The sequence below is a fragment of the Mustela nivalis genome, assembly GCF_964662115.1.
Source record: "Mustela nivalis genome assembly, chromosome: 10".
NCBI classification, from domain to species: Eukaryota; Metazoa; Chordata; class Mammalia; order Carnivora; family Mustelidae; genus Mustela; species Mustela nivalis.
Window position 1 is genome coordinate 40476824 of NC_139029.1, and position 135288 is coordinate 40612111.

Here is a 135288-nt window from a genome sequence, read left to right on the forward strand (position 1 = left end):
TTTTAAATATTTTATTTGACAGACAGAGATCACAAGTAGGCAGAGAGGCAGGCAGAGAGAGAGGAGGAAGCAGGCACCCCACTGAGCAGAGAGCCCGATGCGGGGCTTGATCCCAGAACCCTGGGATCGTGACCTGAGCTGAAGGCAGCGGCTTTAACCCACTGAGCCACCCAGGCGCCCCAAAATATATATGTTTTTAATGTATAACATATATTCTACAGGAGCTTGGCTGGCTCAGTGGGTACTGCATGCGACTCTTGATCTTGGGTCATGAGTTCAAGCCCCACCATGGGTGTAGAGATTACTAGAGCAAAAATAAAAATATAAACCTCTTTCCCAACTTCACTGAAGTGGTCGCTGGGCAGGATTTAGAGGGGTGACGGGAATGCGGTATCAATCTTTAAGGTGTGGTTTTGAGGGAATTTGGTCTCTGAGGGGTGAGTAGGAATGGGGTGAGTTGCACAGAAGAATACGGCTGCTTTCGGAGGCGAAGCGGTGCCCCAAAGGAGACGGTTGGGCCCTGATAGGGTGGGGTAGTGGTCGACTGTGGCGGGGGGCGGGGGGTTTGTGGGGGCGTATAGGAGAGGGGAGAGCCCATCCTGGGGGCGGAGTCTGCGGCGGTCCGGCCTCCGCGGGAGGGGACGAGGCTGCGGCGGGCGCGTGCGCGCCGCCTCGCCGGGCGTTTCAAAACTTTTGCGGCGGGGACCGAGCGGCGTGAGGGCTGCGTGCGCTGCCTGGGAGCCGGCGCTGCACAAGCGGCCTCCCGACTGGAGACGCCTCGTCCTCTCGCGGGATCCGGGTCCCGGCTCGACACCCGCTCTCTCCTGACGTCCCACCGACGGGGGTCGCCATGGTTCACTTCTTGCACCCGGGCCTCTCCCCCCGGACTCTCGTCCCGCCTGACGCTCGGAAGGATGCGCTGGGTTGCTGCGTGGTGCAGGTGAGCACGAGGGCGCGGACGCGGACCTCGGCGGGACGCCACGCTCGTCAGGGAGTCGTCGGGGGCTGTGCGGAGGCACTTACTTGTTTGTTCGGCCGACGCGGGGGTAGAGCCGAAAGGGTTGAGCCTCGGCTGGGCTCCGGTCGTCGCTGGGGAAGTGCTTGCTGGAAGGGAGTTTTCTCCCCGGGGCGTCTCAGCCTCAGGGCGGAGCGCACTGACCTCGCGCCGCAGCCCGGAGGCGCGGGCGGGGCAAGTGCCGCCCCCTGGGTCACTTTGGGGAGGAGGGAGTCCTCTCCTCGAGCTTCCGACTCGTGCCGGTGTCTACGGTAGCCGGTATTTTGCAAGGTAGGATGAGTTTGGACGGAAGCTCCGGTCATGGCACTAGGCTTGGCCGACAGTAGACGATGGCGCTTATTACTGTCAAAATGGAGCCAGATGCCCCAAACCTCGACCGTACTGCCACGTGCGTTGTGGACGTGGTGCCCCACAGAGGGTGTGACCCAGCAGTCCCTACTACACCAGGTCTTGGAACTGGCAACTCGAACTGGATGTCCCTCCTGAGCCCGGCGAGGGGCGCAGTGAAACCCCAAGACTGAAATGCCTTCATTTCATGTGTTCTCCCCCGACCCCAGCAGAATTCCTATTAAACCAAACTTGTCAAAATGCAGACCAAGAGTGTGTTTGCTGCTTACCGAGTAGTTTGGTTATCTCCCGTCTTTTGTAGGCATCGATAGTCTCCGTTTTACTGGTGTGTAGGGAAGTTGAGAACTCTGAAAGTTAGTTTATTTACTCAAAAACCTGAACCTGACGTGAGGTGTTCTGAAGTCAGATTCCACATTCTACAAGGCCTCAAGGGCCACCCTCTTAGAATTCAAAATCTGGTGAAGGCTCTAGTGAACCTAAAATTCGGAGGGAAGGAAGTATTCACTGAGATGGTATTTTGCATACAACGCCTTGTCGGAAGGCTTTTGTGCCCTGCAAAGATCTGGTCTGTGCTCCTGTACTCCTTTGGACTCACTTTTAAAAATTAATTAATTAATTAACTAATTAATTTTTAAAAGATTTTATTTATGTATTTGACAGAGAGAGACACAGCGAGAGAGGGAACACAAGCAAGGGGAGTGGGAGAGGGAGAACCAGGCTTCCAGCCGAGCAGGGAGCCCAGTGTGGGGCTGGGATCCCAGGACTCCGGGATCTTGACCCGAGCTGAGGCAGACGCTTAACGACTGAGCCACCCAGGCGCCCCTGGACTCACTTTTAAATGCTGTTGTATGATTTATAAATTTGTTTATAGCTGATGGAAAACTGGGTTTTTAAGTATGCGTTAACAGTATCTTAAGCACATTTTTTGTTGCCGCTGACTGGGATTAAAACAGATTTCCTTAGAAAAGTGATCAACCCATTTTCTGTCTGGTTACATAGTGTACTGTATACGTTCGCTTTATAATATTTTATTTTTAATTAATTTAAAAATTAATACAATGCACGAATACATTTTTGCTTATGATATTTATTTCTCCGTTTGTGTATGTTGCCTTTACACGTTGTAGGTTTTTTTTTTTGTTTGTTTGTTTTTTATTTTGTTTACTTATTTGACAGAGGGAGAGATCACAAGCAGGCAGAGAGGCAGAGAGAGGGGAGGGGGGGAAGCAGGCTCCCTGCGGAGCAGAGAGCCTGATGCGGGGCTCGATTCCAGGACCCCGAGATCATAACCTGAGCCGAAGGCAGAGGCTTAACCCACTGAGCCACCCAGGCGCCCTACACGATGTAGTTGTTTTTTTTTTTTTTTTTTTTTTAATTTTTTTTTTTTTTTTTTTTTTTAATTTATTTGACAGACAAAGATCACAAGTAGGCAGGGAGGCAGGCAGAGAGAGAGAGGAAGGAAAGCAGGCTCCTCTGTGGAGCAGGGAGCCCGACGCGGGGCTCGATCCCAGGACCCTGGGATCATGACCTGAGCCGAAAGCAGAGGCTTTAACCCACTGAGCCACCCAGGCGCCCCACGATGTAGTTTTTGATGTAAAGATCTTTTCACATGTTTTGTTAAATTGATCCCTATTTTTGATGTTGTAAATATATTTTTTAATTTTTTTAAATTTTATTTATTTTTTTTGACAGAGACAGATCACAAGTAGGCAGAGAGGCAGGCAGAGAGAGGAGGAAGCAGGCTCCCTGCCGAGCAGAGAGCCGGATGCCGGAGTCGATCCCAGGACCCTGAGATCATGACCTGAGCCGAAGGCAGAGGCTTTAATCCACTGAGCCACCCAGGCGCTCGATATTGTAAATATTTTTAAGATTTTATTTATTTATTTGACAGAGATCACAAGTAGGCGGAGAGGCAGGCAGAGAAGAGAGAGAGAGAGGGAAGCAGGCTCCCTGCTGAGCAGAGATCCTGGCATCCAACTGAGCCACCCAGGGCCTGTTTATTTCCTTTTTCTAAATTGCATTTTCTAAGACCTTTGTAGAATGTTGAAGTGGTGTGAGTAGACCTCTTTGTATTCTAGATCTTTCACCTTTAATTATGATACTGGCTGTAGGTTTTTACATAGTTGCCCTTTATCAAATTAAGGAAGTTTTCTTCTATTCTTAGTTTGTCAGGAGTATTTTTTAAGTTATGAATGTGTGGGTAGCTCAGTGGGTTAAGCCTCTGCCTTCAGCATAGGTCATGAGCTCGGGGTCCTGGGATCGAGCTCCAGGTTGGGCTCTCTGCTCAGGATAAGGGGAGTCTCCCTATTTCTCTCTGCCTACTTGTGATCTCTGTCTGTCAAATAAATAAATAAATAAATAAAATCTTTAAAAAAAGTTATGAATGTGTGTTGAATTTTGTCAGATGCGTCAGCATTTAAGACAGAAACATTTAGAGCTATACATTTCCTCTAATTCCTTTGGCTAATATCCTTAAACTCTGATATGTTGTTCAAAATATTTTCTGATTTCCATTATGAGATTTTTTTTTTTAAAGCTTTTTATTTATTAATTTGACAGAGAGAAATCACAAGTAGACGGAGAGGCAGCCAGAGAGAGAGAGGAGGAAGCAGGCTCCCTGCTGAGCAGAGAGCCTGATGCGGGGCTCGATCCCAGGACCCTGAGATCATGACCTGAGCCGAAGGCATCGGCTTAACCCACTGAGCCACCCAGGTGCCCCTCCATTATGAGATCTTATGTGAGCCATGGGATATTTAGAAATGTATTGCTTCAGGGGCACCTGGGTGGCTCAGTGGGTTAAGCCGCTGCCTTTGGCTCGGGTCATGATCTCAGGGTCCCGGGGATCCCGCATGGGGCTCTCTGCTTGGCAGGGAGCCTGCTTCCTTCTCTCTCTCTCTGCCTGCCTCTCTGTCTACTTGTGATCTCTGTCTGTCAAATAAACAAATAAAATCTTAAGAAAAAAAAAAAGAAAAGAAATGTATTGCTTCATTACCAAGTAGTTGGGGATATTTCACTTTTTTTTTTTTTCATTAACTTCTAACGTAATTGTTAGAGAACATACTCTTATAATTTTAATCCATTTATATTTATTGACATTTGTTTTATGGCTCAAATATGATCTATCCTGGTGCATGTTCATGTGCACTTAAGGAATATATGTTGTACATTTTGGATATAATATTCTATGAATGTCATGGCAAGTTGGTTGTTAATATTAATTTTCTATATTATTCATTTTCCAACTACTTGTTTTTTATCAGTTGCTGAAAAGTGGGTGTTCATCCATTGTAATTGTGGATTTTTCTTTTTATTCTTTCAGTTTTTCCTTCATGAATTTTAAAGTTGTTAATAAGTGCATATACATTTAGGAATTACATCTTCTAGATGAATTGATCCTCTTATTTTTATGATTTCTGGTAATATTCTTGCCCTGAAGCCTTCTTCTTTTGATGCTAATATAGTTAACTCCATTTTCCTTATGATTAGTGTTTAACAATTTTGTATTATTTATGTTTAAAGCACATCTCTTATAAACAAAGTTCTTTTTTATACCGTCTGACAATGTGTGCCTTTTAAATTAGAGTGTAATTATTCAGGATTGTTGGGTTTAAGACTACTGTGTTGCTGTTTGTGTTTTATTTGTCCTGTTTGTTTTGTTCCTTCCCTGACTTCTTTTTTTTCCTTAAGATTTTTTAATTATTTGCAAGCTGGGGAGTGGCTGGCAGAGGGAAAGCAGGCACCTGCTGAGTAAGGAACCTATGGGGGATTGCATCTCAGGACCCTGGGCCAAAGGCAGACATGTAACAACTTAACCTACTGAGCCACCAAGGCATACCCTTCCCTGACTTTTGAATTGAACATTTTTAAAAAGTTTCATTTTATCTCTTTTACTGACTTACAGTTCTGTTTCTCTTCTTTTCTTTCCCTTAATCTTTTTGTTTTTTTCTTTTTCCCTTCCCTTAGTCTTTAATGGTCACTCAAAGATAACCGGTTTTTGTTTTGTTTTGTTTTAATATTTTCTTTTTTTTAAAAAAAGATGTTACTTATTTGTTGAGAGAGCAGGCACAAGCAGGGGAAGTGGTAGGCAAAGGGAGAAGCAGGCTCCCTGCAGGGCAAGGAGCATGGCTTGGGACTTGATTTGAGGACTCTGGGATAATGACCTGTGCTGAAGACAGATACGTAACCAACTGAGAGCCACCCAACCAACTGCCACCCTGGTGGCAGTTTTTATTTATGAAAATATTTTATTTGTTTATTTGACAGAGATCACAAGTAGGCAGAGGCAGGCAGAGAGAGAGGAAGGGAAGCAGGCTCCCCACTGAGCAGAGAGCCTGATATGGGGCTTGATCCTAGGACCCTGGAATCATGACCTGAGCCGAAGGAAGAGGCTTTAACCCACTGAGCCACCCAGGCGCCCTGAAATGTAGCTGATTTCTGTGCATTGATTTTATATCCTGCCACTTTGTCACATGTGGGCTTAATCCCAGTCCTCTGGGATCATGACCAGAACCCAAAGCAGACACTTGACGTCTGAGCCACCCAGGTGCCCCTAAGATTCCATTTTCTTAAGCTACACACTAATGAAACTTGCAAAATGTAAAACAGTACTTTTGTTATCACTAAACTTTAAAAAAATTGCTTTTGAAAGTGTCCTTTAAAATTTTTCTTTTTTTTTTTTTAAACTGTTCTTAAAAAGGATGGGGAGGCACCTGCATGTCTTAATCCATTAAGCATCTGTCTCTTGATTTCAGCTCAGGTCTTGATCTCAGGGTCTTGGGATCAAGCCCTGTGTCAAGCTCTGTGCTCTGCTAGGAGTATGCTCGAGATTCTCTTCTCTCTCTGCCCCTCCCCCTGCTTGCGTGCATACACGCTCGCTCGCTCTCTCAGATAAATAAATAAATCTTTAAAAAGCATACTTCGGGGGGCTCCTGGGTGGCTCAGTGGGTTAAGCCGCTGCCTTCGGCTCAGGTCATGATCTCAGGGTCCTGGGATCGAGTCCCACAACGGGCTCTCTGCTCAGCGGGGAGTCTGCTTCCTCCTCTCTCTCTCTCTGCCTGCCTCTCTGCCTACTTGTAATCTCTCTCTGTCAAATAAATAAATAAAATCTTTAAAAAAAAAAAAAAAGCATACTTCGGGACGCCTGGGTGGCTCAGTTGGTTGGACGACTGCCTTCCGCTCAGGTCATGATCCCGGAGTCCCGTGATCGAGTCCCGAATCAGGCTCCCAGCTCCATGGGGAGTCTGCTTCGCTCTCTGACCTTCTCCTTGCTCATGCTCTCTCTCACTGTCTCTCTCTCAAATAAATAAATAAAATCTTTAAAAAATAAAAAAATAAATAAAAAGCATACTTCATTGGGGCACCTGGGTGACTAATTTGGTTAAATGTCCAACTCTGGGTCTCAGCTCAGGTTGCTGTCTCAGGGTCCTGGGTTCAAGCCTTGTGTTGGGCTCCAGACCTACTTAAAAAAGTTAATTCGTTGTCTCCTGGCTAGTCTTGCATCTGAAGAAAGTTTAGTGGTCATACTTCTAAAAAAAGAACTGTGTTGGGGTGCCTGGGTGCTCAGTGGGTTGGGCCTCTGCCTTCGGCCCAGGTCATGATCTCAGGGTCCTGGGATCAAGCCCCGCATTGGGCTCTCTCTCAGTAGAAAACCTGCTTCCCCCTCTCTCTCTGCCTGCTGCTCTGCCTACTTGTGATCTCTCTCGGTCAAATAAATAGATAAAATCTTTTAAAAATAAATAAATATATAAATAAAATAAAAAAAGAACTGTGCCACAATCCACCCCTCAACCTTCCGTGTTAGGGTTTTCCTTTTTATTTATTTTTTATTTTTTATTTTTATTTATTTATTTTTTTAAAGATTTTATTTATTTATTTGACAGAGAGAGATCACAAACAGGCAGAGAGGCAGGCAGAGAGAGAGGAGGAAGCAGGCTCCCTGCTGAGCAGAGAGCCCGATGCAGGGCTTGATCCCAGGACCCTGAGATCATGACCTGAGCCGAAGGCAGCTGCTTAACCCACTGAGCCACCCAGGCGCCCCGGGTTTTCCTTTTTATTATTGGTTTTTAGACATTTGCCATATTGTGGGGTCTTTTGTTTATTTCATTTTGGGTCCATTTTGCTTCTGGGATCAGTGGGTTAATATTTTGTATCTAATGACATATTTTGACTTTTTAAGGAAAGCCATCACATTTTTTTAAATTGTTCTTTGTACCTAATGAATTAACTGTGATACAGTAAATAGTCAGCAGAAACAACTGCACAGATTCCAAGTATACGATGTTGTCCTTGTTGACCGTTATTTTAAAAAAAAAAAAATTCCCCCTCCATCTCTTGTCTTTTGAAGTTTCAGTCACACATTTATGTTAGACTGCTTAAGATGAGGACTTGGGGCTTTATGCTTCCTTTTTTTTTTTTTCTCCTTGCCTACAGTTTCCTCTTTCAGTGTAGAACTACCTTCCAACTTCACTGATGTCTGATTTTGTAGTGTCTAATCTGTTAATCTCATCTGATGTGTTATTTATTTTAGGCATTATATTTTTTGACTCTAGAAGTTGCATTGGGTCTTTTTCAGATCTGCCATTTCTCTGTTGAGATTCCATACTCATTATGTTCATGTTCTCCTTTATATCCATGAATTATAATACCTGTTTTAAAGTCCTTGTCTTTATATCTTTTTAAGATGTTATTTTTAGGGACACCTGGGTGGCTCAGTTGGTTAAGCAGCTGCCTTCGGCTCAGGTCATGATCCCAGCGTCCTGGGATCGAGTCCCACATGGGGCTCCTTGCTCAGCAGGGAGCCTGCTTCTCCCTCTGCCTCTGCCTGCCATTCTGTCTTGCCTGTGCTCGCTCCCCCCCCTCTCTCTGATAAATAAATAAAATCTTAAAAAAAAAAAAAAAAGATGTTATTTTTAAGTAATCTCAAACTCATGACCCTGAGATCAAGAGTCACATTCTCTCCTGACTGACCAAGTCAGTGCCCCTTAAAGTCCATGTCTTTAAAACATGTTAAATATGGGTGGCTTAGTCAGTTAATTGCCCAACTCTTGATTTTGACTCAGGTTATGATCTCAGGGTCAAAAGATTGAGCCCTGCATCAGGCTCTGTGCTCAGCACTATCTGCTTGTCCCTCTCCCTCTGCTCTTCCCTCTGCTTATTCATGCTCTCTCTCTTGTAAATAAATATAATCTTAATAAATAAAGCATGTTTATTAGGAGAGTTACATGGTATAGTTCATATTTTTCTTTTAAAGATTTATTTATTTATTTGACAGACAGAGATCACAAGTAGGCAGAGAGGCAGACAGAGAGAGAGGAGGAAGCAGGCTTCCTGCTGAGCAGAGAGCCCGATGTGGGGCTCGATCCCAGGACCCTGGGATCATGACCCAAGCCGAAAGCAGAGGCTTTAACCCACTGAGCCACCCAGGCGCCCCTAGTTCATATTTTAGAAATAATGAGTCTAGACTCTAGGTAGAGGTAGATTGGAAAAGGATTAGGAGCAGAAGTAGAGAAATTAATTTGTAATTTCTCAGTATTCTAGGTTAGATGTGGTAGTAACTTGGATTAGAAATGGGTAGTATAGCTAGAAAGAAAGGGACAGACTAGAAATTTATTTGGGAGTCTTAACAGTCATATGCACAGCAGGAAATAGATGACACACTCAGAATAGGGATAATTCAATGAGAATTTAACTAAAAGACTACTTCCGAAGATAGTAGGGTGAGTTATGGAAATAAGCACAGTAAAGTATTACTCCATGTTCACTGAGTAACTCCTGCCATCCTTGGGCTCAGGAGTGTCTTAGTCTTCAGGCAGCTATAACAAAAATACCATAGCCCAAGTGACTTACTAACAACAGAAATTTATTTCTCATAGTTTTGGAGGCTAGGAAGTCCGACATCAAGTCCATATCTGCTGGCATATTTGGTGTTTGGTGGGAACTCACTTCTTTTTTTTTTTTTTTTAAAGATTTTTATTTATTTATTAATTTGACAGAGAAAGATCACAAGTAGGCAGAGAGGCAGGCAGAGAGAGAGAGAGAAGGAAGCAGGCTCCCTGCTGAGCGGAGAGCCCGATGCGGGACTCGATCCCAGGACCCTGAGATCATGACCTGAGCCGAAGGCAGCGGCTTAACCCACTGAGCCACCCAGGTGCCCTGGGAACTCACTTCTTGTTCATAGATAGTTCTGCTATGTTCTCACATGGCAGAAAGGGGAAGGGAGCCCTCTGGAGTCTCTTTTATAAGGGCACTAATTCCATTCATGAGGGCTCATGACCTAATCACTTCCCAAAGGCTTCTATCTCCAATTATCATCAAATTGGGGTTAGATTTCAAAGTATGAATTTTTTTAAATTAATTTTTTATTAACATATAATGTATTATTAACCCCAGGGGTACAGGTCTGTGAATCGCCAGGTTTACACACGTCACAGCACTAAACATAGCACATACCCTCCCCAATGTCTGTAACCCAACCACCCTCTCCCTATCCCCTCCCCCCAGCAACCCTCAGCCTGTTTTGTAAGATTAAGAATCTCTTATGGTTTGTCTCCCTCCTGATCCCATCTTGTTTCATTTATTCTTTTCCTACCCCCCAAACCCCCCATGTTGCTTCTCCACTTCCTCATATCAGGAAGATCATATGATAGTTGTCTTTCTCCGATTGACTTATTTCGCTAAGCATGATACCCTCTAGTTCCATTCACGTCACAAATGGTAAGATTTCATTTCTTTTGATGGCCGCATAGTATTCCATTGTACATATATACCCCATCTTCTTTATCCATTCATCTGTTGATGGACATCTAGGTTCTTTCCATAGTTTGGCTATTGTGGACATTGCTGCTATAAATATTCGGGTGCACGTGCCCCTTCGGATCACTACATTTGTATCTTTAGGGTAAATACCCAGTAGTGCAATTGCTGGGGCGTAGGGTAGTTCTATTTTCAACTTCTTGGATCATAGGGTAGCTCTGTTTTCAACTTTTTGAAGTCTGTTTTCCAGAGTGGCTGCACCAGCTTGCATTCCCATCAACAGTGTAGGAGGGTTTCCCTTTCTCCACTTCCTCGCCAGCATCTGTCATTTCCTGACTTGTTAATTTTAGCCATTCTGACTGGTGTGAGGTGGTATCTTGTTGTACCTTCCATACCTTCCATATAAAGCACTGTCATGTGAAACAAAAGAAATAGAAAAAGGTGGTATTTGTTCTCCTCAATTCTGTTTAGATGTTCTACTCTTTATCAGTTTATGTTATTAATCTTGATAAATCCTGTTTCAGTACTATTCCATTCCCCAATATGTCTGTATAAAGGAGTGGTTAAAAATAATCATTTGAGATTACAGGTACTTCTCTTTTAGTTATTTATGTTTGTCCTCTTCATAATTCCAAAACAAATTTGAGATATCTTCATAGTCTACTTTTATTTATTTATTTATTTATTTTTTTAAGATTTTACTTATTTATTTGACAGAGAGAGAGAGGTCACAAGTAGTCATAGAGGCAGGCAGAAACAGAGAGAGGGGGAAGCAGGCTCCCCGCTGAGCAGAGAGCCCGAAGCGGGCCTTGATCCCAGGATCCTGAGATCATGACCTGAGCCGAAGGCAGAGGCTTTAACCCCTGAGCCACCCAGGCACCCCATAGTCTACTTTTAGAAAGAACGAAACAACAGCAACAAATCCATTATCATCAAAGTTGCAAAATAGATAAATTAGAAAATTATTCACTTTCTGACAAAAAAGTCCCCAAGCTTTTCTTTGTAAGGTGCAGTAATGCAAGGTCATCCAGATAGCAATTCATATATAAAGGTAGATTGGTAATGAAGTAATTAATTTATTTGAGAGAGAGAGTGGGCAAGAGCAGCGGATGAAGGACAGAGGGAGAAGCAGACTCCTCACTGAGCAGGGAGCCCAGTGCAGGGCCCAGTGCAGAACTCCAGGATCATGACCTAAGTGGAAGGCAGCCACTTAGCAGACTGAGCCATCCAGGCACCTCCAAAATGAAATTATTTATGAAGATCCATATATGTAACTTTTTTGCAACTTGGTCTATTGCCAAAAGTAAAGTGTCTGTGAATAGTTCTTCCCTTTTTTTGGTATATATTGTAAACTCTGGAACCTTGACATTGTTTTTATTGTTTATTCTTTTAACATGCTCATTGAGCCTTTACTATCCAAGTGAAAGGTTGTTGATGACCTCTTGGTGGGTTGGAATTTGTTTTCAAGAGATGGTACTTGAGCACAGTTCCAGTTCCAGTGATGCTTTATGACAGCTGATAAATAGAATTAACCACAATATACAGTTAATGATCTTAAATTGGTATATCTTGTAGAAGCACTGTTAAAAATTCTCTACTGTCTGTATTTCAGGGAATTAAAAGTAGCGTTTTTGAGTGCAAATTTTTCTTGTTAGTTTATATCCATCTGAGACAGGACAGAATACAACTAGCCATTGTTAGTTTATTTGAAAACATGCTATTTTTAGCACACTAATTTCTAGAAAAGGGGGAAATGTGATTAAAATTAGATTGATCCAGATTGCAATGGAAGCTTTTATTACTTGATTCTCTTAACTTGGAAGATTTAGAATTTGTTTTAAGAAAGGGTTTGGCAGGGGTGCCTGGGTGGCTCAGTGGGTTGAAGCCTCTGCCTTCGGCTCAGGTCATGATCCCAGGGTCCTGGGATAGAGCTCCACATCGGGCTCTTTGCTCAGCAGGGAGCCTGCTTCCCTTCCTCTCTCTCTCTCTGCCTGCCTCTCTGCCTACTTGTGATCTCTGCCTGTTAAATAAATAAATAAATAAAAATAAAATAAAATAGAAAGAAAGGGGTTGGCAAATGATGCTTTATAAAAGAAATGGTCTTGTTTCCTGTGTGCTCTCAGTGCATTGTGGAGATCAAAACTCTAATGCCATATGAATTGAAATGCCAAAGGTAGAGCTGCAGCATGGTGGTTGGACTACTTGGTTATTATTTGATTCAGCATTTTAATGTATTTTCTAAATTATTAGCCATGGCAACAGTTCAAGAGGTTCTTTTTTTTAAGGTTTTATTTATTTATTTGAAAGAGAGGACAGAGGGAGAATGAGTGGAAGCAGCAGACTCCCCGCGGAGCAGAGAGCCTGACATGGGGCTTGATCCCAGGATCCTGAGATCATGACTTGAGCCAAAGGCAGGTGCCTAACCGACTGAGCCACCCAAGTTCCCCATTTTTTATTAAGTGGGTTTGAGGGGCACCTGGGTGGCTTAGTTGATTCAGCATCTGCCTTTGGCTCAGGTCATGACCTCAGGGTCCTGCTCAGCATGGAGCCTGCTTCTCCCTCTCCCTCTATCCCTCCCTCCATCCCTTCCCCTGCTTGTGCTCTCTCTCTCTCTCTCTCTCAAATAAATAAATAAATACATGAGTAGGAAGTGTAGAATTCCCGGGATCCAGGAATCCCATTTTTAGGTAACTACCCAAGAAAAATGAAAACTATGTTTACAGAAACCTTTCCATGAATATTTAGAACAGCTCTCTTCAAAATTGTCTAAAATTTTAAATAATCCAAATCCTTTTTTTTTTTAAAGATTTTATTTATTTGAGAGAGAGAGAGAGCATGAACTGGGTGAGGGGCAGAGGGAGATGCATACTCCTGCTGAGCAGGGAGCCCAATGTGGGGCTTGAACCCAGGACTCCAGGATCATGACCTGAACCAAAGGCAGACACTTAACCTACTGAGCCACCCAGGCATCCCAATCCAAATGCTCTTACGTTGTTGAATAAAATTGTGGAACATTCTTGCGGTGTAATAATACTTTTTAGCAATAAAGAGGAACTAGTTACAAAAACACACAACAATGTGGATGAATCTCAGATGCATTGTGGGAAATGAAAGAAACCAGATTCAAAAGACCTACATACTATATGATTCTATTTATATGACTTGTTGGAAAAGGTAAAACTCTGGGACAGGGGGTGCCTGGGTGGCTCAGTGGGTTAAAGCCTCTGCCTTCGGCTCAGGTCATGATCCTAGGGTCCTGGGATTGAGCCCCACATCAGGCTCTCTGCTGTGCAGGGTGCCTGCTTCCTCCTCTCTCTCTCTCTCTCTCTCTGCCTGCCTCTCTGCCTACTTGTGATCTCTCTCTGTCAAATAAATAAATAAAATCTTAAAAAAAAAAAAACAACAACTCTGGGACAGAACACAGATGTGGGGACTATCTACAAAAGGACATAGGGAATTTGGGGGTCATAGAACTGCTCTCTATCTTTATTATGGTGGTGGTACATGACTGCATTTATTAAAATTTATAGAACTAAGGATACAACAGAAAGTAATTTTTTTTTTTTTTTTTTACTATGTGTGATTTACACCTCAGTTAAAAATCAAAAACAAAAATGTATAGGAAGAAATTGATTACAGTAGTCCCTCCTTATCTGAGGTTTTACTTTCTCTGGTTTTACTTACTAGAAAGCAGCTGTGGTCCAGAAGCAGGTGATCTTCCTCCTGTTGTATTGTCAGAAGGTAGTGTCGTTTATCTAACTACATCTCATCACATAGGCATTTTATCAATTTTATATCGTCACAGGTAGGGTACGTTGTAATATAATCAGATATTTTGAGAGAGACTACATTCATGTGGCTTAATACAGTGTGTTAATCTCTTACAGTGCCTAATTTATAAATTGAACTTTATTGTAGGTATGAATGTATATATTGAAGAGAATATGGGGGTCAACAGAAGGTTTTTTGTTGTTGTTGTTTTTAAGATACATAGTAGAGCATAAGTTACATGTTAAGAATGATTTATTTGAGGAGAGTTTGAAAGATGTATGTATGAATGAAGAAATGACAGGAAGAGGCAAGGAGAGATGAAATTCAGTCAGCACATGTGGAAGTATTCATCTTTTCATGAACTGTTGAGGGTAATAATAGGCATTCCTTCCTATCCTCTGGGACATAGTAATCATTGAATAAATACTTGTTGAATGAATGACCATGTGATTTCTGTGTTAGTTGTCCTGTGTGTTTTATTGAAATTGTCAGATTTCTTGGTTGTATTCTGCATTAAAACTGTATCTCCAAAAGGATTAGAACTATATTTTGCTCATCCTGTATTTTCAGTGGCTGGTACAGAACAGGTGATGAGTGAAAGATTGAGAGAAATTAATTATTTTCATGCTAGAACCGAAAGTAAAATAGATAAAATTTTCCATTCAGTTAACAGTTGGAATAAGGTGGTTTCGTTACATATAAATCATATAAATCACTATTAAGATAAAGATCTTCAGATACTTTCATCAAGTAGTTTCTTGTATTTTTTTTTTAAAGATTTTATTTATTTATTTGACAGAGAGAGATCACAAGTAGGCAGAGAGAGAGGACAAAGCAGGCTCCCCGCCAAGCAGAGACCCCGATGTGGGGCTCGATCCCAGGACCCCGAGATCACGACCTGAGCCGAAGGCAGAGGCCCAACCTACTGAGCCACCCAGACGCCCCTAGTTTCTTGTATTTTGCATGACCACTTTTATGTTGAATTTTTGTAGGTGTATTCTAACAAAGTTTGTTTTTTAGGAGGAGGCATCTCCCTACACTTTGGTCAACATCTGTCTGAACGTCTTGATTGCTAACCTAGAGAAATTGTGTTCTGAAAGATCTGATGGAACCTTGTGCCTTCCGGACCATTGGAATTTCCCTCAGGAAGTAGCTGATCGATTCCTTGGGGTAATGACGTGGCAAGGTAAAGATAAAGCTCCTTTATTTTTATTTTATTTTATTTTGATAAGGTTCCTCTATATTGTACTCTAGCACTTTACTATTTGAAAAGCACTTTCACATAAAATTCCTGTTTAGCTTTCACAAGAAGTGGATGGGAAATATGGAAATTATTCCTATTTTATTTGTGTGGAGATTTGAATCTTCTAGTCTTTTGGGGTTCCTTGATGGAAATTTATCTTGCTTCTAGGCTTACCTTACTATTGGCTTAGCAGAGTGAAGACGGTGGGGAACTAAACCAGGTTCCCACTTCATCTGCTCTCTAGCTTCTGAAATGCTGTTGCTGTAGTCCTGTCTCCTACTATTTTTTTTTAAAGTTTTACTTAAGAAATCTCTGCACCCAGCATGGGGCTCAAACTAATGACCTGAGATTAAGAGTCACATACTCTTCTGACTGAACCAACCAGGTACCGCTCCTACTCTTTTCATTGTGAATATGAGACTTTGAAAAATTTTTTCCAGGGTACCTGAGTGACCCGGCTGTTAAGCAGTTAACTCTTGATTTTGGATCAGGTCGTGACTGCCGGGTCCTAGGATTGAGCCCTGCATCTGTCTTTCTCCAAGCTTGGTGTAGAGTCTGCTTGAGGTTCTCTCCCTCTCCCTCTCGCCCTCCTGCTTATGCTCACTTGCTCTCTCAAATAAATAAATCTTAAAAAAGGAAAAAAAAACCCTTAAAGAAAATTTTTTCCCTTTACTTCCCATTGTAGTTGGGCTTTCAAGGGCTATGTTTTAATTTGCCATGTTACAGTTTTTTCTTTTTCCTTTTTTTTTTTTTTTTAAGATTTTATCTATCTGAGAGAGAGCAAGTGAGCAAACATGAGCCAGGGGAGAGGCAAAGGGGTAAGCACACTCGCCACTGAGTGGGGATCCTGACATGGGACTCCATCACAGGACTCTGAGAGCATGACGCTTAACTGATTGAGCCATCCAGGCACCCCTACAGTTTTTTCTTTTCTTTTCTTTCTTTTTTTTAAAGATTTTATTTATTTGACAGACAGATCACAAGTAGGCAGAGAGGCAGGCAGAGAGAGAGGAGGAAGCAGGCTCCCCGCTGAGCAGAGAGCCCAACATGGGGCTCGATCCCATGACCCTGAGGTCATGACCCGAGCCGAAAGCAGAGGCTTTAACCCACTGAGCCACCCAGGCGCCCCTACAGTTTTTTCTTAATAAGAAGTTTTTTTGTAACAAGTTACTGAGATGTATTTCACATACTGTATAATTCGCCCATTTAATATGTACAGTTCATGGGGCACCTGGGTGGCTCAGTGGGTTAAGCCTCTGTCTTTGGCGCTCAGGTCATGATCTCAGGGTCCTAGGGGTCCTGGGATTGACCCCTGCATCAGGCTCTCTGCTAGGTGGGGCGACTGCTTCCCCCTGTCTCTCTACCTGTCACTCTGCATACTTGTGATCTCTCTCTCTCTGTCAAGTAATAAATAAAATCTTAAAAACAAAAAACAAAAAAAAGTACAATTCAGTGGATTTTTTGTTTTGTTTTGTTTTATCACAGATTTGGGCAGCTATCATCATAATCAATTTTAGAACATTTTCATCATCTTAAACTCTTAACCCGTCCCCCCAACCCTAAACAACTACGCATCTTCTTTCTATTTTTAGGAGTTTGTTTTCTTTTTTTAAAGGATTATTTATTTATTTATTTGACAGAGAGAGAAATCACAAGTATGCAGAAGTAGGCAGAGAGGCAGGCAGAGAGAAAGGGAGAAGCAGGCTCCCTGCTGAGCAGAGAGCCCAACTGGGGGCTCAATCCCAGGACCCTGGGATCATGACCTGAACTGAAGGCAGAGACTTAACCCACTGAGCCACCTGGGCACCCCAGGTTTGTTTCTTCTAAACATGTAATATAAATCAAATCGTGTAATATGTGACCATTTATGTCTGGTTTTTGTACTCAATATGGTCAAGGTTCATCCATATTGTAGCAGCAGTCACTACTTCATTTTTATGGCTATAATAGTCCATTGTGTGACTGTACCACATTTTATTCATTTATTAGCTGATGGACATTTGGGTTGTTTCTGGTTTTTGGCTGTTATGAATAATGCTGCTTATAAATATTCGTGGTGCGCATTTCTGTGTGGACATATGTTTTCATTTCTCTTGAGTATGTACCTGGGAGTAGAATTGCTGGGTTAAACAGCAACTCTATGTTTAATTTTTTGAGGAATTAACAAATTGTTTCCCAAAATGGTTGCACCATTTTATGTTCCCATCAGCAGCATGCGAGAGTTCTGATATCTTCACAACCTTACCAAAGTCATCGTTTGACTTTTTGATTATAGCCATCCTGGTGGGTGTTAAGTATTTATTGTGGTTTTGATTTGCATTTTCCTAATGAGTAATGATGTTGAGCATGTTTTTATGTGCGATTGGCCATTTGTATATCTTCTTTAGAATAATGTCTATTCAGATCCTTTGCCCATTTCTTTTTTTTTTTTTTTAATTTTCAAAAATTTCATTTATTTTTTTGACAGAGATCACAAGTAGGCAGAGAGAGAGAGGGGGAAGCAGGCTCCCTGCTGAGCAGAGAGCTGGATGTGGGGCTCCATCTCCCTGGACCCTGGGATCATGACCCAAGCCAAAGGCGGAGGTTTTAACGCACTGAGCCATACAGGCGCCCCTTTGCCCATTTCTTTATTAGGTTGTCCTCTGTTTATTTTATTTATTTATTTTTATTTATTTTTAAATATATATATATATATTTTTTTTTTTTTTTTAAGATTTTATTTGTCAGAGAGAGAGAGAGGGAGAGCGAGTGAGCACAGGCAGACAGAGAGGCAGGCAGAGACAGAGGGAGAAGCAGGCTCCCTGCCGAGCAAGGAGCCCGATGTGGGACTCCATCCCAGGACGCTGGGATCATGACCTGAGCTGAAGGCAGCTGCTTAACCAACTGAGCCACCCAGGCGTCCCTATTTTTTTTATTTTTTAAAGATTTTATTTATTTATTTGTCAGAGAGAGAGCGAGCGAGAGGGAGCACAGGCAGACAGAGTGGAAGGCAGAGTCAGAGGGAGAAGCAGGCTCCCTGTGGAGCAAGGAGCCCGATGTGGGACTCGATCCCAGGACGCTGGGATCATGACCTGAGCTGAAGGCAGCTGCTTAACCAACTGAGCCACCCAGGCGTCCCTTAAGATTTTATTCTTAAAAGATTTTATTTATTTCTTTGACAGAGATCACAAGTAGGCAGAGAGGCAGGCAGAGAGAGGACGAAGCAGGCTCCCTGCTGAGCAGAGAGCCTGATTTCGGGGCTCAATCCCAAGACCCTAAGATTATGACCTGAGCTGAAGGCAGAGGCTTTAACCCACTGGGCCACCCAGGCACCCCTTTGCCCATTTCTTATTAGGTTGTCCTCTGTTACTGAGTTGTAGGAGGGGCCCCAAGATTTTGTTCTTTATTTAGAGTGTGAGCAGGGGGATGAGCAGACGGAGAGAGAAAATCTCAAGCAGATACCATGCTGGGTGCAGACCTGGTTGCTGAGATCCATCCCATGACCCCGTTATGACCTGAGCCGAAATCAAGAATCAGTTGCTTAACTGATTGAGCCACTCAGGTGCCAGAGTATTTTTTTTTTAATTGACATATAATTGACATTAGGTTTACAACACAGTGATTAATTGCATATGTTACAAAATGATCACCATGGTAAATCTGGTAACCATCTGTCACCATACAAAGTTTTTATACTACTGCTGACTATATTCCATTTGCTATACATTATGTCTTCTTGTCTGTTTTCTTTAAATATTCTAGATATAAGTTCCTGATCAGTTACTGGCTTGGCAGTTATTTTCTTTCATTCTACGAATTCTCTTTTCACTTTGCTGATAGTGTTTTTTGACTCAAAAAAGTTAATTTTGATGAAGCCCAATTATTGTTTCTTTTATGGCTTATGGTTTTGGTATCCTATCTAAAAATTCATTGCTCAGTCCAAGGTCCTAAGTATTTGCACCTGTATTTTCTTCTAAGAGTGTTGGTTTCTTCACCCTTATACTCTGAGGTTTTGGGTTCATTTTGAGTTTATTTTTGTATATGGCATGAGGTGTAAAGAGTCCAGCTTCATTTTTAACATGTTCTTGTACAGTTGTCCCATCCCTCTTTGGTAAAAAGTCTATTCTTTGACTATTGTATAGTCTTGGCAACTTTTAATCTTTATTATTTATTTATTTATTTATTTTTAAAGGATTTTATTTATTTGTTTGTCAGAGAGAAAGGGAGAGAGAGCGAGCACAGGCAGACAGAATGGCAGGCAGAGGCAGAGGGAGAAGCAGGCCCCCTGCCAAGCAAGGAGCCCGATGTGGGACTCCATCCCAAGACACTGGGATCATGACCTGAGCCCAAGGCAGCTGCTTAACCAACTGAGCCACCGAGGAGTCCCGGCAACTTTTTATTTTTTATTCATTTTTACTTTTTTTATTTAAAGATTTTTTTAAAGTAGGCTCCACACCCAACACGGGGCTTAAACTCACAACCCTGATATCAAGAGTTGCATGCTGTATGAACTGAGCCAGCCAGGTACCCCTGGTCATCCAGTTTTTTGGTTTTTTTTTAAGATTTTATTTATTTATTTGACAGACAGAGATCACAAGTAGGCAGAGAGGCAGGCAGAGAGAGAAGGTGGGAAGCAGGCTCCCCACCGAGCAGAGATCCCAATGTATGGCTCAATCCCAGGATCCTGGGACCATGACCTGAGGTGAAGACAGAGGCTTTAACCCACTGAGCCAACCAGGCGCCCCTTCCCAGGACCCTTAATGGACTGAGCCACCCAGGCACCCATCCCAGTTGGTCAGTTTCTACAAAGAATCCCGCTGTGGGGCACCTGGGTGGCTCAGTCAGTTAGGTGTCTGCTTTCGGCTCAGGTCATGATCCCAAGGTCCTGGGATCAAGCCCTACCATCCAGGCATTCTCTTTCTTTTTTTTCTTTTAAAAAATATCTTTCAGGGGCGCCTGGGTGGCTCAGTGGGTTAAAGCCTCTGCCTTCAGCTCAGGTCATGATCCCAGCGTCCTGGGATCGAGTCCCACATCGGGCTCCTTGCTCAGCGGGGAGCCTGCGTCTCCCTCTGCCTCTGCCTGCCATTCTGTCTGCCTGTGCTCACTCTCTCCCCCTCTCTCTCTGATAAATAAATAAAATCTTTAAAAAAAAAAAATCTTTCAATAGTGTTTTCTAGTTTATGCATGTAAGTTTTACACTTTAATTAATTTTATTTTTTTTGGCTCAGTCAGTTAAGCATCTACCTTCAGCTCACGTCATTATCTTGGAGTCCTGGGATCGAGCCCGACATCAGGCTACTTTCTCAGCAGAAAGTCTGCTTCTTCCTCTCTCTCTCCCTCTGCCTCTCCCTCTGCTTATGCTCTCTCTCTAATAAATGAATAAAATCTTACATTTTTTTTTTATTTTTTAAATTTTGTTTTGTTTTTGGTTATTTTGAGAGCGAGAGAGAGAGAGATAGAGTGAGCGTGCTCACGTGCACATGTTCTTGAGGGGGCAGGGGTAGAGTAGAGGAGAGGGGGAGAGAGAAAATCCCAAGCAGGGATTCCATGTAGGACTCGATCTCTTGACTCTGAGATCATGACCTGAGCTGAAATCAAGAGTTGGACACTTAATCACTGTGCCTTGTAGGCACCTCAGTATTTCATTCTTTTTTTTTTTTTTTTTTTAAGATTTTCTTTATTTATTTGACAGACAGAGATCACAAGTAGGCAGAGAGGCAGACAGAGAGAGAGAGGAGAAAGCAGGCTCCCTGCTGAGCAGAGAGCCAGATGTGGGGCTTGATCCCAGGACCCTGGGATCATGACCTGAGCCGAAGGAAGAGGCTTTAACCCACTGAGCCACCCAGGTGCCCCAGTATTTTATTCTTTTAATACTATTTTACATAAAATTCCTTCCTTCCTTCCTCCCTTCCTTCCTTTCTTGATTTTACTTATTTATTTGAGAGAGAGAAAGAGTATGAGCAGGGGGAGGGGCAGAGAGTGAGTCGGGAGCCTGACTCTGGACTCCATCCCAGTGCACTGGAATCATGACCTGAGCCGAGGCAGACGCTTAACTGACTGAGCCACCTGGGCATCCTTGGAATTGCTTTCTTAATTTCATTTTTTGGATTGTTCATTTTTAGTGTACATAAATACCATTTTATTTATTTACTTATGTTATTTTTAAACGATTTATGTATTTGACAGAGAGGGAACACAAGCAGGGGGAAGGAGGGAGAAGTGGGTTTTCTGCTGAGCAAGGAGCCCGAGGCAGGGCTCAATCCCAGGACCCTGGGAACATGACCTAAGCCGAAGGCAGATAGATGCCTAACGACTGAGCCACCCAGATGCCCTACCATTTTTTTTTTTTTTTTTAAATGTAGGCTCCACACCTAATGTGGGGACTCGAACTCACAACCCCAAGATTAGAGTTGCATGCTTTACTAACTGAGCCAGCCAGGTTCCCCTACAATTGATTTTGTTGTTGTTGTTGTTGATCATACATACTGGAAACTTTCTGAACTCATTAATTCTAATCGTTGTTAAAAAAGCAAAACAAGGGCGCCTGGGTGGCTCAGTGGGTTAAGCCGCTGCCTTCGGCTCAGGTCATGATCTCAGGGTCCTGGGATCGAGTCCCGCATCGGGCTCTCTGCTCAGCAGGGAGCCTGCTTCCTCCTTTCTCTCTCTCTCTGCCTGCCTCTCTGCCTACTTGTGCTCTCTGTCTGTCAAATAAAAAAAAAAAAAAAAAAGGCAAAACAAAAACAGTGCATTATACTAAGCAACCAATCAGCCTGGAATTCAGTGGCACTAATTGGGGTAGGTTTAGGGTAAGTCCAGGACAGTAGGACTGTGGTTATTCTGCATAGTAAATGCATTCACCCCCTAATCAAAGGTATGTAATAAAATGAATTTCATTGTTTTCACCATTAAAAAAAAAATTCTAGTAGTTATTTAGTGGATTCCTTAGGATTTGTTATTACAAAATGCTGTCATCAGCAATGAACATAGTTCTACTTCTTTCTTTCTGTTTTGGATTCCTTTTATTTAGTTTTCTTGTCCAGTTTCCTGACTAGAGCCTACAATACAATGTTGAAATATTGAAGTATTGAAATGGATATGCTTATCTTTTTCCAGTCTCGGGGGAAAGCATCTAGTCTTTCTCTACTAAGTATGTTAGTTTTGGGGTTTTGGTAGGTGCCCTTAACAGCCTGAGGAGGTTTCCTTCTATTTTAGTTGTTGGACATTTTCATCAGGGAAAGTGTTGGCTTTTTTTTTTTTTTTAATATGTTAAAATGCTCATGGGGGTTTTGTTTTTTATTCTATTAATATAGTGTATTATCTTAATTCCTTCTTGGATATTAATACAGTCTTGTTTTCCTGGGCTAAATCCCACCTGGGCATGGTGTGTAACTCTTTTGTATGTTGCTAGATGGTTTGCTGTTATTTGGGTGAGGTTTTTTGTTTTGTTTTTGTTTTTGTTTTTGAGATTTGCCATTATTTTAAGGATATTGGTCTGTTATATTCTTTTTTTTTTTTTTTTAAGATTTTATTTATTTATTTATTTGACAGACAGAGATCACGAGTAGGCAGAGAGGCAGGCAGAGAGAGAGAGAGGAGGAAGCAGGCTCCCTGCTGAGCAGAGAGCCCGATGCGGGACTCGATCCCAGGACCCTGAGATCATGACCTGAGCCGAAGGCAGCAGCCCAAACCACTGAGCCACCCAGGCGCCCCTTTTTTAAATTTTTTATAAACATATAATGTATTTTTATCCCCAGGGGTATAGGTCTCTGAATTACCAGGTTTACACACTTCACAGCACTCACCATAGCACATACCCTCCCAATGTCCATAACTCACCCCCCTCTCCCAGACCCCTTGCCCCAAGAAACCCTCAGTTTGTTTCGTGAGATTACGAATCGCTTATGGTTTGTCTCCCTCCCAATCCCATTTTGTTTCCTTCATTCTTCTCCTACCCCCTTAACCCCCCATGTTGCATCTCCACTTCCTCATATCAGGGAGATCATATGATAGTTGTCTTTCTCCACTTGACTTATTTCGCTAAGCATGATACCCTCTAGTTTCATCCACGTCGTCACAAATGGCAAGATTTCATTTCTTTTGATGGCTGCATAGTATTCCATTGTGTATATATACCACATCTTTATTCATTCATCTGTTGATGGACATCTAGGTTCTTTCCATAGTTTGGCTATTGTAGACATTGCTGCTATAAACATTCAGGTGCACATGCCCCTTCGGATCACTACGTTTGTATCTTTAGGGTAAATACCCAGTAGTGCAGTTGCTGGGTCGTAGGGTAGTTCTATTTTCAACATTTTGAGGAACCTCCGAGCTGTTTTTCCAGAGTGGTTGCACCAGCTTGCATTCCCACCAACAGTGTAAGAGGGTTCCCCTTTCTCTGCATCCTTGCCAGCATCTGTCATTTCCTGACTTGTTAGTTTTAGCCATTCTGACTGGTGTGAGGTGATATCTCATTGTGGTTTTGATTTGTATTTCCATGATGCTGAGTGATGTGGAGCGACAGTGCTATGATTTTTTGATTGTTCCTTTGATCCTTGTAATTCCTCCAAATTGGAAGTAGATGTAGAGGCTTCATCAGATTCAGGTTTTATGTTTCTGGTAGGGCCCTATACTTCCTTAAGGGGGCTAATTAAGTTTGGTTGTCTGGTTTTGTGACTTAGGTGGCCATAAATGAGCATTGCCTAGGTTCATTAAATCATAGAGAATTCTTGTAGCTTTGATTTTTAGTATTAATTACTCTTGACCTTTCTGATTTAGAGTATTTCGTTTTCCTTTTTCTTTCTTTTTTTTTTTTACGATTTTGTTTATTTATCTGACAGAGGGAGAGAGGGCACATGCAGTGGGGGAGCAGCAGGCAAAGGGGAGAATAGCAGGCAGAGGGAGAAGCAGGCTCCCTACCAAGCGAAGATCCCGAATCAGGACTCGATCCCAGGACCCTGGGATCATGACCTGAGCTGGAGGTCATGGCTCAGCTGACTGAGCCACCCATGTGTCCTGAGTATTTCATTTTTCCCTATTCCCCCCCACCCACCTTGTATCATTGTTTACTCTTCCACAATTTCCTTTGTATGCTGTTGTTTTTCTGAATGTACCTTAAGTGTTCTGTGTTCCTTGAGGTTCCATCTTGGGTACTCATCTGACTTTGAACATTCCGTAGGTCTTTTTTTTCTTTAGCTACCACTGCTACTCTGATTCCCCAGAGTTCCCAGCACAGTACTCAAAACCACGTATCCAGGATGTGTCCTGTGTATACTGTCCTTCTTTTCTAAGCTGTTCAGTCATCATATTCTGCTTCTGGTTTTCTTTTACCTCAGTGGCTGCTGCTAATCTGTCTCCTTATTCAGCTTCTTTGAAAGGCAGAACAAATTAAGGTGCAAGAGTTCTGGTTCTGGTGTGAGACCTTTTGGGTTTGTATACTGTCGTGGCTATCAGGTATATTTTCATGGGCCAGTTACTTAACTTTCCTGTGCTTCAACTCATCTGTAAAATGTGATTAATAATAATCCCTTCCTCATTGGGTTTTAGGAGCATTTAGAGAGTTAATGTATCTAGAATGTTTAGAACATTCAGCAGCTGTTATTTGGTATTATGACTTATTCCTCATTCTACTGACCTTAAATGTAGATGTTTTCAGTACTTTGTCCTTGCTCCTTCTCTTTCATTCCCATATCTTCATCCCACAGTTTTAAAATTTTTTAAAATTTATTTTTATTTTATTATTTTTTTAAGATTTTATTTATTTATTTGACAGACAGAGATCACAAGTAGGCAGAGAGAGAGGCAGGCAGAGAGAGAGGAAAGCAGGCTCCCCGCTGAGCAGAGAGCCCAATGCAGGGCTCAATCCCAGGACCCTGAGGTTATGACCTGAGCTGAAAGGCAGAGGCTTAACCCATTGAGGCACCCAGGTGCTCCTCCCATATCTTTAAATATTGTCTCTATGCCAGTTAATTCCAAGTGTTTATTCTTTAGTCTCATAGGTTTAAACTCTATAGAATTTAGAATGCTTCAGCTGATCTTTTGGGGAATCCTGAAGGTGGAACAACTACTAGATCTGTGTAAATTTGGGCTGTGAGGACAAGACTTTTATACCTCCCAATTCAGTTTTGGATATGGGTCTGCATGGGAAATGGTGTGACCTTGGGTGAGGCAATTCTTTTCAGCTAATATCCCATAGATGAGGGCTGTTGGCTGGTGGCACTCCCTGCAGCTCTATCTGGTATTAAGTCCTTTGTTCCTATAAAGCATCTAGGTTTTCTGTTAAAACCGCTGTTACACTGCCGTTTCTCCCATCTCCAAAATGAGTTGGCCATATACCTCCTGTTTAGTGACTTAGGAAGGGTCATTTTTCATTTTTCATTTTTCTCTTCTTGGTTCTGTTTTTTTTTTTTTTTAAGATTTTATTTATTTATTTGACAGACAGAGATCACAAGCAGGCAGAGAGACAGGCAGAGAGAGAGGAGGAAGCAGGCTCCCTGCTGAGCAGAGAGCCCGACATGGGACTCGATCCCAAGACCCTGAGATCATGACCCGAGCCGAAGGCAGCGGCTTAATCCACTGAGCCACCCAGGCGCCCCTCTTCTTGGTTCTGTTGAAACATTTTCTACCTTCAAAATATCTTATCTCGAACATTCTTTTTCCTCTTAGCTTCTATTAATGACACCTTTCTCTTTTCTCTCGTGACCTCACAGGTGCCCTCCATTTTTTTAAAAAAAGATTTTATTTATTTATTTCACAGACAGAGATCACAGATAGGCAGAGAGGCAGGCAGAGGGGCGGCGGGGGCGTGGGGAGACAGTCTCCCTGCTGAGCAGAGAGCCCGATGTGTGGGGCTCGATCCCAGGACCCTGAGATCATGACCCAAGCCAAAGGCAGAGGCTTTAACCCACTGAGCCACCCAGGCACCCTGGTGCCCTCCATTTTTGCCCCTTGCCAAGCTCTGCCACATAGCAAACAGCCCTCTTAACAGATCCAGCCACACCTTCTTTCACCCTTGAAAGGCTTCTTCTTGTACTTAGGATGAAATGTCAGTTCTTTGCCCTGGTCTGCAAGATCTGACTTTTGCTTCTGTCTCGAACCTCTCAGATGCTGGTATCCCCTTCCTCAGCTGTGCTTTAGCCTAATTGGTTTCCTCTCATTTCACAGAAAAAGCCTACTAGTTTCCCATATCAGAACTTTAGCTCTTCCTTCCATCTAGAATGACAGTGACTTTTATCTTTTACGTCCTTTAGGTCTTAGTTTAAAACATTCCTTGAACTCCACAGAGAGACAGAAGATTTTTGTCATCCTTTTTTCTTTCCTTACCCTGTATTATGTTCTTGTTTCCTTTAGAACACTTGCATTTTTTTAAGTTTTTGTTTAAATTCCGTTTATTAACATACAGTGTCATACTAGTTTCAGGTGTACAGTTTAGTGATTCAGCACTTCATACATCGCCCAGTGCTCATCACAAGTGCCCTCCTAAATCCCCAGCCCATATTTATAATCTTTCCCTGCCTTTCCTCTGGTAGCCATCATTTTGTTTTCTATAGTTAAGAGTCTGTTTCTTTCTTTTTTTCTTTTCTTTTTCCTTTTGTTTCTTTTGAGAGAGAGAAAGAGAATCCCAAGTATGTTCCCCACCCAGGGCGAGTCTGCCATGGGAATTGATCTCATGCCTGAGATCACGACCTGACAAGCTGAGCCAAAATCAAGAGTTGGACACTCTGCTGAGCCACCCAGCTGTCCCAAAAATCTTTTTCTTGGTTTGCCTCTCCTTTTTCCCCTTTGCTCTTTTCTTTCTTTCTCTCTTTTTTTTTTAAGGTTTTATTTGTTTATTTGACAGAGATCACAAGTAGACAGAGAGGCAGGCAGAGAGAGAGAGAGGGAAGCAGGCTCCCTGCTAAGCAGAGAGCCCGATGCAGGACTCGATCTCAGGACCCTGAGATCATGACCTGAGTCGAAGGCAGCGGCTTAACCCACTGAGCCACCTAGGCACCCTGCTCTTTTGTTTCTTAAATTCCACATGTAAGTGAAATCTTTTGGTATTTGTCTTCATATTTGTATTTGTATTCCTATTGCTTAGCATAATACTCTGGAGCTCCATCCATGTTGTTGCAGATAGTAAGGTTTCATTCTTTTTTATGGCCAAGTAATATTCCTCTGTGTGTGTGTGTGTGTGTGTGTGTGTGTGTGTGTGTGTACATGTACATATATGTATACATACATACATACCTCCTCTTCTTTTTCCATTTATCAGTCGATGGACACTTGGGCTGTTTCCATAATTGCTGTTGTTGATAATGCTGCTGTAAACATCAGGGGGCATGTATCCTGTTGAATTAGTATTTTGGTATTCTTTGGGTAAATACCTAGCAGTGTGGTTGCTGAATCATAGGGTAGTTCTATTTTTAACTCACTGTATTTTTTCCCTCATTATATATATATTTTTTAAAGATTTTATTTATTTATTTGACAGAGAGAGATCACAAGTAGGCAGAGAGGCAGGCAGAGAGAGGAGGAAGCAGGCTCCCTGCTGAGCAGAGAGCCCGATGCGGGACTCGATCCCAGGACCCTGAGATCATGACCTGAGCTGAAGGCAGCGGCTTAACCCACTGAGCCACCCAGGTGCCCATTCTCATTATATTTTTGATGTTAGTAGTTTTTTGCTTGTCCAGTATTCTCCCTCTAAGCTGTAAATAAACTGCATGTTGGGAGAAGCCATGTTTGTCTCATTCACCATTTTAAGCATTTAGCATAGCTACACTTCACATATAGCAAACACTCAGGATTTGTTGGATAAATGCATAAATGAATGTACTGAATTCTTCCTCAAAGTCTGAAGTATAGGGATTTCCTTCCTCCTGTCTTGGTGGTGTAACCAACTTAAACTCAGAAGCTAAGAATCAGCTTATGTACCTTTTTTTTCCCTCTCAGTTCTCCCCCAGTCTGTTCAGCCACCATGTTCTCTCAGCCTTAAACTTTTATCTTGCATTATGAAAACCTTTTTTTTTTTTAAAGATTTTATTTATTTATTTGACAGACAGAGATCGCAAATAGGCAGAGAACCAGGCAGAGAAAGAAGAAGAAGCAGGCTTCCTGCTGAGCAGAGAGCCCGATGTGGGGCTCGATTCCAGGACCCTGGGATCATGACCTGAGCTGAAGGCAGAGGCTTTAACCCAGTGAACCACCCAGGCGCCCTGCATTATGAAAACCCTTAATAATATCTTGCCCCATCTCACTCCCACCAAACACCATTCTTATTATTTTATAGTTACATGATTGGTCTTTCTTTTTAATTTTAAGATTTTATTATTAGAGAGAGAGAGAACGAGCAGGGGAGGGGCAGAGAAAGAGGGAGAAGCAGACTCCCCTGCTGAGCAGGGAGCCCGGTGGGACTTGATCCCAAGACCTGGGATCATGATCTGAACGAAAAGCAAATACTTAACTGACTGAGCCACTCAGGCGCCCCAGTATTTCTAAAAATAGAATTGTGACCATTTTTTTTTTTTCTGCTTCAAAACTGAGTTGTCCCATAGGCTAAAAGTTTGAGTTTCCTAGCTTTGTGTACAGGCCCCATCTGCCTTTTACCTTCCTTTCCACTTTCCTTTGTAGCTTTTACACCACTGTGTTCCAATAGTGTTGATCTACTCAGGGTCTTCAAATAACCTGCTGGTCTGTGCCTCCTTGTGTTTGATACCTTCTTCCGCCCTTCATATTCTCCCCCCACTCCCCTAAACTTATATTTAGTCTTCAGAACTTTTTCCAAAGTTAATATCATCTGTACTAGTTCAATAGCTGGTGCAAATCACTACTGCATGTGAATTCCTTGTGGTCACAGGGGTGTAATTACCTTTTGTGCCCATTACTTAACACACGATCTCACACATAGAAGATGTTTAGTAAATCTTTTCTAAGTAAAATCTGGTATGACCCATTTATTTTATAGATCAGGAAAATGAGGCCCACAGAGGTAAGTGACTTATCAGAGGCTGTTGATTAATTTGGTTAGAAGTAATCATTAGTAGTGTTATTTGCATATTATATATCCTGTACTTGTTTACCTATTTTCTTTCTTTCATTTTTTGTTTTGTTTTGTTTTGTTTTGTTTTGTTGTGAACCAGGTTACCATGGACAAAACTATGGGCTCTGGAGTTGAGCTGATTTTGTTTCCTGATTCTGACACATATTTTGACTTGGAGCAAGTGACTTAACCTTTTTAAGCTCCAGTTTCCTCAGTTATGTTAGTAATAATAATAGTATTACAGTATTATTATGATATTATAAAGAATAAATGAAGTAGCCTGAGTAAAGGGTTTAGAAGAATGCTTGGCACAAAGTAAGCAGTAAATATAGTCACTGTTACTATTAGCATCCATCATTGTTCAATGGCCACAATACCTCCTGGAAAAGGCAAGAGATTTAGTTGTTATTACAAGCTGGTTTTGGTTCTCTTATAGGCAAGCTGACTGATAGAACAGCAAGCATTTTCCAAGGCAACCAGATGAAACTGAAGCTGGTCAATATTCAAAAAGCTAAAATCTCAGCAGCTGCATTCACAAAAGCCTTCTGCCATCACAGAGTCATTGAGCTAGATGCCACTGCCGTGCACACTGACCTCCCAATCCCAGACATCATAAGTGGACTCTGCAGCAATAGCTGGATCCAGCAAAACCTTCGGTGTCTCCTGTTGGACTCGGCAAGCATCCCTCGAGATTCAAGACTGCTATTCTTTGGTCAGCTCACTGGTCTTCGCATTTTAAGTGTTTTCAATGTTTGTTTTCATAGTGAAGACCTGGCTAATGTTGCTAAGTTACCAAAACTGGAAAGCTTGGATATCTCCAGTACTCTGGTCACTAACATCTCTGCACTCCTTATGTGTAAGGATCGACTCAAATCTCTGACAATGCACTATCTGAAATGTCTGACTATGACCAAACCACAAATTCTTGCAGTTATTAGAGAACTTAAATGTCTGCTTCACCTTGATATTTCTGATCACAGGCAACTCAAATCAGATTTAGCTTTTCATTTGCTGCAGCAAAAGGATATTCTGCCCCATATTGTGTCACTGGATATTTCAGGGGGCAGTTGCATCACCGATGGAGCTGTAGAACTGTTTATACGGCAGCGGCCTGCGATGCAGTTTGTGGGACTGTTGGCTACGGATGCTGGTTATTCTGACTTCTTTACTGCAAAGCAAGGCTTGAGGGTTTGTTTTCTATCTGAAATAAGTTTGTTTCCTTTGTCCAGAACTTTATTAGGCTTTTTTTTTTTTTTAAAGATTTTATTTATTTATTTGTCAGAGAGAGAGGGAGAGAGCGAACACAGGCGGACAGAATGATAGGCAGAGGCAGAGGGAGTAGCAGGCTCCCCGCCGACAAGGAGCCCGATGCGGGACTCGATCCCAGGACGCTGGGATCATGACCTGAGCCGAAGGCAGCTGCTTAACCGACTGAGCCACCCAGGTGTCCCAAGGCTTTTGTTTTATATAAGAATGTACATGAGGTATTAGGGTTACAGAGACAGATAAAAAATCCTCAAGGAGCTTAACAGTAATTCCTGTGTAGCTACCATGTGCTAGGTTCTGAAATTATGGCCTTAAACAAGATATGGTCCTGGTCTCCAGGTCTTCTAGTCTAGTTTGGTATGATAAATATAGCCATTTATACATTCCTTCCTATGTATAGGATGTCACACTGTGCACGTTGTTTTCCTCTTTAATCTTTCCATTTTACAGATGAGGATTTGGAAGCTCAGAGGTTAAACTAATCATATAACTACATATTAAATGGTAGAGCTAGGACTTGTATCCAAGTCTTTGTGACTCTAAAACTTGTGTTGTTTACCTCTAGTAACAGCTAAATATAATTAGTACGGTGGGTGATCGACATTTTTGGTAAAGGTATGAGAGAAAACAATTTTGAAAAGGTTTTTTAAAAAAGTTTTGACAGGGCTTCTGGGTAGCTCAGTTGGTTATGTGTCTAACTAACTCTTGGTTTTGGCTGATGTCATGATCTCAGGGTTGTGGGATTGAGCCCTGTGTCAGGCACCATGCTCAGCGGGGAGTCTGCTTGAGATTCTCTCTCCCCCCTCTGCCTCTCCTCCCGCTGGCACACTCATGTTTGTGCTGATTGTATCTCTCTCAGATAAACAAATCCTTAAAAAAAAAAGTATTGAACACTGCCAGAATAAGTTTATAAACAGTCATGGTGCTATTTATTTTTATTTTTTAAAATGTGAAATGCTTTATAAATTTGCATATTATCCTTTTGTAGGGGCCGTGCCGATCTTCCCTGTATTGTTCCAGTTTTAGTATATGTACTGCTGAAGCAAGCACTCATGGTGCTGTTTTAGAACAGTATATACTTAAATATTTATGTTTCAGGATATTTCTTTAGAAAAAAAAAAAAAGATTTATTTATTTGACAGTGAGAGATCACAAGTAGGCAGAGAGGCAGGCAGAGAGAGAAGGGGAAGCAGGCTCCCCGCCAAGCAGAGAGCCTGATGTGGGGCTCGATCCCAGGACGCTGGGATTGTAACCTAAGCCGAAGGCAGAGGCTTTAACCCACTGAGCCACCCACATGCCTCAAATATCTTTTTTTTTTTTTTTCTTTATTTTTTGACAGACAGAGATCACAAGTAAGCAGAGAGGCAGGCACAGAGGAAGCAGAGAGCCAGGTGCGGGGCTCGATCCCAGGATCCTGGGATCATGACCTGAGCTGAAGGCGGAGGCTTTAACCCACTGAGCCACCTAGGCGCCCCTCGAATATTTCTTTTTTCAAACAATGGTTCTCTATCTTGGTTGTACATTGTAATCACTTTGGACGTATTGAAATGTACTGATGCCTGTGTCTGATCTCCCGGAGATTCTAATTTAATTGGACTGGGACTTGCCATGGGCATCAAGATTTTGAAAGTTCCCAGGTAATTCTAATGTGCAGCAAAGGTTCAGAACCACTGGTTTAAAATGCATTGTAATTACACCATATGTAATTCCTTCTAGGGTGAGAGAGTAAAATGATTTTTCAGTCATTGATTTTTATTTATTTATTTATTTGCTTATTTACTTACTGTGACCAGCATGGGGCCCAAACTCACAGCCCAAAGATCAAGAGTCATGTGCTCCATCGACTGAGCCATAGGGGTGACCCAGTTGTTTTCACATTTTTATCCCACCCCCCATAAAAGGTCTCTCACATAATTACTGGACAAGCCTACTGGTACAGAAGCATAGTGACAGAAAAATCAGCCCTCAATAAAACATGTCTGTTCTTCAGGTAGTAGTGATATTTACAGAGTGATAGGATACGAGCTGGTGACCTTCATTCAGCATAAATTTGTGTGCCATCTCATGTGTAATCTCTTTAGACCCAGCCTTGTTCTTCTTCAGTGCCTCTTCTTGGCATTGGTACTGGATTTTATTACTAGTTCTCATCAGAATCCATTGGGGAATGGGACGCTTCTGCTTTTGTTTCTTGGCCAAGAATTGCTTGATCCTGAAAGTCTTGTGAGAAGACATAGCAAAGGGTAGTCAGCTGCACGCACCATGATGGCGTAGAAAAGGAGAGAGCTATTTTCACATTTTTATTCTTTTGATGAAAATAGCAATTGTATTTTGGAGTCCTTTTATATTTTTAAAAAATATTTTGTTTATTTTAGAGAACACACGTGAGTAGGGGAAAGGTCAGAGGAAGAGAATATCCAAGCATACTCCCACTGAGCATGGAGCCCTACACAGGCCTCAATATCATGACCTGTGACATCAGGATCTGAGCTGAAATGAAGAGTCTGACATTCAACCAACTGAATCACCTAGGAGCCCGTGAAGTCCTTTTAATTTTCTTTTTCTTTCTTTCTTTTTTTTTTTTTTAATTTTTTTAAAATTTTTTAATTTTTTTAAAAAGATTTTATTTATTTATTTGACAGACAGAGATCACAAGTAGGTGGAGAGGCAGGCAGAGAGAGGGGAGGAAGCAGGCTCCCTGCCGAGCAGAGAGCCCAATGCGGGGCTCAATCCCAGGACCCTGGGATCATGACCCGAGCTGAAGGCAGAGGCTTTAACCCACTGAGCTACCCAGGCAACCCAGTCCTTTTAATTTTCTAGCATGTCCAATGAAGCTGGAAACCATCAGTTATATTATTAGGCTTGAATAGAGATAATAATGGGAACTTACAGATTAAGCATGTAGAGCATTGTTTATCAGGAGTGTATGTACGTAGGCCTATTTAAGATTAATAGCATTTAGTGTCTCATTGATAAAAAGACTGTAGCAGTCGGTGGAATAATTGTTCTTTAGCACATAAACTGTTGGTATATGCAATAATATGGGACAAATGCTGGAATATTCTATAGACGGATTATGCATGTAGTTAAGATACTGTTAGAGTGGGGGGGCGCCTGGGTGGCTCAGTGGGTTGAGCCGCTGCCTTCAGCTCGGGTCATGATCTCGGGGTCCTGGGATCGAGTCCCGCATCGGGCTCTCTGCTCAGCGGGGAGCCTGCTTCCCCCTCCCTCTCTCTCTGCCTGCCTCTCCATCTACTTGTGATTTCTCTCTGTCAAATAAATAAACAAAATCTTTAAAAAAAAAAAAAAAGATACTGTTAGAGTGGGTACACCAAAAGAAAATGGGAAACTATGTTTCAGTAAACTTACCTAGTGTACATGTAAGTTTAGTTTATTTTGAAAATTTAAAATTAGGTATCATACACAGTTTTAGATATTGTTGGGATGGAGAGGAGAGATCGCAATTCTCCCGCTACTAAGAAACTCTAAAGATCTTAAGCCAGCCTTATGGGGAGTATAAGGCATGGCAAATTTATTTATTTATTTATTTATTTGTTTGTTTGTTTGTTTATTTTTAAAGATTTTATTTATTTATTTGACAGACAGAGATCGCAAGTAGGCAGAGAGGCAGGCAGAGAGAGAGAGAGAAAGGGAAGCAGGCTTCCTGCGGGGCTCGATCCCAGGACCCTGAGATCATGACCCGAGCCGAAGGCAGCAGCCCAAACCACTGAGCCACCCAGGCGCCCCATGATATGGCAAATTTAAAAGGTATGTTTTAGCGGCGAGTGGGTGGCTCAGACAGTTAAGCATCTGCCTTTGACTCAAGCTATGGTCCCAGGGTCTCCAAAACTGGCTTCCTGCTCAGCAGGAAGCCTGCTTCTCCTTCTCCCACTCCCCCTGCTTGTGTTCCCTCTCTTGCTGCATCTCTGTTTTATATAAATAAATAAAATCTTTTTTCTTTTTTTTAAGATTTTATTTATTTATTTGACAGACGGAGATTACAAGTAGGCTGAGAAGCAGGCAGAGAGAGAGGAGGAAGCAGGCTCCCTGCTGAGCAGAGAGCCCGATGCGGGGCTCGATCCCAGGACCCTGGGATCATGGCCCGAGCCAAAGGCAGAGGCTTTAACCCACTGAGCCACCCAGGTGCCCCTAAATAAATAAAATCTTTAAAAAAAGAAAGGTATGTTTCAGGAAACATTTTATTTAATGGAAATATGTTTGAGGTCAGATGCAAAGTATACTAAGTATCTTAGTGTTTGAGCTGATCAAAAATTTGCTTACAGGGACTTCCCCGTGGTTCAGTCAGTTCAGTGTCTGCCTTCAGCTCAGGTCATGATCCCAGGGTCCTGGGATTGAGTTCCACCAGGCTCCCTGCTCTCCTCGGGGAGTCTGCTTTTCTCTTCTGCCTGTCTCTCCCCCTGCTTGTGCTCTCTCCCTCTGGCAAATAAATAAAATTTTTAAGAAATATTTGCTTACATTTAAATGGATAAAATTAAATGTCAGCAAAGGCCTTCAAAGACAACAGATACTTATTCACCTCAAATTAGAATGGGCAACATATACTTAATTCTTTTAACATAGGCAGAAGCAGGGGTGGGGTACCTGGCTGGCTTAGTCAGTAGAGCATACAACTGTTTTTTTTTTTGAGCATACAACTCTTGATCTCAGGGTCATGAGTTTAAGTCCCCCCTTGAGTGTGGGAACCTACTTAAGAAAAAAAATAAAATAAAATAGGCACAAAGGATATCCTACATTAGTATTAAAAGCCATGCAAAATCTTCATTTGGTAGGAAATCTTGTTGATCCCTTGGTGGGGTGTGGCAAGAATCCCTTCTGAAGATTGTTTTGTCATGGCATCTGCAGGAAGCCAAGGAGAAGAAAGGGGGAGGCAATAGCTGTCTGGTCTACTTGGTCTTGCTGTGGCTTCTCCTTTGTTCCTTTTCAGGTCTTACATCTGGATAATCATAAAGCTTTTAAAAATTTTAGAATATATCCATTATTTAGATTCTTAGCATGTAGGTCCTTGGGCAGTTAAACAATGTATAGTGTTTAAAAATTGTTTTGAAATAATTTTTAACTTGTGGGTCATTAATTTTAAACATTTGCCACATTTGTTGTGCCATATCCTCTTTCTACATACAATTTTTCTCTGAACCATTCAAGAGTGGCTTACATATATCATGCCCCTCTAGCCCTTAATGCTTGATTTTGTATTTTCTGAGAGCAGTGATGTTCTCCTTAATAGCCACCATGCAGTTATCAGATTTCAGGAAGTTTAACATTGATGTAATACTGTACATAATCTTACTGTACATATTTACAGTGTTGATTATCCTAATTATGTCCTCTGTAAAATATTTTTCCTGTTAGGCCAGGGTCAGTTTTGCATTCATTTGTCATGTTGCTTTGTAATTCATTTATTTATTTATTTATTTATTTTTAAAGATTTTATTTATTTATTTGAAAGACGGAGATCACAAGTAGGCAGAGAGGCAGACAGAGAGAGAGAGAGAGGGAAGCAGGCTTCCTGCGGAGCAGGGAGCCCGATGCGGGGCTCGATCCCAGGACCCTGAGATCATGACCCGAGCCAAAGGCAGCAGCCAAAACCACTGAGCCACCCAGGCGCCCCTGCTTTGTAATTTAATCCAGAAGAGTTCTTAGTCTTTCCTGTCCTTTGTCACATTGATATTTATGAGGAATACAGACTAGCTTTGTTTTGTTGATTTTTTTGAAGAATAGATGTTCCTTATTTTGGGTTTGTTCTGATGTTTCCTTATAATCAGGTTCTTCGTCTTTGGCCACAATTCCGTGTGAAGGGTGTTGCTTCAGTCTCAAGAATATCAATTCTGAAGCATACAGTACCCCTCATAAGTCATTTTTCTTTTTATCATGTAAAGTATTGAGCAGATATTAGATAAAATGTCTAGTGTAGATAAAATACTATCTGTGTAGTATTGTATTGTCTTTACACTATATATAGGTAATTTTTTTTTTTCTCTTGCAAGTAGTAAGTGATATATAAGGTAGTTGAAGACTATGCAAATACCCTGGTCCTCATCAAATTTACTAATCAGGATTTAGCATCCACTGAAGATTTTTACCTGAACCAGTCTTTACTGGAATTGTTGCAAAGTAATGATTTTCCAACTCTGGCCCTCCTTTCTACATTTAGTAGTAGGCTTCCTACCATAAGGAAGAACCCTGTCTCTCCTTCTATGTCTAGCCTATTGTCAGTAATAACTCATTGCCTCTCGTTGTTTTCAGGGGGTTACCATTCATTACTGCCCTTAATTACTTTGATGCTCAGTTTGTTACAGATTGGCCAATGAGAGCTCCTTCATACCGGCTCCTGTATTATCTTTTTACATGTTCCCATTCTTAAAATCGTTGTTATTATTTTGAGTACTTCCTTACTTTCTAGCACATTGAGGTGTTCTAGGTCTGTTACACTTCCCTGTTTTAGCCCTTCTGACATTTCTGCTAGGGCCCTGGTTCCTTTTATTAAGAAGCTAGTATTTGAATACTGGGTATGCTCATTGTTGTTAGTACACTTTGTTTTTAAGTCCTTTCGGCAAACAGGGCTAACAGATACGTGAAATAAGCTTAAAAATAATACTTGTGTAGGGTGTCTCAATGGCTCAGTTGGTTAAGTGACTTTGGGGGCGCCTGGATGGCTCAGTGGGCTAAGCCTCTGCCTTCGGCTCAGGTTATGATCTTAGGGTCCTGGGATTGAACCCCATCAGGCTCTCTGCTCAGCAAGGAGCTTGCTTCTCCCCCCTCCCCTTCCTGCCTCTCTACCTACTTGTGATCTCTCTCTGTCAAATAAATAAATAATTCTTTTAAAAAAAAAAGTGACTGCCCTTGGCCCAGGTCATGATCCGGAAGTCCTGGGATTGAGTCCCGCACTGGACTCCCTGCTCAGTGTGGAATCTCCTTCTCAAATAAATAAATTTTAAAAATCTTAAAAAAAAAAAAAAAAAAAAAACCCAACTTCCAAATGACCATCCTCACGTTATTTTCCTTTGCCTTTCCCCATTATTTTGTTTCTCTTTTCCACAGTGAGAATTTGGTTCTTAGCACCGTCGGCACACGTAGAAGAGTTTCCTCAATTGCTATACTTATAGGAAACCACAAACCTGCTAAAAAGAGTTGATTTGTTTGCAGTTCCTTTTTTCTTTCTTAGACTGAGGATATAATCAAGGTACTAGGCAGATGTACTTAGGTTCTCTTATTTCCTCCTCTTAATACAATATGCAGTAGATACTTTGCATTTGTTACCTAACAATGTGTCTTGAAAATCACCTCATGTCATTTCATATTTCCATTCTTCAAATTTTTTTTTTTTTTTTAAGTAATGTCTTTCCCCAATGTGGGGCCCAAACTCAGGACCCAGAGACCAAGAGTGACATGCTGTACCAACTGACCTGCCAAGTGTCTGTATTTCCATCCTTTTAAAAAATTTTTTGGATGGCAAACTACACATAACATAACATTTAGCATTTTAAATTTAAGATGGTAAATGTACAGTTCAGTGATATTAAATACCATCATCCATCTCCATAGATCTTTTCATCTTGTAAAACTGAAATTCTGTATACCCATTAAACACTAACGCCTTAATTCCCCTTTTTCTCCATACCGTGGGCAATGGCCATTCTACTTTTCTGTTTCTATGATTTTGACTAAGTACTTCCTGTAAGTGGGATCATACAGTATTTGCCTTTTAGTGATTGGCTTATTTCACTTAGCTGTGTCCTCAAGGTTCATCCCTATTGTAACATATTGCAACATTTCTTTCCTTTCTAAGGCTGAGTAATATCCATTATGTATATACCACATTTTCCTTGTGCATTTATTGTCAGTAGACACTTGGGTTGCTTCCACCTATTGTGAATAATTCTACGAACCAGGGTATTCAGATAACTTTTTGAGATCTGATTTCCAATTCTTTTGGTATATACACAGAAGTGGAATTGCTAGATCATATGGTAATTCCATCTTTAATTTGTTGAGGAACTGTCACATGTTTCCCACAGCAGTTATACAATTTTATATTTCTACAAATAGTGCATAAACATTCCATTTTCTCTGCATCCTTGTCAACACGTTATTTTCTGTTTTTTTTTTTTCTTTTTTTGTTTTTGAATAGTAACAATCCTAGTGGGGGTGAGGTGGTATCTCACTGAAGTTTTGATATGCATTTCCCTACGGATTAATGATTTTTAAGCTTGTTTTCATGAGCTTGATGGGTATTTCTTTGTCTTCTTTGGAGAAGAGTTAACTCAAGTCCTTTGCCCGTTGTTTGTTTTGTTTTAAAGATTTTATTTATTTATTTGACAGAGATCACAAGTAGGCAGAGGCAGGCAGAGAGAGGGAGAAGCAGGCTCCCTACTGAGCAGAGAGCCCGACGCAGGGCTTGATCCCAGGGACCCTGGTATCATGAAGGCAGAGGCTTTAACCCACTGAGCCACCCCTCCTTTGCCCATTTTTGAGTAGGGTTGCTTGTTTTTTGTTGTTGAGTGTAGGAGTTTTCTCTATATTGTGAGTATAGGTATCTATTAATTTATTATCCCTTACCAGATATATGATTTTCTGATAATCTCTCCCTTTCTGTGGGTTGCTTTTTTACTCTGTTGATATATTTTGATGAACAAAATTTAAAAAAAAATAATGAAGTCCAGGGTGCCTGGCTGGATCAGTTGGTAGAGCATCTGACTCTTGACCACAGCATTATAAATTCAAGCTTCACATTGAGTATAGAGATTACTTTAAAATTTCACTTTAGGTCAGATATTTAGATTTTTTCCTTTTGTTGCTGGTTTTTGGTATTCTATATAGTAAATCATTGCCAGATCCATTGTCATGAAGTTGTTTGTTTGTTTGTTTTTAAGATCTTATTTGTTTGTGAGAGACAGAGAACACGCATGCACACGCATGAGCATGAGGAGAAGCAGATTCCCCACTGAGCAGGGATTCCACTTCAGGGCTCTATCCCAGGACCCCAGGATTAAGACCCGAACCAAAGGCAGATGCTTAACCAACTGAGCCACCCAGGTGCCCCAGGGAATTGTCATGAAGATTTTGCCCTCTGTTTCCTTGTTAGAGTTGTATAGTTTTAGGGTCTTATATTTAGGTCTTTGATCCATTTGGAGTTAATTTTTTTTTTATATACAAAGTAGGAGCACATAGCTTTATTCTTTTGCATGTGCATATTCAGTTTACTCAGCACAGTTTCTTGAAAAAACTGTCCTTTCCTCATTGAATGGTTGTTGCAACCTTGTCAAAAATCATTGACTACATATATGACCATATATGTAAGGGCTTTCTATTTTGGAGTTTCCTGTTCTGTTCCATTGGTCTGTATGTCTGTCTTTATGCCAGTACCACTGTTTTGATTACTGTAGCTGTGTAGTTAAGTTTTGAAATTAGGAAGGTGACGTCTCCATTTTTGTTCTTTTTCAAGATAGCTGTGTCTATTTGGGGTCCTTTGGAACTTCATATGAATTTAGGATGGATTTTTCTGTTTTGGTAAATAAAATTCTTAAGAGTTTGGTAGGGATCATGTTGAATATGTAGGTCACTTTGGATAGTATTGTTATCTTAAGTCTTTTGATCTGTGAACATGTCTGTCTCTTTATTTATGTCTTTTTTCATTTCTTTAAGCAGTGTTTTGTAGTAGTTTCATTGTGTAAGTCTTTCACCTCTGGGTTAATTCTTAAGTACTTTATTGTATTGTTGTAAGTGGAATTGTTTTCATAATTTCCTTTGCAGATTGTTACTCGTTATTGTATAGAAATGTAGCTGATTTTTAAAAAAGATTTATTCATTTAAGAGAGAGAGACTGTGGGGAGAGGGGCAGAGGGATTGGAGAGAGAATGCATAAGCAGACTCAGCACTACGTGTGGAACCCAGTGTGGGACTCCCATCTCATGATCCTCAGATCCTGACCTGAGCTGAAACCAAGAGTTGGATGTTCAACTGACTGAAATTACCCAGGTGCCTCGAAATATAGCTGATTTTTCTGTGTTGGCTTTGTTTCCTGCGACTCTTAAGTTTATTTATAGCACTATTGGCTTTTTTGTGTGTTTTTAGGGATTTCTGCATATGAAATATTATCTGCAGAGATAATTTTACTTTTTCCTTTGCAATTTGGTTGTCTTTTATTTCATTTTCTTGCCTGATTTGCTCTAGCTAGAATTTCAGTACTATGTTCAGTGAAAGTCAGGAAAGTGGGTAGCCTTGTCTTGTTCTTGATCTTAGAATAAATACTTCCAGTCTTCCACCATTGAGTATGATTTTCATTGCAGGTTTTTTTAAATACATGGCTTTTATTAAGCTAAGGTCGTTTCCTTCTATTTCCAGTTCGTTGAGTGTTTTTGCCATGAAAGGGTGTTGTCATATGCTTTTTCTGCATCAATTGAAATGATCATGGTTTTTCCCTTAGTTCTGTTAATGTCCATTAACTATTCATGTTATCCATATGCTATCCATATCACTATCCATATATTAAACCATCTTTGCATTCCAGGAATAAATCCTACTTGGCCATGGAATGTAATCCATTTACTATGCTGCTGAATTTAGTTTGTCTGTATTTTGTTGAATCTTGAATTCATAAAGTGTATTTTTCTGTAATTTTCTTGTAGTATCTTTATCTGGCTTTGGTATCAAGTGATGCTATACTTGTAGAATGAATTAGGAAGTGTTTTCTCTTCAGTTTTTGTTAAATTTTATGAAGGATTGGTGTTTTTCCTTGGATGTTTGGTAGAACTTAATAGCAAAGCCATCAGTTCTGGCTTTTCTTTGTCAGGAGATCTTGGATTACTGATCGATTGTCCTTACTAAGTTATAGGTCTCTTAAAATTTTCTGTTTCTAGATATTTGTCCATTTCATCTAGGTTATTCAATTTGTTGTGGCATAATTGTTCATAATACTCTTACAATTTTTTCTTTATTTCTCTAAAATTGGTAAGAATGTCCCCACATTCATTTCAGATTTTAGTATTTTGAGGCCTTTCTTTTTTTCTCAGTCCATCTGGTAGCTAATGGCTTGTCAATTTTATTCAAAGAACCAGCTTTTGGTTTTACTAATTTTCTGTGTTATTTGTCTATTCTTTATTTCATTGATCTCTACTGTAATCATTATTACCTTCACACTGCTAGTTTTGGGTTTAATTTGTTTTTTTTCTTGTTCCTTAAGTTGTGAAAAGGTAAGTTGTTGACTTGAGATTTTTCTTGTCTTCTTAATTTAAGCATTTTTTAAAAGATTTTATTTATTTATTTGACAGAGATCACAAGGAGGCAGAGAGAGAGAGAGAGAGAGAGAGAGAGAGAGAGGAGGAAGCAGGCTCCCCGCTGAGCAGAGAGCCGGATGTGGGGCGGGGCTCCATCCCAGGACCGCAGGATCATGGACCTGAGTCAAAGACAGAGGCTTTAACTCACTAGCCACCCAGGCGCCCCTGTTTCTCCCTTTGTCAGTTTCATGTAAAATGTTCTGATGGTCTGTAATTAGGTGCATAAATGTTTATGCTTATATCTTCTTGCTGTACTTAACCTTTTATTAATATATAATGTCTGGGGCACCTGGGTGGCTCAGTGGGTTAAAGCCTCTGCCTTCGGCTCGGGTCGTGATCCCAGGGTCCTGGGATTGAGCCCCACATTGGGCTCTCATGCTCAGCAGGGGAGCCTGCTTCCTTCTCTCTCTCTGCCTGCCTCTCTGCCTGCTTGTGATCTCTGTCTCTCAAATGAATAAATAAAATCTTAAAAAAAAAAAAGATTTTATTTATTTGAGAGAGAGAGTGCAACAGACAGAACAGAGCAAGGGGAGGGTTAGAGGGTGATGGAGAAGCAGGGAGCCCAACATGGGACTCTATCCCAGAACTCTGAGAGCGTGATCTGAGCCAAAGGCAAATGCTTAACTAACTGAGCCACCCAGGTACTCCAACTGATATTTTTTTTTAATGTTTTTTAAAAGATTTTATTTATTTATTTGACAGACAGAGATCACAAGTAAGCAGAGAGGCAGGCATACAGAGAGAGGGAGAAGCAGACTCCCTGCTAAGCAGAGAGCCTGATGTGGGGCTCGATCCTAGGACCCCAGGATCATGACCCGAGCCGAAGGCAGAGGCTTTAACCCACTGAGCCACCCAGGTGCCCCTCTAGCTGATTTTTTCTTTTTTTAAAAGATTTTATTTATTTATTTGACAGAGAGGGATCACAAGTAGAGAGGCAGGCAGAGAGAGAGAGGGAAGCAGGCTTCCCACTGAGCAGAGAGCCCGATGCGGGACTCGATCCCAGGACCCTGAGATCATGACCTGAGCCGAAGGCAGTGGCTTAACCCACTGAGCCACCCAGGTGCCCCAGCTGATTTTTTTTATAGCGAAATGTTTATACTCCTTTCTCATTTCCTTTTGTGTATGTATATTCTATAACTATTTTTTGTAGTTATCATGGAAATTTCATTTAATATCCTAAAGTTAAAATATTCTAATTTGAATTTATATCAGCTTCACTTCAGTAACATAAAAAACTGCTAATTTTGGGGCACCTGGGTGGCTCAGTGGGTTGGGGCCTCTGCCTTCAGCTCGGGTCATGGTCTCAGGGACCTGGGATCGAGCCCCGCGTCGGGCTCTCTGCTCCGCAGGGAGCCTGCTTCTTTCCTCTCTCTCTGCCTGCCTCTCTGCCTACTTGTGCTCTCTCTCTATCAAATAAATAAGTAAAATATTTTAAAAAACCACAACTGCTAATTTCCGGTTCTCCTGGGTCGCTCAGTTAGGTTAAGCAGCTGCCTTCAGCTCAGGTCATGATCCCAGCGTCCTGGGATCGAGTCCCACGTCAGGCTCCTTGCTCAGCAGGGAGCCTGCTTCTCTCTCTGTCTCTTCCTGCCATTCTGTCTGCATGTGCTCGCTCGCTCTCTCTCTGACAAATAAATAAATAAAATCGTTTTTTTTTTTTTAAAGATTTTATTTATTTATTTGACAGAGAGAAATCACAAGTAGATGGAGAGGCAGGCAGAGAGAGAGAGAGGGAAGCAGGCTCTCTGCTGAGCAGGGAGCCCGATGTGGGACTTGATCCCAGGACTCTGAGATCATGACCTGAGCCGAAAGCAGCGGCTTAACCCACTGAGCCACCCAGGCGCCCTAAATCTTAAAAACAAAAAACAAAAAACCCTGCTAATTTCCATCTTCATCCCCAGCCCTTTTAATCAATGATGTCCCCAAATTACATCATACATTTTCTGCCCCAAAGTGTAAAATGATAATTCTTTTTAATCCCTTTGCCTATTAAATTATGTAGAAAACAGGGGCACTTGGGTGCCTCAGTTGGTTAAGCATCTGCCTTCAACTCAGGTCATGATCTCAGGGTCTTGGGATTGAGCCTTGTGTTGGACTCCCAGCTCAGTGGGAGAGTCTGCTTCTCCCCCTTCCTCTGCCCCTCCCTCCTTCTCATGTTCTCTCGCTCTCTCAAATAAATAAAATTTGTAAATTATGTAGAGAACAAAATTTGCAGTTACAAACGTAAATTATAATAATAGCTTTTAGAGTAATTATTTTTTAGAAAATATATTAGTTTCTTTATTTTATTTTATTTTTTAAAAGATTTTATTTATTTGACAGACATCACAAGCAGGCAGAGAGGCAGGCAGAGAGAGAGGGGGAAGTAGGCTTCCTGCCGAGCAGAGAGCCCCATACGGGGCTTGATGTCAGGAGCCTGAGATCATGACCTGAGCCAAAGGCAGCCTTAACCCACTGAGTCACCCAGGTGCCCTGAAAATGTATTAGTTTCTTAAATCCTGTATAAAACAAAATGTAGAGTTACCAGTCAGTTTTTGGTTTTTTGTTTCTTTAAGTAATTTGTATGCCCAGCATGGGGCTTGAATCTATGAGATCAAGAGTCGAGTACTCTATCCACTGAGCCAGCCAGGGGCTCCTACTAATCAGTTTTAATATATCACTAGCCTTTTAAGTTGCCCTTGTATTTACTTTTTTTGAGATCCTTATTACTTCGTATGGTTCCTTCTTATTCTCTAATGTTACTTTATTTTTCCCTGAAGGATTCCTTTGAGCATTCCCTGCAGCATTCCTTTTTTTAAAAAGATTTTTTATTTACTTGTAAGGGAGAAAGAGCACAAGTGGTGGGAGAGGCAGGCAGAGGGAGAATCAGGCTCCCTGCTGAGCAAGGAGCCCAATGCAGGGCTCTCTCCCAGTTTCCCAGATCACAACCCGAGCTTAAGGCAGGTGCTCAACTGCCTGAGTCACCCAGGTGTCCCATCCTTTGAGCATTTCTTACAGGGCAGGTCTAGTGGTAGTCACCTCCTCTGGCTTTTGCTTATCTGGGAATGTCCTGATTTCTCCCTCACATTTGGAGGACAGTTTTTCTGGATATAGGATTCTTTGTTGACAGGGTTTTTTTTGTTGTTGTTGTTTGTTTGTTTTTTCTTTTAACAATTTGAACATACTGGCCCATGTTTTCTGGCCTTTAAAATTTCTTATGAGAAATCTGCACATAATTGTATTGAGTGAGCATCCTTGTTTGTGACTCACTTTTCTCTTGCTGCTTCCAAGATTTTCTCTGTCTTTAGCTTTCAAAAATTTGATTATAATGTGTCTTGGTATGAGTCTTCTTGAGTTCACTGATGTTCATATTCATGTCTTTTATCAAATTTGGGAAGTTTTCATCCATGTTTTCTTCAAATCCTCTTTCTCTCTCTCTTCTGGGACTCCCATAATGTGTAATTTGGTCTGCTTTTTGGTATTCCATAGGTTCCTGAAGTTCCATTCACTTTTTTTTAGGTCTCTTTCCTTTTCTAACTCAATAATTTCCATGGTCCTTTCTTCATGTTGCTGATTCTTCTGCCCATTCAAATCTGCCTTTGAATCCCCCTGGTGAATTTTGCATTTCAGTTATTGTACTTTTCAGCTCCATAATTTTTTTTTGTTTTCTATGTTTTCTATCTCTGTTGGTTTTTCTCTTTTGTTCTTAAATCATTTCCTTGATTTTTATCTATATCTTCTTTAGTTCTCTGAAAAATTTCAGGAAATCTTTCCTAATAGATCTGTGATTATTTTGTTTTTGTTTTAAACAGGACAGTTGCTGTTGATTTCTTTTTCTTTTGAATGAGCCGTACCTTTCTATTTTGGATTTTTTTTTTCCTGTTGAAAACTGGACATTTGAAACTGATATATGGTAATTCTAGAAATCAGATTGTTTGCTTTCCTTAGGGTTTGCTGTTTTGTTACTATATTTGTTTTGGCTTTTCTACTACTTTGCCAAGTAGTAGCTTGAGATAAAAATTTTAAGGTCTTTTTAGGTCTTTTCTGAGCCTTTTCTTGGGTATATGCAGTCATTTTGGAATTTTCTCTGTATATGCTTTTTGTTTTTGTTTTTGTTTTTTTAATTTTTTAAGGTTTTATTTATTTGAGAGAGAACACAAAAGAGAAAGCACGAGCTGGGGGAGGGATGGGAGAGAGAGAAAAGCAGACTCCCTGCTGAACAGGATGCCCAGTGCAGGGCCAGATCCCAGGACCCTGAGATCGTGACCTGAGCCCAAAGCAGATGCCCAACCAACTGAGCCACCCAGGCTCCTCCCTTTTTTTGTTTTTTGTTTTTTTTTTCTCTTTTTTAAGATTTTATTAGAGGAAGAGGGACAAGTAGACTCCCCATTGAGTGAAGAGCCCGATGTAGGGCTCCATCCCAGGACCCTGAGATCCTGACTTGAGCTGAAGTCAGACACTTAACTGGCTAAGCCACCCAGGCGCCCCCTAGCTAACAGTTTTAAATATAGTTTGTTTTCCCCTCAGAAACTTCAGGTGGATGCCTCATGAATCTTTGTCGTTTTTTTCATATCAACATTCAATCTAAGATCCTTTGTACTTCTTTCTTGTTTTCTTACGTTTCTTCCCCTTAGTAAATTTTTATTCAAACACGCCCTTCCTTGGGTACCTTTTAACTTAGTTTTTATATAATTTTGTCTTTTTCTTTCCTTTTTAATCAACTGATTTTCCATCTTTTTGTTGAGGGTATTTTTTTTCACATGCCAAAATGCTTATTGAGAATATTCAATTTAGTTTAAAGTGCTGTGTTAAAATTTTCTTTTGATTTGTTGTTGAGGGTTTTTTTTTTTTTAAAGATTTTATTTATTTGACAGACAGAGATCACAAGTAGGCAGAGAGGCAGGCAGAGAGAGAGAGAAAGAGGGAAGCAGGCTTCCTGCGGAGCAGAGAGCCCGATGCGGGGCTCAATCCCAGGACCCTGAGATCACGACCCGAGCTGAAGGCAGCAGCCCAAACCACTGAGCCACTCAGGCGCCCCTTGTTTTTGTTTTTAAAATAAGCTTCACACCCAGTGTAGAGCCCAACACAAGACTTGAACTTATGACCCTGAGATTAAGACCTGAACTGAGATCAAGAGTCAAACACTTAACTGAGCCATCCAGGTACCCCTGTTGGTTTATAGGAAGAATTTTTCTCAGCTGAAATGTGTAGATTTGCTACTTAAATATTTCTTATAATAGCCTTATATGGAATTTATTTGAATTTTTAGTTTTTTGTTACTTAATTGACATAGTTCCTAATTCACAGGCATTGTCCATTATTGATGTTAATTAGCAGTGTGAGGTTTCTTCAGTGATTTTGTTCCTGGTCATGGTGATTAGAGAGGGGAGTGTTTTTCTTTTCTGAAAAATTCTGAGTTTCCCACTTTATTGCCTTTTTTCCCTTCACTCCAAGAATATTGAAAATTGGGTTATTTTGTTTGCATTCCTTGTTAATTTTATGTTTTGGATATGGGGACACCATTATCCTCTAGACCCAAAGTCTATGTATAGATTTTTAAAAACTATCACCTAAGTGATAGCAAGGAAGAATTATGTTAAGATTTAATAAATAACAAATAATAAAATATTACTACAAAAATGTCAATTTCCTTTTTCATTTTAGTTATTTTATGTGGCTTTTTACCTTTCTCTTATTATCTTAATTTATCCTATATGAGTAGTACTTAGAAGATATGCAATCATGATTCTTGATTGTTTAAAAATATATATGCTACCCATTGTTCAACTGAAGTCTTAACTGTAATACAGTTTTAGGGAGATGGTTTTAGAATTTGGCTCCACCACATAATTGGTTCGTTACATTTAGCTCCATACTTTATCTCTCTCTGGCCCCATTGTAAAATTAGGTTGAGGAAAACATTACCTATTAGGCTTAGGATTCAAAAAACTTTGTAAAGCACCTGGACCATTAATTGAACACCTTTCACTGTTTGAAACACTTAAAGCCCCTAAAAGCCTGAACTGTGAAGCCTACTGGTAACATCTTTGTTTTTCAGGTTGCTGGAGGAGCCAATATGAGTCAGATCTCAGAAGCACTGAGCCGATACAGGAATAGGTCATGTTTTATGAAGGAAGCACTCTACAGGCTCTTCACCGAGACATTTTCAATGCAGATAACCATGCCTGCTATTTTAAAGGTAACTACATCTCAGAAAGGTAGTTTTTGTTACTACTTTTTACTTAGTTCAATTAAAGCTGTACACCAAACACATGGAATACAGTAACTTATTACTTATACTTGGCCTTATTAGAGCCAAGGTACCCTAGGGGGAAAGGAAAATAGTGTTAGGCCTAATTAATGGCCAGAGCATCTCTCATTTTGAGCATCTAAATTAATTCAAATCATCAAGTGTTTTGATTTAGTCTGAGAAGGAGTGGACATATATACTATTTTGCCTAAAATGGGAGATCTTAATCTATAAACATATATTCACTTTGCTGTAAATGTTGTTTCTTATTTATTCATTTGTGTACTCTTTAAAACCTAACATTTGGTTTTCTGAAAGAAAACAACAGTGTCTCCAACAAGAACAGAACAAAATACAATAATTAAGGGTGCAAGATCTACCATTTAAAGTATTTTGTGAATAAAGTAAAATGACCAGTATTGATAGGGCCAAACTTTGCTTTGGTTTATAGAAAAATGAATTTATTTTAAATGTTTTTGGAAATATTAAGTGGTTTGGGAAAGAAAAGTGCATTTATTTAAAGTGAAATGTAAGATGAAAATGGAAGACTCGAAGTCACTTTGTTTTTATTATTATTCTGTAATTCTTTATAGTTCCTTAAAAAAAATTGGGTATTTCTACACTGTCGGAGATAAGATTTGTTCATAACTTAAAAGCAGTATTGTATAAAGTGAAAAACTCTGGACCTTTGTTTCCCGTATGTAATGAGGAGCTTGAATTAGATATTCTAAAAGTCCTTTTTATATCTAAGATTCTATGATTTTTGAAAATCATGTTTTGTTTTGTTGTTTTATTTCTACATATTTAACTTGGATGATAGCAATCTGGTGAAATCGTAGGAGCAAATTAGCAATATAGAAAAAAATCATTTTCCATAGTGGAAATGTATCCTAGGTCTGTGTCTAGGCTCTGTTACTTCATGCAGCTGTCAGAGTGAGGGGCTCTGGTCTCTTAAAATCATGGTTCATGCCAGTATCAGCAGACTGGTTTCTGAAGTAGATAGAGATAGACAGAACAGATTGTACTGTCCCTGAATGTTAGTGCAGGTCTGGTCTAAGCTTAATACAACGCCTTCGTGTTACGTTTGTGTTGTAGATCTTCTACAGTCTCTCTTTTAATGACCTAGTTTCTAATGTTTGCAGTTTTCAAATTATTTCAGTATTTTATTAAATTGAAATTTTTTCCTCCTCTTGTTGGTAGATTCATCCCATCCTTTTATCTGTTCTGTGTATTTCCTTATCACATTTCCATTCCTAAGTAATCCCTTTTTCATTCCATCTCTGTCTCCACCTCCTTCTGTCCAAATCTTAGCTGAGTCCCTGCCTAAAGGTGCTCTTGGAATGAAGAATTCTGATCCATACCAAAAATGAATGCTCCCTCCCCAGTTACCTTAGGTAGCAGTTTATATAGCTTATGGTGCTTTTTTTTTGGTGCTTTTTTTTCCTCCCAGTTTCATGTTTTGATATCCCTCACAATGTTATTTGTTTACCTACCATGTTTTTCTCACAAGGCTTTATGCTAAGGAATAGGGTGTAAGTAATTTCCTGTAGTATTTATCACAATGCCTTGTATGGAGTGAGGCTCAATAAATGATTACGAAATCATGGAGGAAATGGAAGTTCAGAGAAGAGAAGTGACGTGCCTAAAGTCACACATCTAGTTAATAGCCTCATTTGGATGGGAAGGTATTGCTGTTGCCCTGAGAAGTAAATGCTTAGGATAGGGAAAAATCTTTTACTTTCTATTCCAGTGAACAAATATTTTTGCCAGCTAACACAAATGCAGACAGTATAAAGAATGTTTGGTGCCCCTGGGTGGCTAAGACTGTTAAGCATCTGCCTTCAACTCAAGTCATAATCCCAGAGTCGTGAGATCAAGTCCTGCTTGGTTGCCTGCTCAGCAGGAGCCTGCTTCTCCCTCTTTCTCTTTTGCTCCCCCTGCTTGTGCTGTCTGTCTGTCTGTCTGTCTGTCTCGGTCAAATAATAAATAAAATCTTAAAAAAAAAAAAAAAGAATGCTCCTGTTGTCATATGCCACTAAAAACAAGTTCATCTTCAGCTTGTGGCTGTAGGAATGAGGAATCATCCATTGGATTTGCCAGTGCAGTTCACAGCCAGTGCTTGCGCCCTCAACTTAACACGCCAGGGCCTGGCCAGGGGGATGCCCGTTCGTCTGTTGTCAGAGGTCACCTGTCTGCTTTTCAAGGCTCTGAAAAATTTCCCCCATTACCAGCAGGTAATTTGAATTGAATACTTGACTGCTTCTTACTTCAGGACAAATAATATGAAAAAATTTTTTAGTATTAGTTAGTATTAGCTATTATTAGTATTAGCATTATTTTGTTTTGATTTTTTATCTCCCTGAGAGAGAATAGATAAGGAATTTATGTTTGTTACAGAAAAAAGTAGTATATTTGGATTAGCAGTTGGGTTTAAATTTTAAAAAAATTTGTTAGAAGCCATTGACCCAGAAATCCGTGTATTGTTAACACTTTAGTACATCCTTACAGGGTTAACATCGTATGTGAAAATTAAATTGAAAAAAAAAAAAAAAGTTAAATTGAATTGAGTCACAGATTTAAATATAAAAGCTGAAAACCATAAAATTTCTAGGAGAAAACAAAACAAAATATTTGTGACCTTGGAGTAGGCAAAGTTTTCTTAGGATATAAAAAGCACATGTCATGGAAGAAAAATAATAAATTAGAATTCATCAAAATTAAAGTCTTCTCATATGCACACACATATACATACATACACGTACACAAACTAAAAAGGGTAAGTCATGGGATGGAAAAAATGTTTATTTTGTATATATGAGAAAGAACTTTTATAGAGAATATAAAGAACTCTTAACTCCACATAAGACAAATCCATTTTATAAAAAGGCAAAAGATTTGAGCACTTTACTGAGGAAGATTAAGCAGATGACAGATGAACATGTGAAAAGATGCTCAGTGTTTTTAGTCAGAAGGAAAATGCAAATTAAAAGCACATTGAGGGGCGCCTGGGTGGCTCAGTTGGTTAAGCAGCTGCCTTCAGCCCGGGTCATGATCCTAGCATCCTGGGATCAAGTCCCACATCAGGCTCCTTGCTTGGCAGGCCTCTGCCTGCCACTCTGTCTGCCTGCGCTCACTCTCGCTCCTCTCTCTCTCTCTCTCTCTCTCTCTCTCTGACAAATAAATAAATAAATAATCTTTAAAAAAAAAAAAAGCATAAAAGCACATTGAATTACCAGTAGATACTATTACACACCCTCCAGACTGGTTGAAATTAAAAGACTTGACAATACAAAGGGTTAGCAAGGGTGTGGAGCAACTGAAATTCCCATAAATAGGTGTTAAGAATGTAAAATGATACAACTACCAGTTCAACAGTCTGGTAGTTTCTTTTAAAGTTAGACATAGATCTTCTTTACTATCTAATCTTTCTATTCCTAGAGAAATGAAATTGCAGCTTCATACAAAGCCTTTTACATGAATGTTCATTATATCTTTATTCATAATATATCCCCTAAAACCAAAAACCTTTCTCTTATTGAACAGGTGAATAGATAAGCAAATTGTGGTATATTCTTTTAAGAAACTCCTGTTGGCAGTAAAAAGGAATTAAGTGCTGTTACATGCAACATGGATGAATCTCAAAAACATTATATGCTGAGCAAAATAAGCCAGACACAGAAGAGTAGATATTATATGATTCTGTTTGTGTGAAACTTTGGAAAGATTAATCTGTAATGACAATGTAATTTTCTGAGGTTGGTATTGATTAGAAGGTAGTATAGTGCAACTCTTTGGGGTGATGGAAATATTTTTTATCTCAATTATGGTGATGATGGATGGTAGTGGTTATACAGCTGTATCAATTTGCCAAATGTAACTGAAGTGTGTACTTACAATGGAAATTAAAAAAAAAATAAGGAAGGTGGTCTTTCTGCAATTAAAAAAAATCTGCATTTTCACTTTCTCTTGAAAAGTTGGCAGCTCCTTCAGAGTTTAGTATTAATTCCTTCATGGAAGCCATCAGTTAGAGTAAAATCTCTCCCATAAAAGGGCATGAATTCTCCTGTTGTTCATAATTCCCACCATTGCTCTGCTGTGTCCCACTCGGCTATCTTCACTTTTTTATGTTACTGCCTAGTTCCTGTTGGCATTTCAGGCTGTTGCTCCTTCCTCATACACTGTACTTCATTTAGACTGGCCTACTCATGGCTTTTCAAAGAGATGGTATATTTTTCTATTCTCACAGCTTTCTCAGGAGACCTTCTCTTTCTTTCCTATCTGTAAAAGCCCAGTTCAACAGTAGCAGTCTTAGGTTGCAAGTATAGCTCTATCACAGAGTTATTTATGAGGTCTGGTAAGGACATCTGTACATGGCCAGGCTTCAGGTAATTGATTTGGATTGGCACACAGGCACTAGGGTTCAGGGGGAAGAGACCCCCTGCTTTGCCAAAAAAGCGGGGACAGATTATTCTTTAGGCAGAGGTGAATGTGACATAGTGAGATTAAATGAATAACTTGGAGAGAGCCAGGTACACAGTGAGTTCTCAATAAGAAAAGCTCATTGGTAGCACCTTCCAGGTGCTTAGAATCTTTATTTAGAATGGGGTATACCTTTGCTCAAAATTATTTTTCTTTATTCCCTTAAAGTTACAGAAGAATTGTCTTCTCTCCTTAACTAATTCCAGGATTCTTGTGGATGTTCCCTTTGACAGGCAAGTATAAAACTTGGTCATCTGATTTTGGGATATTAACCAGTGTTACTCTGAACATTGTTGGTTTTTGGTTTTTAGCTTATTAGCGAGGGTTTGATTAAGGCTGGGCTAAGGTGTCTGAGGAAAATGTTTCTGTTACGCATCTGCCACAGAGGTGATTGGAAGTACCCTATGGCTGACTCTTAAACAATGCAGGGATTAGGGACACTTGCCCCACCAACCCTGCACAGTCAAAAATGCGTGTATATCTTCTGAGTCACTAAAAACTTAACTACTCATTGTCGGTTGTTGACTGGAAAGCCTTTGTGATAAACAGTCGATTAACATGTATTTTACATGTTAAGTATTATTATACACTGTTTTCTACAATGAAGTAACCTAGAGAAAAGAAGATGTTATTAAGAAAATCATAAAGAAGGGCGCCTGGGTGGCTCAGTGGGTTAAGCCGCTGCCTTCGGCTCAGGTCATGATCTCAGGGTCCTGGGATCGAGTCCCGCATCAGGCTCTCTGCTCAGCGGGGAGCCTGCTTCCCTCTCTCTCTCTCTGCCTGCCTCTCTGTCTACTGTGATCTCTCTCTGTCAAATAAATAAAATAAAATCTTTAAAAAAAAAAAAAGAAAATCATAAAGAAGAGAAAGTATATTTATAACACTGCACTGTATTTATCAATACCAAAAGCTTACATTATCTGTTTATAAGATGAATTGTCTGTTGTACCTACATCGGTATCATCTTATATCATCCAAAACACTGTAGACATTGTATGTATTATTAAGGCTAGATGACAAAAATGAAAAGGTAGGGGTGCCTGGGTGGTTTAGTTGGTTAAGCATCTGACTTTTAATTTTGGCTCAGCTCATGATCTCAGGGTTATGAGATTGAGTGTCAGGTTCCATGCTCAGCAGGGAGTCTGCTTCTCTCCTCCTCTCTCTCTCTTCCCCTCTTCCTGCTTGTGCACTCTCTCTAAATAAATCTTTACCAAAAAAAAAAAAAAGAAAGAAAGAAAGAAAAAAAGACAGTGTAGGGCTCCTGATTGGCTCGGTTGGTAGAGCATGTGACTCTTGATCTCAGGGTCATGAGTTTGAGCTCCACATTGGGGGTGGAGTTTACTTAGTGAGAAAGAAAGAAAAAAGATAATGTGAAAAAGAAATACTTATTAACAAGGCACCTGGGTGGCTCAGTCAGTTAGGTGCCTGACTCTTATTAATTTTGGCTCTGGTCATGATCTTAAGGTTGTGGCACTGGCAGGCTCCGTGAAGAGCGTTCATGTGCACATACACACACACTCTCTCTCAACAAAAACGAAACAAAACATATATATATATATATATTTTTTATTGGGGATATAGTCATGCACTGATAATGAAGAAGCAGCCATAAGATTACTTTATGGTAGTGTTGTATAATCAATAGAATTGCTTCATGGTAGCATATCCTTCTTCTTTTTTTTTTTTTTTTTCTTTTTAAAGATTTTATTTATTTATTTGACAGAAAGAAATCACAAGTAGATGGAGAGGCAGGCAGAGAGAGAGAAAGGGAAGCAGGCTCCCTGATGAGCAGAGAGCCCTATGCGGGACTCGATCCCAGGACCCTGAGATCATGACCTGAGCCGAAGGCAGCGGCTTAACCCACTGAGCCACCCAGGCGCCCAGCATATCCTTCTTCTAATGAATGAATTGCAATGAATTTTTATGGCATACAGTATACAGTCCTAATACAATATTGGAAACATTGTTACTTTTTTTAAAAAAAGATTTTATTTATTTATTTGACAGACAGAGATCACAAGTAGGCAGAGAGGCAGGCGGAGAGAGAGGAGGAAGCAGGCTCCTTGCTGAGCAGAGAGCCTGATGCGGGGCTTGATCCCAGGACCCTGAGATCATGACCTGAGCCGAAGGCAGAGTCCTTAACCCACTGAGCCACCCAGGCGCCCCACATTGGTACATTTTAAAAAGTAAAATTATTTACCTGTAATGATAGGCTTATAGGCAGTTTCTCCAATTATGATAGAAAGGCATAGTGTATGGTAATGTAATTCTTTGAAAGCAAAGTTTTAAGCTGTAAGAAAACTAACACTTTCTTAATTTTATACTAAATATCACTTACCTTATGCCATATAAGAATAGGCTGTCCACTTGCAAGTTTTGCATGTGATCTTCTGCATTATGAATGCTTAGGCAATGATGATGATGATGACACAGAAGCATCTCCTACAGTTTTTGTTGTACAGTTGTTAGATGTTCATATGAAGATACATACACAATAGATACATTTATTAACTGTAAGCATGATGATTATTTAGTGCTCATTAAGTGGAAATGGATTATCATAAAGGTCTTTATCCTCATCATTTTCATGGGGAATAGGCTGAGGAGGAAGAGGAAGGGTTGGTCTTGCCATCCTGGGGGTGGAGGAGGTGGAGGAAGTGGAAGGGGAGGCAGGCACATTTGGTGTACCTTAACAGAAATACATCTTTCTGTCTGCCACCGTTGCTTTTTCATTTCTCTAAAAATATTTTTATTTGTTACCAGTCCTTCTTCTACCATTTGGTTTAGTTTCTCTGCCCGTATTACAGAAGGGGCCAGGTTATAAAAGAAGTCAAAAGCAGTCTTGAATAATAAGACTCTTCTGTCAGATTATCTAATGCCAGTTAATTTACTGTCACTGCTTCTCCTGCATCTTCTTCCTCTTTGTTGGACACTGGTTTGGAAGTGCTCATCTCCATTAAGTGGACATCTGTTAATTTCTCCCGTGTGGGCTGTATTAGCTCTTTAATTTTTCCAAGATCCTTACCATTAAACTACAAGATCCCACCCCTTTTGGGGCATATCTACAATCTCTTTCATGATTTCCTTGATTGGTTCTGTTATAAATCCTGTAAAGTCATGCACAGCATCTGAACAGTTTTCTTCAGGAGAAATTTATTGTTTCAGGCTTGATGGGTTTTACAGCTTTTTTGATAACCGCAGTGGCATCTTCAGTGGTGTAATCTTTCCACACTTTCATGATGTTCTATCAGGATTCTCTTCGTAGCATTGACAGTCCTTCCTATAGAATACCTGTGTAATGAGCCTTAAAGGTCCCTGTCATCCCCTGATCTAGAGGCTGAGTTAGAGACGCTGTGTTTGGGGGCAAATAGTGCTTTCAGTGTTGAACTTATGGCATTCTGGGTGGCCAGGGGCATTATCCAATATCAAAAGAATTTTATTTTTTTATTATTTTTAAAAGATTTTATTTATTTATTTGACAGAGAAAGACACAGTGAGAGAGAGAACACAAGCAGGGAGAGAGAGGGAGAGGGAGAAGCAGGCTTCCCACTGAGCAGGGAGCCCGAAGCTGAGTTCAATCCCAGGACCCTGGGATCATGACCTGAGCTGAAGGCAGACGCTTAACATCTGAGCCACCCAGGCGTCTCTCAAAATAATTTTAATAAAATCTTTAAAAAAAAATAAAATAAAATCTTGGGGCACCTGGGTGGCTCCGTGGGTTAAAGCCTCTGCCTTTGGCTCAGGTCATGATCCCAGGGTCCTGAGATCGAGCCCCACATCAGGCTCTCTGCTCAGCAGGGAGCCTGCTTCCCCCCTCTCTCTCTGCCTGCCTGTCATCTCTGTCAAATAAATAAATATAATCTTAAAAAAATAATCTTAAAAAAAATAGAATTTTAAAAGGCAGTTCTAAACCAATATTGCACCATATGTTAACTAACTAGAATTTAAAGAAAAATTTTAAAAGGGGTGGGGGGGAAGGCAGTCCTTTACTAGCAAGGTACTTCCTGACTTCAGGGACAAAGTATTGATGGAACCAATCCAGAAAAGGGATTTTTTTTTTTGAAGAGTTTATTTACTTATTTACATATTTGACAGAGAGAGAGGGGTAGAGAGTGAGTGGCAAGCAGAAGGAGAGGGAGAAGCAGACTGACTCCCCACTAAGTAGGGAGCCCTACGTGGGGCTTGATTCCGGGACCCCAGGAGTATGTCCCAAGCTAAAGGCAGATGCTTAACCATCTGAGCCACCTGAGTGCCACCAGAAAGAGGATTCTTGTCCAAACCGTGTTGTACAACCAAAAGACTAGCAGCCAGTATTTATCTTTTCCCTTCAAGTCTTGGGGCTTAGCAGCTTTATAGACAGGGACAATTCTTTTTTTTTTTTTTAAGATTTTATTTATTTATTTGATAGAGATCACAAGTATGCAGAGTTGCAGGCAGACAGAAGGGGATGCAGGCTCCCTGCTGAGCAGAGAGCCCGATGCGGGGCTCAATCCCAGGACCCTGGGATCATGACCTGAGCCAAAGGCAGAGGCTTAACCCACTGAGCCAACAGGCGCCCCAAGAGGGACAATTTTTAACCATAAACCCTGGGATCATGACCTGAGCCAAAGGCAGAGGCTTAACCCACTGTGCCACCCAGGAGCCCTGATAGGGACAATTCTTAACCATAAAGCTAGCTATATTCTCACGAAGCGGTAGAGTTAGCCTGTGCCTTCTTGCCTTCATTCCTGGTGCTCACTTCTCTCTCTAATAAATGTCCTTTGTGGCTCCCCCCCTCCCCAGGATGGGACACTTTCATCTACATTAGAAACTTGTTCAGGTTACTCTCTTTTCTCTTCCATGATTGTCTTAATAGTGTCTGAGAACTCATCTGCTGTGTCTTGATTGGCAGAAGCTGCTTCTGTTATCTTGACATTTTAAAATTCCAACCCCTTTCTAAAATTATCAAACCATCCTTTGCTGGCATTGAATTTTATAGTTTTAGATCCTTCACCTTCTTTTTGTTTTAACTTGTCATATAATGAATTCACTTTTTTATTTAAAGATGTTATTTATTTATTTGAGAGAGATATCACAAGTTGGCAGAGAGAGAGAGAGGAGGAAGCAGGCTTCCTGCTGAGCAGAGAGCCCCATCCATGCGGGGGCCGTGGGCGGGGGGCTCGATCCCAGGAACCTGAGACCATGACCCAAGCCAAAGGCAGAGGCTTAACCCACTGAGCCACCCAGGTGCCCCATGAATTCACATTTCGTTGAATCATATTTGAGTCTGTAAGTATGAGTTTCTCACAGCAATCCTGTACCCACATAAAAGAGATAAAAATGTGTTTTGCAAAAGGTGCAAGGTTTTCATGCCTCCTGGCATAGCTGCAACAACAACTTAACAAATTCACTTTTCTTTCTTTCTTTTTTTTTTTTTACAGTGGTCCTTATACTGGACTCATTTGTCTTAAAATGATGGGTAACCTCAGCTGCAGACCTCAGTCTACAGTAGATATCAGGCAGTCACCTTTTTTTTGTAATGTCACATTACAAAAAGGGGTTCGGGGGAAGGCAGTCCTTTACTAGCAAGGTACTTCCTGACTTCAGGGAGCACATCTAGCATCACTGGTGGCACTTTATGTGGGTCTTCCCCAATGGTTTTATTCAAGGTTTACAGTATTTCATGAAACACAATGAAAAATACACAAGAACTGTAAGAGATTACTTTTTACTTTGCAATTTACTGGAAAGACAAACTGCTCATACGGAGTGATTAGTTTTGCATGGCATTTTAAGTGGATACTCAGAACGCTTGAGCTCACCCCCATATTGACAGGAGGTGGCTGTGAAATAATTACAGTTGTAGAGTATGAACTACAGTTACTTTTATGCTGTTACTATTTAATACTTTGTTTACATTTCTCTTGACTGAATGGTACCATGTAGGATTGGTGTTTGTGTAAGTTTCAATGAATTTTAAACTTTTAGTAGATGTGTGTATATTTTATGGTTATAAATAGTAAAAGAAACTACTACCTAGTATTTATGTATATTTTATGCATTTATAAATACCTATCTTAATTTTTTGATGTTTCTAGACTATGCGCTTGGTCTGAGTTTTTCCAAGTTGTTGCAAATCTCCAAAAAATTTTCCAGTATATTTATTGAAAAAAATCTGTTTATAAGTGGACAAGTACAGTTCAAACCTGTGTTGTTCCAGGGCCAGCTGTGCTCGAAAATGTCTCCCAAACTGTGATTCCAGTTCAGAATAGTGAGTGGTTAAGAACATGGGGTCCAGAGAGTCAAACATACGGGGATTCAAGTTCTATCCCTTCCATTATCTTTGCATGAGTTTCCTCACTTATAAAATGGTGACTCTTCTGAGGATTAGACATGATAATGTTTGTAAAGTACTTATGGCAGTGCCTAGCTTAAGAAGTAGAGTCTGTTCTAAATGAAAGTCTTTCTTACAATTTTGTTGATAATAATTAAGAAAATCATCTTCTTAGACTCCAGAGGAGCTCCTCCTGAGGCCTTTATAGTATAGTCTTCCAGATCCATAAGCTCAAAAACATTTGTAATAGTTGCTGCTGATGGCAGGAAAATTAAGCACAGGCTAACATGAACAAAGCCTGTGATATGTTGGTGCAGAATTGTAGGCTAAGCCATTCTCAAATCTAATTGAGATGTGTACTTAAAATGGGAGTTGACTTTTTTTTTTTTAAGATTTTATTTATTTATTTGACAGAGAGAGATGACAAGCAGGCAGAGAGGCAGGCAGAGAGAGGAGGAAGCAGGCTCCCTGCTGAGCAGAGAGCCCGATGTGGGGCTCTATCCCAGGACCCTGAGATCATGATCTGAGCCGAAGGCAGCGGCTTAACCCACTGAGCCACCCAGGCGCCCCTGGGAATTGACTTTTAAAATTACAATAGGGAAGGTGGTCTTCCTCACTAAAAAAAACAAAAACAAAACTATTTCTACCTACCTTTTCTTGAAAAGTTAGGTCTTTCTTATTCCTACAGCTGCAATCAATAGCAGTTGACTACCAGCTGCCTCTTTTTTAAAAAGGGCATGAATTCTCTCTAAGTGATTTGTTCGCTGTGGCATCTTAGCATTGTCTACAATTCAGATTACAAAGTACTACCTCTACGGGATCTTCTTTCCTTTTTTCAGACCCATCATAGTAGAAACTTAATGGTTAAAATAAGCCTTTCTTTGATCTGCTTATCTTTCTCTGAATTCTGTGCATTTCGCTTACATTCCTATTTGCCTGCTCTCCTAATCTTTTTGTCAGATGCTTTTGATTTTCATAGCTGAGGCTTTAGAAATCTAAGATACAGAATTCGTTGTGGAGGCTAAGTGATTTCCTCTCTCCTTACGTATGGTTTAAAACTTTATTGTGAGAAAAATACTGCTTTTCAGGTTTGATGCTGCCAAGTTTGTGATGAGATGGCTCTGTAAACATGAGAACCCCAAGATGCAAACAATGGCAGTGAGCATCACTTCTATTCTAGCCCTTCAGGTATGTGATCGCTAAAGGCAAGATTTCTCTCTCTCTTCTTGAGGGAGCTCTGACCCGCTAGTATTTTACTTTTGGCTTTTTGTTTGCTTATAGCTCTCACCTGAGCAAACTGCACAACTTCAGGAAGAGCTCCTCATGGCAGTTAAGGTAAGTGGGTTATCATTCTTATAACCTTTCTTTTTTCCAATAAAAAGGGTGTGAACATAATTTAAAAAGTCAGATCCTTCTAAAAAGCTTATAAAATGAAACATCTGGGGGCGCCTGGGTGGCTAGTGGGTTAAAGCCTCTGCCTTCGGCTCAGGTCATGATCCCAGGGTCCTGGAATCGAGCCCCGCATCGGGCTCTCTGCTGAGCAGGGAGCCTGCTTCCTCCTCTCTCTCTCTGCCTGCTTCTCTGCCTCCTTGTGATCTCTGTCTGTCAAATAAATAAATAATAAAATCTTAAAAAAAAAAAAAAAGAAAAAAACATCTGTAAGACCTGCTTCCCAGAAGAAACTTTCTACTCTACTACTACTTCTTCTAGTATCTATCTCCACATCTCTAAATAAAATGCTTTTTTAAAAAAAATTTTATTTATTTATTTGACAGAGATCACAGGAAGGCAGAGAGGGGGGGGGAAGCAGGCTCCCCGCTGAGCAGAGAGCCTGATGTGGGGCTCAATCCCAGGACCCTGGGATCATGACCTGAGCCGAAGGCAGAGGCTTTAACCCACTGAGCCACCCAGGCGCCCCTCATCGTTTTATTTTATACTTACTTTGGCATGAAGCTTGTGATACCTTCCTGCCCCCCAGTCATTTATGTTTCCTATGAACTATTTGTTCATGTCCTTGATATGTTTTCCATTGGGTTGCTAGCTTTCTTCTGATTTATAAAATTTCTATATATATTAAGAAATTGAGGCTTTGTGATATGAAATGCATCTATTTTCCCCACTTGGTTGTTTGACTTTTTTACTTTATTCATGGCATATTTTGCCATGCAGTAACTTTAAAATATTTATAGGGTTGATTTTATTATTTTATTTCTCTGACATTGATGGCACATTTGAAAGTATTTCTCAAAATTTCTCATGATTTTTAAAAAGTACTTGATTTACTTGGAGCGTTGCTCCAACTGTTTGCTCAGTGTTTGCTTTGTACCTTTTCCTTAATGAATATATTATCTTTTCTCCACTCTTATGCATTGCTGCCTTTATCATATATTAAATTCCCGTATCTCTTTGCATCTATTTCTGGACTTTGTGCTGTGTTAATTTATATGTCTATTTATATGCTGATATCATAGTTTATTTATTGGCTTTATAATTCCTTAATAGTTAAGATCTTTCCTTGGGTTTCTTTTAGTTATCTTTTTTTTTTTTTTTTTTTTTTTTTTAATGTGAACATCAGAATTGGGTTGTCTGGTTCTTTTTTTTTTTTTTTTTTTTTTTAAGATTTTATTGATTTATTTTAGAGAGAGAGTGTGTACACACTTATGAGCGGGGGGCGGGGGGAAGGGCGGAGGAAGAGGAGTGAGGGAATCTCAAGCAGACTCTCCCACTGAGGATGGAACCTGACATGGAGCTCAGTTTCACAACCCCGAGAGCATGACCCAAGCCCCATCAAGGACTGTATGCTTAATTGAGTAAGCCACCCAGGTGCCCTTGGCTTATCTAGTTCTAAAAAAAGCTTGGTTTTCTTTGGGTTTTGTTAAGTGTATAGATTGACTTAGAAGAATTAACATCTCTGATACTGATTTTTCCTTCTGAGAACACTATTTGTTACTCCATTTATTCAGTCTTTCATGTCCCCAGAAGTACGGGGTGTTTTCTTCATATTGATATTCTGTATTTCTTAAATTAATTCCTGAGACCTTTACCTTTTGTATTGTTTTACAAGTGGAGTCTTCTGGGTATTTGGTATCTAGTCAGTAGGTTTGGGGGATAAAAATCAAGGGTGGGGGTGCCTGGGTGGCTCAGTGGGTTAAAGCCTCTGCCTTCAGCTCGGGTCATAATCTCAGGGTCTTGGGATCGAGCCCTGCATCAGGCTCTCTGCTCATCAGGGGGCCTGCTTCCCCCGCCCCACCTCCCTCTCTGCCTACTTGTGATCTCTGTCAAATAAATAAATAAAAATCTTTAAAAAAAAAAATCAAGGGTGATTTTAAATGTGTTAAGGTCTGAGATGCTTGAGATACCAAGGAGGCAGCTTGATACAGGATGCAGCTCAGAGGATTGGGTGGACAGGGCTAGAGAATAATTTTGAGTCATCAGTTCTGATATAGGATGCAAGTATCTACCTAAAGAGTGTGGAGTATATAGAGAGAAAGGAAAAGGACTGAAACCAAGTATGTTGGAAGAGAAGGGGTAGCCAGAAAAGAGAGATAGGAGTGTCTAAAATGACTTAGTAGAAAACCAGGAAAGAGTGATTTTTTTTTTAAGATTTTATTTATTTATTTGACAGACAGAGATCACAAGTAGGCAGAGAGGCAGGCAGAGAGAGAGGAGGAAGCAGGCTCCCCACTGAGCAGAGAGCCCGATGCGGGGCTTGATCCCAGAACCCTGGGATCATGACCCGAGCTGAAGGCAGAGGCTTTAACCCACTGAGCCACACAGGCGCCCCAAAGAGTGATGTTTTTGAATCCAAGAAAATTATTTCAAGAAAAATTGAGCAGTTATGTCAGATGCTATTAAGTGGTTGAGTGAAATGAGGACAGAGTTGCCAGTTGCATCTGGCAAGATAGAAGTTATTAGTTGTCTTGCTTACATTATGTTAGTGGAATCGTGGGACAAAACCTGTTTGGACTACAATGATGAGCAAATGAGAGGTGAGAAATGGAGACAACTTTTCAATATATTTTATTTATTTATTTTAAAGATTTATTTGTCAGAAAGACCACAAGCTGGGGGAGCAGCAGGCAGAAGGAGAAGCAGGCTCCCCACTGAGCTAGGAGACCGATGTGGGACACTATCCCAGGATCCTGGGATGAAGGCAATACTTAACTGAGCCACCCAAGCGTCCCTCAATATATTTTAATGAGAAGGAAAGATAAAGGAAGATACTACATGGGTCAGTAGGGCCAGTAGTTGTTTTTTTTCCAAGATCATTTACATTGATATCTATTTTATACCCATGAAAATAATTCTGAACAAAAAGGGGAAAATTGATGGCAAGGCAAGACGGAAATAATTCAGTGCCAAATCTGTATGTGTGTACTAGAATTGTACAGTAGGCTTTAGATTAGAGCAGAAGGGAACGAGGAATACAGTGATGGAAGTACAGGTAGGCTGGGAGATTTTATTGGGAAGAACAGTGGTAGTTCTCTGAAAAACTAGATAAAGTGATCAAATAAGAGGAGTAAAAAGATGGTGATTAAAATTGGAGGAGAGAAAGAATGATGAAAAAAGAGTAGCGTTGGGAGCAGATTCATTGAGAAATACAGTAAATCCCCAGATACAGTTGAATGCCCTCTTAAAGTGTTTTGGCAAATATTGAAAGTGAGACTCAAGCACAGTCTTTTTTCAGTATTCAGATGTTTGGGCCTGGGGCATAAAGTGGGGTCTTTAAGGCAGCAGTTTTGTCAGGATGATTTGATGGAGTTGCTGGGGATGGTAACAGGAGTAGACAAAGATACAGAATAGATAGAGATAGCAAGTACTGAAGGAACACGGAGGGAAGAGTAGCACTGTAGTTCTCAGAGAAAGAGTTTTATGTAATGTTATGAAAAATTCAGACTTTAGGTGAAAACAGGTTCAGCCTGTTTAGGTGAAAACATGGTCAGCCAAGTCTTCAGATAATTTATCTAGTCAAGTCTTCAGATAATTTATCTTCTCTATGCCTCAGATTCTTCATCTGAAAACTGGCATCATTTGAAAAACAGGCATCATTTGAAAAACAGGCATCTCTCTCTGACAAATGAATGAATAAAATCTTAAAAAAAAAAACAATGGAATACCTAATATGTACTTGATTATGAGTCTTATTTACAAGGACCAAGAACTAGGTCAAGTGCTCATAAAATTTTACCTCCTCCCCCCCTTTAATCTCATTATAATCTGTCATAGGAGTAATATTTTGCAGTTGTTTTGAATGTCATTAAGGTAAAATAAGTATCTAAATATGGGCCTGACCCTGACCACAGTCATCATTGTTTTAAGGATCAGCCTCACTTTCCCTACTCCCACCCTTGCTGCTACCCATCCCCTTGATCTTCTAGATGATTGCTGTCATTAAGTACTATGTGTCACTCTACACTTCCCTCTTGGCTCTCCCAGATTTATTTTATTTATTTATTTATTTTTAAAGATTTTATTTATTGGGGCGCTTTTATTTATTGGGTGGCTCAGTGGGTTGAGCTTCTGCTTTTGGCTTAGGTCATGGCCTCAGGGTCCTGGGATCGAGCCTTGCGTCAGGCTTACTGCTCTGTGGGGAGCCTGCTTCCCTCCACCCTAACTGCCTGCCTCTCTGCCTACTTGTGATCTCTCTCTGTCAAATAAATAAATAAACTCTTAAAAAAAAAAGTATATTTATTTGACAGACAGCGAGAGAGGGAACACAGCAGAGGGAGTGGGAGAGGGAGCAGGCTTCCCGTTGAGCAGGGAGTCCGATGTGGGTCTCGATGCCAGGACCCGGGGATCATGACTGAGCCGATGGCAGATGCTTAACAGACTGAGCCACCCAAGCACACTTAAAGTTTTACTTTTGTGATAAATTCTTTTGATACATGCTTTCTTGATGAAGTAACATATTTGAAGTGGTCTCATTCCTCTTGAAAATAGACATACTCTGATTTGTTTAGTGCTGTTATATTTTATGTACCTTTTTATTAGGTGGCTGAATGAAGACACCTAACTTTTCCCTCTGTTATGATAGTCTAATATTTTTGAAAGAAAGCATGAATACTGGCTTAACTTGTGTCCAGAAATATTCTAATCTGAAATGGTGTTTTGGAATCTGTTCAAGTGAACCCATGGTTTCTTTAAACTATTAGGACACGTGATTGTAGTACTACTGTTACCCTCTAGCCATCCTGATCTGCTCAGTGACCTAGAATAGCATACTTTTTCTCTTGCCTGTCATATACTTTACCACCACCACCATGTCTTCATTTCTTGCTTAACTCACATATCCCTCTTTTTCTTTTGGTCTCATTTGTCTCAGTTTACATATTACCTGTACAGGGAGGCATCCCTTTCATACCTTTTCCAAAATACATTGTTAGGCTTTTGTGTGTTTTCTTCAGAACATTTACCAAAACTTAAAATTCTTTTTTCTTTTTTTAAGGACTTTATTTTGTTTTGTTTTGTTTTTGTTTTTTTTTTAAAGAGTTTATTTATTTGTCGGAGACAGAGAGAGAGAGCACAAGCAGGCAGAGTGGCAGGCAAAGGCAGAGAGAGAAGCAGGCTCCCCGCTGAGCAAGGAACCCAATGCAGGACTCCATCCCAGGGATCATGACCCCAGCCAAAGGTAGCGGCCTAACCAACTGAGCCACCCAGACATCCCCAAAACTTAGAATTCTTATTTAGTTGAGGAAAAACCAGCTATTTTTTTTTAATCTGTCTCATTTATCGTGAATAAGTGCTTGATTTCCAGGAGGTGTTTACTAAACATTCTCAATAAATGAACAATGGGGGACACCTGGGTGGCTCAGTCGGTTGAACATCTGCCTTGGGCTTGGGTTGTGGTTCCGGGGTCCTGGGACTGAGTCCCACATTGGGCTCCCTGCTCACTGGGGAGTCTGCTTCTCCCTCTCCCTCTGTCTCCTGCTCCCCCTGCTTGTGTGTGCGCATGCTCTCTCTCTCTGACAAATGAATGAATAAAATCTTAAAAAAAAGAAAAAACAAAAAAAATGGAATACCTAATATGTACTTGATTATGAATCTTATTTACAAGGACCAAGAACTAGGTCAAGTGCTCATAAAATTTTACCTCCTCCCCCCCTTTAATCTCATTATAAACCTTAGGAGTTAGATGTAACTCATTATATAGAGAAAAAATGGATCATGAAGATACGAAGTGGTTTAACAACTATTCCTTTTCTTACACTGTAATCGAGTCAGTCACTGGGGCATCTAACTTTTTGTCTCTTTGGTTTTTAGGAACTTCTAGCAATAGTAAAACAAAAGACTGCTGAGAATTTAGATGATGTCACCCTCTTGTTTACTTTGAAAGCCCTTTGGAATCTTACAGATGAGTCTCCAGCTGCTTGTAGTCACTTTATGGAAAATCAAGGACTGGCAATCTTCATCCAAGTCTTGGAGGTGGGAAAATAGAATTGAGTTTGTATGTAAAGTTCTTTTTTTCATGATAAAGTAACCTGTGTATTCTTTTGACAGACTTTTTCAGAGTCAGCAATACAAAGCAAAGTACTTGGTCTTTGGGTAAGGTGAATTGTTTTCAGTTGATTCTAACTACTAAAATTAAAAAAAATAAATAAAACTAACACTTAATGTAGCACCTACTATATGCTAGGCACTTTTATAAGGAATTTCTGTGTATTAACTCATTTAATCTTCACATGATTCCCTGTAAAGTAATACCATATCAATCATCTGTTGCTGTGAACAAATTATAGCTCGAACTGTAGCCATTTTATTTACTTTTGAATTTGTGGGTTCGCAGTTTGAACCTGGCTGTACAGTTCTTCTGGTCTCATGTGGAGTTAGTTACTCATGTTGCTTCTGATACCTGGTGGCATCACCTAGGGCTAGGGCTAGATGCTCTAGATGGCTTGACTCTTGCTGTGATAGTTGGTGCAGGTTGTTAGTTGGGCCGCATGTCTCCATGGGCTTCTTTATTTGGCCAGTTCAGGGTAGCAGAAGAAGGCAAGTCGCACTATGTAAGTTCTTCTTAAATCTCTGCTAATGTTATATTTTTCTAATGTGTCACTGGGCAAAGCACATTAGGTGGTCTGGGGTGTTTCCCAATAATCACTTCTCCAACTCTCCAGCAGCAACTGGATATCCTACAGTTGTACTGAGTACCTGGAATTATCATCAGATCCCAGAAGTTAAAGGGCTCAGTCCCATGAGACTGCCTGCACTTCAGTTGCCAGTCATTAAGTCTTGGACCACCTACACTTCTGACTGACTGGCTGTAAAGTAAGGGTTTCCACAACCCCCTCCTCAGTTTAATGATTTGCTGGAATGGCTCACAGAACTCAGGAAGGCACATTTTACTTGCTATTAGTTTATTGTAAAGAATACAACTCAGAAACAGTGAAATGGAAGAAGTGTATAGGGTGGGAAGGATGAGTATATGCAGAGCTTCCATCTTCTCTCTGGGTACACCATCCTCCCGTGCCTTGATGTGTTCACCTACTTAGAAGTTCTCCAAACCCATCATTTAGGACTTTTTATGGAGGTTTCATCACATAGGCACAGATTGTAATTCAGTCTTCAGCTCCTCTCCCATCCCCCAGAAGTTATAGAGTGGAGCTTAAACCCAGTCTTCTAATTAAGGTTGTTGTGGTTTAGTTTAGTTTAGTTTTGTTTTGGCAACTAGTCCTCATCCTGAAGCTGTTTAGGTGCCTGCCAAGAGTTGCCTCATTTGAACAAAGATGCTCCTGTTATTCCTATTACTTGGGAAATTCCAAGGGATTTAAGAAATCCAATGACTTTCAAGAATTGGGGACAAAGACCAAATTTATATTTTTTATTATATGTCCATAGTTAAGCCCAGATCAAAGAAGGTAACCATACCTTGAGGAGCAGGGAAGTCACATGGCTAAGTTAAACAGGGATAGGAAAAATTGTGCTATGTTCTGTACTCCACCACCCATTGTTCATTACATTTTATAGACAGAAAATCTGAGGCACAGAAGTGCCATTTACCCTATCCTACAATGGTATTAGGAGCTAGAATGAGAATTCGAAGTCAGGCAATCTGGCCCCAGACCTTGTGATATTAACCACTCTACTATACTTTCTTTTTATCAAGGCAGTCAATTTTTTAGAAATTTCTTTGGGTCACTGGGTAATGCAGTTAAAGAAGTATCCCAACTCTTCGGTTCAGGTCGTGATCTCAGGGTCATGAGATCAAACCCGGCGTCAGGTTCCAGGCTAAACAAGGAGTCTGCTTAAGTTTCCCTCTCCTTTTCCCTCTGCCTCTACCCATCCCCGCACCTCCTAAAGTAAATGAATAAATTTTTTAAAAAATTTTCTTTGCTCATACTGTTATACTAGCTCTCAATCAGGATATCTATAATTGAGAAATTTCTTTTTTTCCAAAAGATAAAGGTGAAGATTTGCAAAAAGTAATGAAGACATACTGTTAAGTCCCTTCAGTTTGCCATGCATGAAATGTATTGAGCTGATGGTCTTATAATACTTGGGAGGTGGTGTTAAGTACACAAATAGTTTTCTAAGTGCTAGAAAAGCAGCACAAAGTCTCGTGGGAGCTTTTAATTCTAGACCATGCCCTTCTTGAAAGCAGGGACTGTGTCTTTTCCTTTGTATCCCTAGCACATATAGAACTTGTACCAGAGTAGAGAGGATTAAATGATTAATATTGGAAATCTGGAAGGTACAGAAAAGTAGAAAAGAGAGACAAAAGAAGCAGGAGACAAAGGTCTTTTGGCTAGGGAAGATGAGAAAATGCAATCATTTGAGGGGCAGTGTAATACAGAATATCTAGAATTTGGGGAGATGGTGGGAAGAAGAAAAGCCATAGGAAATAAAGCCAGAAAGGTGGATTGGAGCCTCATATATGCTATATAATGTTAAGTGTCCTACTATTAGCTACCTTATTTTTTTTTGTTTAAGATTTCTTTATTTATTTTAGAGAAAGAGAGAGCAAGGGGAAGGGCAGAGGGAGAGGAGAGAGAGAGAATCTCAAGCAGACTCCCTGCTGAGCCTGACACATGGCTGGATCCCATGACTTATGAGATCATGACCTGAACCAAAACCAAGAGTTGGATGCTTAACCAGCTGAGCCACCAAAGTGCCTCTCAGCTAACCTTTTCCAAAAGATCTTTTACTTTTCTGAGAGCCTGTAAGAAAGCTGAGGATTTATGAGGTTGCCCCCTTTCCTTTCTTTTTCTGAATGGAGAAGACCCACATTCTCCTGTGGCTTGCATCTTGTTAACATTTTGTTCATAGACTCTTGAAATAAGGCTCTTGAAAAAGCTACTAGAAAAGTAGCCTCTGCCGGGCTTATAAGAGAAATCTGGAGATTTCTGTCCTTAGTTATACTGAGGATGCTATCATATTGTCCGTCCTTGTTGGGGCTTCCATCTGATCGACTTAATGCTGAAATCCTGCTGCTGGTGAGGATATGTATAGCTGCCTTTGGGGAGAACTGGGGTAGATCTCAAAACAGTGTAGTTTCTGCTGAAATTAATAGGGTATAGCTGGTCTTGTGAAAAACTGGGGGAAGTGAGCTCAGAATAATGCAGTTTTTGGCATAGTACCATATGCTGCTTTTAACATACTAGTTTCTGGGGTATACAATAACTCCTGTGTTCAACTTGACTATATGTTTCACTTCTAAACCTTTGTTTTTTCATCTCTGTGGTAGGCAGACCCCAAAGGAACCTCCAGTGATTCTTACTCTTGGTGTTCGTTTCTTTGCGTAATGCCCTCCTGTCAAATGTGGGCAGGAACTGTGACTTGCTTCTTACCAATAGAATATGGCAAAGATGACAGGACATCACTCTGGTGATGATGTTATGATGTATATACAGTAGACCCGCCCCCCCCATCTACATTGTTTATCCGCAATGTGGAAGCAGGTGACCATTCATCAAAAGATCAGTAGTAGCCTAATGCTATGTCACATGCCTACGTTATCCACCTCTTTATCTTGTCATATAGGCATTTTGTCATCTACTCACAAGCAGAAGGGTGAGTACAGTAGAATAAGTTATTTTGAGAGAGACCACATTTGTGTAACTTATTATAATACATTGTTATCATTGTTCTATTAGTTATTTTTGTTAATCTCTTACTGTGCCTAGTTTATATAGGTATGTATATGTAGAAAAAACATAGTATATATAGGGTTTGGTTCTATCTGCAGCTTCAGGCATATCCACGGGGTCTTAGAACATGTCCCTCACAGGTAAGAGGGGACTACTGTATTAATCCTTCTTGCTAGCAGATATGTTAGAGACACTCTTCACTGTCTTAGAGGAAGCAAGCTGCCATGAAATAAGTGGTTGAGGAAGAGAGAAGCCCACATGGGAAGGAACTATGGGCAGCTTCTATTGAGCTAAGTAGGTAGCCTCCAGCATGAAACTGAAACCCCCAGTTTTGCAGCTGTGAGATGAATTTTGCCAACAGTCTGAGGGAGCTCAGAAATAGGTTTCCCTCTTGTGGAGCCCGCAGATGAGAATGCAGCCCAGCTAGCACTTTGCAGCAATGCGAGATCTCAGAGTGCAGGCGTTGGCTAAGCCATGGTTGAACTGTGAGAGAAACTGTGAGGGAAAAAATGTGTTAAGCCACCCAGTTTGTGGTAGTTTGTTAAACAGCATAGAAAACTAATATATAAAAAACACAATGTCACCTGCCTTTCATTGTTACTGTTAACTTTCAAGCTAATGTAACATACAGTAGGCCCTGAGGAACTTCAAAGTTTTTGAATCAGGCCTGGATTTTATTTTAGTTTAGCCAGTTTTTATAAGTATAAACCTGACAAGTTCACTGAGAAGTTAAGTCTTGCTGAGTGACTTACTTATTTCTACAACTGTGTTAAATGAGCAGCTCCTGGATGGCACAGTCGTTTGAGCATCTGACTCTTGGTTTCCGCTCAGATTGTGATCTCAGGGTCGTGGGATTAAGCTCAGAGTGAAGTCTGGTGAAGATTCTCTCTTCCTAACCCTTTGCGCTTCCCTGCTGTCCATGCTCACACTCTCAAATAAAACAAATAATGATTTAAGAAAAGATTAAATGAGATAAGCCAGATAAAAAGACATTTTTGCCTGGTACAGTGCCTGGCACTTAGTAAGTGCTTACTCAGTGACTTGTCATTGCTGATCATCCTTGTCTTCAAGGGGTGGGATTGTGGGGTATTAGGCTAAACTGAGAGGGAGGAGTGTGGGACTAGGTGTTCTGTCTGTATCTGAGCTAAGCTGTAGGAGAGGGAGAGGAACCAGTGTCTGATTCTGTCTTCCTTTCCAATCCCTGATATTTTCTGCTTCAACTAACCTGTAGAACAACATAGCTGAAGTTAGAGAACTTTCTTCCAAACTGCTGACTGAAGATGTGCTGAAACACATTAGCAGCTTGCTCCATAGCAAAGAAATGGAAGTCAGCTATTTGGCTGCAGGCATCATAGCCCACCTGACATCTGACAAACAGCCCTGGATGTCCCAAGACCTTCAGAGGAGTGCTCTTCTCCAGGATCTGGTACAAGGACCATACCTCTTTACCAACTCTGGAGTAATCTCTTCTTGCAGGAAACTTACTTTTCCAGATAGTAAGAATTTTAGAAATACATGTTCATTGTAGAAAATGGGGGGAGCATAATAGAAAAGTACAAAGAGGGGCGTCTGGGTGGCTCAGTGGGTTAAAGCCTCTGCCTTCGGCTCAGATCATGATCTCAGGGTCCTGGGATCGAGCCCCACATCAGGCTCTCTGCTCAGTGGGGAGCCTGCTTCCCTTCCTCTCTTTCTGCCTGCCTCTCTGCCTATTTGTGATTTCTGTCTGTCAAATAAATAAATAAAATCTTTAAATAAAAAAAAGAAGAAAAGAAAAGTACAAAGAAAATGTTCTGAATCCCTCCTACCCTACCATCTGCTGCTAACCTTGCTAACACTTTGTTACATTCCTTCTGGTATTTTTCTTTTATAAAAGTTTCACATGCAGGGGTGCCTGGGTGGTTCAGTCAGTTAAGCATCTCCCTTTGGTTTAGGTCATGATCACAGGGTACTGGGATAGAGCCCCACATTGGGCTCCTTGCTCAGTGGGAAGCCTGCTTCCTGCTTGTGTTCCCTCTCTGCCTGCCTGTCTTTTCTCTCTGTCAAATAAATAAATAAAATCTTTTTTTTTTTTTAAGTTATATTTGCAAACAGTTGTATATGGCTTTACCAGTTCTCTTTCCCACTTTCAGCTCCTTTTCAAGCTATATCTTTTGGTTTTTACCTCCATTATCTCTGAATAACATCTTTTGCTACTTCTTGACTTTGCAGTAATAGGCATTATCTGTTCATTCATTTTCCCACTCTGGAAAATGAAGATTCTTCTTCTCCTTGTCCCTATGCACACCATTTCCTATACTCTATCAATCTCCTTTCAGTATTTTTTTTTAATTTTTTAAAAAAATTTTATTTATTTATCTGACAGAGATCACAGGTAGGCAGAGAGGCAAGCAGAGTGAGAGAGGAAAGCAGGCTCCCTGCGGAGCAGAGAGCCCATTGCAGGGCTTGATCCCAGGACCCTGGGATCACAACTTGAGCTGAAGGCAGAGGCTTTAACCCACTGAGCCACCCAGGCGCCCCTCCTTTCAGTATTTTCAAACATATTCTATCCATTTCACCTTCTCAGAGACTTCTCTCCCAGAACCTTCCGTTTTCTTTCATCTGGTCTCCTTATTTGTGTATCTGTCATACTGCTGTCATTTTGGAATATTCCGTTACTCTGATCGTAGGGATTCTCTTTGCCTCTCTGGTGTTGGATTCCTTGTTTTTTGGACTGTATTCCTTCTGTTGTGTGTGTGTGTGTGTGTGTGTGTGTGTGTGTGTACTCCCTTATTCTGTTAGATCATATCTAGTAGTTTCCTAAGAAGAAATGCATGAAATAGAAAACTTCAGACCTTCTTTGTTTGAAAAGGCTTTTACTTGACCTTCACATTTAATTGGTCACATGGCTGGGTATAGAATTTTAGGTTTGGAATATTTCCCCTTCAGAATTTTAAAGCCACTGCTACTTTGTCTTCTATTTCTTGGTATCACTGTTAAGAAGCCACATGCCATATTCCTTTGGGACCTTTAAGATGTTTGTCCTCAGTGTTTAGAAATCTCAGCAGTTTGCCTTGATGTAGGTTTATTTTCTTCTCCTATGTTGGCTACTTATTGCTCTGGAAGCTTGTTTCCTTTAGTTCTGGGAAATTTATTTCTCCCTTCTCTCTTTTTCCTCCTCCCTACCTTCCCTTTTCTTTTCTTTTTTTTTTTTTTTTTTCCTGGAATGTCAGCCTTCATGGACTCATTTTTTTTCTTACCTTTTTTTAAAAAATCTTTTATATTTTGGGGCACCTGGGTGGCTAAGTGGGTTCAGTGGGTTAAAGCCTCTGCCTTCGGCTCAGGTCATGATCTCAGGGTCCTGAGATCCAGGCCCGCATCGGGCTCTCTGAGCTGCTCAACAGGGAGCCTGCTTCCTCCTCTCTCTCTCTGCCTGCCTCTCTGCCTACTTGTGATCTCTGTCAAATAAATAAATAAAAATCTTTATAAAAAAAATCTTTTGTATTTTAATACAATAATTATTATGTGTACTTACATATTTATTTTGTATTTACATATTTCTGTTTTTAATTTCTAAGAACTCTTTTTTTGTTCTTTGAGTGCTTTTTTTAATACAATATTGTACTCTTTTTCCATGGTTGATATTAATTTGAAGTTTTATTTTTGTTTTTGAGTTTTTCTCTTCCTTCAAGGTCTCTGTTTCCTGCACGTTGCTTTTTTTTCCCTATTATGTCCCTTTATGTTACAGATTTTCTTAAAGTATATGGTGATCTTCAGCTGTCCAGTCATATCTAAGAGTGGAGTTGTTTGGAAGCTGAGTGTAGATGGGTAGAATTTGTCAACTATGGGTTTTACTTAGAATGATCTTGATTAGTCATTGTCACTGTTACTAGATCTTTTGTCCTGAACTTGTTGGAATTTACCTGAGGAAGAACCTTCTGTTCTTCTAACTGAAAATTACAAGCTTGGTTCCAACGGTCTGGAAGCCCATTAGATGAGAGCTGAGGACAGAGGACTCTCAGCATTTATCATTTAGATTTTCACTTCATCTCCTGTTGTAATCATGGTATTCCCAACCTGCAGTTGTTCACAAGGTTGCCCAGTCCAGAAATTTTTGTTAGGGATAGTAGAGAAGACCTGGGAGTCTTGATTCTTCAGTACTTTCAGCCATTCCTCCTGTTTTCAATCCTGCCTCTGATCTTACTTCCTGAAGTATCTGGTGTACCAAATTTTTAAGTCTCTTGGGGGTTCTGTTCAAATTGGTTCATTGTTTAACATTCTCCAGTGCTAGATCTATTAAATTAATTACCATTTTCCTTCTGCTTTGTTCTTGTGTGTTTGCCTTCTTTTATCTTTTTTACTGTTTATACTATTCTGTTCATGGGATTTAGGGGAGGAATGAATGCATGCTCAATCCTGCATCTTTGTACAGAAGCCCTCTTTTACTGCACTATTTTCCACATGACTGTTCATATTTTACATATATGATGTTTATCTAATTGATATTTTGGCAGGTAGGGATACCTTAATTTGGGTGATCATTCCCATATTCTGAAAATTTGTTTTTTCATATATATGTAATTATAAATAACATGAAAAGCCTATTATGACTTTTTAAAAATTATGGAATAAAATACTATAATCTTGGTTTCTCTTTTTGTGTAGTATGCTACCATCCAGAATTGGCCAAGTTCAAGTTGTAAGATGACAGCATTGGTGACTTACAGGTAATCTCGTGATGGTGTAGTATTTCTATTAAACCTTGCCCTCATTTTACTATGTAGAGGCCATGGTACAATGATAAAATTATTATAGTCAAATAACCTTTTGTTCAAATCCTCTTTCTGTGATTTTTGGAACATCATTTAGAAGATCTCTGAGACTCAGTTTTCCTCATCTGTAAAATGAGGCTATCTGATAGTGTGCAAGATTGAGGATGAAATGAGATGTTAAATGTAAAGAGTGCCTAACACAAATGAAGTTTCTTAAACGTTAGGTTCTGACATATGCTCAACAATATATCTGTCTCAGTGAGGACATGACCCTATGTGGAAAAGGTTGAAAATAATTATTCTACTTCCGACACTAGCCTGAGTTCTGAGTGAACTTCTTTGTGCCTTTTTAGATCCTTCAAGGCATTTTTCCCACTCCTTGGCAACTTCTCTCAACCAGCAGTTCAGCTCTGGGCACTATGGGCAATGTATCATGTCTGCAGTAAAAACCGTATGTATTCAAAACAGTAGTTTTCCAACTATTTTTCTGTATAAAGACTAAGTTCAAGATAGAATTTTGGAAATGTGTTAAGCTGTGTACTGAATTTAACTCTTCCTTTTTTTTTTTTTTTAAGATTTTATTTATTTATCTTAGAGGGTGTGAGAAAGGGGAGGGACAGGAGGCGAGAATCTCAAGCAGACTCCCCACTGAGCATGGAGCCCGATGCAGGACTCTTATCTCATGACCCTGAGATCATGGCCTGAGCTGAAATCAAGAGTCATAGTTTAACCAACTGAACCACCCAGGTGTCCCCTGAACTTAATTCTTTTAAAAAAGAAAATGGGTGGCTCAGTTGGTTAAGCAGCTGCCTTCGGCTCAGGTCATGATCCCAGCGTCCTGGGATCGAGTCCCACATCGGGCTCCTTGCTCAGCAGGGAGCCTGCTTCTCCCTCTGCCTCTGCCTGCCATTCTGTCTGCCTGTGCTCGCTCTCTCCCCCCCCCCTCTGATAAATAAGTAAAATCTTAAAAAAAAAAAAAAGAAATTGGAAAATGTTTCTGTTTTAAGAATTCTACAGAATTGGGGGAATGGGCATTAAAGAGGGCACTTGAGGGTGCCTGGATGGCTCAGTGGGTTAGACCTCTGCCTTAGGCTCAGGTCATGATCTCAGGGTCCTGGGATCCAGCCCCGCATTGGGCTCTCTGCTCACCAGGGAGCCTGCTTCCCCCTTTCTCTCTGCCTGCCTATCTACCTACTTGTAGATAGATGGGGGCTTACATTTTCTGCTAAGGATTATTGTAATTTCTCTCTGTGATAAATAAATAAATAAAATCTTTAAAAAAAAAAAAAGAGGGCACTTGCAGTAATGAGCACTGGGTGTTGTATGCAACTGATGAATCACTGAATTCTACCTCTGAAACTAATACATATATGTTAACTAAACTAAATTTAAATAAACATTTAAAGTGCTATAGAATTATATATTTGGAGGTAGATATCAAGCTGTATAGAAAGTGAAAGTTGGTTCCCACTCCTATTCCCCTTAGGCAAATACAGTTAGTAATTTGATAACTATAACTGTCCTTCCAAATACTTTTCCTGTGCACATGCTGTTGTTAAAATATACTATATGTAAATATGAATGTTTTAAAACAAAATTGGCTCATTCTGTGTATGCTGTCCTATAGCTTCCTCTTTCCACTCAACAGTTTATCATGAATAATGCTTTTCCTATAGTAATACATACATCTGCCTCTTTGTAATGGTTTGTGGGAGCCTGGAGGGCCAGGAGTCAGGAGCTGTTTCCCAGTCAGATTAAATGTTTTTCCATGTTTGGCTGTTTTGAGCATTGGGGGCTTACATTTTCTGCTAAGGATTATTGTAAAACATTTTTGTTTTTATTATAAAAGCAATATAGGCTTTATTTTTATACTAAAAAACTCAAGAGATAGCTTTTAGAATTAATTAAAAGATTAGCTACCAACAAAAGTATAAAATACCAAAGACAAGTTTAACCAGTATGAGACCTATATGCAGAAAATTGAGAAATAACTGAAAAACCTGAAGTAATTATGATGCATACTATATTCCTAGATGGAAATATTTATTAAGAGAGAGATGTCAGGGGGTGCCTGGGTGGCTCAGTGGATTGAGCCTTTGCCTTCGGCTCGGGTCGTGGTCTCAGGGTCCTGGGATCGAGCCCCACTTCGGGTTCTCTGCTTGGTAGGGAGCCTGCTTCTCTCTCTCTCTCTCTTTCTCTCTCTCTCTCTCTCTCTCTCTCTCACTCTGCCTGCCTCTCTGCTTACTTGTGATCTCTGTCTGTCAAATGAATAAATAAATAAAATCAAGAAAAAAAAAAGAGAGAGAGAGATGTCAGATCTTTTCAATTTATGGATATACTACAATTCAAGTGTGATATGAGGGATCTGAAAATTACTCTAAAGTTAACCTGGCATAATAAACAGGAAAGAACTGACCAAGAAAAATGGTTTTAAGGAGCTTGTCTTAACATTTCTCTTTAAATTGTAAAAAAAAGTATTCTGAGGGCTGCCTGGTGGCTCTCAGTGATGTGTCTGCCTTAGGCTCAGGTCATGATCCCAGAGTCCTGGGATCCAGCCCAGCATCGTGCTCCCTGCTCAATGGGGAGCCTCCTTCTCCCTCTGTCCCCCGCCACGTCCCCCACACTCTCTTGCTAGCTCTCTCACACTCTTAAATAGATAAAATCTTAAAGAAAAAAAAAGTATTGTGAATGGTGCTGGCATATGAACAGATGCAGGCAGATCTGCCGGTTAGAATGGCCCTGGAACAGACTTTAGTATATAGCAATGACTATAACAACTAGAACTTAGTTGAGTACTTTCTCTGTGCCAAGCAGCGTTGCAAGCTCTTTATGACTTAACTCATTTAATCCTCACAACAACTAGAAGAGGGTAGCATTATTATTACTATACTACATCTGTTACAGATGAGAAAACAAGGCACAGAGAGGTCAAGTAACTTACCCAAAGTTAAAAAGCAAGCAACTGGCAGAACTCCATAACACCATTATGAATTAAATTGCTTAGTATTTCTTCACTCTATGGATCCAGTCTGCTTTAGATGGACATTGTTTCTACTCTCTTCTATTATAAGCACTAGTTTAGTGAGTATTTTTTTTTCTTTTCTTTTTTTTTTTTTTAAAGATTTTATTTATTTATTTGACAGAGAGAAATCACAAGTAGGCAGAGAGGCAGGCAGAGAGAGAGAGAGAGAGGGAAGCAGGCTCCCCGCTGAGCAGAGAGCCCGATGTGGGACTCCATCCCAGGACCCTGAGATCATGACCTGAGCCGAAGGCAGCGGCTTAACCCACTGAGCCACCCAGGCGCCCCTAGTTTAGTGAGTATTAACATAATTCATATACCACCATACATGTATGTATGTATATATATATATATATATATATATATATATATATATGTTTATAGGTATATATATGTTTATATAGCCATATACACACTATATCTATCAAGTGAAAATGCATATTTTCACTTAACTAAGAGGACAGATGCTAGAACCAGACTCTGTTCTGTTCCCAGTTTCTGCTGTTTACTAATAGTGGGAACTTGAGCAAATAACTTGACCTCACTTGTGTCCCAGTTTCTTTATCTGTTAAAATGGGGATAAAAATACCTAATTCATGGGACTATTATGAGAATTAAGTGGGTTAATACTAGTTAAATATTTAAAACACTGCTTGGCTCATAGTATTAGCATTTGTACATAGCGTACTATTAGTTCACACATAGTATTATAGCATTTGTTACATATATCATGTTGCAAGTGTGTGAGTTCATCTGCAGAATATGTAGAATTGCTGAGTCAAAATGTTAGGAACATTTATAATTTTGATAGGTATTGCTAAACTGTTTTCCAGAGAACTGATTCCCAGTTTTCATTCCTACCAGCAATGTATGAGAGCTTGCCAGTCGCCGTACATTCCTACAACAGTGTTTAGTTGACTTTTTGATCTTTACCAATCTAAGGTGAAAGTGATAGTCTCGCTTGACATTTCAGTGTGGTTAGCCATCTTATATTGAAGAGTCCTTTTCTTTTCCTTGAATTGTCTATTGATATTCTTTATTCACCTTATGTCTACTGTTTGTTGCCCTTTCTCTTTTTAATTGGAAAGAACTCTTGAAAATATTTTTTTTCCCTCTTTATCATCTTGACTTTGTTCTTTGTGTTTAGTCAGCCTTTTGTTCTATGGCCTCTGGACTTTAGGTCACAGTTAAAACTTTTCAAAACTGATAAAAATTCTCAGCTGTTTAAAAATATTACTCTTTTCCTATATTTTCCTTATGGAATATCTATCAGAAGTTTCTTGTACCTTCTCTCACTTTATCCTACACATCCTGTGGACTTAAAAAATAGTAATTCCAGGGGCACCTGGTGACTGAGTTCGATGAATGTCCGACTCTTGATTTCTGCTCGGATTGTGATCTCAGGCTTGTGGGACTGATCCTCACGTGGGATTCTGTGCAGGGTGTGGGGCCTGTTTCTCCTGCCCCCCCTCCTCAAAAATAAATTTATTTATTTATTTATTTATTTGACACAGAGAAAGAGCAAGAGAGAGATCACAAGCAGGGGAACTGGGAGAAGAAGAAGCAGGCTTCCCACTGAGCAGAGGGCCCAATGCAGGGCTTGATCCCAGGACACTGGGATCATGACCTGAGCTGAAGGCAGCTGCTTAACGACTGAGACACCCAGGCACCCCCAAAATAAATATATTTTTTTAAATGTTTAAAAGAACAGTTTCCATGTTTTTGTTTCTTTGTGCTACACTCTTGGTAATTGCAGTGTTTTTTGATCATTATCTCTCTCTGTGTCTAACTCGCTTTTGGACTGATTAAGAGAATCCTTTTTGGGCTGTATCATAGACATATTCCTTCAGCAGTTTTGTATTTGCTTCTGTCAGGTGCTCTAGAGGTTTCTCTGGGATTGGACTAATTTTTATGTTTACTTCTCAGCTCAAGGGTTCCCAGAACATTTAGGTGTAGTATAAATTCAAATCCTATACCAACTCAGTACTATGGTTTATGAATTCTTGGGAAAGACTTGTCCAGCCCACTCCTGTATACCCACCTAGAGCCCAGACCAACCTTAAAGATGTTTCATTGTCTTATCCCTCCTCCTGTATAGTCTTTTGAGGGACCAGCTTTAAGCACTGAAATATATTTTATTATATACATATTGCTTCTAACTTCATAAATTAAGACATAAATTCTTGGATTTTGAGAATCCAGTGAGGCTTACCCAGAATAACTCTAGTAGTTACATGAGCTTAGGTGTTCTCTGCTCTTTGTATCTGGCTCCTGAACAAATCCTTTACTTTGTACACATGAATATGCATTTAAATTTTTTGTTACCTTTTATCCAGCATCTAGTGTTTTCAAGTTATCTAGCTAGACATAATGTCTGAACTTGACATGTTTATAATACATGTAATAAAATGAAGTTCTTATTCTTTTAGCTAGGATTAGAGATTTTGAAGCTTAGAGCCATCTGGAAGTAAACATACTAAAATAATCATTTGTTACTGCACTACACAAGTCAAGCATTATTTAAGTTTTGACATATTCCTTTTGAATTGACTAATTTTATCTGTTATTTCTTATGTTGGGGGCTTAATCCTTGGTACCCCTTTTTCAAAAAGGTGAATGTGGTGACTTGGGTATATTTAAAATGCCAGTTTGTCCACCAAGTTTCTTTGTTTGATTTTCTTTCAGCCAGCAAATACTGCAAAATGTTAGTTGAAGAAGAAGGATTGCAGCTTTTGTGTGACATCCAGGAGCACAGTGAGGCAGACCCCCAAACACAGCAGATTGCAACCTCCATTCTAGATGACTTCAGAATGCATTTCATGAACTATCAGAGACCCCCTCCTCTGTGTTGAATGCCCTTCTTAACCTGTGGGGCTTCAGAGGTGCTCTCTGTTCTCATTGTCAGGACTTCTGCCTTGCCAGCAATTGTATGTTGGAACCAGTTGTCATTGGAGTTTGTGGGTTGGCTGCCTCACTGGCCTTTTATTGTTGATTTTCTGTAGAAACTACAGAAAGGTTGGATTTGAATGACATTTGAATGACAGCCGCAATCCCAAATCACGTTGGAATCATTCTGCGAACACCCCTTCAGTAGTTTTGAAAAGTCAAGTCTTGGACTCTGTGGGAAGATCTGTGAGCTTGTGTTGCAACAGCACTGCCAGTTACTTTTCCTAACCCTGGCCAGTTTCTTAAATCTGGGAGTTTGTCAGAGGAAGGGGAAAAGAAAGACCTATGGGGATACCTTAGTATTTATGTTAAATTTCATGTTTAAAAGAGTATCCTGAGTTACTATTCCTACTTATGTGAGGCTAAGAGAAAAGAAGTATGTAAAAAAGTTAATACATGCTTACTGGAGGCAGAATTTCCATTAGAGGGGAGGAAAAAGGAGCGGGTTTTTTTTTTTTTTTTTTTTTTTTTTTTTTTTTAATAAATACCCAGGGTGCCTGGGTATGACTCAGTTGCTAAGCATTTGCCTTTGGCTCAGGTCATGATCCCAAGGTCCTGGGATCAAGCCCCGCATCCAGCTCTCTGCTCTGCAGGAAGCCTGCTTCTCCCTCTCCCTCTCCCCTTGCTTATGTTCCCTCCCTTCGATGTGTCTCTCTCTGTCAAATTAAAAAAATAATAATAAAATAAAATAAATACCAAAGTATCTTCCACTTATGGGGGTAGAGGGAAGAAAAAAAAATTTTTTTTTAACCAATTTTGGATATTCTGCCTCTGGCCTTTCTTCCTCCAACTTGACACATTCGATTGAGTGAACGGGACATTCTGTGTAAGTGGTTGTGGTGGTGGAAAAGAGTAGAACTTAGGACTTCTAGTAGAGTATTTAGGTGAAGACTGTATGGGGACTGTAAATCTTGATCCTGTCAAGTTTTGATATTGTGGGACTGTGACCAATCCAAGAGGAAGAGGAAGCCAAAAAAAATATTTTGCTATAGATTTCAAGAGTGCTCTTGCCTAGCATGGAAGCAAGAAAAATAGGGGCTTTTAAGAACCAACCTCAGCTGCAGTGCACACAACCAGAAGCTTCTGTTTTTGTCCTTTGCAAACCTCTGTGGAACAGAGTATGAATTCCTTCCTTATTACTGACAGCTAATGAAATGGGTCTTACCATTCATCTGTCCAAAAAACAAAAGTAAATTCCTTTATGAAGAGTAGCATATTTTCATACTAGGTATTTGTGCTTTTAGCTAACTGGACTCTTAACTGGAGTACTGTATACCATCTTTTGGAATCAAATGAGGCTTATCCTTATTCTGAATCATATTCCAAATTCTTGGCTCACCAGCATCCTGTTTCTTCCTACAGTTCTGACACTGCATTGTATTTTCTCTTATTCTCTGTTCTGCTTAATTTCAAAAGGCTGTCTTCATTTCCTGAATTGGGTTCTAGTACTTTAGAACATTCTGTTACCAGATACTAGCTCTTGCTAATGTGAGGATGATGTAGGAATTAGTGCCTGTTTAGGCATCCCTCCAAGTTTTATTTCACTCACAGCAATCCTCTGGGATAGATAAATTGTATTCTCCCCATTTAACAGATGAAAAAAAGGATGTTCAGTGAGGTGGTTACTTTCCAGAGTGGTTACACCCAGGACATAGTTCCAGCTAATATAGTTCGTTCTGATTTTATGACCTGGGCTCTTCTGTGTTACTCTTCTTCCAGGAACACAGGATTGGGCACACTTGTATTTAGCAGCATAACAACAATGTTAACTGATATATATCTGTGCCCTTGGCTTAGTGTCTCTAGGCCAGGCCTAGGCTGGAGAAGCTCACATGAATTAAAAAATGACCGTAAGGCCAAAGCTTAAGATGCAGCCTTCTCTTCTCCTACCTTGGTTCAACAGGAAGGCTAGCTAGTGTGCATGTGTTTATTAGCCTTCATCATTTCTAAGTGTGTTATCCTCCCACTCACCTTCACTCTTGCTGTTCCCCCTCAGCCTTCCTCTCCTTTCCACAATGCCTGTTGAACCTTCATGCTTCACTCCACTGTTACCTGCCCATTTCCTGACCGTCTACTCTCTCCCTCAGACTTAACTGCTCGCTTTTCAGTGCTCCCAAAGGCTATGTACCACAGCCCAAAGACTGCCTGGCACTCTGTATAGTTCACAAAAGGTTTTCCCAGTGATAATTTCATTTGGTTCTCATAAGAACACTGTACATTAATAATAATTCCGTTTATTGAACATGAGGCACAGTTCACTTTCACAAGCACTCTTTTCTTTTTTCTTTTCTTTCCCCTTCCCTCCCTCCCTTCCTTCCTTTCCTTTCGTCTTTCTTTCCTCCTCACAGCATTTTTATTTTGCAGATAAGGCAGCTGAGGCACTTAATGAATGGCAGTCTGATTCCTGACGCCTGTTCCGGCTACTGCCAGGGTTTGTGTAGTATCTCTGTTGTACAGAGGAAGAAACTTGGAGGCTTCTTAGAACCTTTTGCCATCTCTGGTGAGCACCTAATAACTGAGAGCCAGAGGTCAGGCCTGAAAGCCAACAAGAAAAAGGCCCCGAGTGGTCTGATTTAATCCTTAATTTGCCATTTGCATAGGGAGGGAAAGATAGGCTCCAAAGCCAACTTGACCCCAGCGATTATCTAGTCAGGATGAGGAATTATGAAGGCAACTGTAGGTAGCATGGGCAGTACCTTGGTATGAAACACCATTCCAGTTGTTTTATATCTATCCTTGTCCTTGTGAGGAGACTGAAGCCCAAAGAGGTGAAATGATGAACAGTCACCCTGCAAATTTTCCTTCTGGATCCTGTCCTGGAAGGCAGGCATCTCCCATATTTATAGTTAAATGGGAGTCACTTGCCAACAAATCTGGGGGGCCGCTTCTCCCTGAAGGCTGCCATGCCCTCCAGGCGGTCCTGGGTGGGGATGTTCTGAAACAAGACAGAGTATTAATTTTGGGTGGAGCTGCAGGAACAGAGAGGCCAGTGAAGACTTGCTCAAACTCGTCTACCCCATGACAAGGTCAGAGTCCCAATTCCTTCCATTATCTCTTCCACCTCTCTTCCATTACCTCTGTGCTTTTGCTCATACCTCTGAGGTAATGCCTCAGTGGCTCCTTGGTCTCCTAGGGAATGTAGACTACATCTCTAGCATCTGTGGCCTATCCCATTAGTCTCTTGCCCACTGCTTACATGCCTCTAGAGAGCTCTGATCGCCTGCAGCCATCTGACATGCAGCTATTTAGTAGAGAAAAACAGTTAAGTTTTTCAGTAAGAAATCTAGCTTTGAGTTCTGCAAGTTCCAGGACTTTTTGTTTAAGAGCATTCTGGATATTTGTTAACCTGGAGATTGTATTTTTGACTCACCCAGGAATCCAAGGCTAAGTAAGCCGCAGGTCACCACCCCCATCCCCACCACCCTTCCTCCCTCACCCCCACTGAACACACACAGCCTGCAGGTTATAACCAAGGCCTTGACATCCTGACTCCAGCCTAGCCTCTGCAGCAACCACTAGTACAGAGAGTGGAAGTGGTGGTTTGTCAGGTACCTGCCTGTGTGCTCTGTGATTCTGGGGGCAGAGTATATTGGATGGCCTAGGAAACAGTCCTAGAGAGAAGCAGTGTGGTTTCCCTAGGACTGTCCCAGGCTGATTGTAAGAGGCAGTGGTCCAGAGTCTAACTTTTCAAGTTGGAAGGAACCATTAAATTGGTCACATATTGTACAAGGCTCCCCACTCTGGCCTGGCCTCGGCTTGGAAGTATGTGCGGACTGGCAGCAGTTACGTACCTGGGCATAGCATATGCCTTCAATGGCCATCCCTGATGCGATATCCACCTGTGAGAAAGAAGTGGTGCCTACATCAGCCTGACTTTAGTGCCAACTATCCTACTGCCTGCACCCCCATTCCCTACTGTTCATGGATTCCTCCAGCGAAGTATTATTGAGCTTATTGTAGGCTAGTCCCTGTGAACAGAGAGGATTATGATCAGGAATTTCCTACCTGGAGAGGGAATACCATTTGTAACAGAGATAAAACGACTTTGGGACAAAGGGTTGGGGAGGATGGCACTTGGCCTGGAGAGCTAAGGAGAAGGGTAAGTGTGAGCTGTGTTTGCAACAACCAGAGTTACGTCTTCACATCTGGCTGTGTACCCTGCCTCCTGTCCCTCCTGGGAAGGAAATTTCACAGGCTGGCTGTGAAATTTCACAGGTGACTGTTCATCATTTCACCTCTTCAGGTAGAGAGAGAGAGGAGGAAGCAGGCTCCCTGCTGAGCAGAGAGCCCGATTCTGGGCTTGAGCTGAGGACTCTGGGATCATGACCTGAGCTGAAGGCAGAGAGGCTTTAACCCACTGAGCCACCCAGGCACCCCGAGTTGCATGCCTTATTGATGCAGCCACCCAGGCAACTCTGCTTGGTATCCTTAATCTTGTATTAGTGATTCTGTGTGTATCTGTCCTCTCTTCCCACCTTGGAGACAGTTCCATATTTAACTGATCTCTTTGTCCCTGTTCTCAGCTCAGGTCTAGATTCAGTGTGTAATGAGTGAGTTGACGAGTAAGTTGTTTTAAGGATGAATTAGCTTGCGTCTAAGACACCACCCTGAGTCCTATCCATGAGGCCACCTTACCACCAGCACAAACCCAAGAACATGGCCTAGGAGCCACACAAGAGCTGTATTCTATTTATTCACTTGCTCTGTGACCCTAGACAGGTCTTTTACCCTTTCTGGACCTCAATTACCTTCTATCTAACGAAGAGAGATGAAGATAAAATGTAATTCAGAATGTCACCTGGCCGAACTTTACATTTCATGGGTGGGTAAACTGAGGCAGAGGGAGAGGTCAGACTCAATGTCTCTTAGAAGAGTCCAGTTTGAGTTTTTTCTAGCTGTGTTCTTAGTCTGCACTGGCATGAAAGCATTGCCTCCCAGCCACCCCACTGACTTTAGTGAATCCAAATCCTGACCCAGAACCTACTTACCTCCATTCCTCTATCAATGGCTACTTTGCCCAGCCGCACAGCAATGGGTGCCTAGGGAAAAGAAAAGAGAAAAGGCTAGGTTGAGAGAATTGGTGCTAACAGTTGGTGGGAAGGGGTTTCGAAGAGAGAGACATAGCTTCATGGTGGGGAGAGTCATCAACAGGGAGATCAGTCTGAGTCCCTTTTCAGCTCTTCTACTGACTGTTACTGACATTTTGTTGGTGTTAGTACTTACTACTTCTCAGTTGATATTCTTTTTCTTTTAATGTTCAGTTAGCCACCATATTGATATTCTTATCTATAATGAAGGAAGCCTAACTGATCCCTGAGCCTCCCAATTCTGACTATCTCAAATTCTTGTCATTTAATCCATCCCACCAGTGTGTATAACATGCTACAACTTAACAAAATGTTTTCCTACCCACAGGCTTGTCTAATGGTGCTACCCACCCTTCAAGGATGGTGCCATCTTTAATTGAGGCTCAGGAAGGTGAAACACTTGGCCATGTTTGTCCAAAGAGTGGTGAAGCTTGGATTTGATTTCCAGTCACCTTTCCCACTGTTGCTCCATTCCCCTACCCCTCTCATCTTGGCAGATGCAAGCCTCCTCTGCAAGAAGGTTTCATACCAGCAGAGTAAACTAAAGGTCAAGATGAGGATCTTGGGCTTTTGGAGTCGGACCAGCCTGGGTTGAGATCTCAAGAGGGCATTTTATACAGCCACTTAGAAGCAAGCACATCAAAGAGTGGCCACCTTTGCCTCATTGCTCTTGCTTCTAATCAACTTGTGCCTCTCCAGGCTTGGCCCTCTATCCCCAGCCTCACTTTCAGGCAAAGACTGCGTTTACTTCCTCTATTGCTTGTATTGTGTTATTTGAGGTTTTTATAAGTACAACAATCAGAAAAAGATTTTTAAAGTCTGTTAACAGAGAAGCCACAAATGAAAAAGCTAGCTACATAAATATGAATGACCTCATATTGGGAAAAATACCGTAAATAAGACAGAAGTCAAAAACAGAAGATGTATTTGTGATACTTGTGACCAGCAAATGTCCTTGATTTACAAAGACCTGGCATAATTTTTTAACAAATATTCATAAGGATAATTCACAGAAAAGGAATATAAACACAAGGATTACTCAGTTTTACTCTTAAAGAAATGCAGTTCAAAACCATGAGGTGCCCCTTTTCACCTAAGACCAAGTATAGGTAAATCGTAAAATGCTATTATTTGCTGAGATTCAGGAAATAGGTATTTGCATACATTATTAATAGAGTAAGTTGGTACAGTGCTTCTGAAGGCAACTTGATTAGAACTGGCAAATGTTATTAGATGTTTGTACCCTGATGTTGCAATTCCATGCCTTACAGATGGACTGTAAGTATGTGAAGATGTTCAGTTATATACTCCAGCTATTTTATGGTAACACAAAGCAATATAAATGTTCATTATTAGAGTACTGGTTACATAATGATGGCACACCTGTACTGTGAATGAAAAAGTGTGCATTTCAAAGAATGAGGTCGGTAAGTATGTGCTGAAATGGGAAACTCCAAAATATTGGGTGAAAAAAAAATCAAGATGCATACTAAGTATGTATATCATTATCCCGTTTGTGTAAAAAATGTTGGCGTGATACTCCTTTGGGGAGAAGAGTCAGGAGAGTGGAGAACTTCACTTTTTGTTTTATACTTTTCCATACTGCTTGAATCCTTACTATGCATATTTTAATTTCATATTTTTAATGTCTCTTAGAACTGGATTAGCCTCTAAAGGTGTGTTCTTTGTCCCTCCAAACCATCTTAAAAGGAGTTCAGAGTTATTTAAATATGTGAGTATATGTGCATAATATATATTCTTATATATACAATGAAAATTTCTGGAAGAGTGTGTAAGTTAAGAGTGGCCATCTCAAAAAAAAAAAAAAAAACCAATAAATTAAAAATAAAAACAAAACAGAAGCCAGTAGTCATCTCTGGGGAGTTGAAAGCTGTTTTGGTGACCACCTAACCTGGTCTGCCAAGGACTGATAGTTATCGAGATGTGGGACTTGCACTTTTAACTGGGACAGCCTTGGGATGACAGGGTCACCTGGGTCACCCTACTTTTTTCTTTTTTTTTTTTTTTTTTAAAGATTTTATTTATTTATTTGACAGAGAGAGATCACAAGTAGGCAGAGAGGCAGGCATAGAGAGAGAGAGGAGGAAGCAGGCTCCCTGCCGAGCAGAGAGCCCGATGCGGGACTCGATCCCAGGACCCTGAGATCATGACCTGAGCCGAAGGCAGCGGCTTATCCCACTGAGCCACCCAGGCGCCCCATCTTTTTTTTTTTTTTTAAAGATTTTATTTATTTGAGAAAGAGTGAACATGAGTGCTTGGGGTGGGTGTGGCAGAGGGCAGAGGGAGAAGCATACTCCCTGTGGAGCAGGGAGTGCAGTGTGGGACTCATTCCCAGAACCCTGGATCATGACCTGAGCCAAAGGCAGGTGCTTAATCCGCTGAGCCACCCAGGTGCTCGACCCTATTTTTGATTTTTACCTTATGCCTTTACTCTTCTGTTTTGCTTGTCAGCAAAGATAACTAACTAATAAACGGATTTCTCACCAAAGAAAAGTAAAACTATATAGATAAGGTCCATGTGTATATGCTGAAAACATACATTTTTTTTCCTGAATGTGTGGATATATCTACCGTTGACTCCCTAGTCTTGGTGGTTTATCCTCTAGAGAACAGCCAACTACCACACCATCCCCAACACTCACCCCATCCAGGAACCCTCTCATTCTCAGCACCCAGTAACTCTGCTAGAAATTAAGGATTGGGATTAGTGAATTTACAACTAATTTTTGGTAAGCTAGTGTCTTGGTATATAAAGCTACTTTTAAGTACTGAAATACTAGTAATTATATTAGTAGAATACCATTGTTTCAGTATATTCAGAAACCTGAATCCTCTTGCATTCAATTTATGCAAAAAGACAAACCCTATAGTCCACAAGTCTTGCTAGTGTCCGCCCCCTCCCCCTTCCGTAGTTTGGGAAGGGAAGTCAGCCACACACTTCCTTGAGGTACTCAGAGTTTTATGTTGGTTTAAAGACTTTTTGCTCAGGTGTAGTAGAAACCTGGCAGATTAAAATGGTCTAGGTAACAGCATCAGATTCCGTTTGTATGTGATGAAGAAAAAAGAAAGACAAAACAAATGCTTTCTTTTAGACCAAACTCACTATTAATTTTCAAAAGTTACAATCCTTACTGTCAAAGAAGACCTCAAAGTTAGGACAAAAAGGATTATTTAAATTTAAGGGAGACAGAAAGATTCCTTTCTTAAATAAAATACCTTTTTTTGTGATTAACTAAAATACTTTTATCTGTTTTTAATATGTGGCTAACGGTTTTATAAACGTATCTTTGTTTTGTAACATGTTTGTAAATTCTTTCTGTTGGAAATGGATCTGACATTTAGTTTGAGGTTAATATTCTGCACTCTTTAGAATACCAGTTTCTATATTATATTTTGTATCATGCAAAATAAAAGCCCAAATACCAGTATTGTCTTTTTTTCTGGTATTGCAATCACTTTTTTGTGACATTGATTGAGCAAGTCACTTAATTTTTCTGGGTCTGTTACATCACAAATACAACAAGGGTAATCAGCTCAGCTGGGTGCTAATTGAGAGACGTTTTAAAGTACATAGGATCATGTCTGATGAGTAGGACGTGCTCCATATGGGCTAACTCAGTGTTTATTATAAATTATAAGACCTAGCTCCATTTAAAGCTGCTTTCATATGGAAACTTGAGACATACCTCTCTGTCTTGGAGAAGCCCGCAGTTAGAGGCTGCGAGGTCCTTGGACCCCCTATCAGCCAGATCCTGGCCTGTCTCCTGCAGGCTCTGGACTTGGCAGCTGGCTGGTAGGGCTACACGTACGCTGGGTCCTAACATAACGTTTTACATGATGTATTTCAGGAATTTCTCCACCCCGCAGTGTGGTCGAAAAAATAAGCTGGTAGTTCTTTATCTGCTTAGAATGTTGCTTTTTTAGTTTGGGGGACATTTTATTACAGTACTGTCCAATGTAGGAGGCAATAGCCACATGTCCCTATTAGCATCTGAAATGGGAAAGTGTAACTGAGAAACTAAATGTTTTATTTTTAAGTAATCTGAATTTAAATATAAGTCTGGATGAGTGGGTCTTGTGTGGCCCCTTGGGGCATAGCCCTGGCCTCCCCAGAGGTGAGTGTCCTCCAACCCCTGTCCACTGCCCCTGACACAGGCCCTCCCTCCTGTGCTGGGCTATAGCCACACCTGGGGCAAGATCTCCTGGGCCAATTCCAGTGCCCGATGGTAGGCGGCGTTGCCCTCCTCATTCTGGGAAACAGCGTGGTTCACCAGCCCCAGGGCTTGGGCCTGTGTACCACTCAGTCTTCGGCCTGTGAAGATGAGCTCCTTTGCCAGGGCCACTCCCAGGCATCGAGGCAGCCTCTGAGTCCCTCCTGCCGGGATGGAGCAGGGTTAGTAAATCCACATGGGAAGTGGGAGCCCAGAGAAGCCCAGTTTGGGAATCAACCAGGACTTCTCAGAGGAGGAGATTCTGAGTTAGGATGGAAGGGCAGAACCCAGAGCACAATGCAAAAAAGGAAAGCAGGGAAGTAACCTAGAGAGAGTGGGGATTAAGTAAGAGAAGGATGGGTCCAGTAGGTAGTTACCTGCTCCAGGGAGGAGCCCTCGGGTGGTCTCGATCAGTCCCATGACGGCTGAGGAAGCTGCTTAAACAGAGCAGAGTGAAGCACGCACACTCTCCTGCAGTACCATTCCCCAGAGGGAAGAGACACCTGCCTCTAAGCTCTGCTCACCCCACCCACCAACCGCTTCCCTCATGAGGTGGCTACAGCAGACTTCTCCGCAGACTCTGCTTTGGGAAGAGCCCTAGCATGGAAGTCAGCAGGCTCAGACCCTCATCCTGCTTCTCCCAGGGGCGGAGGTGCCCATCCAGGCAAGTCTCACCCTGTCATTCACTGATATAAATAAATAAAGTCCCCCCTCTTCTGCCTTCATCAGAGAGCTGCCAAGGATCAAATGAGATAATGGTTCTTGTATCAGGAAGGGATTCTTGGAAGGTGCCCAGTGCCTATTTGTGGGTTAAGGGATTCTCTGTCTCATTGGACCCTTGCCTCTGGCCTGGGCTAGAGCATCAGTGACTCCTGCTCCCACCACAGTTACTCCCCTTGGCTTTTCATCAGGCTGAAATTTCCCTGTGTTCAAGCCACATCTCCTGAATTCCCTTACAGGCCATCTGAACTATGCAGTGTGGCTGCAGGGAACGGCCACTACTGCCTCTACGGGGTTTTACATTCTCCTTGCTATCTACCAAACCCTGCAAGGTAGTTGCCCTAAATATGGGCACATGGGAAGCAAGGTGGGGCATGACCTGACTTGGTATCCTGATGCCTTCTTTTTGATAATGCATCATGTAGATACAGGCTACTTCTGTACCTGGAGGTACATATTTCTAAATGTTCTACCTGGAGTGGCAGGAGAAAGCAGTGAGGGGAAGAGAAGATAGTGGCACCACCTAGAGCTTGGACTTTTTCTAACTGTCTCCTAGAAGTGTACACCTGACCATTAAGTCAGGTTAAAGGCGATCAATTATATCCACCCCTCCCTCCAGTCTGCAAAGGCCAACTGCTCTGAACGGGTAATGCAAACTTTGGCTGATGCCAGGGAACCAGAGAGCAGTGTTCCTTCCCAGGCATGTTTGTGAGTAGCCAGGCAGTAGTGACCAGCTGCCCCTGTGACTGTCTCTGTGCAAAACATGACACAGAATTGGGTTGCAGAGAACTAGAAAGTTGAACAATTTGTCTTTGTCCCCAGTCTCCCCTCTCTTGTTCTTCTGTCCTCTAGCCAGTTGCTCTGGGGTTGGCAAAAGCATTCTAGAGATGAGGGGGTCTGGTTCTGAGAGGTGACAGGCACTACAGCAGTCAGGGCTGGGCCAGGAGGGGAACCAGCTTACACCCAAACTCTGCGATCTCCCATGTAGCCTTTAGTTTTGCTGCTGTTTGGAAAGCCCAGAGTAGTGGCCAACTTTGCAGCATCCCCAGACATAATCTGTTTTATTTACACATCCCTTCTCACCCTATCCCACCTCTCCTTCTGCCCAGTACCTGCTACTCGGAGGTCACAGGCCAGGGCAAGTTCCAGGCCTCCACCCAAGGCAAACCCGTCCATAGCTGCAATCGTGGGCGCAGGGAAGGCTGCTGTGGAGATGAAGAAGGGCTCAGCCTGTGAAGCCCTAGAAGGACTGGGACAGGGACTCAAGGCTGGGGAGGGCCTATGGCCTCATTGGTCCCAGGTTTGGAACCTTACCAGGTACCTCTGCCAGTTATCTTAGAAGTAGGTTTTTCTTACTGGGGAAATCAACTGGGGTACTGGAGTAAGGAGATGGGCTAGATGATCCCCACTCAGGCCCTCTTTACCATTGGCCTCCCTGGGACCACCAGCCTTTCTGTTCTGTGTGTCAAGCCCCCTGCTCGGTGGTAGGAACATAGAATTGAATAGACATGGGGAAGGCAGATCTATGAACAGGCAATGATGACCCAGGGTGATCAGTGCTCTGGCAAAGCTTAGAGAATGGGCCAGGGAAGGCTTCCCAGTGGTCTTAAAGGGTAAGTAAAAAGTTCAGGTGGCCCAGGAGAGAAATTCCAGGCAAAAGGAACAGTAATTGTCAAAGCCTGAAAGCATGGTTGGTGAAATTTGACTCCTGTGGAGTAGCTGGACTTGAACCCTGAAGGTAGAGGGGTCAAGGGTCAGAGCCAGCAGGACACAAAAGCTGAGAGCCAGAGCTCCCTCTGGGAGAAATGCCCTCTGAACCTCCTTTTTACCCTCCCCCTTGTAGGATTCCATGTGCTCATCCCACCTGGGAGAGTCCTCTGTCTTTCCACAGAGCTTACAACAGAAACTGTCCTTTCTTGACAGGAGAGGATGGCAGGAGGGGTAGGGCTGGGATCAGGAGGGTCCCTGAAAGCCCTCCTCCAACCCACTCCAAGACCCTCACCAATCTCATTCATCAGGCCTCGGAGCCGCTGGACAAAGATCCCCACTTCTGCCTCACTCATCTGCTCCCGCTCCTTCAGGTCTGCACCTGCGGATGGTGAGGGGTTGGGGACAGCCTTTGTGAAATGACCCATTACTGAATCCCAGGCTGTTGGAGGATCCAGCAAAGGAGACTTAAGGACAAGCAGCCAGAGAAGAAGGCGAAACGTCAGGAAAGCATGGTCCAGGAAGCCAGGGAGGCAAAGGGGAGGGGGGGTTGTATGTCTAAAAAGGACAGGTGCAACAACAACAAAAACCTTGGACATCAGAATGAAAAATTTTTGTGCCTCAAAGGACACTATCAAGAGAGTGAAAAGAAGAGGCCCCTGGGTGGCTCAGTGTTTTAAACCTCTGCCTTTGACTCAAGTCACAATCCTAGGGTCCTGGGATTGAGCCCTGCATTGGGCTCTCTACTCAGCAGGGAGCCTGTTTCCCTCTCTTTCTCTGCCTGCCTCTCTGCCTACTTGTGATCTCTGTCTGTCAAATAAATAAAATATTTTTTTAAAAAAAGTGAAAAGACAACCCACCAAATGGAGGAAAATACTAGCAAATCAATCACATATCTGATAAGGCGGTAATAATCTAGAATACATTAAGAACTCCTAGAACTCAGTAACAAAAACCACAAAAGACAAGGAACTTGAATAGACATTTCTGCAAAGAAAATATGTACAGATGGTCAATAAGCACAAGAAACGATGCTCAACATCATTGGTCATTAGGGAATTGCCATTAGAATCCATAAGGAGACACCAACCTCACATCATTTAGGATTACAAACAACAACAACAGAAACAGAAAACAAGTGCTTGCAGGGGTGTGGAGGACCCCGGTGCATTGCTGCTGGGAATGGGAAATGACGCAGCTGCTATGGAAGACACTTGGGTGCGTCCTCAAAAAGTTAGATGTAGGGACGCCTGGGTGGCTCAGTGGGTTAAGCTGCTGCCTTCAGCTCAGGTCATGATCTCAGTGTCCTAGGTTCAAGTCCCGTATTGCGCTCTCTGCTCAGCGGGGAGCCTCCTTCCTCCTCTCTCTCTCTCTCTCTCTCTTCCTGCTTCTCTGCCTACTTGTGATCTCTCTCTGTCCATGAACAAATAAAAAAATCTTAAAAAAAAAAAAGTTAGATGTAGAATTACTATATGATCCAGCAATCCCACTCTGGAAAGAATTAAAAGCAAAGACTCAGAGACTTGCCTCCCAGTACCCATAGCAGCATTATTCACAATAGCCAAAAGGTATAAACAACCCAGTGCCCATCAAGATAGATAAACAAGGGGCACCTGGGTGGCTCAGTCGTTTAAGTGTCTGCCTTCAGCTCAAGTCAGGATCCCAGGATCCCAGGATCAAGTCCCATCTCAGGCTCCTTGCTCAGCAGGGAGTCTGCTTCTCCATCTCCCTCTGCCTTCTCTCCCCTGCTTGTGCTCTCCCTCTCTCTGACAAATAAATAAAATCTTAAAATAACAAAAACACCACAATGTAGTATATATACAATGGAATATGATTCAGCCATAAGTAGGAATGAAATTCTGCCATGCTACACCGTGGATGAAACTTGAGGACATTATGCTAAGTAAAAGAACCCAGACACAAGGACCAAATGTATGATTCTGCTTGTATGAGGTAACTTTATATATAGAGAGAGTACAACAGAGATTATCAGGGCCTGGTAGGGGAAGGAGGAATGGGGAAGAATTGCTTAATGAGTTCAGAATTTGGGATGATGAAAAATTTCTTTCTTTTTTTTTTTTTTAAGATTTTATTTATTTGTCAGAGAGAGGGAGAGAGAGCAAGCACAGGCAGACAGAATGGCAGGCAGAGGCAGAGGGAGAAGCAGGCTCCCTGCCGAGCAAGGGGCCCGATGTGGTACTCAATCCCAGGATGCTGGGATCATGACCTGAGCCGAAGGCAGCTACTTAACCAACTGAGCCACCCAGGCGTCCCTGAAAAATTTCTTTAACTGGATGGTGGCGATAGTTGCATGGCCTTGTGATTCAGATAGTTGCACCACACTATACTCAGTGTTACTTAATTTTATACTTAAAAATGGTTAAAATGTAAACTGTGTAATGTGTATATTTACCACAATTTTAAATGTATAATATAATATTTAAAATATATTATTTCTTGGGAAGAAATAATATATATATATATATATAAAATTTTATATATATATATAAAATTTCTTTTCAGTTTATTGAGAAACAGTTGACATTGATTATTTTTTAACAGGAGGGGACAAGTGTGGTCCAAGGAGACTGAGCAGTCAGGTAAGATGAGAACTGAGAAGCGAGGGCAGGATACAGTGGCATGGAGGTGGGCAAGGACCGTGGTCAAAGTAGTGTCATCTAAGGCTGGCAGGGGCGTGGAGGTAAGAGTAGGAGGTGAGTATATTCTCTTCAAGCCTGAGACTAAGAAGTCAGAGCTGAGAGCCCTTGCAAGTCTTTGATTAGTTCCAACCCCTCATGACAGATGGAGAAACAGAGGTGCAGGGAGGGGTAGGGGTGATCTCAGGATTCCAGAGCAAGTCAGGAACAGACCCAGATCTCCTACAGTGCCCCACGGCCTCTTCCCACCTCCCCACTGACCACTGTTGTCCCTTCCCCAATCACCCCAGAGTGGGTTCTTAGCTCAGCCCAGCATATCTCTCACTCACTTGCTTCGTGTGGGATGGGATGTTTCTAGTCTTTGAAACAGAAGTTCATGGTGCTTGTCCTCTTGTGAGAACCAAACTGTCAAGGGGCAGTGGAGAGCTATGGTGACAGGGACTGAGATCTTGTGGATGGGCAAAGGGGCACAGAGTCCTATCTTGACCACAGACCTTGTGAATGTCACCGGACTCGGTTTCTTCATTTCCTCAGTGAAGGGTCAGAACAAAGCATGGTGTAGCAGAAAGAACAAGGATTTGGGGATGAGAGGGGCCAAGGTAAAATTCTGTTTTACCTCTTACTAGCTGTGTAACACTAGGCAAGGAATTTTACCTCTTGAGTTTTTGAGTTCACATCTGAAAAACAGGAATAGTAAGTCCTATGCTAGAGCTGACCTCAGCCCTCGACCCCCTGTAGGCTGGGGATATCCTGATGAGCCCAGAGGGAGGGGTACGGGCAGGGGAGGAAACCCACCTGCACAGAACACACCCTTCACTCCACTTCTGAAGAGCAGAACACGCACTTGCTGGTCCTCCCGCAGCTGGGCCAGAGCTTCCAGCAGCTGCAGAGGAGACCTTGTCAGATACCCCCCACCCCAGCCCCAGCCCAACACCCCCGCCCCACCCTGGTGTCTTCCCTTTCTCACCTGGCTGACCAAGACGTTCCCCAGAGCATTGCGGGCACTCGGTCTGTTCATCAGAATCTCAGTGATTCCTGCAAGTGACAGGGTAGCCTTGGGTGAGCCAATAGGCCTGCTCACTCCTGGGCTGGGGTGTGGAGGCAGCAGCCCGGGTTCTGGGCAACCTCTACACTTCATGAGCACTGGGACTTGGGACAAGTCACATACACCCATGCTTCAGTTTCCCTGACGATAAAATGTAGAGAATAACTGCTTGTTCCTTCTGCTTCACAGAAGTGGAAGAGCTTGTAAACCCATGGCTCAGTCTTTCTCCTGTACCCTTCGTTAGCAAATGATCTGTCAACCCAGAAGGCTGTCCTGCTGCTCCCTCTTCCTAACCTATGCAATTTACTCAGTCTCGCTGAACAATTCAACCTCTTAAACAGATCTCAGACCTTTCAGCTGATACCCTCCCTGCAGCCAGTAACCTGATATGGGCTCTCTCCTCTACTACATGAGTTGCCCAACTGGCCCTCTTGCCTTCAGTCTTGCTCTTCTTCCGTCTCCACAGTGATTCCCTCATTTGGGTCCAAATCCTCTTTCTAACCCAAATCCAATCACGTCCCTCCCTTTCCCTTCTCACCAAAATTAAGTCAAATTCCTTAATATCACCCAAAAGATGCCCCCTTTCCCCAATCTGGCCATTGCTTCCTACTCTAGCTTCAACCCACCCCCACAATCTGGGCCAGTTGTAGAGAAGAGAGCCCAGCTCTGGGCATGGGCTCAAATACTCTTATACCTTCTTGGCTGTTTTCCCTCTCATGTTTACCTATCCTTTAGCCTTCAAAGTCCTCTCATTATTTCATTCCAGGGTTCTTAGCCTTGTCTGTGGAGCAAGCCCTATTGATTAAGATGGCTTTCTCAGTGTGAGTTGACCTGTAACACGGGAAGGAAAAATGAAAGTTTCAGGGCTCTCAAGGGACAGAGTTTCCAGCCAGGAGTTAGAGAACTGTGGTTCAGGACAGAAAACCATAACATTTCATATTAGGTGGCCTCCTTGGCCTCCTTGGAAACCTTCAAAAAGTTCTTTGAGCCCAGCAGGCCTCTGGAAGTCCCACAGATGCGCCCAAGGTCTTCTCCAGCTCTAGAGCTCCAGGAGAGAAAATGCTACAACTTTAAGGAAGAAAAACTCTAGTAGATAAAGAAAAACCACACTGGAGTATAGCAGTCCAAGGTCTTCGTGGAGTATAGCAATCCAAGGTCTTTGTGGCAGATAGAACCTAGACTGGGCCCAATCTTCATGGCCTCAATAATCTCTTTCCCTGGAGTGTGGGCAAGGCCTGTGAATTGCTTCTAACCAAAAGAATGCAGCTAAGATCATAAAATGTCACTTCCAAGACTGCGGTTTAATTATATGGCACTGGTGATGAGGTGTTAGTTCCATCATTAGGCTACAATGCATACATAAGACTCTCTCTTGCTAGGGCACACTAGCCAAACTAGTGGGCCTATAGAGAGGGTCATGTGGCAAGCAACTAGAGGCAGCCCCCAGCTTGGAAGTAGATCTCTCCTTAGTCAAGCCTACAATGAGACCACAGCCCTGGCCAACTCCCGGGATTGCAACTCAGTAAATCCCTGAAGCAGAGAACCCTGCCCAATTATGCTTGAACTTCTGACCTCCAGAAGCTATAAGACAATAAATGTGTGTTATTTTAAAGCTTGAGTTATTGTAAAGCTTAAAGTTATTGTAAAGCTTGAGGTAATTTGTTATGTGGCAATAGAAAACTAACACAGTCACGACATCTTGAGATTGATAGAAACTTTCTCTTCTTCACTTTCCTGTTCTGTCTCCTTTCTTACTGGCTGGATGTCTCCCATATTTCATCTCTATCCCTTCTCTCCATCTTTATCTTCTTCTTTAGAAGACAAATAGGGTGCTTGGCTCAAGTCACAGCTTAGCCATTGACCTTGGGCAAGTTGGTTTACTCTTCAGGCCTTCAATTTCCTGATCCATAAAAAGAAATTATAAAAAGGTTGTTAGAGGATTTAAGGCTATAATGCTTGGGCCACCTAGCTAGCTCAGTTGCTAGAGCATGTGACTCTTACTTAATCTTGGAGTTGTAAGTTCAAACCCTATGCTGGGTGTACAGAGTATTTAAAAATAAAATCTAAAAATCTAAAAAAAAAAAAAAAAAAAAAAAAGATGATGCCCATAAGTGCTTATCCAGAGTTTATGGGTATAGTAACAGGAAAAAGGCATAGATGCTAGGGAAAATTCCAGGATTCAAGAGAAGGAAAGAACTTCAAGCTGGGTGCTATGAGGAGCCAGACAGGGTGTCTTTGGCTTTCATTCAGTTTGTACTCCTACATGTCAAATCCTGGAGAAATAAGAGAGAACTCAGCTATGGTCCTGAAGCTTTTTGTTGAGTTCTGATACCGAGAGCATTGCCCTCTGCAGTGCAGTAGATCTGTATCACACCATCTCCGATCTTACCAAACCCATAAGCCACTGGTTAATAATTTCCTTAGCAGCTGACCTTAGCTCACTTCTAACTGGATGGCCTCCATCTCAGGTCAGGGAATATAGGGGGGAGTGGCAGGGACCAAGAGCAGGCTGCTTTGGGTCACTTTGGCATGAAGATTATTTGAGTTAAAAAACAGTCAAACCCAGCAAATTCAGGAAGAGCTCTTTACCTCCCCCTCCCCAACAACTGCCCAAAAAGAATTTAGATACAGGATCTGATCCAGGAAGGGCGTTATCACCATAAATAACTACTATGAACTATGTATGGTAGACTGGAGGGAACTTAGCAAGACCTGATTTGTTATTGTTGTTTAAGATTTATTTATTGATTTATTTTAAAAAGATTTTATTTATTTATTTGACAGAGAGAGAAAGATCGCAAGTAGGCAGAGAGGCAGGCAGAGAGAGGAGAGGAAGCAGGCTCCCTGCTCCGCTCTCTGCGGAGCAGAGAGCCTGATGCGGGGCTCCATCCCAGGACCCTGGCACCATGACCTGAGTGGAAGGCAGAGGCTTTAAACCCCTGAGCCACCCAGATGCCTTGTTTAAGATTTATTTACTTGAGGGGCACCTGGATGGCTCAGTCGGTTAAACGGACTGCCTTTGGCTCAGGTCATAGTCCTGGGATCCTGGGATGGAGCCCAAAGTCCGGGTCCCTGCTCAGTGGGGAGTCTGCTTCTCCCTCTTTCTCTGCTCCTTCCCCCAACTTATGCTCACTCTCTCACTCTCTCAAATAAATAAATAAAATATTTTCAAAAAAAGGTTTATTTATTTGAGAGAGAAGAGAACTCAAGAGAGCAAGTAGAAGGTAAGGGACAAAGGGAGAGAGAGAAAGACGTTAAGCATACTTGCTGACTGCTGAGCCTGAGCAGCAACCAAGACTCAGAAGTTTAACCCCTTAACCGACTGTGTCACCCAGGCATTCTATGGCCTGTTTGATCAAAGTCCTCTATGTCCCATTGTTTCTGGGTGGCCCAGCAAACATTTGTTTAGCAAACATTTATTCCTTTTCATCTTTTTTGTGAATTGTATTCCTTCCCTCTGAAGTTCCAGACCCCTACTCTCTTCTCCTTAGTTCAGAGTGACTTATGTATCTCATTTTGCCCGTTTTTGGAATTTCCATGTCTGTATGAATTTCCTGTACATACAGAATTAAATTTGATTTTCTCCTGTTAATCTATTTCACGTCAATTTGATTCTTAGTCCAGCCAGAAAGACCTTGAAGAGGACAGAAAATTCTTGCTCCCTGGAAGAGTCAATAGAAAGCACACTGTAAGGGGTACCAGGGTGGTTCAGTCAGCTAAGCATCTAACTTCTGCTCAGGTCTCAGGGACCTGGGATGGAGCCCCACGTTGGGCTTCCTGCTCAGTGGGGAGTCTGCTTCTCCCTCTCCCTCTGCCCCTACCCCCTGCTTGTGTGCACGCGTGTGCGTTCTCTCTCTCGCAAATAAATAAATCATTTATTTTTTTAAAGATTTTATTTATTTATTTTTAAAGATTTTATTTATTTATTTGACAGACAGAGATCACAAGTAGGCAGAGAGGCAGGCAGAGAGAGAGGAGGAAGCAGGCTCCCTGCTGAGCAGAGAGCCCGATATGGGACTCGATCCCAGGACCCTGAGATCATGACCTGAGCCGAAGGCAGCGGCTTAATCCACTGAGCCACCCAGGCGCCCCAAAGATTTTATTTATTTATTTGACAGACAGAGATCACAAGCAGGCAGAGAGGGTGGGGAAAGCAGGCTTCCCGCTGAGCAGAGAGTCTGATGTGGGGCTCAATCCCAGGACCCTGGGATCATGACCAGGGCGGAAGGCAGAGGCTTAACCCACTGAGCCACCCAGGCGCCCCAGATAAAATCATTTAAAAAAGAAAACACTGCAAGGTATTAGGGACCAAGTGGTTTTACAACCCCATACTATATAGAAGGGGAAACTGAGCCCCAGAGAAGAAGTGAATGTGCCTTATATTAACAGCCAGACTCAGCTGGCAATCCTTACTTCCACAGAGCTAACAAACAGCCTATGAGAGAGCCCAGTCCAGATACATGGAAAGTAAAGGGATAATGGGAGGGGGAGGAGTAATTGCAGAAGGACTTATATCAGCAGAGAGGAAAGAGAATTCAAGGGGACAAAACAGAAGTGGGACGGTGTAAGATGAACCCCCGGCTCGAAGAGAGAAGCACCCAGCTAAGGAATTGAGTCAAGTCATAAGAAGAGCCAAGAGTGGTTAAAAATCTAATCCCATTTTCTTTTCTTTTTTTAAAGATTTTATTTATTTATTTGACAGAGAGAGACACAGTCAGAGAGGGGACACAAGCAGGAGGAATGGGAAAGGGAGAAGCAGGCTTCCCACTGAGCAGGGAGCCCGATGTGGGACTGGATCTCAGGACGCTGGGACCACGACCTGAGCCAAAAGGCAGATGCTTGAGGACTGAGCCACCCAGGCGCCCCAACTAATCCTATTTTCAAGGGCAACAGGTAAAGAAGTGCAGAATGCTGTGGTGCCATCATCTTCTGTAGGAGCAGGAGCAGAAGCCCTGCCTTCTAATGCAAACATCAAATGACACTAAAATGGGCTGGAGGGGAATGGATTCTCCTCTGTGAGCCTCACCCTCCTCCTGCCTCCTCCACCTTTTCTCAGTAGTTCCCTTCTCATGGCCTTTCTCCAGCCTTCTACTTGCCCTCTAGCAAGGGCAGAGGCTTAATCTGCCAATCCTTGGGGATGTTTGGGGGATAAAACATTCTGTCAATTGCAAGTGAGCCTTAATTTGACAAGTGATTGTTTTGTAAAGTTGAGGCACAAATCCTTGTTTCAGGTCACTGATTATCAAAGAGATAGTGATCTGGAGAGCCTGGGTGGCTCAGTGGGTTAAGCCTCTGCCTTTGGCTCAGGTTATGATCTCAGGGTTCGGGATCAAGCCCCACATCTGGCTCTCTGCTCAACAGGGAACCTGCTTTTCCCTCTGCCTGCTTGTGCTCTCTGGCGCTCTCTCTTTCAAATAAATAAATAAGATCTTAAAAACAACAACAACTTAGAATCAGCTTGCATTCCCACCAACAGTGTAGGAGGGTTCCCTGCACTGTTTGCTGCTCATCATGACCCCCTGGAGTCATACCATAAGCACCTGGATGGACCCTTGGATAGATTCTAACTGCCATACAGCCCACTCTGCCTTATTTCAGCAGGAAGCAGCCAGAGCGGTCATCGTCCCATTCCGTAGGGCAGTTAGAGTTACTGTTCCAGGGGGCGGAATGAGGAAGGGACAGGGGAGCTATGTATGGAGAGATAGGGAGCTAAGTGATCAGGCTCTCAGAAATCCCCAAAAGGTGGAGGTGTGGGGAAACCAGAAATAAGGGGACAAATCGGACCACCCTGCCCTAGGCGTGGGGGTGGGTGTCTTTATGGTAACAACCTGTGACCAACAAAGAATGACCGCCCCTAAAAAAGGAGTAAGTCAAGAGGATTGGTTAAGTTAAGAGGATTTAAGTTCCCTGGTTAGCTTTCTATAAAAGACCAACCCTAATGGCCCTGGTTGACAACCCCTGGTGGGGACCCCTCTCATTCTTGAGAGGTTTTTCTGTATCTTCACTTAATAAACTTCTCTACATTGTCAAACAAACAAAACAAAACAAAAACCTTTGAATCAGGCAGGGGGAAGACGAAGGAATAAACACAAGATGTATACAGTACACCACCATCTATGTACATTAGAACTACGTAAATTAGGGCGCCTGGGTGGCTCAGTGGATTAAGCTGCTGCCTTCGGCTCAGGTCATGATCTCAGGGTCTTGGGATCGAGCCAAGGCTCGATCATCAGGCTCTCTGCTCAGCGGGTAGCCTGCTTCCCTCTCTCTGCCTGCCTCTCTGTCTACTTGTGATTTCTCTCTGTCAAATTAATAAATAAAATCTTAAAAAAAAAAAAAAAAGAACTACGTAAATTAAAACACAAACCAAGTTACAACAAATTTAGGGAGAGGGCTTGGGATTGGGGAGAAAGTAAAGCCAAAACAGAACTGGTTTTGCCCTGATGGTAAATGAGGCCCGTGAGTAACCCCACTGAACGCACTTTGGTCTCCTCTCACCCATGCAAAAACAACACAACAGGTGCAATCGAAAATGTTCTCTGCCAGTTGATGAGGGAGAAGGTAGGCTGAGGGCAAAGCACAAGCTGCTTTGTGACACCTGCCTCTGCCCTGCACCCAGCTAGAACAAGTGCGACATTCCTCAGGCACACCTGGCTGCCCCAGAACAAAGGAAAGGGGAAAAACAAAAGGTTAACTGCTAGAGATCAGCTTCCAGCAGGACTCCAGTCTTGATCCATTTGCAACTGCTTTAATGATTCATAAGAAAAAAAGCAATCTCCAAAAACCTATAGACTCAACTTCCTGGAGCCCTAACATTACCCACCTGTCCAGAGGATAGAAAATCTTACATAATCAGTCCCTCTTCATGATGAGGAAACAGAAGGCTGGCTGAGGACAAAGCAAAAGCTGACACCCAGCAACCTTCTCCCACCCCCACTCCTGGGAGGGACATATGTGACATTCTTTAGGAATCTCCCAGCTATCTTAATAGCTTGCTAAAAAGGGCAGAACAACCTTGGCAATGGCAAGGACTCTGGTATCTGGTATCATGTAGGTCCTCTTTAGTATACCTCCCTTTTCCTTACTTCCCCCACTCCCATGATATATAACTACCCACCCCTCACAACCCAGGGGCAGCAGCTCTTCCTGCCCACAGGTGCTATCCCCATGCCTTAATATACCACCATTTTGCACCAAAGATGTCTCAAGAATTCTTTCTTAGTCCTTGACTCTGGACCTCCCTCCACCAAACCTCACATATATACTAGAATTTCATCATTTGGTGGCCGAACGTGGGGGTGTGAGTCTTTACATTTGGACTCTGAGCTTCAGTGCAAAATTCTCTCCTCTTCCTTTAGTCTCATTTCAGGGGCTTTTCAAGGAGTGTGGTCTTACTGGAACACTTGCAAGTCGATTGCTCAGGCTGGAATCCTCTAACCTGTGGCTATTCTACAGGGAGGAGAATGTCTGCGTTTTGGCTGGAAGTCAGTACCCTGGCCGGAATGGTAGTAAGACTCAGAAACTTGATGCCCTCTCTCTGTTCCTGTTCTTAAACCAAGTGGTCTTGTCTTGGGCTCGGGACAGCCACCTAAGTCACCAGGATGGCTGCCAATCTTAAGAATCCTGTGTGAGATTTCCTCTTGATTGGTCTAATGTGATCCCCTCCATATCCCTGGCCTAGCCATTTCTGGCTGCAGGACCACCACTGGGAGCCGGTCAAAACCAGTACCTGATTGAATTAAATGCAACCAGGGACCATTTCCTAGGTAAGTTTGCTGTAAGGACCACATGTGTTGGAATGTCACATGGACCATGATGGATTTCAATCTTTACTGTTTCTCGTCAGTGTCTTCTACAAACTACTTAAAGCTATGAAATTGGGTAATTTCCTCTTGACAAACTTGTCTAGTATTTCTTTTTTTTTTTTTAAGATTTTTTTATTTTTATTTATTTGACAGACAGAGATCACAAGTAGGCAGAGAGAGAGGAGGAAGCAGGCTCCCCGCTGAGCAGAGAGCCCGACGCAGGGCTCCATCCCAGGACCCCGAGATAGTAACTTGAGCCAAAGGCAGAGGCTTTTAACCCACTGAGCCACTCAGCGCCTCACTTTTCTAGTATTTCCATGGGTTAAAATGGCAAAACAGTATGCAATCTTCAGGACAGAAGATAACATAGCATGGCACAGTATTTTGGTCCATTCACCAGGCACCCGTTGGCAACCTAGGATGCAATGGAGAAGGGTAGGGGTGCCGGCACCCCTCCAGGGCCTTTTACGTGCAGGAACGCCTTCCTGGGTAAGGCAGGATCGTGATCAATAGCGATGTCTTGAGGGAGGCCTCAGGTCGATTTTGACACACAGGAACCTCTGACATAATCCTGCGTGGGACACCACCCAGGAGTCAGGAGGGATTTGGTAATGGACCTTCTTTACTGGGAGCATGGCCTCAGTAGGCTTCTTCAGTTTCCAAGGACTCTACCTTAGAGTGCCTTTTAACCCACTGGAAATAATTTGGATTGCAAAACTTAGGAAAGGACAGAGCTCCTGTCACACTGCATGGCCTCAGTGGGATCTATCAGTTAGATCTCCTCTGCAGGAAACATGGCAAATGGACCTAGGGTACCTTCATTGCTCATAGCTAGGCCTTCAATGCTCTACACCAGGACCCCGACCTAAAGGCCTTTTGCAGAATGTGTTTGCCCAAATGAGTCAGCTAGTAAACTCCCTCCAGACATGCTGGATGATAATTATGTAAAGAAGCCTTCTTGTAAACCCAGGTTGCTGGAGGATACACAGGCCATCCCTAGCAAAGGGGACTCTGACTTTCTCTCTGTCCCTCCTAATAGATGTGGGGGCTTCTCCCTCACTCATTTCCTGTGTTAATGGCTTTAACTGGAGCCAATTGGGGTTAGTCTAACTCAAGGCAAAGATTTTAAGGAATATTCCCAAGCAGCTGCCCAAACTCCTTTGTTTCAGGGAAATTCGCTCTCTTCTCTGGCCGGTCATGGACTGCTTAACCTCTCCCCCCTTTTTGGCGGGAAAACACAGCGTGCACTTCTCTGTTGGGGCTGATGAGCTCTAAAACCAGGAATCCTTTCTCTGCCTCTTGGCAGCACTTTGTTTCTTCTGTCTCCCCCTTCTCCCGTTTCTGCACCATCGTGGTGCGGCCTGCAAGACTGGCCTCCAGACCATGCACCAAGGCTCCTTCTCTCTTCACTACTAAGGAGCAAGAAGAGCACCCCGGACCTAACACCCCCAACTTCAGATTTCCCCACCCGTGTCTTAGGTAAATACTGAAAATGGGGTGGGCCCTGGTGGAACATAAATCAGTATTTAAATTAAGTTACGTTTGTTGGTTTAATTAAGATAGACCTGTCTTCAAAGTTACAGCAGTAAGTGTGAAACTTTTATTCTGTCAAGGTTTACTGAAGGTCAAATAACCTCATGTTACCTCTGCTGGGTTGTTAGCAAAAAGATGACTAAACTGATGGTTCATTGTCTCAGAGTTTTCATGGGTAATTGTTAATATAGCTTTCAAAGTTTTTGGTAACCTGAAAGTTAAAGTTTTGCTTGGATGACAAATGGAATTAAATTCGTTGGACATCTAGGTCTTTCAAATAGGATAAAATACTAAGTCAAGTAAATGCTTTTGACTTACTGCAAAGAAACTAAGAATATTTAAATCTGTTGGTAAACATGTTTTGTGCTTAACTGATTTATAAATTTGCCATCTGAAAATTCTGTTGCAACAGTTCACAAGTTGTTAATACTTAACTGACTAGAGACTAAGGTGTTTCTAAGAGTACAAAATTCTAACTGTAACTAAGACTAATGGAAATATGGGAAACAATTCTGTATGTGGAAAAATAGATACTTAAGAAAGATATGGAATGGGAATGCATTTTGTTAAAGATAAAAGGTAATTTTGTTCTAAATGAGATGGTTTGAAAAGAAGTGGCTTGGGACAAAATATAAATATAAAAGAAAGTAAAAGGTTTGTGAAGGGAAACCTTCAGAAAAAAAGTTTTAGGTGTGGTCAGAACAGACTAAGATTGAAATGAATGGGTTTTAAAGGTATACTGGTATAAGATTAAAATGGTCTCCATTCAAAAAGACAGTTTTCTTAAATTAATCTGCTGTTAGGAAGAAAATGTAAATAGTTGTTTCCTCTTTGCCTGCCCAGAAAAACCATTTCCCACATTTTGCCTGTATCAGGTCTTTATCATCCCTAATTATATTTAGGCAAGTGCTTTAAAATTTTATGCGACTTTAGCAGATGTTGACAAGATTTAAATTGTAAATGAAATCTCTTTAACTCATTAGAATTTTCCTTGGTATGCTAAGTTACTCAGGAAGTACTGCTAAACAAATAATAAACCTTGGGTTACATTTGAGTAAATGCTATAACTATTCTAGAGATTCTATGCATTTCCTAAAGTTTTAAATTTTATATATAGATATAGATATAAAAAATATATAGATATATCTATATATAGATATTTATATTTATATTTAATAATATAAAATATTATATTTATATCTATATATAGATTTTTTTTTTTTGGTCAGAGAGAGTGAGCACAGGCAGACAGAGTGGCAGGCAGAGGCAAAGAGAGAAGCAGGCTTCCTGCTGAGCAAGGAGCCCGATATGGGACTCGATCCCAGGACGCTGGGATCATGACCTGAGCCGAAGGCAGCTGCTTAACCAACTGAGCCACCCAGGCATCCCTTTTATATATATATTTTTAAGATTTTATTTATTTATTTGATAGGCAGAGATCACAAGTAGGCAGAGAGGCAGGCAGAGAGAGAGGGGGAAGCAGGCTCCCTGCTGAGCAGAGAGCCCTATGCGGGGCTCAATCCAAGGACCGTGGGCTCATGACCCGAGCCGAAGGCAGAGGCTTTAAACCACTGAGCCACCCAGGCACCCCAGTTTTAATGTTTGATAGCTCATCACTTGATACTGTAATTACTGAAGTGTTATGTGTCAGTGGGTCTCAGAATAACTGAGTTTCTTTGTCTACAGTATCATAGTGAAATCTCAGATCATTAACAATGTCCATTTCTGAGTTTTTTTTAATTCTCTTGTAAAATGAGTTTCACCTTAAAGGACATTCATATAAAGGACTTTAAGGACAAAAACAGGTATTCTCTATATTAAAAATCCTAAAACTGAAATGGGTAAGAATTTCCAGAACTAAAGCTGCATTCAAACTAAACCAGAATTAGTAACATGGGGTTAAATTAACTAAAAGATGATAGTTAAAACACTGCTGGTTCTCTAATGTTTGCTCTTCCACACTAAGGAAAATTTTACTTAAGTTATCTGTGACTTACAGAAATGTAAAAATACTAATTTGTAAACAAATCAAAGCATTCAACTCTTCTATCTGAACTCTCTGAAACTCAAATGGTCTCAGTAAGTATTCTTCCATGGCAATCAGTTATTTGCATAAGTTCAGTAAGAATCTGTTCTTGTAACGGGACACCATTAGTAATTTTACCAAGACTTGGAGTGGAATGTCATATTTGAGAAAGACATACATAGACTCAGATATGACCAAACAGCTTTTAGGAACTAAGGTTGACTTTATGAAACCTGGAACCATAAAGCCCCTTGGACTGTTGGCCTGGTACCCTGCCTACAGAGTTCCCAGCAGCCTCACTACATGAGTAAAGAATGTCACTTCCTGGCAGGTGCAGAAACCTCAGGATACTTTTGGGACCTCAGGAAGAGGAATCTGCCCAAATCGACAGGTATTGCAGGCATGTCTGATGGCAAGTATGTGGCTTGGCTTCTGGCCTGGAGAGGCTACTAAAAGTTCAACCTAGGGATTCCTTATAAGAAGTTCCAGCAAAGCAGATTCTTAAAGATCTATATGATCACTCACTGTTCTTGCTCATCTTATGTAAATAATTAGGCCAAGTTTGTTAAAACTGGACTTGTTTTTCAAATACATTAGTCCTGATTTCGCTATCTCTGGAAATGAGGGTTATTTTAGAGAAAAAAATTATGTTTTAATGATGCACCTTTGCTGCCTGTCAAAAAGGCAGAAACTGGGGAATACCAACCCATTTAGGACTTGCGGGAAGTTAATAAATGGGTTGAAGATATCCACCCGATGATGCCTAACCCCATACCCTACTCTCCTTCCTGGGCCCCAAAAGAACTGTGTATACCATCTTACATCACAAGGATGCATTTTTCTCCATACCTTTAGCAAGGGAATCTCAGCCCCTTTTTGATTTTGAGTGGTCTGACCCACAGGAAGGGTTCCAAGGCCAGCTCACCTGGACAAGACTTCCCCAAGGATTCAAGAATTCACCCACTATCTTCGACAAGGTGCTACATGAGGATTTGCATGAGTACAGAACCTCCAACCCAGGAGTCATTCTGTTACAGTATGATGATGACTTGCTGATAGCCGCTGAGGACTATGAGTCATGCTTGCGGGGGACGAGAGCTCTCTTACAGACTCTGCAGGAAAAAGGGTATTGGGTATCAGCAAAGAAAGCACAGCTTTGTCAGAGCCACGCTAATTATTTAGGCTTTGATGTCCACGAGGGAGTGCATTCAATGTCTAAGTCCAGGAAACAGGTGACCACCCGATACCCCTTCCCCACCACACCCCGACAAGTGAGGGAGTTTCTTGGGATGGTGGGCCACTGTAGGCTGTGGATACCGCGGTTTGTGGAGATTGCCCAACCTCTCTACAAACTGACTAAGGGAGGACTCATTATGGTAGAGTGGACAGCTGAGGCAGAAGCATTTTGGGAATTACAAACAGCCTTACTGAGTGCCTCAACACTGGCCATCCCAGATGTTACCAGGCCCTTCCACTTGTATGTGGATGAAAAGGCAGGGGTGGCCAAAGGAGTTTTGACTTAGACTCTGGGGCCTTGGCAAAGACCAGTAGCCTATCTTAACAAAAATTAGACCCAGTAGTGGCCAGGTTCCCCCCTTGCCTCCGCATAATTGCTGCCACAGCCCTCCTGGTCAAGGATGCAAGTAAATTGACTTTGGGTCAAAATCTCATCTTGACCACCGGTGGATGACAAATGCCCAAGTGACAGGGTATCAAACCCTCCTCCTCAACAAACCAAAAGTGACTTTCCAGCCCCTGGCGGTGCTAAATCCAGACACATTGCTGCCAGAGGAGCTGGCTGACCACCCACACAACAGCAGGGAGGTCCTAATCCAGGTCACAGGAATAAAGCTGGGTCTCAGAGACACTTCCCTCCCGGATGTGGAGATGACTCTGTTCACAGATGGGAGTAGCTACATGGTTGATGGAAAGAGGTATGCGGGGGCTGCGGTGGTTTCTCCTGAGCAGGAACTCTGGACGGCAGCCCTGCCACACAGAACCTAGGTGCAAAAAGTGGAGCTGATTGCACTCACCAAGGCACTGCAGATGGCCAAGGTCACTGTGGGCATTACAGTCTGTCCTAAAAAGAGGCCATGAAGGGATCCAAACTGCCCACACTGAGATGGAGATGGAGGTGGAACCACATCCTTACCAACTGGGGGACTTGGTTTGAATACGCCGCCACCAAGTGGGAAACTTAGAGCCTCGCTGGAAGGGACTGTTTACTGTCATCCTGACCACGCTCACAGCAATAAAAGTAGAAGTCATCAGGGCCTGGATTCACGCATGTCACATCAAACGAGCCAAGGACGAGGACGTCCCCCAGAGATGGATGCTGCTGCCGATGGACCCCACTGATTGAGGACTAAAGCTAAGACTCAAAAAACAATGAGTTCATTGAGTTCATTGTTGCTCCTATTGTTAAATGTTACTTTTTGGCCCCTGCATTATAAATGCCCTAATGTCATTTGTAGAAAAGAGGACATAGAACTGGCTGAAAAGTCAAGGATTTGACTAATCTCCAAAGAAAAGGGGGATACTTAGCCAGAGTGACTTCATCTCGGTTAAACAGTGATTTTGTTGTTTATGCAGTAAAACTTAAACTGACCCTGCCCGCCACCCCCAGGGGAACTTACTTAAAAGCAAGTCTGGGAAACCAGTAAAATATGGTCGACCAGTCCCTGATAACAGAGCCCAAATACAAGGATGGGTCAGGTCAGGTGGAGATAACAGAGCCCAGAATGCAGGGATAAGTCAGGCCAGGTGGAGACATCCAATCAGTAAAGCACACATACTACCTCCCTAACCACCAAAGAATGTAAACCCCGCCTTTTGGGTGCCAAACTAGGGCACCAGTTCTGACCAGAGTGATAGATAGGCTAGTTCAAACAGCTACTATAGGGTAAATTGTAATTCCATTGGCCACCCATGTGTGACCTAGCATGACTATGCAACTTTCTCTGTGTATTACAATCTCATTGGCCAGGCTCAACCACATGGCCTTTGCTCTATAAAAGCTAGTCTGTGAGGCTGGGGGTCGTCACTCTTTCCGTAAGAGACAGTCCTGACCAGTCTGTTTGATTCTCGATACTGGCATGAAATAAAGCTTTGCTTGACCTTCGCTTTGTATCAGTCTCCCTCCTTTGATAATGGACCCCATCAGAACTTGTCAAATTTTAAGCCTCGTTACCCTATGACCCTTGTACTTCTCTATAGAGCAAAACTGTTCAGAGGTTATTTCTTTTTTTAAAGGTTTTCAGTTTTTTTTTTAAAGATTTTATTTATTTATTTGACAGAGAGAAAGATCACAAGTAGGCAGAGAGGCAGGCAGAGAGAGAGAGGAGGAAGCAGGCTCTCCGTGGAACAGACAGCCTGATGCAGGGCTCGATCCCAGAACCCTGGGATCATGACCTGAGCCGAAGGCAGAGGCTTTAACCACCCAGGCGCCCCAGCCCTTGATATCTTGACTGTAGTTACAGAAACCCAAAATTGGAGGACTTGTCTCCTAACAGAACCCAGTGGTTAGTTATATGGCCACTGTTCCCTGGGTTTTGCTTAGAATCACGGATGCATTATTAAAGCCATTACCAACTTGGCCAACCTTCCAAACTTAAAACAGTGGTAAACTTGTTTTGTCTCATTGATATGACCAACTAACATCCACTTTTGTTCCCCCTTTGGAACTGGTCATTTGGCACATGGAAGCTCTTACAAAGTACATGGTCAGTCCTAAATGCCCCTCAAAGTAGCATTTCTCTATTAAAATGTTATGGTGATACAAATATGTAAAGCAGCTTTACCAAATAGAATGGTATTGAATGTTTTAACTGCTACACAAAGTAGAAGTTGTGCTATTGATGGGGTCCGTGATCAAAGGAGCAAGACTGATACAAAGCAAAGGTCAAGCAAAGCTTTATTTCGCGCCAGCACCAAGAATCAAACCGACTGGTCAGCGCCATCTCTTACAGAGAGATCGATGACCCCCAGCTTCACAGACTAGCTTTTGTAGAGCAAAGGCCATGTGGTTGAGTCTGGCCAATGAGATCGTCTCCACCCGGCCTGACTCGTCCTTGCATTCTGGACTTTGTTGTCTCCACCTGACCTGACCGTGCTTGTATTTGGGTTCTGTTATCACTACCTGACCTGACCCATCCTTGTATTTGGGCTCTGTTATCAGGGGCTGGTTGACCATATTTTACTGGTTTCCCAGACTTGCTTTTTTTTTTTTTTAAGATTTTATTAATTTATTTGACAGAGAGAAAGATCACAAGTAGGCGGAGAGTCAGGCAGAGAGAGAGGAGGAAGCAGGCTCCCGCTGAGCAAAGAGCCCGATGCGGGGCTCGATCCCAGGACACTGAGATCATGACCCGAGCCGAAGGCAGCGGCTCAATCCACTGAGCCACCCAGGCGCCCCCCAGACTTGCTTCTAAGTAAGTTCCTCCGGAGGGGGTGGGCAGGGTCAGTTTAAGTTTTACTGCATAAACAACAAAATCACTGTTTAACCAAAATGGAATCACTCTGGCTAAGCAGGCCCTTATATTATCGCAAAAACAAAATACTATGGTTATGTTCCAGATTATCACAAAATATTTCTTGGGTTCTGACATACTCAAGTTAGCACTTTAAACAGTCCCTCTCTCCTTTAATGATTGATTAAACTCCTGGACTGGAAAAGGGCTTTTTGTTAACTAGTAAAAAACTTAATTTGAGCTTCATTTTCTTTTTGCTACATTAATCATGTTTTGCTGTTTCTCCCATGTCTCCTCACCTGGCGTCGACTCCTTCACTGCCATAACTTCCACAGATGATCCTTTCCACTTGGGAAGATCACCTGAGCTGTCTCCCCTGGATTCAGCTGCCTCAGACTTTCCTAACTCCCCTATAAAGTCCCCAACTGACCAGTGTTGACCTGAGTAGGTAGGGACAACTCTACGCTCCTGTTCAGCGGGAAGATGTTACAGAAGCTAAGACCTTCCACCTTCCACCTTAAAGATTTCAGGGTCAAAATTGTTCAGGTGGGAATGATGAGGGAACAGAAGGCTGGCAGAGGACAAAGCAAAAGCTGACACCCAGCAGCTTTCTCCCACCCACCACTCCTAGGTGGGACATATGTGACATTCTTAGGAATCTCCCAACTGTCTTAATGGCTTGCTAAAAAAAAAGGGGGGGGGGGCAGAATGACCTTGGCAATGGCTAGGCCTTTGGTATCTGGTATCTTGTAGGTCCTCTTTAGCATATGAAAGTTCTATCAAAACCTCCCTTTTCCTTACTTCCCCCACCCCCATGGTACATAACCTGCCACCCCTCACAACCCAGGGGCAGCAGCTTTTCCTTCCCATGGGTCCTGTCCCCATGCCTTAATATACCACCATTTTGCACCAAAGATGTCTCAAGAATTCTTTCTTGGTCCTTGGCTCCAGACCTCACTCCACAAAACCTCAGGTATATTCTAGAACTTAATCACTCAAAACCCCTGGATTCTCTTTCTGCCCAGAGGTCCTGTCCCTGTGCTTTAACAAAACCACCTTTCCCAATTCCTACCAAGAATTCTTTCCTGGCCATAGTCTCCAAACCATGTCACCAGGGATCAGCGGCAACTTTCTGACTCAAAAAGGCACAAACGTCAGCCAGCGTGGGCCTGGAGAGAGCGCAGGGCAACAAGCCCAGCTCCCGCCCCTTCTCTGCTCTGCTCTCATCCTCCTTGGTCCGCCCCACTGGCGGATTGGCTCGGCTGCCTCGCCCCTCTGGAACCCAGCCAGGACTCGGCCCGGAGGGTTAGAGCCTTTTAATTAAAGTTACTGGGGGTGGAAGCGGTGGTACTGGTGCTGGCGGTGGGTGCCTCGTACTATCCTTGAGCGAGTTGCCTTCCCCTCCTTTAAAGCCCCCAGCTCCCGAATGGGGGACTGAAGGGACCTAGGTGACCTAAGTTAGGGTCGGGGCGGCTAGCAGGGTGGTCACCCACCTCCCCAGGCTTCGGAAAGGCTTGGGGAGCCTTGACTGGGAAACCGCAGCTGGGAATCAAATCGTCAAACGCAGTGAGCGTCCCGCCTTCCGCTTACTGGTGTCTTTCCGCTGTCGTGGGCCCCCTGGCCCTCGCTCCCGCGCCGCCTCGGCGCTTCCCGCGACAGCGCCCTTACCTTGGTCGGGGCCGGTGAGGGCGCGCACTTGGATCTCCGGGTCCCCAGTAGCTCCATGGGAGGCGCAGCCCCGGGTGCGAAGGGATCTCCAGGGGCCTGGAAGGCGCAGGGCGCTGGTCAGGGCGCGCAGCATCTGGGCGCAGGCTGGGAAGGTGCCAAGAGCCCGTCCACTACTCCGTCCACGCCGGAGAGAGCTCGCCGCTGTGTCCCTGGTTTTCGCAACTGCTCCACCTAGGGGCGCACAGCCCAGAGCGGTTCTCCACGCCGCTTGCGTTTTGGAGACTTGGAACCCTGGCTAGGTGAAGCCCACCCAGCTCCGCTGCGTGATTTGGGGCAAGGATGCCAACCTCTTAAGGGTCAGTGTTTTAATCAGTAAATCCGGGATCATAATAATGACTACTGTCAAAGATACAGGGGGAGGCTAGTTAAAGTGAGAACAGGTTTTACTCATTAATAGATAATACACTACAGCAAAAGGGACTGTCCTGTGTGAACTGGACTTAAACTTCTGTTTGTACAGAGGTGACTGAAAGTTTTGAAGGGAGAAGGAGAGAATATGGAGGTGGGTGAACCGGGCCTGCATAAGAGAGTCCGGGAAGTGAAAAATTGTAAAATCATGGAAGGTGTTTGTTTGGCCACGTGAAACCTGTCTGTGTTAGATAATGGAGGCTTATCCAGCCTTGGGCTCCCACAGATTGGGGGTGGAGGGTTGGGTGGCGGGAATGGGGGTTGTTTCCAGGTATTGGCTGAAAGAAGCAGTAAATTCTTTTGGCAGTGTTGACCTTAAAAATAAGTTTTTTGTTTTTGTTTTGTTTTGTTTTTAACCAGTAAAAACAAGTTTATTTGGGAATAACGGAGAATTGCAATTTCGTACAAACAAGCCACGGGAAACAATCATAGGTTACTCCAACAGAGAGAGAGGGAATTTTGTGGAGAAGTTGGGAGGGGTTGTTTTGAAACCAAAACCCATTGGAGAAAAGCAAGAGTTCTGGGTAATGAGGTTTCCTCATCCGCTGAGCTGCTGACCTACTGGATTTTTTTTTTTTTAAGTTTTTATTTATTTATTTGACAGAGAGAGAGATCACAAGTAGGCAGAGAGGCAGGCAGAGAGAGGAGGAAGCAGGCTCCCTGCGGAGCAGAGAGCCTGATGCGGGGCTCGATCCCAGGACCCTGGGATCATGACCTGAGCCGAAGGCAGAGGCTTTAACCCACTGAGCCACCCAGGCGCCCCCCTACTGGATTTCTTGAAGGATATTAAAATATACCACCTGGGGCGCCTGAGTGGCTCAGTGGGTTAAGCCTCTCCCTTCCGCTCAGGTCATAATCTCAGGGTCCTGGGATCGAGCCTCACATGGGGCTCTCTGCTAGTGGGGAGCATGCTGCCCTCTCTCTTTCTGCCTGCCTCTCTGCCTACTTATGATCTCTCTGTCAAATAAATAAAATCTTAAAAAAGAAAAGAAAAGAAAATTGGGGCACCTGGGTAGCTCAGTCTTTAAGCACCTGCCTTTGGCTCAGGTCATGGGATTGAGCCCCACATCCGGCTCCCTGCTCAGCAGGAAGCCTGCTTCTCCCTCTCCCACTTTCCCTGCTGTATTCCTTCTCTGTCTCTGTCAAATAAATAAATAAAATCTTAAACAAACAACAAGACATAATGATGTCTATATGTTGGCTAATTGAGCATAATAAAAATAAATAAAAATAAAAGGCTAAGAATATATATATATATATATATATATATATATGCCAGTTATAGAAATTAATAAAGAGAAACCTTACCAAAATGCAGTCAGGGGCACCTAGAAGGCTCAGTCATTAAGTGTTGCCTTTGGCTCAGATCATGATCTGAGCTCCTGGGATGGAGCTCTGATTCAGGCTCCCTGCTCAGTGGGAGGCCTGATTCTCCCTCTCTCACTCCCCCTGCTTGTATCCCTTTCTCACTGTCTCTCTCTTTCTCCGTGTCAAATAAATAAATAAATTCTTAAAAGAAAAGAAAATAAGTAAAAGAAAATTAATAAAAGAAAATAATAAAATGCAGTCAGGAGGCAAGAAGCAGGGGTTGGGGGAGCTCTGGTGCCATACCACCGGAAATCAGTTACAGAAAGAACTGTCAATTATAGACTCACGAAGAGAGGACATATATATATATATATATTTAAAGATTTTATTTATTTATTTGACAGAGACAGAGAACACAAGGAGGAATGGCAGAGAGAGAGAGAGAGAGAGAGAAGGAGAAGCAGGCTCCCTGCTGAGCAAGGAGCCCTATGTGGGGCTCCATCCTAGGACCCAGCCGAAGGCAGATGCTTAACTGACTGAGCCACTCAGGTGCCACTGAAAACCATCCTAATATCCACCAACAGGTGGTTAAATAAAGGATGGTACATCCATAAACTGAACACTAGGAATTATGAAAAAAAAAAAAAAAAGCAACTTTTTATGCACTGATATAATCTAAAAAATCTATTTTATGAAAAATTCAAGATGTGAAATAGCATGTAAAGAAAGCTAAAGTTTGTATTATACAGGGGAATAACATTACTCAAGTGTGCATATATGTATTTGGTTGTAGTTACATAAAAGATTTCTAGGATGGGGAGAGGAACTGGGAAACTGGAAATAGGGGTAGGAGGGAGAATTTTGACAGTTTGACCTTTCATACTTTTGAATCTTAATTCATGTGTTGAGTATTATCTACCCCAAAAATAATTAAAGTGAAAACAGAACACACTGACAAAAATAAAAGACATGATATAGCAAAAATAAAAATAAAATACACAGGGGCACCTGGGTAGCTCGGTGCATTGAGCATCTGTCTGTCTTTGGCTCAGGTCATGATCTCAGGGTCCTGGGGTCCTGGGATCAAGCCCCATGTCTGACTCCCTGCTCAGTGGTGAGTCTGTTTCTCCCTCTGCCTCTCCCCCGATCTCATGCTCCCACTCGCTCACTCTCTCTCTCTCAAATAGTCTTAAAAAAATAATACACAAAGTACATTCAAACAGTACAGATGAGTGTAAAATTAAAAGAAAAAACACTCCTCCTCCATACTGTATGCATTTAAAAGAATGTTTATTGCATTTTATCCAGCATTTCTGGGTGTTTCTTGGCAGGAAAAGCTTTTTTTTTTTTTTTTTAATATTTTATTTATTTATTTGACAGAGAGAGATCACAAGTAGGCAGAGAGAGAGAGAGAGAGGAGTAAGCAGGCTCCCTGCTGAGCAGAGAACCCGATGCAGGACTCGATCCCAGGACCCTGAGATCATGACCTGAGCCAAAGGCAGTGGCTTAACCCACTGAGCCACCCAGGCGCCCAGGAAAAGTTTTTTTTAAAGATTTATTTGAGAGAGAGAGAGTGTGTGTGAGTGGGGTGTTGGGGGCAAGAGGGAAATGGAGAGAGAATCCTCAAGCAGACTCCCCATTGAGCATGGAGCCCAACATGGTGCTCAATTTCAGGACCCTGGGATCATGACACAAGCCAAAACCAAGAGCCAGTGGCTCAATCAACTCCCAGGTGCCTTGGCAGAATTTTTCGATTATTTAGTCCTCCACACTGAAAAGGGAAATGTTCTTTCCCAATCTTTTCAGCATTAACAGCAACTCTTTATTATTATTATTTTTTAAAGATTTTATTTATTTATTAGACAGAGATCACAAGTAGGCAGAGAGGCAGGCAGAGAGAGAGGAGGAAGCAGGCTTCATGCAGAGCAGAGAGCCCGATGCAGAGCTCGATCCCAGGACCCTGGGATCATGACCTGAGCCGAAGGCAGAGGCTTTAACCCACTGAGCCACCGAAGCGCCCCAACAGCAACTTTTATTATCTTACTAGTCCCTCTCTACTTCCATGGACATCTATTTTTTTTTCTTATGAAATAGTAAAAATTAATTTTATTCAATTTCATCTCATGAGTACATATATTTTTAATATTCTGTGTGACAAAATGGGAAGTACACATCAAGCACTTCTGCTATAAGCCAAAGTATAATAGTTGATCCCAGAAAAAACCTGTGTGCCTGTTTGAGTTACCAGCTGAGCTAGCCACATAGGTTATAGAATGCCATTTTCACTTGAATGAACAGCTAACAAACTACAGTTATTCAGACTCGGGTGTTTCACAAACATTTTCTCAAATATGTAAAAAAAAATGGTGAGTCTGTTCCTTCAACAAAACAACAACAGCAACAAAAAAAAGGTGAGTCTTTCCCTTCAACAAAACAACTGACAGTACTTTTTGGCCAAATGAAAACTTGTTTCTACTACCTTAAGTTTAGTAGCTTAAACTTTTTTCTAAAAAATGAGATAGTTGATGATATTAACAAATGTGATTTTCTTGATATTGTACAATGACATTCTACTTGATATTACATTATGAAATTTGAAATGTCAACATTTGGAAGATTTGCTTAACGCAGTGAGCCAACGTTTTCCAAATGACCAATGCTTAATGTAATAAAATTATACATGGGTAAAATATCAGAACAAAGAGCAAGATAAACCAATGGATTTTAATGTAACAGTACAAAAGTTCACCAATATGGTTTCAGAAGTCACACTGTACATTCCTTTCAAGAAACTACCACTCACTAAGTTTTTGGTATAGTATCAAAAAAGAATGTCCACAGTTATTTGAAAAGGCAATTAAAATCTGTGTTAGACCAGACTGTCTTCATATACACAAAAGATACAACAGTATCTTGAGCCAAAAGCAGAGGCTTTAACCCACTGAGCCACCTAGGCGCCCCAAGAAGGTAGGAATCTTAAGCAGACTCTCTGCTGAGCATGGAGCCCAACATGGGGCTGGATCTCAAAACCCATGAGATCATGACCAAGAACTGGATGCTTAACTAACTGAGCACCCAGGCCCCCCAAGTTTACTTTTATTTTTAAATAACTGGTAAGTGAATGTTTTAAGATTTTCTCAGCTTTGGGGCGCCTGGGTGGCTCAGAGAGTTAAAGCCTCTGCCTTTGGCTAGGGTCATGGTCCCAGGGCCCTGGAATCGAGCCCCGAATCGGGCTCTCTGCTCAGCAGGGAGCCTGCTTCCCCCTCTCTCTCTGCCTGCCTCTCTGCCTACTTGTGATCTCTGCCTGTCAATAAATAAAATCTTTATAAAAGAAAAAAAGATTTTCTTACCTTTAATTTCTGATATGGTAAATATCATAGATATAATATACACAAAACTCTGAGGTAAAAGCATACAGGTGTCCTGAGGCACCTGGGTAACTCTGTTGGTTATGGGACTGCCTTCAGCTCAGGTCATGATCCCCTGGTCCTCGGATCCAGTCCTGCATCTGCCACGCCCCCAACCCCGGCTTGGGAGGTGGGGGCAGGCTTTTTCTCCCTCTCCCTCTATCTGCTACTCCCCCTGCTTGTGCTCTCTCCCTCTGTCAAATTTTAAAAAGAGAGAATAAAGGTGTCCTGAGATAAATATTTGAGAACTGTTGTTCTGTAGCAATATTACATTGGAAATGATCTTTCCACAAGGCAAACTGCAACTGACATTTAATAGTACCTCTGAAGTACAGAAGGCAAAGACATTTTTTAAAGTACCTTTCAGACTGTTTAATTAAACAAAAATTTTCCCACACTATATTAAGTGGATACAAGGAGCAAATTTCTGGGACAGTGGTGAAATGAAAAAAATGATCTGGATTCTAGCACAGACCCTAACAGTCTGTCTAGACATTAGTCCTCCTATCTTCAAAATGAAATCACAGCAGCCTATTTTTTGTTTTCAATGGTCAATTCTATGATTAGATTCAGGGAACCCTAAATAGTGGCCCACAGGAGGCTTCTGGCCATCTGGTTGTCAAACTGATTGGCTGTCATGGTTTTAGAGAAGTGTCTCAGGAAAAAAAATCAGTTGGAGCGGAGTGAGCTTTCCCTTCAAAAGGGGAATTGATTTTCAGGTACTGCCGATCCAACCCAGATATTTGCAGATACTTTTATTTGCAGCGTCTGGAATGAAGGACCTCTGAAACCCACTTCAAATCTCAAACTCTGTAATTTAGCCACAGAGACAAGAGTCTGGGTTTCTTTCTCACTCTACCACTTGCCGGCTTTTTGATTTGGGGCAAGTTAACTTCTTTGAGCTTCAGTTTTTTCATTTGCAAAACAGGGTAACACCACTGACCTCAAAGGGCTGTTAAGAAACCTAACCAGGTGTTGCTTCACCGCGCTTACAGGGTTCCTGGGCCTGAAGAGTACTAATTATTAACATCCAAGCTCAGAAAGAGAGCATGCTCTCTTCTTCCCCACCTACCTTATCAACTCCGTTTTCCCAACAGCTGACACCCGCACTCCCCAGGATGACAGCTTACCCCCTACCAACTCCCAGATTTCACAGTTCCACATCCGATGAACACACAAGACCCCCCCCCTTCAGATTTCTAGCTCTCCTTTCCACTTTTTTAAAAAAGATTTTATTTATTTATTTCACAGATAGATCATAAGTAGGCAGAGAGGCAAGCAGAGAGAGTAAGGGAAGCAGGCTCCCTGCTGAGCAGAGTCCGATGTGGGGCTTGATCCCAGGATCCTGGGATCATGATCTGAGCCGAAGGCAGAGGCTTTAACCCACTGAGCCACCCAGGCGCCCATCTCCTTTCCACTTTAAACCTTTTCTGAGCGCCCCCCTCCCCCCGCATGCACCAGGTTCCTACACACACCAACACAGACAGCTCTGCTCTGCACAGTGGCCAAACCACTGACCACTCCCCCTAGCCTCTTCTTCCCGTCCCGGACCAGTAAGGCTCCCGACCAGAGACCACCCTGGGTCTGGCAGGGGTAGCTCAGGCTCCCTAGCATAGGATTCCGTCCAAGGGAACCTCAAGAGGGACAGGAGAATAACCGCCCGAGCCACGTCCATCCCTAGAGGCGGGGTTTCGGGTGCTCGAACCGGAAGCAGACCCTACAGTGTTTGCAGTTCCCCTGGTTACTGCCGTGTTGCGGACCAGTGGCGGTGGAGCCTTGCGGGCTGATCCCGCCCCCAAAGGGCGTGACGTCACCACGGCGCTCAGGAACTCCTCTGATCTCTAGGTTCAATCCGCGGCGGGGTTGTTGGCGACTGGGGGACATTAGTGTCTTGGTGCGCAGGCGCTTGGGGAGATGCAAACTGAAGTAGTAAAGGGTATACTGTTGTCGTTGTTGAACGAGGTAGCCCTGAAGGAGCTTGATGGCCTTTGTCTGCACTTGCTGTGGAGGTTTATATTGACGGGAATGCCTCCCTTCCCGCTGCCTTTGGGGCCCAACACGCAGGAGTTCCTGTGTTGGGCCGCTGCTACACAGCAGGGCGTCAGCTTCTATAAAGAGCCTCGGGAGTGACCCGACCTCCAGCTCTAAAGCAGGTCAGCCTCCTGACCCTGAGGCGGGCGGGCGGGCTCACAGTCCGGTGTTTTGGACTTCTGCTTTGAAACCAACGTCCAGTGGACAGCGAGCATTTGTTCCATAATAATTAATCTGGACCTTGTCACTTGTTCTATTGGATTGGTGACCCTGGCTTATCGCCCAGTCACATTGCTGTCTTTATTGGCTAATCCGAGTTTCAGGAAAGAACTTCACACTTAGTAAAAGCTTCTTCAGTGCCCTGCTTTAGGCTAGGGATAGGCAGGAAAGGGGGAGATTCTCTGAGCAGCTGGGGATTTTACTAAATTGACCTAGTCCTAGCTAAGTAGTTCTTTACCTAATGCAGTGAGGGCTTAGAATCACCTGGAAGAATCTTTCTAAATATTGATGCCTAGGCTTTTCTCCCAGAGGCTCTGATTCAGTAGGAAATGGGGTCCAGATGTGGATGTTTTGAACCTATGGCAATTTTTATTGGAGGTGGTATGGTGGGTATAATCCACATAACTTCTATAACGCTTTTTGAAATAGTGAAAATAACCTGTGAACTTGAGGTCCATTTGGTTCAATTTCCCTCCTGGTATAAGGCTATCTCCTGCAGTATCCCTGACACCGGCCAGCATCAGTTTGAACACGTCCCTTCCCCCAGAGACAGGGGACTCAGCCCCCGCAAAGGCAGCATGTTCAGCTTCAGAACACCTTCATTTGCCACAAGTTCTTCCTTTTGTCCTTCCTTATAGCTACCCTGGTTTCCCCTCCTGCCCAATGGCTCCTCAGCCAAGGAGTTTCTGCTGAATGAACGGTCATAGGAACAATTACAGGTTTCCTAGAGGGAGTGAACTTCCAGCTGTTCTGATGCTTTATGCCACAGAGATTTGTAAGAGGCTCTTATCACAGACCCTTAGGGCAGGAAGGCACCTCTTTATACACACACACACACAGCTTTCTCTTTCTGTAGTAGTTATGTTCTAAAAGTTGCTGTGAACATTAAATTAGTGAATACTAAGCCATTGCTCATAGGAGAAATACAGGGTTAGACTTCTGCAATCCTCTGGTTTTGTCAACCTATCAATACATAACATTTCTTGTTTTATGTTTCTGTTTAAAGGCACATTATTTAATATATATTGTTGATTCATTAACATTGAACTCAAGGCCAATAGCACTGTAACTCATGTCTGAACTAAGTTTATCCAACACCTGTTTTCTTTGTAAGGCATATCATACCTCCTTTTTTTTCTTTTTAGCAATTAACTATCTTGGTTTAATTAATCATATTTCATAGAAGCTGAAAACACTCATTTCTCTTCTATATGAATAACCCAAAGACTATAAATTACAAGGTGCAGAATACTGTATAAAAGAATTCTCAGGGACGCCTGGGTGGCTTGGTTGGTTGGACGACTGCCGTCAGCTCAGGTCATGATCCCGGAGTCCTGGGATCGAGTCCCGCATCGGGCTCCCAGCTCCACGGGGAGTCTGCTTCTCTCTCTGACCTTCTCCTCGCTCATGTTCTCTCTCACTGTCTCTTTCTCAAATAAATAATAAAAATAAAATCTTAAAAAAAAAATTCTCCTAAAAACTGGCTCTTTTCAAGCCCCACATGGGCCTCTCCACTTGGCAGGGAGCCGCCCCCCCACCCCTGCCTACTTGTGATCTCTCTCTCTGTGTCAAATAAATAAAATAAAATTTAAAAACTGGCTCTTTTTCTTCATGGAGCAACAACTGTAATTTCCTCTGACTTATACAGCATCTGTCTGAATGCATATTCTTCTTTGTGACGATCTAAATTTAGGTAAGTACAAATCACAGCAAAAATTAAAGTTTCATCTTTAATGAAATGACTTTCAAAATAACATCTATTTCCATGACACCAATACTACAGTTTTCAGCGTCACAATAAGATATGCAGAATTACATCTGTAATTAATATGAATGCCAACATTTCGAGCAATAATTTGCTACATGGCAAACAAAATCAAGAAAGCAACCATCAAACAAAAAAGAGACCCATAGCTTCAGACAAGGCAAATTCGAGGATATCATGTGACAACAGCTACTACTTCAGTGAAAGTTTTCTGGCATAACCAATGACTAGGCTGCCAAAGAATACCAGCACCAGAAACAGACACTCCACTGTTGCAGCACCTGCATCAATAAATTTGGCAGCAGTATCAAGGTTTCTGCTGATCTGAAATTAGTCTTAAATGCCCTTTGGATTATTGAGACACACCATTCTGGGCCCCATTAAATACCATAGAGACTTTGTGAGCTTACTTAACGTCTGTCACTGCTATTACCTCTCCAGTCCTAGCCTCTGCGGAAGATTAACATTGATAAAGTAACCGGTCTGATGCAATTTTGGATCCAGCTCGGATGAGAGTGGGAGTGCAGGTGAGCTTGATGCAAATGACCGTCTTATGCAAGGCAATGCAGCTGGAGGACCTGGGTGACAGGCAACCTGGTCTCCTCTCCCAAGCTTCCCTTCTTCCTGGGGGGTGCCTGCCGCAGGGACACCAGCAGAGATCAGAGTATTGGCCCCTATCATGCCCTTCTTGCACTTAGGAACTCTAGATAGCACTTCAGGCACTATGCTTTGTGCCATTTTGAACAGCAAAAGCACAAACAAGCACAAAAACATGAAAAACGTGGCACTAAATAGATCACGAGACAGACATTTGCAGCGTGGGAGTTGAAACAAGAAGGCAGATGGGGCTTGGTATTGTTCGACCTCAGCTGGGAACAGATGCCTGGGGCAACTCAATTTTTCTTTTTCTTTTTCTTTTTCTTTTTCTCTTTCTTTTCTTTTCTTTTTTTTTTTTTCCCACCACAACAGCTCTTTAAGTATTGATTTTGGGGTTCTAAGCAAATTTTTGTGAGTAGGCAAATTTGTAAATCCCAAATCAGCAAATAAAAATCATCTTACATATATATATATATATATATATATATTCCTTCTACTAAATGCTAAAGGTTTTATTGGTATAATTTCATCCTCACAAAACAACATAGGGAAGCTGTGTATTGGTTTGTTAAGATTTCAAATCCACTTGTTTATGACTTAAATGCACTTGGTTTGATCTAAGAGTGAATTTGGGAGGCCATATGAGATTGAGAGTAACCAAAGTGTTGTGCTACTGAGTGCTTATAGATAGGAACTTACGGAGAAGCAACTATGACATAATGGACATTTAAACTTTAAATACCAAGAATTTATGAGGACTTACTGGAATGTTCAGTCTGGGTAAGGTTACTCTTTGCTGATCTGAACAGATCTCTAAGATCTTGATCTTGATACACTTGTTCCCGTGGTGGCCAACTACTCTCTTGGGCCTCAGCCGTGTTAAAGGAACAACGGTCTGAGGAAGAGAAAGACATCTTTCCCTGCCTTGGTAAGGCTAGTCTTTCTAGGCAGTGGTCAACACAATGCCAGGTAGCTGTGTGCCTCAGCAGCAAGGAACCTAAACTGGCAGCTGATTCCCAGCTTAGTTGGAAGGACTGATTCACAGAGGGCCAACTGGTAGACAGCACATCACAACTAAACTTGGACTTTATTTCATCTCCTTTTTGCCTGGAACTATAATGTAATTAATCTTTGGTTTGGAGTATGTTCTTTCTTTCTTTCTTTCTTTCTTTTTTTTTTTTTTAAGATTATTTATTTGAGGGGAGGAGGAAAGCACAAGCAGGGAGAGGGGCTGTCAGAGAGTGCAGGAGAAGCAGGCTCCCCACAGAGTAGAGAGCCCCATACGGGGCCTCAGTCCCAGGATCCTGGGATCAGGACTCAAGCAGAAGGCAGAGGCCTAACCAGGCAGACTCCTAACCCTGGGAGCCTCCTATGCACCCCTGGAGTATGTTATTTATTAGCTTATTAAGAGACATTAACCTGGGGCGCCTGGGTGGCTCCGTGGGTTAAGCCGCTGCCTTTGGCTCGGGTCATGATCTCGGGGTCCTGGGATTGAGTCCCACATCGGGCTCTCTGCTCTGCAGGGAGCCTGCTTCCTCCTCTCCCTCTCTCTGCCTGCCTGTCTGCCTATTTGTGATCTCTCTCTGTCAAATAAATAAGTAAAATCTTAAAAAAAAAAAAAAAAAAGAGAGAGACATTAACCTGTATGCTACAGGCTTGTGAAGTATTAGCTATAAATTAGAATCCCTACAGGGAACCTGTGCTACACAAACTATTGGCAAAGACATATCTCAGTTTCTGGGCATTATTTGCTGGAGCGAAACAAGAGTGAGTTTCAGGGATTAAAAAAGGCAGTCACATGGTTATTAAGTCAATTTTGGTTGTTTTAGACATACAGTAAAATACTACCCACGCTTTTGGTGTACAGCTCTAGGGCTGACTCTTACCAACACTAACAGGATACAGAACAATTACAACACTCCACGAATTTTTCTCAGGGTACAGTTTTGTCCATCTAGTTTCCGGCCAACCCCTGCTCTCATTAGGCCCTAGAGCAGACCACACTCCCTCTCATCACAGAGGACTTAAACCTGAATGGCTGTACTAGGTTATAAAACTTTTTTTTCCGTTGTTTGATGTGGACTTCCTCTCCGACTGGCTCGTGAGCCAGGAACCAGAACTTCGCGGACAAACAAGAACTCAACACCCGCCCCCCCTACCCGCCCCCTACCCGCCCCCTGCCCGCCCCCTACCCGCCCCCTGCCCGCCCCCAAAGAACGCGCCCTGGCGGTGTCTCTGCGCACGCGCAAGCGCCGTTCCTTTTTCTCTCGCATTTTTCTCTGTCTCTCCACCATCCTCCTCTCTTTGGGTGCCCCGCCCCTCCCCGCCTCCTGCCACGCCCCCTCCCCCTCCTGTCCCGCCCCTGGCTCTGAGAGACAGCCGGCGCCGCCGCTGCTTCAGACTGTGCGCGCTCGGGTCAGCTGCTTCAGGACTTTCTGCACCCGCGGCCGCCCTGCACGACCAGCGTCATGCTTCCGGTCGCCTCAAAGAATTTGTCCCAGCGCATGGTGTTCGTGGTGGGGGTTGGGATGACCAAGGTAAACGGAGCCGCGGAGCCGCGGAGCCCGCAGGCCGGCTCCCTGTTCGGCTCTGTCCGGGAGAGGCCGAGATGTAGGGGAGCCCCGAGGTGACCGGGAAACGGGGGCCCAGGTCAGGGCCAGGCGCCGTCCAGTGGTTTGTCCTTCTACGGGGAGGGGGTCCCGGGCATCCCACTGCTCAGCCACGGCTTCTTCGACGTTGGCGACTCGGAGGGGTTGTCATTTAGGGTTGTCTTTGAAGTGTGGTCTCGTCTGGGGGTTATACCTGCGGTCATTTCTTTCCCGTTCCTCCTTCCTTTTTCTCCCTGGGTCAGAGTTGGTGACGGACGCCCCAAGAGAGTCCACACTTCCTTTGATTTTGAGTGGAATCCCAAGGTATTTGGACCTTTGACGAGGCAACATCTTCCTTGCCATGGAAAGGAAAGCAGGTGGGGACTGTCCCCGCTCTGCACACCCAGGAATACTCTCCTGTAGGATCCCTTTACAGTTAGAAGCGAGGATGAGGAGGAGAAACATTAGTGATGTTAAGTGTCTCAGCACAAGTGGCATGTTTTCTGGATCCTCTGACCTCCTTTCTGTTCCTCATGTGGTATCTGCTGATTCTTAGGAAGCCAGGGTCCTCCGCTCTCATTTCTTGTCACCCTCACCACTCCTACGTTCTGGTAAAGCCAAACTGCTGTCAGTTTCACCCCACACTGTTTATGCCTCTCCTCTTGTTCTCACTACTTGTACTTGACTTCTTTGCAGTTTTTTTTTTTTCTTTTCGTTTTTAAAAGACCAGTTCATCTTCTCCAAGAAGTCTCTTGATCCTCTTGATTTTCCTGCAGAGCCCACTACTTACCTTTGCTTCATTCCAGATATCCCCCACTTTTGGAAAGTTCAAGTTATACCACTTCACTTTGACAAAAGACCTACGTTACTGTCTATATTTGTTAACCGAAATTCAAAGAGGATTTTTGCTTTTAGAAAAAGTCAAAAAGTGGGGTGCCTGGGTGGCTCGGGCCTCTGCCTTTGGCTCAGGTCATGATCTCAGGGTCTTGGGATCGAGCCCCACATTGGGCTCTCTGCTGAGTGGGGGAGGGAATCTGCTTCCTACCCCTTCTCTCTCTGCCTGCCTGTCTGCCTACTTGTGATCTCTCTCTGTCCAATAAATAAATAAAATCTTAAAAAAGAAAAGAAAAGAAAAGAAAAAAGGCAAAAAGTGAAAATAACATCCAGCATTTGTTCTGCAGGGAGTTGATGGTTAACAGAGGCGGTGAGCACCCCAAGCAGCAAGCAGCAGTCAGAGTGTGACTGCCCAGCTCCTTCCCTGAAAATACACTCAGCGTCTCAGCATTAAACTGCCATAGCTTTGAACTGTGCTTGTGAGCATCTGTGCTTTATCTTGATTTATTTTGTGCATTCATTATCAAGATGTGGCCTAAGGTATCAGAAAAGCCGAAGGGGTTATAGTTTGGGTCCAAGAACACTCAGAAAAATTTCCATATAAGTTAATGGCAATTTCTTCTTCACCTTATGCCATTTCAGTTTATGAAAGTTTTCATAGGAATGCAATATTTTTTTAAAAGATTTTATTTATTTAGTGAGAGAGAGCATGAGAGCTGAGAAGGTCAGAGGGAGAAGCAGACTCCCCATGGAGCTGGGAGCCCGAAGCCAGACTCGATCCCCGGACTCCGAGATCATGACCTGAGCTGAAGGCAGTCGATTAACCATCTGAGCCACTCAGGTGCCCAGAACACAATATTTTTGACAGCGGGGGAAACCCATACTTATGTTATACTGAAGTTCTCTGTTTATATGTTCATATTCTTCCTTAGAATGTAAGCTCCTCTCAGGGTGAGTACCATGTCCAATTCATTGCTGTATCTGTAACACCTTGAAAATGCCTGGTGCCTGAGAATAAGATCCTAATGAAGGTTAGTTGGAAGGTACTAAATGGATATACTTAAGGAAAGAGAGTTGCCAGGGGGAAGTTCTCTTCCTGAGAAAACAGCCTTAAAATTTTTATTATCTTACCAAATGCGGTGAGAGTACATAATTTGATCAAAACATTTGAGTAGAAAAGTCAGTTAATCATAATAGAGCAGGTACTTGGAGTTCATCCTATTGTTTCATGGGAGGGAGGACTTTTTTTTTTTTTAAGACTTTATTTATTTATTTGACAGATAGAGATTATGAGTAGGCAGAGAGGCAGGCAGAGAGAGAGAGAGAGGAGGAAGCAGGCTCCCTGCTGAGCAGAGAGCCCAATGTGGGGCTTGATGTGGGGCTCAATCCCAGGACCCTGAGATCATGACCTGAGCCGAAGGCAGAGGCTTTAACCCATTGAGCCACCTATGTGCCCCAGGAGGGGGGACTTCTAATAGAGATGGTCAGTAAAAGCTTTTTAAGTATGACATTAATGCAATCAGATCCTCCATTGGCTGTTGAATATGTGATTATATTGGCTGTGTAGGAAAGCGTACAACTTTATAACCCTTTGGGAAGTAATTTGTTTCTTTTTCTAAGTTAGGAGATGGAGGTGTAGGCAGTATTAGTTACAGTATTGAGGGAAGAGACTGGGACTGTGAAGAACAGCTTTATTAATGTACTTATTGGGCCAGTTTCTTCTAGGTTAGATATTTTGGAACTTGGGGCAGGATTTGATGAGGAGGGAAAAACTTACTAGATAATACTTTAAGCTCTGTTGGTAAATTTGTAATGGTCAGATTTCTGTGTTATGGTTCTTAATTTGAATAGCTGAGTTCCTGATACAAGTTGAAGTTCCTTTAATGAGTTTTATTATTAGTGTAGGAAGTAAGTTAAGATTTCTTTGGTGGATGTCAACAGGTTTTAATACAACTAAATCATCACTACCATCAGGCTGACAGCAGGCCAAGTCCCTTTGCTTATGCTGCCTACCTTCTGATTTGCCCTTTGTTCATAGTTTTATGTTCTACCTATTTCAAGAACTGATCTGACTTGATCTGTTTCAGTTGCAAAATAACAGCAATAAAAACAGAGTGGGGCAGCTTAAAAAGCAAATATTTCTTTCTCACAATTCTGGAGGCTGGGAAGTCTGAGATCAAGAGATTAAGACACTGGCAGATTCATTGCTTTTTTTTTTTTTTTTTTTTTTTTTAGATTTTATTTATTTATCTGACACAGAGAGAGAGAGATCACAAGTAGGCAGAGAGGCAGGCAGAGAGAGTGGGAAGCAGGCTCCCTGCTGAGCAGAGAGCCCAACGTGGGCCTCCATTCCAGGACCCTGAGATCATGACCTGAGCTGAAAGCAGAGGCTCAACCCACTGAGCCAGATTCATTGTCTTTTGAGATCTTGCTTTCTGGTTCATAGATAGCTGTGTTCTTGCTGTGTCCTCATATGGCAGAAGGGGTGAGGGAACTCTCTGGCATCTCTTTTATAAGCATATTAATACCATTTGTGAAGTCTCCATCATTATGACCTCCCAAAGGCCCACCTCAGTCATTCAGTCATATTGGGGATTAGATATCAATATATGAATTTTAGGAGGACACAGACATTCAGTCTATAGTGCAGTCCAAGTCCTATATTTTCTTATTTCTATTTCTTCAAATTGTTCTAAGTTATCCTGGTTCCCTTGTAGTTAGGGCCAAATAATTAAGCACTTAATTTTTCTAATAATTTTATGTGTGATAATTTCATGACCCACAGAAGAAATACATTTTACATGACAACCGCATACACACAAGTTTGCTAAAGCAACACTTACTTGGGGAAACTCTAGGTCAAATGTTCTAAGTTCTTAAACAGATACATTGAGAGGAAAAGAAAGTAGTGGAGGAGGACCTGTAGGTTAACAAAGAATTAAAAGACCCATACAATTTTTTTAAAGATTTTTTTTTTTTAATTTGACAGAGAGAGAGAGCACAAGCAGCACGCAGAGGGAGAGAGAGAAACAGGCTCCCAGCTGAGCAAGGAGCCTGATGTGGGACTCTGATCCCAGGGCCCTGGGATCATGACCTGAGCCGAAGGCAGCCGCCTAACCAACTGAGCCACCCAGGCATCCCAACCCATAAAATTTTGATAAACGGGCAAGACTAAACTGTAGTGTCTATAGATACACACTTGGATGATAAAATTATGAAATATTACAGAAAGTGGTTACAGTGGGAGTAAAGATAGTTACTACTGTGGGGATGGAGTGAAGATTGCGATTGAGACACAGTGCTTGGAGGAGTTTCTGCAGTAGGGGCAAAGTTCAGTCTTTTTCGTGTGAGTGGTGGTATCAAAGATAAGGAAAGGCACACACTGGATAAAGCATTAGGACAGATTTTAATCAGTATTATTGGGAAAGGGAAAAGTGCAGTGTGAACTCAATTATTTTTTTAAAGATTTTATTTATTTGTTTGATGGATAGAGATCACAGGTAGGCAGAGAGTCAGGCAGAGAGGGGGAGAAGCAGGCTCCCTTGCTCAGGGGAGCCCAATGCATGACTCAATCCCAGGACCTGAGCCAAAGGCAGAGGATTAACCCACTGAGCCACCTAGGTGTGACTTCAACTAAATTTCGATTTATACAGAGGTGACCGAATGTTTTAAAGGGAAATTACAATTATGTATCTATGTGTGTGTCTACTGGGTTTTGTCATAATATATCTTACAGTGGTTTACAGTCAAAATCTTTTGAAAGCCATTTTTTGTTAACACCTCCACTGACCATTCCAACAAGTATACTTTATCTAATCAGTCACCCAGCTTGGATTTTACTTCCTTTACATTTTGCTTCTTTTCTTTTTTCTTTTTGCATTTCATTTTTTCTTTCTTTCTCTCTCTCTCTCTCTCTTTCTTTTTTTAAAAAAGATTTTTTTAATTTATTTGAGATAGTGAGAAAGAGAAAACTAGCAGTGGGCAGAGGGAGAAGCAGGTTCTCCACTGAGCAGGGAGCCAGATGTGATCCCAGGAGCCTGGGATCATGACCTAAGCTGAAGGCAGATACCCAACTGACAGAGCCACCCAGGCTCCCCTTCCTTTATATTTTTAAGTCTGTCTGCTTTTTCTATCCTTTCTGCTGCTATCTTAGTCAACTCTCACTTGGACTGTTCCAGAATCATTTGGCCTTGCTGCCTGAAACTTTTTCCTTCATTCATTCTCCACATTACATCTAGAATGATCTAAGATGTTGGTGGGAATGCAAGCTAGTGCAGCCACTCTGGAAAACAGCATGGAGGTTCCTCAAAAAGTTGAAAATAGAGCTACCCTATGACCCAGAAATTGTACTACTGGGTATTTACCCTAAAGATACAAATGTAGTGATCTGAAGGGGCACGTGCACCCCAATGCTTATAGCAGCAGTGTCCACAATAGCTAAACTATGGAAAGAGCCTAGATGTCCATCAACAGAATGAATGGATAAAGAAGAAGTGGTATGTATATACACAATGGAACATTATAAAGCCATCAAAAAACCTGAAATCTTGCCATTTGCAATGATGAATGATGGATGAAACTAGAGGGTATTATGCTAAGTGAAATAAGTCAATCAGAGAAAGACAGTTATCATATGAGCTCACTGATATGAGAAATCTGAGAAACAAAACAGAAGATCATAGGGGAAGGGAGGGAAAAATGAAACAAGATGAAGCCAGAGAGGGAGACAAATGTAAGACACTCTTAAACTCAGGAAACAAACTGAGGGTTGCTGGGGCAGGGGTGGCAGAGAGCTATAGGGTGGCTGGGTTAGGGACATTGGGGAGGGTATGTGCTATGGTGAGTGCTGTGACTTGTGTAGGACTGATGAATCACAGGATGCCTGGGTGACTCAGCCAGTTAAGCCACTGCCTTTGGCTCAGGTCATGATCCCAGGGTCCTGGGATCAAGTCCCACATTGGACTCCTTGCTCAGCAGGGACCCTGCTTCTCTCTCTCTCTCTCTCTGCCTCTGCCTGCTTGTGCTCTCTCTCTCTGACAAATAAATAAATAAAATCTTAAAAAAAAAAGACTGATGAATCACAAACCTGTACTCCTGAAATAAATAATACATTATATGTTAATAAAAAAAGAAAGAAGAAAAAAAATAAGCAAAAAGAAAAAAAGATGCAGGTCTTTTCATCCCAATCTCTCTCTCTTTTAAAAGATTTTATTTATTTATTTGAGAGAGAGGGGAAGAGACAGAGTGCATGAGTGGTGGGGGAGGGGCAGAGGGAGAAGCAGACTCCTCCTTGAGCTGGGAGCCTGATTGGGGGCTCAATCCCAGGACCCTGGGATCATGACCTGAGTGGAAGGCAGATGCTTAGCTGACCAAGCCATCCAGGCACCCCCCCAGTCTCTGTTTCCCTTAAAAAGTAGGTCTTTATTTTTCAAAGCAGCTTTAGGTTTATAGCAAAATTGAACAGAAAATAAGAGTTCCCATGTGCTCCCTGCCCCCATGCATGCCCAGCCTCACTCAGTAATCTGGACCAGAATGGGGCATTTGTTAAAATCAGTGAAACTACACTGACATATCATTATCACTCAAAGTCCATAGTTCACATTAGGGTTCACTCTTGGTGTTGTATATTTTAGGTTTGGACAAATGCATAATGCCATATATCCACTGTAGTATCATATGGAATAGTTTCACTACCCTAAAAATCCTTTGTGCTCTGCCTGTTCGTCCCTCCCTTCCCTCAACCCTTGACAACCACTGATCTTTTTACTGTCTCCATAGTTTTGCCTTTTCCAGAATGTCATATAGTTGGAATCATACAGTAATATATAGGCTTTTCAGATTAGCTTCTTCACTTAATAACATGAATTTAAAATTCCTCTATGTCTTTGCATGGCTTAACAGCTCATATCTTTTTGGTGCTGAGTAATATTCCATTGTTTGTATTACCACAGTTTATTTATTCACCTATTAAAGACATTTTGGTTACTTACAAGTTTTGGCAGTTATTTAAAAATTACTAAGGGTGCCTGGGTGGCTCAGTTTTTGGGCATCTGCCTTCAGCTCAGATTGTGATCCCGGGGTCCTGGGATCAAGTCCTGCATTGGGCTCCCTGCTCAGCAGGAGGCCTGCTTCTCCCTCTCCCACCCTTCCTGATTGTGTTCCCTCTCTTGCTGTCTCTCTGTCAAATAAATAAATAAATAAAATCTTTAAAAATATTATTATAAATATCCCTGTGTAGTTTTTTGTGTGGGCATAAGTTTTCAACTCATTTGCATAAATCCCAAGGAGCACAGTGGCTGGATCATATGTTAAGAGAATGTTTAGTTTTTGTTGTTGTTGTTGTTTTAAGATTTTGTTTACTTATTTAAGAGGGAGAGAGTGCGCAATGGGGTGAAGGTCAGAGGGAGAAGCAGACTCCCCGCTGAGCAGGGAGCCCAACACAGGGCTTGATGCCAGGACTCCAGGATCATGACCTGAGCTGAAAGCAGTTGCTTAACAACTGAGCCACCTTGGCTCCTGAGGATATTTAACTTTATAAGGAACTGCCAAACTGTCTCTCAAAGTGGCTGTACTATTTTGCATTGCCACCAGCAATGAGTGAGACTTCCTATTACTTCCCTTCTTTTTAAGCATTTGGTATTGTCGGTATTTGGATTTTGACCATTCTAATGGGTGTGTAGCAGTATCTCATTCCCTCCCCCCCCCAGGCTCTCTCTCTTTTTTTAAAGATTATTTATTTTTTTTATTTGAGAGAGAGAGAGAGAAAACAAGTGGTGGAGGCTGAGGAAAAAGCAGGCTCTTTGCTTCAGGGAAAGCAGGGAGACTAAGCAGGGAGTCTGATTCGGGGCTCCATCCTGGGACTCTGGGATCAGGACCAGAGCTAAAGGCAGATGCTTAATTGACTGAGCCACCCAGGTACCCCCAGTTTCTTTTCTTTTCTTTTCTTTCTTTCTTTTTTTTTTTTTTTAAGATTTTACTTATTTATTTGACAGACAGAGATCACAAGTAGGCAGAGAGACAGGCAGAGAGTGAGGGGGTGGGGAGCAGGCCCCATGCTGAGCAAGGAGCCCAATGCAGGGCTTGATCCCAGGACCCTGGGATCATGACCTGAGCTGAAGGCAGAGGCTTAACCCACTGAGCCACTCAGGCCCCCCACCCACCGAAGTTTCTTTATAAGATTTTTATTTATTTATTTGACAGAGAGAGAGATCGCAAGTAGGCAGAGAAGCAGAGAGAGAAGGGAAGCAGGCTCCCAGCTGAGCAGAGAGCCCTATGTGGGGCTCAATCCCAGGACCCTGGGATCATGACCTGAGCCGAAGGCAGGGGCTTAACCCACTGAGCCACCCAGGCGCCCCCCGAAGTTTCTTTATAAAAAAGAAAAATCCATTGTTTTTAGGATAAAGCCCAGACGTCATAGGAAGGCATATAAGGTCCCTTTTGAGGTGGCTCTAGAACCAGACTGTCTGAAACTTCAGCTTCGTTACTTAATTAGCTACGTGTCCTTGGGCAAATTACTTAATCTCTCTGTACTCTAGTTTTCTTGTTGTAAAGTGATGATATTAATAATAGTACCTACTTTTTGGGATTATTGTGAGAATTAAATAAATTGATACATGAAAAGGGTTTAGCATAATGCAAAACAAAGTAAGTACCCAATAAGTGTTAGTAGTTATCATTTGGTCTTTTTTTTTTTTTTTTAAAGATTTATTTATTTGACAGAGAGAAATCACAAGTAGACAGAGAGGCAGCCAGAGAGAGAGAGAGAGGGAAGCAAGCTCCCTGCTGAGCAGAGAGCTCGATGCGGGACCCGATCCCAGGACCCTGAGATCATGACCTGAGCCGAAGGCAGCGGCTTAATCCACTGAGCCACCCAGGCGCCCCTTATCATTTGGTCTTAAGTTACTCTTCTGTCCCTGTCACTTGCTGAATCTTATTTGTGCTTCAACTTCTGCAACATAAAATTGTTTACAGTACCTAGATTGAGCCATATTCTCTCACTTCTAGGTCTTTGCCCTAGAACTTTTTTTTTCTCTTATTTGGCTAACTCCTACTCATTCTTTTTTTTTTTTTTTTTTTAAGATTTTATTTAGTTATTTGAAGAGAGAGAGATTACAAGTAGGCAGAGAGGCAGGCAGAGAGAGAGGAGGGGAAGCAGGCTCCCTGCTGAGCAGAGAGCCCGATGTGGGGCTCCATCGAAGGACCCTGGTATCATGACCTGAGCCGAAGGCAGAGAGAGGCTCAACCCACTGAGCCACCCAGGCGCCCCACTCCTACTCATTCTTTTTTTTAAAGATTTTATTTATTTGACAGACAGATCACAAGTAGGCAGAGAGGCAGACAGAGAGAGAGAGAGAGGAGGAAGCAGGCTCCCTGCTGAGCAGAGAGCCTGATGTGGGGCTTGATCCCAGGACCCTGGGATCATGACCTGAGCTGAAGGCAGAGGCTTTAACCCACTGAGCCACGCAGGTGCCCTACTCCTACTCATTCTTAAAGATTAATTTGAATGTTAGTTCCTCTGGGAAGCCTTTCTAGTCCTCCTTCTGAGGCTAGGTAGTTTTCTCCCCCAAATTATTCAGTACTTAAGGGCACTATAGTATAATTGCCCGTTTTCCACTGGACTAGAAGC

General features: G+C 42.1%; 3 protein-coding genes and 1 pseudogene across 12 annotated transcripts in view; 2 read left to right on the forward strand and 2 right to left on the reverse strand.

The window, feature by feature from the left end:
* The first annotated feature begins 716 nt into the window (after positions 1 to 716).
* On the forward strand, positions 717 to 80983 carry ZYG11A (zyg-11 family member A, cell cycle regulator). Of its 2 annotated transcripts, XM_082688434.1 has the most exons (14): positions 717 to 940; positions 14906 to 15071; positions 29561 to 30312; positions 47719 to 47859; positions 49968 to 50144; positions 52558 to 52622; positions 59791 to 59890; positions 59984 to 60037; positions 65963 to 66124; positions 66200 to 66244; positions 71015 to 71209; positions 74425 to 74486; positions 74885 to 74982; positions 80236 to 80983. In XM_082688434.1, the coding sequence occupies exons 1-14, from the start codon at positions 851 to 853 to the stop codon at positions 80400 to 80402; spliced, it is 2274 nt and encodes a 757-aa protein (XP_082544560.1). In that variant the 5' UTR covers positions 717 to 850; the 3' UTR covers positions 80403 to 80983. The 2 variants fall into 2 exon arrangements, with proteins under 2 accessions (XP_082544560.1, XP_082544561.1); XM_082688435.1 differs by lacking the exons at positions 717 to 940; positions 29561 to 30312 and having other exon boundaries at positions 14952 to 15071.
* On the reverse strand, positions 32430 to 32622 carry LOC309842475 (large ribosomal subunit protein eL39 pseudogene; annotated as a pseudogene). The gene has a single exon. The product of its transcript is annotated as a large ribosomal subunit protein eL39 pseudogene (transcript).
* Positions 80984 to 82714: 1731 nt separating the features above from the next.
* Positions 82715 to 113770, reverse strand: ECHDC2 (enoyl-CoA hydratase domain containing 2). 4 transcript variants are annotated; one of them, XM_082688462.1, is made up of 10 exons: positions 113446 to 113770; positions 95867 to 95934; positions 95695 to 95782; positions 92538 to 92624; positions 91648 to 91737; positions 90193 to 90252; positions 89792 to 89979; positions 85485 to 85535; positions 84288 to 84335; positions 82715 to 83431 (listed from the first exon to the last, which is right to left on the reverse strand). In XM_082688462.1, the coding sequence occupies exons 1-10, from the start codon at positions 113576 to 113578 to the stop codon at positions 83354 to 83356; spliced, it is 891 nt and encodes a 296-aa protein (XP_082544588.1). In that variant the 5' UTR covers positions 113579 to 113770; the 3' UTR covers positions 82715 to 83353. The 4 variants fall into 4 exon arrangements, with proteins under 4 accessions (XP_082544588.1, XP_082544589.1, XP_082544586.1 ...); XM_082688463.1 differs by having other exon boundaries at positions 90193 to 90249; positions 113446 to 113761; XM_082688460.1 differs by having other exon boundaries at positions 91648 to 91740; positions 113446 to 113760.
* An 11724-nt stretch (positions 113771 to 125494) lies between these two features.
* SCP2 (sterol carrier protein 2) overlaps positions 125495 to 135288 on the forward strand; it is a 120697-nt gene continuing 110903 nt past the window's right edge. Inside the window, exon 1 of one of the 5 annotated variants that reach the window (XM_082688454.1) lies at positions 125495 to 125777. Coding sequence is in view for 1 of the 5 variants with exons in the window: in XM_082688453.1 (XP_082544579.1) it covers positions 125709 to 125831 (123 nt within the window). In the remaining 4 variants the exon portion in view is untranslated. Of the gene's footprint in view, positions 125867 to 135288 lie in introns of all 5 variants that reach the window. The other 4 variants (XM_082688455.1, XM_082688453.1, XM_082688457.1 and 1 more) reach the window with 4 other exon arrangements.

Excerpts from the sequence above, each read along its gene's own strand:
- ECHDC2 (XM_082688460.1), bottom strand. The coding sequence starts at position 113,578 with ATGCTGCGCGCCCTGACCAGCGCCCTGCGCCTTCCAGGCCCCTGGAGA. Across the intron at positions 85,536-89,791 it reads CCCAGGAGATCTTGCCCCAG|GCACCCATTGCTGTGCGGCT; the intron begins GTGTGGCTATAG and ends TCTTTTCCCTAG. Across the intron at positions 83,432-84,287 it reads AAGGCATATGCTATGCCCAG|AACATCCCCACCCAGGACCG; the intron begins GTACGTAACTGC and ends GTCTTGTTTCAG.
- ZYG11A (XM_082688434.1), top strand. The coding sequence starts at position 851 with ATGGTTCACTTCTTGCACCCGGGCCTCTCCCCCCGGACTCTCGTCCCG. Across the intron at positions 47,860-49,967 it reads CCATGCCTGCTATTTTAAAG|CTTGTGGCTGTAGGAATGAG; the intron begins GTAACTACATCT and ends GTTCATCTTCAG. Across the intron at positions 60,038-65,962 it reads AGCTCCTCATGGCAGTTAAG|GAACTTCTAGCAATAGTAAA; the intron begins GTAAGTGGGTTA and ends TTTGGTTTTTAG.